The sequence below is a fragment of the Chiroxiphia lanceolata genome, chromosome 1 (assembly GCF_009829145.1).
Source record: "Chiroxiphia lanceolata isolate bChiLan1 chromosome 1, bChiLan1.pri, whole genome shotgun sequence".
NCBI classification, from domain to species: domain Eukaryota; kingdom Metazoa; phylum Chordata; class Aves; order Passeriformes; family Pipridae; genus Chiroxiphia; species Chiroxiphia lanceolata.
Window position 1 is genome coordinate 91,175,259 of NC_045637.1, and position 144,179 is coordinate 91,319,437.

The 144,179-nt window shown below is 39.6% G+C and overlaps 2 protein-coding genes and 1 long non-coding RNA gene across 6 annotated transcripts; all 3 read right to left on the reverse strand.

Annotated features, from left to right (window-relative positions):
- Nucleotides 1-5,937: 5,937 nt before the first annotated feature.
- Nucleotides 5,938-73,402, reverse strand: CAP2 (cyclase associated actin cytoskeleton regulatory protein 2). Of its 3 annotated transcripts, XM_032709553.1 has the most exons (14): nucleotides 73,286-73,304; nucleotides 67,439-67,546; nucleotides 61,596-61,720; nucleotides 57,949-58,049; nucleotides 40,969-41,046; nucleotides 29,599-29,742; nucleotides 29,287-29,372; nucleotides 27,475-27,580; nucleotides 14,403-14,595; nucleotides 13,362-13,537; nucleotides 12,080-12,203; nucleotides 11,773-11,855; nucleotides 9,052-9,192; nucleotides 5,938-7,492 (listed from the first exon to the last, which is right to left on the reverse strand). In XM_032709553.1, the coding sequence occupies exons 3-14, from the start codon at nucleotides 61,717-61,719 to the stop codon at nucleotides 7,409-7,411; spliced, it is 1,440 nt and encodes a 479-aa protein (XP_032565444.1). In that variant the 5' UTR covers nucleotide 61,720; nucleotides 67,439-67,546; nucleotides 73,286-73,304; the 3' UTR covers nucleotides 5,938-7,408. The 3 variants fall into 3 exon arrangements, with proteins under 3 accessions (XP_032565444.1, XP_032565374.1, XP_032565520.1); XM_032709483.1 differs by lacking the exon at nucleotides 67,439-67,546 and having other exon boundaries at nucleotides 73,286-73,402; XM_032709629.1 differs by lacking the exons at nucleotides 67,439-67,546; nucleotides 73,286-73,304 and adding an exon at nucleotides 63,128-63,134 and having other exon boundaries at nucleotides 61,596-61,712.
- A 10,788-nt stretch (nucleotides 73,403-84,190) lies between these two features.
- On the reverse strand, nucleotides 84,191-89,413 carry LOC116797921. The gene is made up of 3 exons (XR_004360780.1): nucleotides 89,403-89,413; nucleotides 87,209-87,212; nucleotides 84,191-84,334 (listed from the first exon to the last, which is right to left on the reverse strand). It is a non-coding gene; the product is annotated as an uncharacterized LOC116797921 (long non-coding RNA).
- An 11,800-nt stretch (nucleotides 89,414-101,213) lies between these two features.
- RBM24 (RNA binding motif protein 24) lies at nucleotides 101,214-112,180 on the reverse strand. Of its 2 annotated transcripts, XM_032709753.1 has the most exons (4): nucleotides 111,592-112,180; nucleotides 110,938-111,061; nucleotides 109,775-109,829; nucleotides 101,214-103,329 (listed from the first exon to the last, which is right to left on the reverse strand). In XM_032709753.1, the coding sequence occupies exons 1-4, from the start codon at nucleotides 111,757-111,759 to the stop codon at nucleotides 102,999-103,001; spliced, it is 678 nt and encodes a 225-aa protein (XP_032565644.1). In that variant the 5' UTR covers nucleotides 111,760-112,180; the 3' UTR covers nucleotides 101,214-102,998. The 2 variants fall into 2 exon arrangements, 1 of the variants encoding a protein (XP_032565644.1); XR_004360778.1 differs by lacking the exons at nucleotides 101,214-103,329; nucleotides 110,938-111,061; nucleotides 111,592-112,180 and adding an exon at nucleotides 103,336-109,411 and having other exon boundaries at nucleotides 109,775-110,930.
- Nucleotides 112,181-144,179: the final 31,999 nt, after the last annotated feature.

Consider the following 144,179-nt stretch of genomic DNA (forward strand, 5'->3'; position numbering starts at 1 on the left):
ATAATATTTCATTTCTGCCTTTGTCAGTTACAGTGTATTTAATTTTTTTAAATTTTCTTTTTATCACAGACCCATCAGGATCAAAGAGTCTCAGGCCCTTTTTCTAAATTTTGAGTGTGTGCGTGTGTGCTACAGGTTTTGAAAGCCAGATCAGATCTTAAGGTACAATTACAAGATCTCACAGACTTCATATAATGCTGCCAGTCACATGTAAATTTTAATCTCACCAGCAGCAGCATTACACAGGCATAACCAGTTAGAACTCACCATGTGATTATACTGGATACTCATGGTGAAACTGAATCACTGACAGCAGAGATCAGGGGACTAACAGGTAACAATGCAGTATTTCCTCAGACCTAAATTTTTCATTTATCAGTTTTTCATTCTTCTGCCTTAAAAAAACCAAAACCCACAAATGACCCACAATTTCTGCTAGCATTCAGATTATTCTATTCTGGGATGCATCTGACAGAGATGCTGTAACAATAGGACTTTGCAGTAGTGAGAAACTCACAGCTTAGGCTTTTGACGACAAAGGGTCTTGTTCCATTGCTGTGTCAGATTGCCACACATGGTAGTATTTATAGTCTTCTGCAGCACTGATTTCTCGCAACTTAACTTTGCTTCCTCTCGTGGACAGAGTCAGAAAGGCAGATAAGCCTGGGCAGTTCATTGTACCAGTTGATGAGAATAAGTGGTTCAATGCCTCAGCAGTTAAATATCCTGTTGTCTAGAAATGAGATTTAGGCAAGAGGAAATGTTTTGAACTAGATCAAAAGAGGGAGGTAAGCACCTAAAAGCTATTATTGCAATAGTTAAGGTTTAAGGGGAATCTGGAATCCCATCTTAAGCTCTTTAAGTATAGGTAATGCTGAAAAGCCTCATCAGTCACACTTGAGCAGGCAATCTTTTATAGGCAATAGGAAGTAATAGAACACTGGTCTGGTGTAAATCTAGCTGTTGTTCAGAGCTACAGACATGCATCTTTGCTCGTTTTTGATATGCATTTTAGCACCTTGTTCTCAAGGATTTTAAACCATTTTTAAAGCGAAGGATGCTGAAGCGTTAAAGTTCAGTTCCTTCCTTTGCTTGGGCCATACAGATCACACCTTCTGCATCATGCTGAAATGTTCTAATAATAGGAGTTCTTCTGAAAAGTCCTTGGATGAGAGTTGTTGGACATTAGTCAACAATAAGCTCTTGTCATTCCAAAGTGGTTAATTATTGTTGTGCCCAGAAACCTACATATATTCATGCTATTTAGACATTTGTATCAAGTATATATGTGTTCACGTACAGAGTGAAATTATATGTAAATGTTGGTTAAAGACTTTCTTCATTACTGAAACATATAGAGTGAGTCACCAAAGAGGAAGAACTTTACTCCTTGTTGGAGCAAGCAGCCAGATACAGAACAGGACACTTGAGCCAAAAAGCCCAAATGTCTGCATTTACAGAACTCTAAAGTAAAACATTATACATTAAGTGTGGAAAATGGCACGACTGTCTCCTAAATTAAATCTATTTAGCCTGTCACTCTTAAAACTGATCTGTCTCGTTCATCTAAGGAATTTGAAGGAGAGATTGGCTCTAAAAGCTTACGGTCCACTGAGAGGCATTTTCTTTCTAATAGATGCAACTTCAAGTGTAATATGGAGAAAACAGAATCCTAATGGTCACAGTTGATAGAAAGGTCATAGCAAATCAGCTGGAGATAAAAAAAAGAAAGTCTTCCACTTTTATATTAGGTTACACAAGTTTTTATTGGGGATGCCTGTTTACTAGTACAGTCTGTTTTAGGAGTTGTGTGTAAACACTTATATTTGCCTTTTACCTTGACCTTGTTTGAATGAAGAGTAACCAGAGAAAACAGTTTTACTCAGGAGTGTGGCACTCAGACACTTTACCAGTTACCTGATTCCCTATTGCATTCTTTTCTGTTCCCAGGGAGGACATATGATTGTGCCTCTGTTGAAGCAGCAGTGGAATTAGGGCTTTGGAGAATAAGAATCTTCGGTGGTCAGCAGTGATCAGGTAGGGACCTCAGCGTGCAGCAAGACTTAGGGAAGCAGGGTTAAGCCTAGGAAATCACCACTGAGTTTTGGGTGGTGGAGTAGGAAATGTCCTCTGTTCTTCTACAAAAATTTTGGCACACAAAAAGATTTTTCAGGATTTTTTCAACCATGAAAAAGGAGCAGGTTCTTGTTTTCTAGTAGTCAGAACATTCCTTGGGGAGCTTTATTTATTTTATCTAATTATGGGGACCTTTTCACAGGCGTCTTCTGAGGGCAGTAGTTACTTTTGGGCAATATTTTCACATCAGGTGGGCCCTGATCACCTCCAGCAGGAGATCTGCTTTGTATGGTCTTGAGAACTTCTGTGCTTGCTGGCATATCATGTAATTGAGTGAACATGACCTGCATTTGTCTGGAAGCAGCTGCTTCCACATTTTAGAAGGAGCCTAGTTGAACAGCACATCAGGAGAATGCACTAAGGGTGTGTACGGAATTGAGCCCCTGAAGGATTCCAAATGGATAAAGGAAAGATGTGATGCACGGATTGATGAACATATAGTACAGTAACATTGAATTCCCTAGGACATCGAAAAGATTTCTATTTTTCAAATGCACACTTGAAATTAATTACTTCTATATTTTCAATAGCTCTGCTAAATATTACTTTTAAGGTTAATCAGGTATTTTTTTTTGAATGTGCTTTTAAGGGAGATGTGCTTATCAGTGTTAAAAAAAAAAGAAAACACAAAAGATCAATTTAGTAACAAGTAGTTACTTTTTATTCTTCCTTGTTCATCCCACTCACACCTCCTCGTTTTACCAAGATGATAATTTCAAGAGCAAAGAAATATTAAACGTTTTTACAGTGACTTTTAGAGGGCAGAATTTCCCAATTCTTTGGCAAACAGCATTCGTCCAAACAGCAAACGTCCTCTCTAAGTGGCGCAGACCAGCGGTTTTTCATTCAAAGCTTGCGAGGGCCTCGGCTGGTTCCTGCCATCTGGTGGGTGCTTGGAGTCACTACCTCGATACTTCTAATTTCCACTAATTCTTAGTAACCAATATTCTGAACAACTAAGCAAGTGTCGCAGAATCACAGAAGGGCTGAGGCTGGTAGGGACCTCTGGAGTCCATCTGGCCCAACCCCTCCACCCACACAGAGCCCCCAGAGCCATTTGCGGAGGACTGTGTTCGTGTGGCTTTGGAATGTCTCCAAGGTTGGAGACTCTGCTACCTCTCTGGGCAATGTGTGCCAGTGCTCAGTCACTACCACAGGAAAACAGTGCTTCCTGATGTTCAGAGGGAGCCTTCTGTGCTTCAGTTTGTGCCCCTTGCCTCTGGTCCTATCACTAGGCACCACTGAAAAGTGTCTCCCTCCATCCCCTTTGCACCCTCCCTGCGGCTATTTATACACATTAACAGATCTCCCCTGAGCCTTCTCTTCTCTAGTCCCTGCTTCTCACCTTTTTCTCTTGGGAGAGATGCACCAGTCCCATCATCATCTTTGTGGCCCTTCCAGTATGTCCCTATACTCTCTTTGTCCAGCCCAGAACTGGACACAGCACTCCAGCTGCGGCCTCACCTGTGCTGAGCAGGGGGGAAGGATCACCTCCCTGGACCTGCTGTCAGCTCCCTTCCTTATGCAGCCCGGGATGGCATCAACCTGCAGAGGCACATAACCGGCTCATGTCTAACTTGATGTCCATCAGGACTCCCAGGTCCTTTTCTGCCAAGCTGCTCTCCAGTTGGGCAGCCCCCAGCATATACTGATGCATGGGGTGGTTGTTACCCAGGTACAGGACTTTGCAGCTGCCCTTGTTGAACTTCATGATTACTCTTACAGAAGTTCTATTTCAGAAAGCATAACATCCATTGAAGCTTTTCATAGGAAAGGAACTTTTTACATTTAGGCACTTTGATAAAAAATCTCCTTCCCTTTTATACCTATTTTACTGGCTGATTGATGGCATCTGTAGTGGTGAGTATTTGACCCTTGCAGATTTATAGAAATGAACTGGCTAATTACACCATACACATTTGTTCCATGTCAATATAGGAACCAAATTCACTGTTTTCTGTTTCGACAGTTGCACTGATTTAGGGCATGACCACAATTTTAGTGCAGTGTGGAGCTGAAATCAAGGGGCATAATTGGTGTGATAACATGCAATAAAAAGAAACGATCAGTGGGAACTTAGGGATGTTCAGCATTTAGAAGTTCATTTCTTGCTGGAGTCAACCATTAAACACAGATCAAACTTACTGCTGAAGACTTGGTGGATGCAACTGGTCATGGTTGGGATGATCCATCAACTCATAGTTCTGCAGCTTGTTGATTATTTCTATCTCAAGATAAACTTGATCTTTCACAAAACGAGTTTTTAACCTTTAATTGTACACAAAGTCATGTAAGGTAGAATCAGAATTTTGTCCATTTAGCACTCCTTTGTAATCCCAGAAGCAATTTAGGATGGAAAAGACCTCTGAGATTAACGAGTCCAACCTATAACCTTGTCAACTAAACTATGGCACTAAGTGCCATGTCCAGTCTTTCCTTAAACACCTCCAGGGTTGGTGACTCCACCACCTCCCTGGGCAGCCCATTCCAATGCCCAGTCACTCTTTCTCTGAAGAACTTCTTCCTAATATCTAACCTAAACCTCCCCTGGTGCAGCTTAAGACTGTGTCATTAAATTTTGAATTTAACGACAGTTTGCAAGGGGAGAAAAGTCCAACCTATTGGAAATTTATTACAGGTATTTTTTATGATGACCAGAAGTGACAAAAAGTGGTTATAGATTTTTTTTCTGTTGTTATGTGGTTGACTAAGGATGCTGGATAAAAGCTATTTACATATTTAAAAAGTTTCTCTCCTATTTTTCTGGTGTCCAATAACACATTAACTTATTAGCCTTTTCTCCAGCTGAAGCAATTACCTTGGGTCTGTCTGAGCAAGGCCTTCTTCCTTTTCTTTTAAACTTCTGCCCTCTGACAAGGTTCTCAGGTGTGCTCAGACTGTCAGGCACACGCTGCTACTGCACAGATCCTCTTCCTGTTAAGAAACCAGTCAAAGCAATGTACTTGGGTCTTGCAAGTTGTAGGAACATGAGTGTTAGGGAGAAGGTCTAGACATGGGGGAGTTTGCCTTCAAATGTTTTAAAGAAGAATCAGATCAGCCTTCACAGAATTTGTTTTTGATGGGGGAGTTAAATCCCTTGGAGGAAATACAGGAATTTTCCTCTGTAATGATTCAGGGCTGTTTCGCTGCTTTCTTTTTATCATCAAGCATTCAATCCTTGGTTTGTTCTTACCTCCAGAGCATTAAGTGGCGTCCTGTTGCTGCATAATGACTTGTTCCCTATTTGATGCTGTCTGAAAGAAGGAGTCAGTATTTCAGGGCAGAATGTTCCAGAATGAGATTGCTTTGTGAAAAAAATTATGATTGAAGGATTAAACAATCCTTCAGCGATCCTTTTATCATGACAAGTATGCAACGACCATTTTTCAGAGATGAGGTACATCCAAGTGACACATGGAGTGGACAGCTTGTGCTTTGGTAACACAGGAGGGACATATCCAAAGCCATATAGAGAAACAATGGGGAAAGCTAAAAATAGAAGGCAAAGCTTATCAACTTGCATCAGATCACAATCATCTCCCTGGACATAATCACTGGAAGATACAGGTGTACCTAGAAGTGAGAATCATGAAAAGCTCAATTTTCTGGCTGTCATCAAAGTTATGTGCATGACACTTGAGGTTTATCTGCTGGCATACAGGTGGATTATGTCAGGAAAAGTGTTAATGTTTATTAAAATGGTAGGAGAAGTTACTTTTTTTCACTCAAGCTTTTTAAACAGTGTTTAGGGAAGAGAAAGCATATAGGACAAACACTGCAATGGAGCAAGCTCTGAACAACTTTGTTTTTAAACAAGTACATTTTCCTTTTTATTTCATAAGAAGTTTACTGTTGAAAAAATGGTATATATTAAAGCAAACACATTATACACATAGATTAAACATCAGATAGCAAAACTGTATGGAATGAGCACTACTGGTTGTATTGTATAGGGTTTACAATCAAAGATATACTTAAAAACCCTCAAGAGTTAATGTACTTTCAAGGTAAATTAGGCACAAAATATAGCTTGTAACTAGCTCTGCAAACATCTCACTGTGATTTCACTGATACAAAGTATTACAAGTGTTCAAAAACATAAGCCAACTTTTTAAATGTTTAAAATTTTATTTGTACTATGTGCTGAAATAGTACAAATGTATACAACATTTCACCTTCGTTAAAAAAGCATGTACAGTAGGGACTATAAAGTACAGTCAAAGGTCTAAACAGGAAATTGCCCTTTTATTTGGGCTCAGAATTAGTATGGCATAATCTATGGCTTTGCTTTGTGGACGTATTTGAAATTGAGTAAGTCCTAAAAATATGGGGGGGAAAAAAAGGAAGATATTTTCAATGAATTTGAGCTACAATAGAAATATTTTAAAGGAAATTTATTAGTAAGGAAAACTAGCTGGTATCAGATGTATATGCCTCCCTCAGTTTTCTGTATAGTATGCAAGATACAATGTGAAATTTTAAAAAGTGAGAGACTATGTCAGCAAAAAAAAAAAAAAAAGGAAAAAAGAAATCCAAGGAGAAAAATACCTTCAAGCCAAGGAACAAAATACCTTCAAATAATTTGCTGCAAGGTCTTAGCTCAGATGATGCAAGTCTGTGAATCATAATAAAATCTTTCCTCACAGAAAACTGTGGGATCTTCTAAATACACATATTAGAAAAGTGTTTGATTAAAATATCAGATTTTTTTTTAATCTTCAGTTAGCAAAATGTATTGCTGTGCTGAAAGCTGTCCTTCTTTGCTCATTTAAGACAAAACCCATTATGATTGCCACAGAACTATGAGGAACTGCCTACTTTCTTGGGGTAATTTTTACTGCATCATACAGGAATTGCTTAATAGGTAAAAATAAACAGCTTAAAGTCTTAATGCTGTTTTTTGATTAGCAGAAACACAAAAAGGAATGCACTGAAGCAAGATGGTAAAAAAAGTGTATCATGCAGTATTTGGGTTTCATGTATACAGTGTCTCAAACCAATGATGTGACTGAGGGGTGGGGAGTTTTAATCTATTACATTCACATTTAGAATTAAAACTGTACGTGAAGGCAAACTGTGGAAACGTGAAAAGCACCGGGGTGCTTAACAGAAGGGTGCCAGATGTGTTATTGTTTCTAGCATGCAGAGCTAATGCTTGAAGGCCTATCACAGCAGTGTGAACTCCTGCTACTTCTAGTTCTTTACATTACTGCTTTGTACGTGCTGGCTGCGGTCTGGCCGCGGTCAGCAAGTGCTGTATGGCGCTAGGAAATTAACCCACAATCTCTGCAGGTTCAGTGACCAACTTCGATCCATCCCATGCTGTCTTGAACTGTTCAGGAACCGGAAATTCTTTCTGGTAGGAAACAAAAGCAACAGTGATGATTAAATAAACAGTGGATACCTCATGAAAAGTGGTGGAATACTATTAGTGCTACATGACTGAGAAAGCATTGATAGCTCAGACATGCCGGGATTAGAGAAAAGCCTTCTTCATTACCCTAGGAAGCTATTTTACAATGCCACACAGGAAAAAGCCCAATTGCTACCCAGTTTCAAATAGCCTTGGTATGGTACTTACTTTGCAATAATCCCTCTCACACCATTATCTGCATCAACTAAGTAAATAAGCCTCATGTCAGAAATGACTTTAGATTCCATCAGTGTCTGGGTTGGAAGACAGTGGAAAGGATTTAGATGTGGAGATTTAGCCAGAAGTCTAATTCTAAGGACAAAAGCAATGCCATAACGTGGAAGAATAAAATAAAAAAAAAACCCTATCATTTTAAGTGTGATGCACTTCAAAAGACTCGGCACCCTTTGTAGGGTATGCAAAATGAAGCAGAACATCAAATAAAGTCTCCTTCCATTCTATGAATTCAGTGAAATGATGGGAGATGTCATTGGCTATTTCTTTGTACCCAATAAATAAAAAATTATGTGAAGAGAAGGGGTTTTTTGTTCAAACCTCAAAGAAGTGTTTTGATAGCCAGTAATTTCAGATGCTACGGTGATTTTGAGGCGAGACTGACCAAAAGGGCTTTTTTAAAAAAAAGAAATTGGTGAATATGTGCCCACTGAAAATTGTTCCCTTTTTAGTTATCTGAAGCTAGGCATCCAGCAGTCACTTTTGGAAATGTGGAGCATGAGAATTCTCATTACACATTTTATTTTATAAAGCTTAAACTGCTCTATCGAAAAGAATTCCAGCCCAAAAGACTAACAAGAAGTTTAAGTTCTGTGCACTGCAATTTCAACACTGGTCTGTTGAGGAAACTATGAAACTATTACAAGCATGCTTTGCCTGCATGATCCCTTGCTTGTCTGTGAAGTGGCAGAGCTTGTGTGTAAAGTGACTACTGGAAATGCCACTGGGCATAGTATGAAAATCTTACTAGAACAGGAAAGGAACTGGGAAAATGCACCTGTTTGAATGGCTTTTAAGGACATATGTTGAAAACAGTAGAAAATACTACAGCTCCAACCCATGCAACAATAGCTTTAGAAAAGCCATGTATAGTATACTGTATTATTTCATCTGCAGTAGTATTTTATTTATCTTAGTTTTAGTGTCATCGTCTTCAGACTTAGGTGCTCTTCAGTGAAGTGAATTTCTTGTGAGAGATTACGTTTAGATATCAAAAAAGAAGATCAAATGGACAGGAGATGAAGCCACTATCTATCAGAATGGAAAAACAGAACATCATGTCTGATCTTCGAAATTACTTTGTGCCCCAGAAAATAAAGAGTTCTTCCTCCTGAGATACAGGCACATAGAAAACTCAATTATTTTGGATCATTTTTTGGGGACATAATATGTGTGGTATGTCAGTTTCTTTCCTAGCAGTTTAAGTGCTATTAGATACCAAGACTATTATGGAATGGGGAGAAAAGCTTTAAAAATATCTCACTCACATAATCACCATCTTGGGGGATGAGAATGTTCATCTCGGATGACTTGGCACTCACAATCTCACAATCTAATGATTCCTCACTGAGGTAGATGTGGCAGCCTTCTGTTTTGTTAATAGAAATGGTTGGCACTTTCCCCATCACCTGCAAAATAAAATCTACTTAGCATCAAATCTTAAAGTGCACACAGAGATACTGTTAATAAAATCCTCATTGCCTGCCAGGTCTAATTTTGGCCACTAATATCTGATCTCTGTGTCAGCTGCCTGTGTGATGCTTATATTTGACTTGTTAGACACTGTGAAAATTCTTGGTGGTGGTAACGAAGACCTATACACAACAGCAAACCTGTAATATACAGCAAGCTTTTAACATGCAGTTTGATGAAAGTGTTTCCCTGATTGTCTCTAATTTCAGTGACACTTTTGTGCTGATATTTAGGCAGTGTTCACCTTGTTCATCAGTGAGAACTGGCTAAGAAATCAAACATGTAAACTCCAACCCAGTAAGGGCAAATGAAAGACCCCAGCATACAGTAGTACTTAACAAGGGATTTGTAATATGTTCTGAAGACTTCAAAGCTTTTCCAGCATACGATAGGAAAGGGTTTTTATCCCCTTCAAGCAAGCTACAGTTCTAAAAAAGCACTAAGATCAATTTAATTAAATCTCCAAAGATATTTCTTATGTCACTTTAAAAGCAAGCACAAGATTTACTTGAGGGAGAAAGGGAAATCTCTTGTTTACAATTGTACAGATTAAAAGATTTCTACATGGCTAACAGGCTGACTCACTTGTTGTCAGTAAAAATTCCTCCTTCTCCTGCCCTCTCTAGCAAGGACAGCAATGTACTCTGGACAATGCATGAAAACGGCAAAGATTATTCTGAGCCATAAAACAGTAACAGCATGTGACAGATATGTACTTGTTAATGACAGTGTATCCCATCATTCAGGTTAAGAATATCTTTTCAGCTTCAGTTCCTTAACTGTGACAGTAAACAAAGAACAAGTGGTCTGTCTTCTTGCATCCCACCCTGATACTGAAGTCTGATCTATGTAATGGATCAATGCATCTTAAACTTTCTTTTCTTAAAGGGGTTCTTATGCAATGGAAGACAAAAGAAAGGTATGTTTAATAAATTTTGCAAACATCTGGCAAGAAAAAAATACCACTGAGATAAAAGAGTGCCAAGCAGTACAGCACTGAAGCAACTATTTATAGCCAAATCTGTAGGATGAATATACTGAAATTTGTTGCATTAACATATCATGTGTTTGGAAATTATAAGATCAGGTCTTCAAAGTATTGAGAAAATGGAGGTGCTTAGCACTTGTCATACACAAACCCTGTGGAAGCTGCCTGATTCAAGCAGCATACACCATATGACCAGACCGTGTCTTCTTAAGTGGATCCCCACTCTGCTCCACTGCATGCATAGAAACCTTATGCAATATTCATAGAGCATGATCAATTTTGATTCTAAGAATTTTGATTCTTAGGAAAGATATTTCCTCTTTATTTGAGTATTAACAAGCTGTGGTTTTGGTATTCATGACATGAATTTTTCAGCTTTCATAAATAGTTTTAGAGGTCATGATAAAAATAGCCAAATTATTTAAAAACTGCTCAAATAAATGCCTGGAGTCTTTAGCTGACCACCTCTGCCATAAGAAGACATGTAGTGATCATGAATAAACTGCTTGTTACAGTTTGGAAGATGATGCACAGTTAGTAGCAACATCAGTCACTTGCACAAGGTTCAAAACATAAAAACCCATCTTGCTATAATTCCCTGTGGTGGCTGTGCCCAGCAATTCTGAAGCATGGGGTGGAACTGCCTACATTTAATGTCATACAGCAGGTACAGCCTTTTACTCAAAAGACCTCACTTTGAAGACTGGCAGTTTGATATAATTAATAAACATTTCATTTCTTTTTCACTTAAAATAATACATCCTGAAGTCCCTTCCTGAGACTAGGTCATGTTGGTCAGACACAACCCAGTATTACAGCCGGTAGTTGGACCTCTTTGGAATGGGATGAATGAAGTGCTGTAAATGTCAGGCAGACTGTCTGTATTTTGAACCGGACAAGTGTCCACTGTAGAGAGGGCAATGTATAGATTTAAAGTACACCTATTTTCTTTTCATGAGAACCACAAGGAAGATGATCTCTTATTAATCTTTCTGCAGGCAAGTAAGTCCATTACTCGGTCATATAATGCGTCACGTTGCTGGCTGGGGAGATTTTTCAAAATCCCATCACCTACTTTCATTTGTATCATTTAGTTGTCCCTTGACAATCTATTTGAACATTTCCATTGAGAGGATAAGAAAAGAAAAAAATCTTCTGCACTTAGAAATCAATTAGCTAACTGCCAGAATTTGTTCTCTAAGCACCACTGAACTTTCGTGCTAGGAGCTATTTAGCACGAAAGCAAGCAGATTAGGGACAAAAGTAACAATTCTTACAGTGTGTAGATCTCTCAGCTTCACCAGAACCAGAAGGCAGTGGGCTATGGGGTGTTTGTTCAGTGACAGTTGATAGTTTTCATAGGCATTTTCTAAATACGTCAGCAGAATTTAGTGCATATAAAGATACATTTGGATGCATCTATTTCTTATTTTTTTTGTGCTCTGTGAGTTTTTAAAATCTCTTGTAGCTATATGGTTTTTTTCCCTCTTGTTCTCTGTCTATCTTTGTGTCGCAAATAGATATTTACCTGAATCTGAATATCCCTGGAGTTGATCACTTCCACGATTCCCACAACATTGTCAAACACAAGGCCAAACTTTTTACAGTTGTCTAAAATAAAAGCAATCATAAATAAGAAAGGCAAGACAAAAGCAAATACATGCACACCTGCTACATTAAGTACGAAAATTCCCAGTCTGGCACTGCATAGCTCAGTGACTTTACTCGTGTAATCAATCCATTAAAATGAATGGAATGATTCAGATGCATTATTAATCACATAAGTCATTATTTTCAAGATTGGCATTTAAAGCCCAGCTGAGCTATCCACTCACCAATAGTAATTGAGTTGATTTTTCCTTTTATCTGAAGTGTAGATTTGTTACACTTGAAAATGTAGGCCACTTGCTTGAGTTCAGTGTTGTTAATGACCAGGTCATTCTTATCCTCTTGATATTCCTATTTCAAAAGAAAGTTTATTTAATTGGTTGTTTTTAACTAGCTAACAGTCAGACAGAGTTGAGTACAACTTATCCTCGAGTCATTGCATCTTCAGATACAACAGAGCAATATCCTTCCTGTGGCTTAAAATCCTAATCTGCTTGGTGATCAGATAACTCACCTAATTCACCCTTAGATAACACATGTATATTTTAGAGCTGCAGAACTGGACAACTTAGCACAGACCACAACAAAAACCATTAATTTTGTAGCGAAGACACTGTGCTCACAACAATTTAAAAGGCACCCACAAAACTGTAGTTTGGTTCCCATCTAATTTAGACTGTCACCTTGAAGAAGAGAGCAAGTTTTTCTTTCCCAAACATTATTTAGTGTTCAGTACAGCGTATTATGAACGAGTACAGGCATTACCACATACAATAAAGGAGTAATAGGTAAAGAAATTTCCTTTCATTATGAAATATGAAAGGATAATTTCACTCCATGGATGTCCAGTAAAGGCTAGGGATCCACAAGGAAAGTTCCAGGGATTAGAAGAGTAAGGCAACATGACACAGGCAAATGGTGACTTCACCTTATGCAAACTCAGCTCCACAGTAATGACTGTCTATATACCTTCTGTATGACTATGCATATTCTTTCCTCTCTCTGTTAACCAACACAGCCACATCGATTTTCATACATAGATTCTTTGGTATATGCCTACATAAATTAACACCCAAACTTTAAGCAAATCTCTCTTTTCCATCTATAGATTGAGCAAAAGGAAAACACTTCTCTACTTTTAAGCACGGGAAACATGCTTGCATGGAAAGAGCAATGAAAAATAAATATGTAATTCCATCAGATAAGGTATCTGGAAAACGTGGTCTGTGGTAGCACTGTTCTCCCTTGCTTGCAAAAATGTCCTGCAAGAAGGGATTTTAATTGGAGTTTTCTACTGGGCTTGTTTCTGGGGCATTGCCTGATTTTGCAAGGAATTTATATACTGTTTCTGACATTCTCCAGTGGGACGAAATAATAAGTGATTCTCAGAGAAAAATGAATTAATTAAAGATGCTACAGAATAGTAGAAGTTAATCTGTAGCAAAGCAGAGAAGCTCAACATGGTTTGCAGTGTGCCAGGGTGCAATTCAGAGGTGTGACTGAACTCACCACTCTCCACTTCTTTCCCTCTAGCTCCAAGACAGGGGCATGGCTCTGCTGTGGGGAATTTTTGGGAGAGGTGGGACTTGGAGTATGGCTTTTTGTTGGAGAACGAACAGATGGACCTTGGGCACGTAGGCTGGGGTTCTTGTGAGTCTTCTGGTCATCAGAGACATGTCGAAGCCCTAAAGAAAAACAAAAAAAAAAACCAGTGCTTGTGAAAGAGAGTCTATTTTCCAGTCTTAAGAGCGTTCATATTTAAGCATGAAAGGTTTATTTGTAATTGTGTTAAATGATTCTGTGAATTTACATGCTTTATTTTCTCAAGGTTTACCTGGGTAATGACCTAAAGTGTAACTACCAACACACTTTTAGCAGTTCATATAAAACCTACTGTGGATGGACTATCTTAGTATCTTAAAACAGGAAATCACACAACGTCTTCTAGTCCCTCTCTGTCTGTAGCAAGCCCTGACAGCTTGTTCTGTCATGTTTTTCCATCCACAAAATGAAGGGGGTTTTTTCTAATTTATGACAGTATTTGACCTATCCCTGTCTATCTATTGTATGTATTTAAACTAATAGGCATTCACTTTAATTACAGCTGTCCAGTATTAATATAAGAAGCTTTACTATTGCACTCCACACTGATCTGTGAGCCGTACCTTTCTACCTTACACGTAACGCATTTTGGCACAGGTTGGTACACTCAATGTGGATGAGAAAGAGGGATAAATCTTTATTACAATTGCACCTTAGAGGTTAACAGCTACTGGGGGGTTGACGATATAGAGCTTGGCTGCCGTGAAATAAAAAAGGATACCTCGAAATAAACTGTGTGAATTTCAGGTGTGCCAAACTTATTTGGACGCTGTTGCTTCTAAAGGAGGTTTTGGTGTGCAGTCTTCTCCATCAGACCACTACAAGCCTCAGAAAGATCTGAGTTGCTTGAATGTGACTTAAAAATGCAGTGAGAGTTAGGTTAATACATATAATAGCTATTGATGTAGTTTGACTCATGGGTCACAACTGAGTTTCTTTTCTCCTGACCTTTGGTGATTGCCTCTCCCTGGTTAAGCTGTGCAAACAGGGCTGAGCGAGCCGCAGTTCCTTCGTCCTTGGCGGTTTCTGTATCAAAGATGGGAGGCGGTCCCGGGGGCGGTGGCGGCGGCGGCGGGGGCGGGGAAAGGCACGACCCGCTTGTTAGAACAGATCGCATAGACATGGATGATGCGACAGGACCCTGTGTGAGATGGATGGAAATTATTTACACACTGAGTTTCAAAGAACACTGTGTCATGATACCGCTTTATTGGCATCCTTGGATGCTGTGAGTTCGGGTGGATCTAGGCAGCCACAGGCTCAGAAGAATTTCTAGCCCCATAATTGAACGTAATCCTATGAATCCTTCCTTGTAATAGAGCTGGCAAGGCTGGAAAGACTGACGGTCCACACTGCTACCTTAATGCAGAACTACTCCATCTGAAATATTTGTCTCAAGACTGATGTTAAAAATCTTTAATAGTAAAGATTCCGTAATTTATTCCAGTGTTTACTTACATAAAAGGGAAAATGTCTCTTTTTTTTTTTTTTTTCAGATACCGAGTTCAGTTACAGGTATCTTGGTGTGCATTCAGAAATGTACAGAAAATGTTTTGATCTAACACAAGCAACTGGGAGGGTCATGAACTGTCAGTTATGCATATGGAACACACTGAATTTTATGTGAGATGTAAAATGTTATTCTTTGGACTGTTCAAGTCATCTGCAAAGACTGAAATACCACGGAATGTAAAAGTGACTCAAGTCTCTTGATTCTGAAATTCAATATTTGAGTTTTTAGTTCGATTTATCAAGTTCTTTTTTCTATTTTTTTCAGTTGCAGGAGATCACAGCACATAAGTTATGAGTGAAGGGGGCCTTGGCAAAGTAACTAATACAGTCTTTCAGCTTGCATAATCAAAAGTACATGTTTTGGTCTGAATTATAATGCCTACATAGAATATGATCAAAAAGACAAAAAATATTAGTAATGATCTGACTAAAATTTTATGATAATATCCCAACATCCTAATTATAGCTGTTAGACAGAATCTAAGAATCACTTTTGCTGTCTTGCCACTGAGTGTCACTCTGATCCCAGCTCTCTGCAGCACAGAAGGGACTTTTAAAAGAACCATTGAGAAAATTAGATTGGTTCTGATGAATTTAGCTGGCTATACAGACATTGTACATTGCACCAGCAGACATTTATAAGGTGGGCAGATACAATGAGAAAAGTACAGTGACTTACAAAGTCACAGCTTCTCTAACTGGCTACCTTTGTTAGGAGATACAGGTTGTTAAAAGTGCAACCCTGGTAATCCATACTAGAAATAGATATTGCTTAGCTGGCCTCAGAGGATATTTTTAACAATTTATGATACTACTACTCCTGCTTTCCACTAAACTGAAACAGCAAAGTATCTGTCTGGTTTATGCATCTCACAAGAGTGAAAACTGTAGCTATTTTTTAAAAAGTAAACTTGTTCTGGCCTGTAATACCAAACTGATAATGGAAAAAGGGCTGAGGAGCATATGCTCCTTTTTTATTTACTCTTCAGACATACTTAAAATAAAAAAAAGAATCCAAGATCTCCTAAGGGAATAAGCTCTCTTCTATGCTACTAAATCTTTTTGATCAAATGTAAACAAACGAGAAGAATCTCCTTTTGGCATTGATTATAATTTATTGTCAAGATATACTGGAATTGATGTGGACTGCTTTTAGAGACATTCCATTTTTGCATGGAAGCATTTAACTCAGCGTTTCTGCTTACATAATTCCTAATTACAGGTTATTGTTTTAGGCTGGGGACAACTTCTTCACTGGGCCCCCAATTTATAGTGTCTGTCTCCCTGCCTCTGCTAATACCAGTAATGTTATCTGCAGCAGAGTCAGCAGAACAGTGAATTATTATAATTTTAAAAAAAAGAATGTAAGTGGATTTAATGGCACAATCATTTGTTGCTGCCTGAGGTGCAATACAGATCTTCCCTTTCTGTTGCCTGCAACCATAGCAACTGAATCCACTATGTCCTGGTTATCCAGAATTATGAACATTGCATTTGTGGGGCTTTTTAAAATACTTAGATACCCAGAAATGGCACTCACCATGCACAATGTGAACATGTAGTTATGAATTATGTATGCTTTATGGGAGGAGATTAATAGCAGTGGTTAATAACTTTAAGTCTGAGATAAAAATCTGCTTTCCTAAACTCCAGACTGACATCTCATTTCTCAAACATTTGCTTCCACCTGCACAAATACAGTGCTGTGGTTTTCCAGAAACTTGTGTCCGTAAGACTCACATGTTGATTTGGAATTAACACCAACTAAATTGTGCAAAGGCTGCAAAGATGCATTAGAGAAAAAAAAAATCTGGAAGTTATCTGGGTATTCTGCACACAACAGAGAGTGGTGGGTCACTGCCAGTCTCTCTGCTTAAAGTGTCAAACTGATGTCCATCACAGATCATGCAGAAGACTCCAGGCTCAAATGATGCTGCTGAGTAGTGCATCAAAGGCAGTTTCCCAAATGGCAACTGAAGTATGGGAATATCTATGTAACTGAGATGGAAGCAAAACTCAGAGGGATTTATCTGTGGAAGTGGATAATCTCTCTCCCTGAACTCTGAAAGAACTATCTTGTGAAAGTACAGACAAAAGGAAGGATTTTAAATACAACAATTCAGTTTGGATGTGGTTTTGTATGACTGGAGAATGTCTTATTTACTTTTAAGAAAGAGTTAGGAAAGGATCTGGGAAAGCATCTTTCCCATATAGAGCAGTACTGATGAAAAAACAAGTCTAGTCAAAAATCTCAATGCTTGACCTGAAGAGCGAAGACCTTCTAGTCCTTTAAGTGGGTTTCAAGAGTAAGAAAAAAAATTTACTCATTGAACTCATGCTGCCCATCTGCCTCCTCTTTTCTTTACAATCCTGGTCCCTCCACCAGCGTCAGTGGTTATCTCCACTAAGCTCAAAAGATTTGACAGGAATCTGAAACATGAAACATTTGACAGGAAGCTGAACATGAGCCAGCAGTGTGCCCAGGTGGCCAAGAAGACCAATGGCATCCTGGCCTGGATCAGGAACACTGTGGCCAACAGGTCCAGGGAAGTGATTCTTCCCCTGTACTCAGCGCTGGTGAGGCCACACCTCAAGTACTGTGTCCAGTTCTGGGCCCCTCAGTTCAGGAAGGATATTGAGGTCCTGGAGCAGGTCCAGGGAAGACAACAAGGCTGGTGAAGGGTCTGGAGCACAAGTCCTATGAAGAGAGGCTGAGAGAGCTGGGGTTGTTCAGCCTGAAGAAGAGGAGGCTCAGGGGAGACCTCATCACTCTCTACAACTCCCTGAAAGGAGGTTGTAGCCAGGTGGGGGTTGGTCTCTTCTCCCATGCAACTATCAGTGAGACAATAGAGCATGGTCTTAAGCTCTGCCAGGGGAGGTTTAGGTTGGATATTAGGAAGAAATTCTTTACAGAGAGGGTAATGAGGCATTGGAATGGGCTGCCCAGGGAGGTGGAGGATTCTCCACCCCTGGAGGTTTTTAAAGATGAGATTGGATGTGGCACTTAGTGTCATGGTGTAGTGACCACAGCGGTAGGGGATCAAGGGTTGGACTTAATGATCTCGGAGGTCCCTTCCAACCTGGCTGATTCTATGATTCTATGATTTTAAGTTAGATCTAATTAAGAACACAGAAGCTGTCACAAGGTCTTGGAAGACACCTGAGTTTCAGACACCCTTCCCACTTTTCCTCTTAATTTTGTGCAGCTGCAGAAATAGAGAGATGGACCAAAACTTAGTTGTTAACTTTTCTCCTGCATGATAAATGCCTGTCTAGATTATGACCTCAGTTACAGCTGCAGAAGCTAACAGATATTGCATCATGGTATTTTTAATTATGTCTGAACATCTATGGCCATTCTGGAAACTGCAAACAATTTAAATCATAAATTAGGCCAGGCAAAATTGAAGGACAAATCAAAGGAAAAAAGGCCTCTAAAATACAGGGTGGAACTAACTGCTCCACTGTAGATCCACCATCTTACAGCATGGACACATCCAGTAGGACCATCCCCCATTGAAATAGAACAGCATGAAAAAGACAGACAAGTCTCACTAATGAGGAGCCATACAGAGACTTGCTGTAAAGAGGGGTTCAGTCTTACTCTGGCTTTCATCTTCTTTTCTTTGCCATTTTGATTTACGTAACTGAAATCAAACAAACATTCAAGTGAGGTGAAATTCTTTGTGAGAAAAGGGGACAGAAAGCACAACAGTGAACTGGAAAGGCAGAAAACACATTTCACTTCTTGCATTCCCTGCTTGCCAGGAAGATGGGACCTGTGCTGCACTTAAATACACTGATGTAAAGAGCAGATTTAAAATCAGTCTAGTGAAGTGGTTCCAGGGACTTTCTTTTTTGATTAGTTTTGACCTCTATTAATACATAAACCTCCAAGTTACCAACCTAAGTCACTGGCAACTACTTTGCTTTCCTTAGTCACCTTTCTAAGACTCCTTAGACCCTCAGATTCTAGAATATTTCTGAACCAGGCTCTTAAACTGTTCTGGTATCTGGTAATATGTGTGTATAGTCCTATCCAATTTCAATTAAAGTGTCCTTCACAAAGTCCATTCATTTCTGTTCTGTACAGGGCAGTGTTTGTGAGAGCTGCCTGGAATAAAATAGCATGTTACGTGCCCACAAAAGTTCATCTAGCCTAAAGCAGCAGGTGCTTACCAGCTTTGCTATTTGCAAACAAGTCTTCAGATTAACTTCAAGCAGATGTTAACAACAGTGTGTCTTTACACAAAGAGTATTAAGAGCCATTTGGACCGCAAAGGCGGTTATTTGCAAGCCGCCTTTCTTCCTCTTTTATTTCAGCTGTTTGCCTCAGTAACAGCTGCTGTTCTCAGTGCCATGGTGTCTATAGACACCACGTGGAGTTATACTGATAGCCCAGTGTTCCCATTAACATGTTGGTGTTGTCATTTTCCCATAATTTACAAATACGCCCCTTGTAAGACCTATCGGGAACAGATAGTGTCGGCCTTACTTTCTGAAAATGTAACACAAAAATAAGCCATAACTTTTAACCTGCTAGCTTTGCATCATAGTGAACCTGGTGTGCTTTAAAACTTACTCTCAGAGCTTTCTGAAATGGGGAAATACCTAATATTCGGAGTAAGGTCCTATCAAGAAAAGGAGATGTGGGCCCTGTGACCACAGAGTAAGAGCTCTGTAGGGCATGAAACATTCCAGAAATTTCCCCCCAGGGAAAAAGAAGTGTCTTCAGCTTCAACTAAACCATGCTCTGAATCAGGAATTGGTCAGGGATTGCTCCTTGCTGGATAGTTTTGAGCCATCTGCAGAGAGACCCAAGGGCCTCCCACTGACTGTGGCACAATAGTTTCCTCTAGGGACAGTGTCTGATGCTGCTCATGGAGCTGAGTCTGATAAACGCATTGTTATCACTGTGCAAGGGTTTGCAGAATTCCAGTACAACCTCAAAGTAGGTTGTATTTCTACCTTTATCTTGTACTACTGGCAGATGGGTGATGTACTCTCCTTTTATCTCTATGCTGGCTACCTATCTCGCTCACTGGAAGAAAGAAAGACTGTTTATGTCGAGGCAGCTGGCTGGTTGAAATTCATCTATCTTGAATCTCATTTAATTCCCTTGAAATTACAGTAGAGCTGAGCAAAGCCCTTTGCTTGTGAGAAGCTAGGCCTTGCTGAACACATTTTTCCTAAAGGCTTCCTTACCCCAGAGCACAGGGCAACAGCCAGTCTTGTTAGAGAAATGAAATGCTGTTCATACATAACACAAGTGCTCTGGATGCCATACTGTCACTAATTTTTGGTGGCAGCTTGACGTGTCTTTAGGTCTAAACCCAGCTACCGAGAGACTAAGAATTTCTTTTTATGTCTTATCGCAGACGTTACTATTTCCTGAGCTATTCTTGCTGAACAGCTCCCCGGGTTAGCCTTCCATGTCACTGTTACTATATTTGTAGTATTGTAGCAGCAAGGAGCCCTAGTAAGAGGCTGGTATCTCTGGGGATATGAGGGGCTTACGTGCCAGACCCTGTACAAACACCCGTGATGTTCCTCTGTGTTTATCCAGCTTTCGGCTGACACAGTGCAGTGCGGAAACGGGAGGGAATAAAGTTCTTGTGGTGGGAACCTGCTGGGGAGCATTTGAATGAACACGTATTTCTTGCAGCTGCTGCAGTGGTTGATTTTACGCAGAAGATTATAAACATCTACCTAATGCACATAAATAAATGATAAATGCATATATATGTGTGCATAGTATATAGTACCTATTTTATTAGCCATTCCTATTAAGAGGTAAGTACCTATTTGCAGCTGAGGCAACAGGTGGCTTATATAGAGGTCATGAAATCCCTTCTTTAATTTATTGCAAAGCCTTCTTTTCATGGCAGCAGATAAACAGGAGTCCTAATGGGGAATACATTCTTCTAAAAAAAAAAGATATCCCTCTTTTCTCCCCCTTTATAGTAATCACACCTAAAATGATTACAGCATTCTGTATTGTTCCTTCCATGCATATGCACAGCCAAAGACAAGAATCGTGAAGCTCAAAATATCACATATCAACCTCTGGGAACAGGTGGACTGTGACTCAGGGGCACAGAGCTCTTGTTAAGGTGTTTTTTTGTGTAAAAGTAGCTTAGCACAACAGTTCTATTACCTACTGTATTTAAGCCACCTGTCTGCAAGGGGTTATGCTGCCCTGAGATGTGCAATTCACTGGATGAAACAGCTGACTTAGGGCCTGTAATCTTTGTGAGTTAAAACACAAAACAACAAAAACAAGGCCAGGTCCTTTTCTTGTTACCAGATCTCAACAGAGTTATTTATCTGTAGAGTTTTCATACTTTGAAGCCCCCTGTAATACACTTGTGCCATTTATCACCTGTTCAGGACTTTAAAATGATGTTTACATCTTCAGAGGTACCCAACCAGAAATGCTTTACGCAGCCATAGTCTTCTAAATCATTTGAGAACTGTATAATACTGTAATTGCCAACAAGTAATGTGCTCCAATGGGCAGATTCAACCATCTTTTACTTAATAAAAATTCAGTTAAAAAGAAGACCAATCCCTTTAGAAAGATAGTAAAAGTTTTAGTAGATGTACCTTTCCCTTTTTCATCCAGCTTGCATACTTTCAGTTTTCTTTTTCCCTTTTCCACTGGAACTAGGTTGCATTATGTTACAGGTCATGTGGTGTTTGACAGCTGTTGTCAAACAAGCCTCTCCCAGGTTCTCCCTTAACATGTCTCAATGGTGTTTGGTCACTAATGTTAAGAGAACACCAGTGACATACAGCAAAGACAAATATTTTCAGCCATTATTGGAATAAGAGAGTAAAACCACTTTCTTTTGAAGGGGCAGAGATGTGACTGAGCAAGTCTCCACCAAAGAGGCAACTATTGTAGAGTTGCCAGGGTGGCTGGTTTTTTAACTGACAGTGTACCAAAAACCAGAACACTGCCTATTCTCTGGGAAAGTAACACTTGCAATTGAAGCATGAATTTTTTTCAACAAAAAAGTATAAGAAAGTAGGAAAAGGGAAGGGTAAAAAAAGAAATGGAAGGGATATAGAAAAGGAGAGAAAAGGCTATGACTGAGAAAAATTGAGCACTCCAAAAATATCTCCATCTCATCCAAGATATAGGCATATAAATCGGGACATCTGTGCTGTCCTTACTTCTATCAGAATGAGGCCCCTGGGATTGCAGTTGTGGCTGTGGCTGGAATTTGGCACAACAGTTTTGACCTTTAGCTTTAGTGAAGTGGCTCAGACGATGGCTGCTTGATAAGTAGGTCAAACTAAACACAGCATAGAAGAGATACTGAACAGACATTAGGAGGCTTTCGCCTGCAGAAGTTGGTCTTGTGCAGCTTGTTCACCTCAGTCTTGGTAGAACAGGAGAGAGGCAGAGCCATTTTACAAGAAAATGTCTGGAAGTGATTATTTTAAACAAGAACGAAATGCTCTGCAGTGAGACTACTGTAATTGCACTCAATCAGGCTAATGTAGGAATTATGACAGTACTTCTTGGTGTGGAGAATTCCAGCTTTTAAAGAATGTCCTTAGACTACTATGTAATGATTTATAAATATTTTTTAAAATGATATTTCAGGAAAAAAAAGACTTGAAAATACTCTATTGGCTTCAATGGAAACAGGATTTAAATAAATATCGATTGCTTGTAAAGATGTGCAGACTTCCTTGTAAGTTGTTTTGATTTGTAAAGAGAGGGGGGAGGATTTCATTCATCACTTGAGTGAAATTCTATATTAGAAACTAAACACTGTAACAAATTTCACTGCTAATTTGTAAATATTTCCTGTTTGTAAATAAAGTGCTGGTAAAATTTGCCCTAAATGACTATTGCATACAAAGAAGGAAAAGTTAACTACGGATCCACCTGCAACTGAAAGGTCCAAGACAATTATCCTTGAGCAAGATTTGTTTCTTAATGCACATTTGATGTATGGAAAACTGCAGCAATCTCTGATTATTGCTGGTTGTTTTCTTGCTGCAAAGTTAACCTGCAGAAATAGGAGCAGAAGTTTCACTTCCCCCAGATTATTTATACAGTCCTTGTCACAAACAAACTTTTTATTATTCTTGTGAGCTTATATAAGAGCTGTTCATTTCTTTGCATCACCAAAAAAAAAGTGGAGGGTCGAAAGAGGCATGCTTCAACAGCACCCCTTCCTTAGGCAAAAAAAAGGAAAAAAAGGGACTTGCTGTTTATCAGTAAGAACTGAAAAAAGACAGGTCACTGTTACAGCTGTGGTGTAGGTTGGTAAAGCAAAAACAACAATTACTGCATAGGTAAAACGCTACCCTAGGCATTAAAACGTTTCATTGTAACAACAGCTTTTTCATAAGACTCACTGACATCTGAGAATGTCACATCTGGTAGCAAATTAAAACAAATCTCCATTAGGTTGGTAATTGCTATTGTTCCCATTGTCAAGATGGCTAAACTGAGATGCAGTGAGTACAGTGAGCAGCCACTCACCACAGGGTGTATAAGGCAGAAGGCCACTTTACATTCAAAATAATGAACTACAGAATTACACTTTCAAGGAAATACTGTAGATCCATCTGATTTCCACTGACAAGCATACTTTCTCTGATATATGCACAATCAATTAACGAAAATGACTATTTCATGGTGAAATTACATGGAACATTTTGCTCTCTGGGACAATCCTGCTCACAAACATACATACTTTAAATATGTACTTTTCTTCTGTGAGCACAGTACCAACAAATATCCTAACCACATCCATCATGCCTTTAAATGTCTACAATTTACATAGGGCCCAGTTTTGTACCACCACTCCACATAAGTAGTAAAACAGGCTCAGATACAAAAGGTCTAAAGGTTCTTAACTACACTATTTCTTGGCTTTCGCCTTACACAGTCCCACACATTTCAATAGGATGTGCTTAAGAAGTAAAATATTGTCACACATGTTGGCAGAACCAGAGCCAAAGTGAATAAGGAGAGAGAACTGTGTTAGATCCTAAAATCTGTAAACATCTGTTTTTATCACAAAATTCTTATAGAGCAGATAGAGGTAGCTGCTGCTGTCAGAGCTGACTGCTTGGCCAATATTTCAACCTTTTGCACCTGTTTTAGTGTCTGTTGTGTAATTTGTTAAGACATTTCTTTGTCTTTCCTTTATGGTATCTGCCTGTGTGCTTGCTGCCAGAGCCAGGAACACTTTACTCTATACACTAGTGATCTGTTCCAAGGTTGGCTGCAGCTGCCCTGTGCAGCTTGCTGGAAGGGTACATGGGGGCTGGAAATGGCACAGCTTTGTGATATTGCCATGGACCATGGCCAGAAATGTACACACCACAGTCTACAGCACGTATTGGTTAAGGGGCCAACTGCCCACTAAAATATCCTGTCCCCTTTTCTTTGGAAACCCAAGCATAGTCTGATTTAGGACGATGTTCCTGGGGTTTTCTTGCAGCTCAAGCTATGAGAATACAGCTCTGAGAGAAGCAGTAGTTAATATTCTTCTTGACTCTTTAGTCTCTTTAGAAATATCCAGATATGCTACTTAAGAGCTTTTTATAGAAACTTCAAGCATTGCTTTGTTGACTTCTGCAGATATGAAGAGTAAATTATCAGTATAATATACTTTTAAATCTGTACTTATACAGAAGTTTCTCTCTTTCTCTCTCCATCTATAATAAAATACCATTTCTGCATCAATGTCTCATAAATGTTCCATTTTTTTAATGCCTTGCCAAACTACTGCTTTTTCCTTTTTTTCTTTCTATGCATATAAGGGGAAGCTGCTGTGTGCAATGATTAACAACCGTGTCTAGAGTATATCTGCAGCTTTTATGTATATCGTATTTCTGTCTAGACCCTGATTCTGCAGACCTTTATGCTTAACTTCACACGGCGTGAATCTGTGACTTTCATTCTCACTTCAAAATGTATAACAAAAATGAAATTATCACTTGAGTAACTCATTGCTTTCTCGAATGTATTTGTTACCAAGCTTCATAGAAATATTTAAATAACATTTCAACAAGCTATTTAAACAACATGCTAACCTACTGGATTCTAATTTCCTTATACTCACATTAGGTAAAACTTTAAAAAATATATACATTCATAAAAATGTGCTTGTAATTTAATCTTTCGGACTGACATCACATGAATGATAATTTAAATAAGCCATACTGCCAAGAAAACTTCCAGATATGAGTAATATCCAAAGTGAAGTGATATTAGTACTTTAAATGCAGTGATAGTTTCCTGATGGCAGGAAACTATGCTTAATATGAATAAACAAGTCACACTTAGATTTGCATTCAGCAATTTCCTGCACAACTAAAGAGAGGAAAATATAAATACGAGATGGCTGAGATACTGGTTTTAAGACCAGTCAAATATAATCTGTAACAGCTACACTTCTGAATAAGATTACCAGTACTCAACAGCACTGAGAGCTTCTCCTGTTTGATCAAATGGCTGTAATCAGCCTCTATCTTATAACACTACTTCCATACTTGTAAAGTTCTATTAAAGATGAAAATTATTCTTTCCCTGTTTTAATAAAACTAAATTCGTCCCAGGTTCCTCAGATTAATTTAGCTAACAGGGCATGACAATTTCTTTTCCTTATCTAATAATAATTTAAAAATCATTAGCTCTTCTCACATTCACTGTTTGTAATAGAGTAAGATGTAGCAAGACATTTAGTACTAAATAAAGAATAATATTTAATATTTAAAATTTTTACTACAGAAACCTACAAAGGAGCAAGTAATTCCAGTCTTCTAATTTATCATGTTTGAACATTTTTGCATTGCTTCAGACTAGGAAGTGCACACAGATCATGGTGTCTCCTGTATTTGAATGAGCACTTGAAAACTTGAGTACTGTAAGGACTTGTACAATGTCTAATGAAGGGTACGAAGAGAAAGCTGTATATTCTGTTGCTGAGCACAAGTATACTCTTACATGGTTATCACCTCCACAGAGGGACAGATAAAGCAACTTTTCCAGGTACCACAGAATCACAGAAAGGTTTGGGTTGGAAAGGACCTCAAAGATTATCTAGTTCCAATCCCCCTGCCAGGGGCTGGGACACCTTCCATTAGATCAGGTTGCTCAAAGACCCATCCAACCTAGCCTTGAACACTTCCAGGGATGGAGTGTTCATTTCCACAGTTGAAGTGTGGATTTCCACAGCTTCTCTGGGAAACCTGCCCTAGTGTCTCATCATCCTTGTAATAAAAAATTTCTTTGTTATATTCAGTCTTTCAGTTTAAAACTACTGCCCCTTGTCCTGTCATTACAGGCCTTGGTAATGTCTTTCTCAGTTTTTCTTATAAGCCCACTTTATATATTGAAAGGTTGCAAAAAGGTCTCTATGAAGTTTTCTCTTCTCCAGATGAAAAAACCCCAACTGTCTCAGCCTGTCTTTATAGGAGAGGTTTTCCAGGCCTTATTCCATAGAACCATAGAATAGCTGGGGTTGGAAGCGATATTAAAGATAATCTGAAAGCTCTATTTTGCTTCCCTGTGTTCCTGAGTTCTTAAAATTGTTTGGTGTGGGAATTAAAATGGTTGCCTACATCAATCCTCTGAACAGTCATTCAATCAAAAAAAAATAATATTTCCATACACAGAAGAAATTATAAATCTGATGTGAAAGACTGCATGTGCAAGTCTGTGGTAAGTTTAGGAGATGATATCAGCAAAGAGCTGGCTGATTACATTTTTAATATACTTCAGAAATTCTCCTATCCTGATAATAAACATGAGTACGTTATTAGAACAGTATAGAACACTGCATCAATGTAGACAGTGGGCATAAACTCTTACACTTATTCCCAACAGAAAATTAATTTTTCATGTTTATACTTCTCTTAGAGAAAAATATTAATTGCTATAATCTCTCTATGCATCTCAGATGTAACACACAGAGGAATAAGTAATTAGACATTGTTACATTTACTCTCTCTCTTTGTATTTCAGGAATTATTTCTGTACGTCTAATATAACAGTTGTATAAAGCTATCTATCTATGAAGTAATAAATTGTTATGTATCTCTTGTATTTCTTTTTTCTGTTATTAAATCTTTCTGTTCAGATTCTTTCCACCATTCTTCTCCTTTCTCTGCCATGTTCCCCCAGTTCTCCTTTATGTCCTTCAATTTTTTGTGGCTTGTTTTTGTTCCTACCTTCTACTGTAGCAGGCATGGAGAATTATGTCGGCCTCGCCTCACCATGTGCAGCTCAGGGTTATGACTATAATCACCCCAAATAATTCTTCCCTCTTCCTCCAAACCTGTACCATAATGGCCTGACACATCTTCACCTATCTTTTAAACTTTTACTGGCTTGGTTGGGGAGTCCATGGACCATGACTTCTGTTCCTGGCCTAGATATTTATTTTTCCTGAGCTAATGACCTGCATTAAAAGTCAAACTGGTTACTTGCATTTTACAGTTGTTCTTGAAGAAAGAAAGAAAGAGTACTTACAGTTTTACTCCAGGTGAGACCTGTGGTATGATGCTCTTTGATATAAGCTTGAAGCTCAGACCAGATGTTCAGATATGACTTTACCCAATCAACATGGCGTGTGTCACTGTAAAAACAGAGATAATATTTATATTTGTAAGTGTACATAAAAACAGAAAGCATTGCTATTCTTGCTTACAGCAGGTAAACCCCAACAAATCAGTTAGCAGGCAGGCAGCCAGCCCAATGCTGCAAATACTAAGGCCTACTACACTGGAAAGCTTGTAGCTCCTTCCAGAGGACAAACAAGGCCAATGGATGTCTGTAGCAGAGAGTGCTTCCTGCTAGAAGGGTGTGTCATCATGCTGCTCAGGCACAAAATCAACTGAAGAAGCACCTGAGCTGTGCAGCAGGTACCCAGCCTCAGTTTCAGGGTGCTGAACTTTAGAAAACTAAATATCCATGGGTTCTTTAAGATATTCTAGCTTCCAAGTTCAAATGTTTAATGCTGGATCATAGTGTAGTCATCAGACTAAAGTATTTATAGATCAAAAATTTTTAAAGTTAAAGTCACAAGTTGGCTCTAGAATCATTATCATTAGTCTTCCAATGGGACTGTAAATGCAAACAAGAAATATGTAGAGAGAGATAAACTGTTGGAGTCCTTACTTATGACAAATTATTACTGAATAGTGATGGCTGTGGACTGGATGCTTACAAGGATTTGTGTGTCTACCTTCTATTTATTTCCTTTGGAGTTTGATCCCTAATAATGCAGAGGATCTGGGTCAACAGGCTTAATCCAAAGCCTACTGAAGTCAAGGGAGAGCCTTCCACACTTTGGAAGACACTGTGGTCTGATTCAGTGGAAAATAGGAAAATAACTCCTTATTAAAGGAAGAACTAAATACCTAAATTATGTATTCTATTTATACCATTACATGAGACATTTTTTTTCTCCAGTATGAGTACTAAGGCTATACTGTAAAAATCTTCAGTTACTCTAGTAGGCAATACCTTCAGTAGGTGAACTAAGGCTTTAGGAATAATATATAATACATATAAAGTGAAATATTCTATATAGCATGTAATATATACTTATACATAGACAAGAAACATAAATAGATACAAAAGGTTTTAATATTTATAAAGTTTTCCTCACTAAAGAGTTTTGGAAAACTCAATAGCAAATACTGCTCTTCACTGTGACATAAAAATCAGGAGCTAATATCTGGCCTTCAAAAGTACCAAATCAACAAGATTTATACATGGCTTTTTTAAGAGGGCACAGGAAAGACCTGTATTTTTGCTTTTTGTCCATCAGCTCACAGATATCATTCATGGAATTTTTTCTGTTAACTCCTTGTGCTTTTTAATAACAGTGCAGTGGTATAGAGAAAAATGAAATCAGGAGCTATGGAGTTTGATGTGCAGTTGTACATACCTACCACCTAAATACACATTTTCAAGTGAAGAGCAAGAACAGCAACAGTATGAGTGCACAAATGAGACAAGGAAAAATAGCAGCTAGCCAGCCACGTGTTGCTATGCAAATATGCATTTGCATATAGGCTTATGATGCTGGAATGCCAGAAAATTAAATATAATCTTAAAATGTGCAGATAGTGAAAACCAGCACTGCTAGTGCTGCTGCCATTCTCACTGCAACATGCTGCAGGTCAAAGATGAGCAGGGGAAACTATACTACTGCAAGCAGGTTTTAACAAATGCTTTTTAGTTTACAAAATACTTTCTATGATAGCATTGTGAACCCTACTGGTATGGTTAATGCTCTGTTCTCTGGCTAGTGGATGCTGGGGCTTGGCAACATACCTGTTCTTGTAGTCCTTTAATACCCTGTTAGTATAAAAGGTAGCAGCATCATTCATCTCCTTGACATAAGGGCCTGGTTTAGGAGACTAGGACCATCAACCCATGGTAGCAGGAAACAACAGAAGGAGAAAGGAAGTAAAACATTAGTCAGACACCTTCCCTGACACATTAGGTTTATTACCTTCTTGGATGTAGCAGACTGAGGAACTATACAGATGGGACTACAGAGCTCTGCAAGATTTGGAACTGTTCTGGGCTGCACCATCCAGAAGCACATTTACACCCTTCCCAGCCCTCCCACGTGTCACTCACCACTGCTATCCACCCAAGGGCAGGTATGCTCTCACTGACGGCTGACAGGTGGTTGAACATTTTACTTCCTCTGTTCCTTTCTCTGAAGTTCTGGATTTCTTGAATCTTCTCTGATATTGGCTTGAGAAGCATTGCCACCTCATTCTGGGGGAAAAAAAATAAAAAAGAAATAAAAGAAGATGCTGCTGTTAACAGTAGGGGGGTGTCCAAAAACACCCTGTGGTTTAATATTGTCCTCCCTGCCCACTGATTTAGGAGTTGGAAAGAAAGGTCATAAATTTCTGCATTACAGTAACAAATTAATTATCTTCCTCTGGTTGCAGCAATAAAATGTACAGATATATAAGTATTAATAATGTGTTGCAGCAAAAAAATGTTCTCAGCGCTTGCAGCGTTTTCACATGCTGCCCAGGCTAAGAACCATATAGACCCCATAGCTCAGAGTTAGCAGAATGTTTGTATTTTGCGTGTGATATCCCTTGAACTTCTTGAGACTCTTTCCACTGGCTTGAGTTTTTCAGTTTTTCATGTTACTAATCGAGTTGTTCTTTCTAGAAGAAACACAAACTACTTGTTAGCAGCCTCTTATCATCTGGCAACAAGATTGAGAAAGTAATACACAGAAGGCAATATCAATTTCAGCTTTCCCTATCGGTATGTTTTAATGTTTTAATTTCCTTTGGCTGCAAGTAATGTGAGAGGATTTCATGGGAAACATACTGCCTGCAAGCCATGGTTTGGGGAAATTCTCCTGTGTTAATCAGAAACGAATGGTATCCAGGGGAATGACTGCTGAACGGAAGGAATAGTGTCTGGAGTGAAGAGAAAAACCGAATGAATGTAGAAGCTATCCAAGCTCTTTCCTGTGTAAAGTGAATGCTAATCACACTGGTCCCATGTCTCAGAAAAACTAATTTAGAGCACTAACTCACTGGGAAAAATTCTTCCACTCAGAAAACAGACGACTGAGGGACGTGGAGTCATCAGCTCATCAGCAAAACAACTGCTACACCTTGCAACCCTATAACATTGCAAAAGTATGCTCACAGAACCCATACGATGTCCCATCAAAGACAGTGCACCATTCTGATTCTCCCAGGCACTTCACTTGAAAATCACTCAGGATGTAGCAGAACTCTGCATTTTTTCTCAGTTTTTCTAGGGCTACTTCTTTAATGGAATAGTGTGCTTGCTGGAGACAATTAATCCTTATGTTCTTGAGGACTAATGCTGTTATGACACACATAAGATGATGTGTGCATGTCTTGCTTGATCTCCTGTCATCTGTAAGGTCTTTCTTTTCACCCCTCCACAAGACCTCAGCCTTACAGAATTTTATGCCATCTTAAAATAAGCATGTCTGCTTTGGACCAACACAGGTCAAAAGACACTTCAAAAACATGACAAAAAGGGGTTCTGCATTTTGAAAAGAATTTTGATCCACCTATGGAGCCTTAATATTTTAGTGGTAGTGTAATTCTGAGAAAGGCCTATGAATCTGAAATACACAGGGATATTTGATCTTCTCCTGCAACAAAGTGGGTTGGGAGAAAACAAATATTTACAGTATTACTGGAAAATGAAAAGATTTTTTGCTGATGACTTAATGACCAGCATAAGTCATTAAGTCTGAAAAAGCCCTGAAACCTCCATGATTTGTAGTTCTTAAAATCTGATTTTGTTGCCATAACATGATAACGCCTGCAGAAATTCTTCTTTCTAATTTTTGCTTGTTTACAACATGCTGCAGCTGGTTGGTTCTTTCTTATTTTCCAGGGAAATCTTTCAAGTATGACAGTAGCTAACAAAACTGAAATTTAAGAAAATGCTTGTTCTGCTTTGATATTATGCCAGTTTTCCTCCCATAAAGTCTAAGGGATATTTACAGTCCTTAGCCTACTGTGAATCTTCATGGCCCAGTTCCAGCCAAAGAGAATATCTGGTCTAAAAATATAGCTCCACAGATGCCTGGTATATCTAGACAGCACTGGGAGGCAGTACATTTCTGTGGACAGGGCACAGAAGTGGGAATCCATAAATGGGGGTTCCCTTTGCAGCTCTCCCATCAAATTGCCATCAGGTTGCAGAAAAGCTGTGTTAGCTTTCTTCAATTTCCCAGATATGAAATAATGTTAATATAGCTGTTTTACTTTGATAGCTACAGATAAGAAGGCAAAATCAGGGTCAAATATTTTTCTGAATGACCCACAATGTCCCACACCTCCTCCTATTCCTCCTAGAAAAAATCCCAGACACTTTTAGGAGAATTTTCTATCAGTGGTATAGACAGAATTTCTGTCTCTCAGAACGCAGGACTTAATCTGTCCAGTGAACCAACTGTTTATAAAAATGTAGTGGATTTATTTAATTTCACAGAAAAAGTCCCCTGTGTAAGTTTTAAAGGTGAAATACGTATTGCTAAGGAAAGTAGCTTGAAGTAATCATTCCCTTGGCACTGCAGTGACACCAGAAAGAGCCACAAAGGGCCTGAGGCTTTGCTCAGCTCTGTCCCATGTGAGATGAACTGGTAGAGCAGGACAGCCCGCCACCCTTTCACTCTGCACTCCTCCTGTTCTGCAATGGCTGCACAAAATGTGTGTCTGTTTGTGCCAGCTTCTTGTCATATAAGTTTCTGTGTAAGGGTTGGACACTGGAACACAGACAGGCCTGCAAGGAATCGCTTAATTGAGTTCTGTCTCAGTTCTAAATTTTTAGTTAGTGATTAAACTGCAGATGAATTACAGTGTATACGGCATATGGGTATAGAAAGGCTCATTAATTCTGGCAGTAATCAGTATTGTTTGACTTCACAACGCAGAAACAGTTGTGTTGAGGGTTCTAGAAGAATAATCTCTTTATTGCAATGAATATTAAAACAGCTGACTGTTAATAAAATGTTTGTCTATACTGTATGTCTAAGAAAAAATGAATTCAAGGAGATGGATCGGAGCTGTTGGAAAAATCTCCAGCATGCCTTTGGCATGTGCTAGATAAAATTTCTTGTCATTTAAGACGCAGCACAGTTGTTTAGCAGAAATTTAAGAGTCTCTGTATAAACATCATTCCTATTATAATATCCGTTTTGCTGAAATGTTTAAAAATGCAACATGGGCACAACTTAGAACCATCAGAAGTAATTCCCAGTATGCTTTTTTCCTTTTTTTAATAATGATTAAAACCAGATCGTCTTTTTAAATATGAATACCTAAACAACCAGCCAGCTTTGTTCCATGTCTTATAATTCTTATTAGCAATTCAAGAGCAGTAAGACTACTGCTATGATTAGCCAAAACACTCTAAAAAACATACAGCATGCAACAAGACTTAACACTCACAGCCCAGCCTCATAAAATGGCCTGGAATACCAGTATTCCAACAGATCGCATCGCACAGACTTTTTTCTCCTCCATGTTTCTGCAATAACCACATGAGAAGTCCCCCACATTTAACAGGACTGGGGCACATGGACTGGAAGTCATTCTCCTTCTTCTTCAAGAGAATGACTAAACTTTCAGGTTTTGTGAGATCTGCCTGTGAAGTCACACTAAACTCAGTATCATGATTAAACTTTGACTGCTCGAGCCAGAGATTACTCGAAAATTTCAGCTTTAATTTGAGAAAATGGGCATTTTCTCAGGACCATTACTGTCCAGAAACCTACCAGCATGAATCACAAAGGCATGAAACCCTGCAGGTAAATAAAAATACAGTTTTTAAAGATCTTATGCATTTTTAAGCTAATGGTTTTGAGGGATGAGATTGTTTACTGGAGAATTTTTATGTTGAGGGGTGGCAACACAGTTCAGACCTCACTATTATAGTGTTTAAATCAGCCTTATTATGAAAAAAACATGACGAAAGAACAAATACCCTTTTAAGTTATGCTAACAGAGGGGTTGGCAGCCTTTGGCATAGAAGCAGTAAAAGAAAGCTAAGAGCATTTGGGATCAGCAGCCCCTTTATTTTACTCAGCTGCAACCCTAACAGCACGACTACAACCTTTATTCCATGGTGTACAGTTCTGTTACCTTCTCCTGTCAGTTCAAAATCTCCATCATACTTACACTGTATTTTTCAGGGGCTTGTTTGAAACATGGAGTTGATTTGAATCAAGCATCTCTGTATGCATTGGCAGATAGTGCAGCCTAATAGAATGATTCTGCAAAACGGTGCTGAGGCCTTGACATTCACACTATACATGTTTGGGGGGGCTATTTTGGACTAGCTGTAAATTGTGGTTTAGATGCTGTCTGGGAGCCTATCTTCCATTTAACTTCATCAGAAATAAACCCACTTTGTATACCCTAGAACTGCTCTATAATGTGAATCATGACATAGTAAATGGGGCTGATTTAAAGGAGTAATATAGTCCCACTGTGAGCTGAAACACTAACGTTGACACAGCCATTATCTCTGCAAACAACCTCATACAGTCCCATCCCACATTTCATCCTTTTCAGGGATGAAAGATATCATGGATAGACTCTGCCGCAATCGGATCTAACAATTTAAAAGGTGAGCATCTGCTCGCAGCTGAGACTTCATTCCCTCTACTGTAAATGAAGAAAGAGATTTCCCTGAGGAATTTCTTCCACATATTAATAGATATTAGAAGACTATATGTTAGAAGACATTAAGAGATGTGAAGAAATGGACTCTAGAGGTGCTGCCCATTACTGTAAAGAGAGCTTAGAAAGAGACCTGATACAACATTCCTACCTTGACACTTAAAGCTCATGAGCAGAATTCCATCCTGTGTCTATAGGAATAATGTACCCGTAGCTTCACTGATCACAGTAATCACATTTCTGCTATGAGTGGCTAAGATTCTAGAACTGAAATAGTTTTTGATTAACTGTAATTTCCCATATTTTGTATTTTTTAAATCTGTAAAGAAGACTTTAAAATTAAAGTCTATCCTTTTTTTGCATATAGGTGGTTTAAGAAAGTCTTTTTTCTTGTAGCTGAGTATTCAGAGTCTGGATGGAATCAGTGTTCAGATTGGGCTGAGGAACAGCCTCTTTATTAGAGTATATAGCAAATGTATTTTTTTTTCAGAGGTGAATCCAAGCTAGTTGGTAACTCTGAATGTCTCAATACTGCATCTGGATTCCTCAAATTATTACTTTTTTTTGGTAATTATTATTTCCACAGAAAAATACCATCAGCTTTTGTTGACAGCAGTCAAACCATTCTTTTAGCACTGCCTATCTTCATCTCTCTTTACAGTGTTTCACATTTGATACCACAGTTCTGCTCTTCAAATTGCAGTATAACCTACTACACCTTAATCCAGCGTTTCCTCTGCAAGCATCTTCTGATTGACAGTAGAGACCATCAGTGAGATTTTTCTCTGAGAACACTACATTTATGTCCCTCTAGTATTTCAAGGTTCAAAGCTCTCCTCCTACCTAACTACAGAGAGACTTTAATTTATTATGGCCTAGTTTTCTCTCACTGTAAATCTTCAACATAGTGGTATAACAAGTGTGTGATTTGTTGGTCAACAGTACAGGTTTTGCCACTTCAACTCACTGCTGTGCAACAGCAGGACTATGACACAGAGAGACAAATCTGCAGAACTGTCTGGTCAGCTTCATCAGCACAGAAGCTTAGACACATTTGTGTGCTTCCAAAGTGACATAATTGGTATTTGGCTTTTATTCCTCTTAGATAGCACAAAAATTCTCAATCTAACAGCCAATATCAGCTGTAGCAATTTTGTCCTTTGTGGGAAAAAAACAGGGAAGACCAAACCATAACCCCACATGACAAATTACTACTTTAGTCATTTGTGGGTTTATTTTGAAATGTAAACTCTGAGGCAGGGCAAATGGAGAGGAATGCGAAAGACAAATAGCTTCTAACCAGTGGAGATATCCAGGGCCTCATACAAACTGCATGCATCAGTTTACAGCAGTGTGGAACCACATCCAATGCTTTTAGCCAGGACTTTGTCTGGTTTTTAAATGGACTTGAGCACTCTCTATACTGTTTTCTTGTCCACAGCTCTCTGTGGGCAGTATTTTCAACAAGGAAGGGTCCTCCTGCTTCAGGCACACAGGCAACATCCCACAACTAATGAACAAGAACAATTACAGCAATGAACTGCTTTCAGCTTTTTGATTGACTGCTCCTCAATCCTGCTGCTGTGATCATAGCCCATGCCAGCTGGGGTTGTTCAGCTTGGAGAGAAGGAGACTTGAGGTGGTACCTTATCGCTCTCTACAACTACCTGAAAGGAGGCTGTGGTGAGGTGGAGGTCGGTTTCTACTCCCAGGTAACAAGTGACACGAGAAGAGAAAACGGCCTCAAGTCGCATCAGGGGAGGTTTAGATTGGATCCTAGCAAAGATTTCTTCACTGAAAGGGTTGTCAAGCACTAGAACACACTGCCCAGGGAAGTGGCTGAGTCACCATCTCTCAATTAAAAGACACGTAGATGTGGTGCTAAGGGACATGGCTTAGGGGTGGAGTTGGCAGTGTTAAGTTTATGATTGGATCTTACAGATCTTTTCCAACCTAAACGATTCTGTGATCTGACTATACAATGAGCTTGAGGCTGATTAAACACAGATGAGTGATTTTGAGACAAAATTATGAGATAACAGGTGCCAGAGGCTATCTGGACCTGACACTGAGTAAGAGTTTGCAACAATATCCAAAAATGAGCCTGTGAACGCTGTAAGGTGACTGGAAACTGTTGGTCCACCACTGGGGCTATGACCACATGCAGTTGTAGGCTTGCTGATAACAGAAATATGTCAACAGTTTGGCAAGATTTCAGAGAACAGGAGCAGGGTAAGGGGTTCCCTTGCAAGCTCTGGATGCTCAGGCTCTGTCCATGTCACTCTTGGCACTTTCTGTGAGTTTGGGACCTGAGGACCTTAAAAGGACTGAAGCAAATTCTTCCTTAGGCTATTTCTAGATACAGAGGAGCAGGTTTGCAGCAGTCAACCAGCTGACAGAAAGGCAGCAAAACTCAGCTCAAGCTCTTTTGCGGAAGAAAGTAATAAATTAACAGGTGAGAAGTACCCTGCTGTTCACACTTTTGGAAAACAGTAAGGGTCATCTCCATAAGTATGACAAAAAGTAGAGGAAAATGGAATAACATGAGACAGACAAGGTAATTAGAAAATAAATCCTGCTAGGATGCAGCATAAGAAGTCCCAGGAGTCCTGTTATTGAAGTACTTTAAAATAGAAGAGAGAAGAAAATGAGCAATCCTACACTGACAGAGTAGGGAACTGTAAATCTTCATCTTTGATTTCTATATAAAAATTCTGAAAATGAGTCCTTTATTCAAGGATTTTTGCCACAACTATTCTAATGCTACAATATGTTTTTTTTTGGTTGGCTATAAAAAGTAAAAGCTGAAGGATTTGTTCTGATGGGTCTAAGTTTAACTTCAAATACAGTTTCTTGGGTTTCTGTGGGGTGGAGTGTCCCTTTTCTAGGAAAAAAAAGGGAAAACTGTCCTTTATCTCTTACTTTTTTCCACCCCTCTGCTCCCACCTGTGTTCAGAATCTGGCTATTTAAGCTGGGTATTTAATTGGAATGTTTGTCTGCACAATGTTAGTAATTAAATCCATGAGCTTTGGCAGTCATATGAACTCAGCATTTTTTTTAATGAGAAATTATGTAATCATTTATAGTCCTAACTGCATCTGCCATTTAAATCTGTTTGTAGTACTTCTTACCATGGGTATGTTCATCCTGCATATATTTATATTGAATCACAAAAATATTTACCTCATTAACTTGTTCCCAGCATAGGAACAATGGATCCCTCATTCCCTCAAAGCAACTCTTAAAATTGTTTGAACTTTTAAAGTGGAATGAAACAACTCTCGAAGGGAAGACAGTATTTGAGTCACCATTCACAAAGAATTCAGTGCAGTGACTTTAAGCAGCAATCTCATACATTAGTATTCGTGAATTAAAAAACATTGTTAAACAGATAAACTTGCTCAAGAGCACTAAAAACTTTTAAAATTATTATACAATGAAATAAAAAAATGTTTTCATTAGAATTGTGTTTCGCTTAGACTATGGGGAATAGAAAATTCAGATTCAAAATTCAGATCCAAACTATTTCAGAACTTTTGTGAAGGTTTATGTTAAAACCTGTCTTCTGAATTGCCCAAGCAACATGTAAGCATATGGTCTCAAAATAGCTTTTTAAACAGCTTCTCACAGATTATACCAATATTCTAATTTATTTTTCTTCTCCATCTTCTTTGTACTCTCTATACTCTCTTTTACTATTTATAATAGACATGTTTTTGTTTTAATGTTTGAAGTTTGGCACCAGATAATAATTTCTAATAAGTGGATGAACTGAAAAAACCCATCTTGCTGAATGAGCCTGTATCCAGCAGCCATTAGCTGGGACATACACAAACAGGAATATCAACTGGTGATTTTGTCATGTGATCTCTTCCACTGCACATACAAATATAGAACATGACCATAAAAAGTAACAGAACATGCTCTCTACAAAGTAATTTATTGCAGTTGATGCTAGATTGGTATGCCAGCTGGAATTACCTTCCCAGCTCCTACTATTTTCACATATACAGATAATAAAGGCTGTGCACTGCAACAGATTCCAAATGAAAAAATATCAACGTTATTAACAAGATGCAAAACTCTGCAAAAGCAACTTTTAACAAGCTTAACTGTTTGAAAATGCTTGCTAGTGACTCATAGCAGGAGTCAGAGAGCTAAATGAATTCTAGGGCTTCATAGGAAAAAATACTGCTTTTTGTGCAATATACATTTCTCTCTTTGCTGAGCACAAAAAAAAATCAAGGATTATTATACATATAGGAGCTTTCTTTTTGTTTGAATTCCTTATTCATTAGTTTGTAAGCTGCAAGAGCTGAGCTAATTTATTTTTCCAGTGCATTCTCCCCTCCCTCTTTTTTTTTTTTAAAGGCACCATGTATGATATCCCAACATGACAGGAACTCAGTAAATCCCCTCAGTCTCCACACCGCTGTCTCTGAATGTCTACAAAGCTACTATGCCATAATCGCAACTCGCTGGCTCATTCACAGCTTTACATTATAAAGCAAACAGTCTAGACAGCTGAATGACAGAATTACTCTCTTTTCTCTTGCATTTATAGATATGCTGTCATCTTCATTTGCTTTTCTCTACTCTGTGCATTCTGATACACTAATGATTAGCTTTCCTGTTTGGATTCCACACTGACTCCGTGGCTCTAGGCTATAAATACAACCAGAGCCCAGATGACATCATGTCAATAAAGGTCCTGGGGAGCAGGGGGGAGGACCCCTACTTCTTTCCTTCTCCTGGTTAGCTGGTGGTAACCAGCTTTTTCAAAATGGTTAACCAATCTGGCTTTACAATGGGATATTTTTCCTCATTGACATGGACATATAAAAAGCCTAATGCCGAGAACCATCACTCTCTGCAGTGGGAAAAAAATGTTCAATTCGTGTAGAATAGGCAGCCTTCAATTATTTTCAGGTCTGTCCACCTGTGTGGATTGAATGTATCTGTGCAAGAAATATATGCAAAAAAGAGAAAAAGAATGAACAGCAATATGTGTTCGAATGCCTATAAAAGACATGTACCTAATAGTTTTTTAAAAAAAAAACTTAGGTAACTGGACTGGGTTTGTTCTCACTGAGAAAGAAACTTTAGTCTGTACTATTCCTGGTATTTTAACATTGGAATGATGTGTACACATATATCATGTGGCATTTCCTCAATGCTGAAAGATAGTTAAATGATAGAAGTGTACTTTCTTGCCTTCAATAAGTTGCAGAAACCTATGCAAGACTGATAATGTGCAACTAAGACTTACAGATACACATGGCAAGCTCTGGTAATGTTTATAACGAGGTTTTTATTATTTGGTGCTTTTCTTAATGTTTCTGTAACTGTCATTCTGGATTGCTGCAGAATCTCTTTTTACATCTATTCCTTTTTTTTTAACTTGCTTTGTTGCCATTTTTAAATGAAATTTCTAAACTTTACAGCTGAAAAAAATCTCAAAGCCTTGACTTGAGGTCAGAAAGTTGTAAAGGTAAGAGAGAATCCATTGCCATTCTTACTGGAAAAGCTGAGAAAATCACACTGATAGCACATCAGCTCAGTAGGCCAAACCATGACCTACAGCCTTTACCTGAACCAGAGCTGGGACAATCCCAACCCTTCAGAACATTGCATTACATTATGGGCCATTGGAAACTATTCACTGGGGAATATTTTACCTATGAGCATGGAGAGTTTTGTGGGCCACTGGGTCCAGTTGTATTCACAGCCAATATAAATGACTGCTTGAGGCCTGTACCAATGGGAATTTTGCCTGTTCTCTGTGAGTCATGACCCACTTTTACTCTCTCAGATCAGGGACAGCTGGAAAAACAACTGATCCCTTCTTGCTTGGAACACTAAATCTACAGTCCTGCCTGAAATATCCGTGCTTTCTTTCTTTTCCTTGAGTACCCTTGCCATTGAGACATACTGATTAGAAAAACTTTTAATTTGTGCCTCTAAGAACAATAGTGACATCAAAAAATCAATAATTTATATCATGTGCAGAGAGTTCTGATTTGAAAATAGGGAGTTTAATGCATTTTGTAGTGGGGAGCTAATGTAAAAAGGCTGAACCGAAGGCCATGGAGAGACTTCAAGTGAAGACTTCATTCTCTGCATACTCCAAGAAGGAAGGCTCGAGGGTGGTCCCACAGAAGGGCTACATGATTGCTATTCCCAGGAATGATGCAGTGCTATTGTCCCTGTGCCCTCTAGAAACTACAAACGAGATTTCATAACAACTCCACAGCTTCCCTGAGCTTTCTAGTTGTGAGGGGAGGATTTAAATAGTTGCCACTAAAGCAAGTATATAAATCAACTTGATAAAAGTGGTTTTTTTCATTTTCTTGACAAAACGTTTTGCCTTCCTTCCAGAATTGGCCTAACCTGGACCTCAGCTTGGCGAATACTGAGTCTACAGGCCAGTATTGATTTTTCTCTCACTGGCTTATACCCTGACTTTAATGTCTGTCATAGAGCATCCCTGGGGGGCTAGCAAAAAGCCATTCTATTCAATGGCATTTCCAGTTTCCAGAGAAACACTGATCCCACTTACAGCCACAAAGTGGAAACCTCTTTTGCTTTCTTTAACGATCTTATATGTATTAGTACAGAAAAGGTTCTTAACCCTGAACCATGGCTTTCTGATTATTACCATGCTTATAAAAGTGAAAGCAAGCCTCTAAGTGTGCTGTATAAATAACGTAACAAATAAAAGCAAATGCAGAACTCGATGACATAGAGGAACACAGGCTTTTAAATACGCTGCCTCTTGAAACTCTAGGTCACTTTCCTTACCTCTTGAGGCTCTTGACACTGAGATGCCAACACCAGGAAAGATCTCTGCGCTTGGAAAGCAGCACGTACCATCTCTGCCTGTAACAACAGGAGGAATACAAATTAAACCTTAGCCTGTAACCTCCAATGCTTCTTCTTGGCAGCTCAGAGTCAAGCGTGACAGCTCAAATCTTTCTTGCCGCTTCTCATCTAAATCACAGCAGAGTTGACTGGAAGTAATGTATTACAGTACTGACTTAGCTATAAATTTTTTTTTACATCTAAGATTAAGTTCCCTATATTTCTCAGATAGGAAATACAGTGAGTTGATATGCAGGCTTTTGGTTATAATTTCTAAGATTAGTCACAGAAGGACTTAATTTTAACACTTCAGAGGATGTCTAGGCATTTTAATGGTGATGCTTACACCCAAGTGCAGGGTAAGAACTTATTACCACTGTGAACAGCAACCTGCAAACTTTCTGTTGAACTGGAACTTAAGCTGTAGTGCTGTTTGAGAAGAGTTGAGCTTGGCACATTTGCTGAGGGACTATAATTAATTCCTTGCCTGTCATCTGTAGGCAGACTCTAAGATTGATGGCTATGAGAGATTGTGGCTGAGGGTTTTTGGGCAGTTTTCCCTCACAGAACTCTAGAATTTGGGTACAGCATGTTTACATGCTACCAGTGGGGATGGGAGGTAAATCTCTATACTCCTGGGTGTTCCCTACTCATCAAATTTCTGGTCCTTTTTGTTCATTTGAACTCTACGCATTTTCTGTACATTCTGAATGATGTACATTCTGATTAGAATCAGAATTTCAGTATTCCTATACCTCATCCAGGTAGATGAGCAGTGACTATGAGAAAGCATTACTGGTATAGAAAAGAACGATTCATAGCTAGTGTATATTGCTAAATAAAGATCAAACCAAACCAAATGCTGTTAAGTTAATCTAATATGAATAGGTACATTTATAATCACTTTGTGAAAGGGTGGGGAAGCTCATGCTGGTTTTCCTTGGGGTTTTTTCAATCTCAAAAGAAAACAAGGAAATATACAGGCCTATATGGATGCATCTTAAAATACATAAAAGTCAGGAAATTTGAAGTTGTAGAAAAGTAAAACAGCCAAATTGTGTTTATTCATCTTAAAATGTGATGGCATGAATAAAACATGATCTGTTAGGATGAAAATCAGTACATGGAAGATGGTAAAAGAGACCCAACTTGGACAGTATTTGAGAGAAGGGGATAATATGGTCTGACAGGCTGAGATTTGGAAGGGTCTAATCATCTCTATAAATAGATAGAGAAATAAATAATAAGGGAACTTGTATGAGCATAGGAGACTTAAATTTTCCAGAGAGAGACATAAATACCATCAATAATAGCAAGGTTTAGATATTCTTAGACATTTCAGATGACTGACTTTTTGGTACAGAAATTCATAAAACAACAAGGTGTGGGTTATTTTAAGCTTGGGGGGGGTTGTGAGTGTGTGAAGAGAACCTTGTAGAACAGCTGAGCAAAAACTGATGCTCCTGGGGAGGAAGTCATTATGAATGAATTCAGAGCTTCTTAATTTGCAAGATGGACAAAAATAAACCTATAGCTAAGGCCTGGTACAAGGCAAAATTTTAGAAAATAGAAAAATCAGTGAAAGAACATGATTGGTCTGAGGACCTTAATGATTTGAATGCAGGAAAGGATGGATTTACATTAAGAATGGAAATAATCTATGTGTGCTAGGCAGGAGGGGGAAATTGTAGGAAAGAGCTAGAGTCTCTGAATGAATAAATAACTAAAGCAACATACTAAGAATAGATACAAGACCTCCAAAGAGTGAGAAGAAGCCTTGATTATAAGGAGAATTCTTCTGCATGCATTATAATATGTACAAGCAAAGGAATGATGGATAAAGGTCTTATTGAACTGTACCTTGCACAGAAAAGCAAAACAAAGCCATATTATTTTTAACTACTGGAACAATAAATAAAGCAATGAAGTAGGGCCATGATACTGATCTGAAGGGTAAGCTGGGCATGTCTACATTATTTTTAATGTACAGCTTACCTGTTGTTGAATAAATGCTTTTCTCTAATTTCAAGGAACTGATGTACACAAAGATATTGAAAGGATAGCCAAGGAGAATGGTGATAAATCAATGGGAATTAGATCACTTGAAAGAGAAGTCAAATATATGTAGCTTAGTGTGACAAAATCATTGGGTCCATATTATTTTTTTTTCTAGAGTACTGAAGACACTGACAGATGGAAGAACAAGTAGAAAAGATTTTAAATATATATCATTTGGAGATGGTACTAGATGACAGAAGTATGCAATGACGAATTGGGCAAATATGCCCAAGAAAAAGGGGGGAAAAGTATGTCAAGTGATATCATTGCTGTTAGTTTGACCTCAGCACCATGAACATTTAAACCAGATTTGAAACAAGTCATTAAAAACACATATGAATATTAAAAATGGGAGAATTTACAATGACATCATCTGTGTTTAAAATCATTACTTTGTTTCTTAGAAAAGGATAATGTGTCAGATCTTGTATATTTAGATATCATATAAAACACTTATTGTACTCATAGGAAACTCATACTTTGAGTGGCAGTGATGCAAACTAGTATTAAAATTATTCAGTTGGATAAGAAGCTGGATAAATAGAGGCAATAATAGTGTTTATTAGAGGTGGTGTTATTTGAGAGGAGGAAAGTTGCTAGTTGTGTTTCTCAGAGATTAGCTTTAGGAGCAATCAATATGGTTATTAGTGTCCTAACAGGAAGAATTAGGTGTACACTCATAAAATTCATAGGAAACACAAAGTTAGGAGGTTTTAACATGGTCAAGAAGGACTAACTCATCACTTGAGAAGGGTAAGATGATTCTGTTGGCACAGGTAATATGAATTGGATAAAATTTAGCAGTCCTCCCTTGCTGCCCCTTCTAGGTGTAAACATGGAACTGGTTAATTGGAAACACCGAAGACTGGAAAACACAAGTGTAAAAGCCAGGAGGGTGGCTTTGTGAAAAGAGCTTATGCAGTTCTACAGTGGATGTAGCAAAGTATTTTCAGTAAAGCTACAGAAGTGTTAGTACTATTGGAGAGAACCTCCTCTGGAATTCTGTGCAAAGCATTATTCACCTGTGTTAAAAATGATGAGTTTAAATCAGAATTGACACAGAGACAACCTACTTGTTTAGAGCAGTAAGTATCTGTCATACAAAGATAAATTTTCAGTTTCACTTGTTTTGCTTAGCAACAGAGTGGCTGAGGAATATGAGGATTCTTTCTCATAGACAATGTAAATAATAGAGAATGAAGAAAAGGTCTGAAAACTGGGTCATAAGTAAACATAGTCTCAAATTTAGAAGCTTTCCAACAATCCAAAAAGTGAAGTTCAGAAGAGACCTTTCAAATTCCTATAAAGAGGTAGAATTATTTTAAGAGAGCGCTTTAGATGTTGATCAAACAGATAATAAACATGAGTAAAGAGTCCTTAGATATTGAAAGTTAAGATTGTTTATTGAGTTCTTGAACATATACTGAGCTGTAACATCAGTGAGGTTTGAAAAATGTGCCTGGCACTTTGTTTGCACTGCATTAAACACATGCATTTGGTATCCCAGTGGTCGCTCAAGGAGGCCAAGCAGGAATTTTTTCTCCACTCAGAGCATATAGTAACAATTGGTTTCTCGTCTGATTGTTCATCACTTTCTGAAGTACTGGAATTTGGTCAGAGCTGGAGACAAGACTGTTGGATGACATACACTGATGTTCCTAAAAGACTGGTATTCCTTGAGTATGCCTTGACATGTTTCTTGCTTGGCTGACAGATGTGAAAACTATGGTTGGATGTGGAATCAGGATGCACTTTTCCTCCAGACTTGTATTACTCCTTCTCCACTATTGCAAAGTGTGACCAAGGCCACTTTCTCAAAATGTCTAGGAGCTGTCTTTAAGAAATATTCTGCTACTGAAGACACCCAAGCCAATGGTAACATTCTTTTGAGTTACATGTGGTACATTTAAAGGGTGACTTTTTGCACTTTTTTCATTATCCGAAATTTATTACAAGATGTTGGAAGCATTCAGTGGTCAGTGGACTAGATAATGATTGCAAGGCTTGTGCTGTATGCCCAAAATTTATACAGTCCTAAAAGCTTATAAGTGTGTAGGGATCAGAGGAGTCACATCTCTCACCTCTGAATTTAAATCTTAATCAAAGGATCATGCTAACACAGTATTTGCATTTTACAAGAAGAATTTTATGAGACCTGCCACAGTTACTTCCTCCTTTCTGCAACAGCTTTAAAAATAGCTTTCAGAGTTTCACTGTTTCTGAGCATGAAGTACTTCTTTCCATGCATCCCATCAAAGTACTAGAAGAGCTTCTTCTCGTTAAGAATGCATTAGTTCAGTCCATCACCATTCCAGTTCTTTCTTATAGTCTTTGAAACGTGACACTTCATTGCTACCTCCTTCTGCTTAGTAGGCAGGCTGTGTAACTAAGCAGAGAGCACTACACTTTTAGAGGGAGATGACACTTTCATTAGACCCCCATACCCATACTCACTAATGAGTGAAAATGGAGCAGGGAGGATTTTTCTCAACAGCTTGTGCAGCTCAGCCAAAAACTGCCACAGAACAAATCAGCTGAAACTCATTCAGTTATACTGATTTACAGTAATGAAGCCTGAGTGTCAAAAATGCATAGGAATCATGAGCAAATTTATCACAGTAGAGTAGACCACAAACTCGCACACATCTGTCTGCAGACAAAAATGCGCAAATTTTGGAGGAACAGATAACTAACATCTGAAAACTCTGGGTAATCCTTTTGGCATTCTTGGTATTATACATGGACACATCAATCATCAAACAGATCCCTCAGATGAGGAAGGAAGCAAGTTCATTAAAGCATTTCCTACTCTGCTTTTAGCAGTCTGTACCAGAGGTTGGAGGAGATCGCTGTGATACTGGACCTGAATGCCAGGACCATGTGGCATTCCATACACCACCTCAATTTCCCCACCAGTAAATTGTGGAATAAGGCATCTTAATCCTTTACTTCACGTGTGTTTGACAGCTGACTTAGGTGACTGATACGGCTGGAAGAGCTGAAGTCTGACACGTATGCCATGAGAGCCCAATTCCATGCCTGTGGAAACCTGTGGCAGTGACCCCTCTGTCACCATTGCAGTAGCAACACAGACAGGCCTCTTCCCAGTTAAGCCTCCAGAAGTTAATGGAGGAATCATACTTACTTACAAATCACCTTTTTAATAGCAACTGGTTTAACCTTTTCTGCCACAATACAATGCCAACTTCTGATATTTCCCAGAAGCCACTGCTTGAAAAATTGCCAGAGGCTCTGTGAGAGATGTTTAATGAAGACAATGCTTCTGACCTGTTTGAAGGAGCATGAGTACAGATTTCATCCAGACTTGCACTTTCAGATTGAGTAGATATAGATGCACTGAACTTGAAGCTTAAACTACCAGTTCGCTTTGGAAAACTGCAGTTCTCCGGAGCAGATGTGATTTTAGGATCTGTCTCTCATTTTCAATGTTCTATTCAATCTAAGTTGACCATCACTATGGTATCCAAGCAACAGAAAATATAAATATTATTTATGTGACAACAGCTTGGCAAACTACAAGAACAAACAGGCACATGCATTCAGATCAAGTTACATGTAAATTCAGTATTTGAAAAAATAATAAAACTAAATAGAAGTAAGAGAAACAAACATAGGATTTCCTAATGACATTCAGTCATGAAAATTACCCTATTGACCTCATAATATTAAATTTGTCAAATGCTATTGTATTTAATACCGTATTTCCTCAGAGTCATAGCACTGAAAAGCACAATGTAAATATCAGAATCCCCTGGACTTCTGTTGTTGGAGAATACTACGCATCTGTGTATATATATATATATATATATATACACATGCTAACTTTAACAGGGATAATTTGCAAATCAAAATACAGTTCTATATATTTTTGATTTCCAAAATATACTTAATGTCTTTATTCTGAAACAAAACAGTAAAGGGGATATGAGGGAATAGATCTGGGATTTAGTGATCCAGAGTTCTAAACGTAGTTTCCCCATAAATAATTTTGGGTCCTTTGTATCTAGCAAAAGACACAATGACTGACAGTAAATGACAACTACAGATTGAGCTTCCGTGTTTTGAGCAAAGACTCCAGCATTTCTCTAAAAGGGACAGCACTGCCAGAGGAAGAGAAACAGTTTATCTTTTACATTCTGCTTTCAAAAGCCTCTTCAAAGCAAAGTGGTAAAGTGGCTGGTGGCTTGAAGGGAGAGGAAAGAAATGGAAATAGAATGGAGTTTAGATTAAATATGGGGCTGCCATAGAAACTATTCAGGCCTGCTAAAGAGACAGTATTTATTTTGTACAGCTAATTGGCTGATACAGTTTTTTTAAAAACTGGACCAAGAGCTGAAGAGTTAGTGGCAGTTCTCCAAACAGAGAACTTTTTATACTGGAAAAGGAAAGAAAGAAAAAAACATGTCACCTTTCTCTTAACAGTCCATGCAGAAAAAAGGGTCAAAATTCAAGTTAAAATTGAAGTCAGAGGGAGATTTGCCACTGATTTTGATAGAGCCAGAAGTCACCTCAGATATTTTTTATTTTCAGACAGATACATTTGACTACTGCCAATCAGGTGTCCTCTGTTACTGGGGGTTTTTTTAGTGTTTTTTAGCCTCCATGGCTATGTCTATATTGGGGAATTTTTGTTAAAATTTCTCAGCATTGCTACTGCCTTTACAGTATCAGCCAGTGCTATCAATTGTATCAGTGTTGGTCTCTCTAGATGTTTGTATCTCCCAGTGTATTAAACACTGTGTCATGTAACTGTGCACAGTGCTAGTAAATATTACTTATTTGTTATTTAAGAGTAGCATCTGTATCTAGGTTCATTAACTTTACCTTTTAGTAAGTTTGACTTTGACTTAAACCACTCAGAGTTCTTATCTGGTGGAGCTCAAACCATACTGGTCATAAAGATCTTTCAGTGCTAATGACGTAAGACAGGTGGATAGAATTGTTTGGGGTAAATTGTTACTGCCATTTTACTTCTCCACATGAAACATGAACTGGACAGATGTACTGGAGTAAAGGGATATCTAAAGCCACAACAGTTGGTTTTACATTAATTACAATATTATTGCCTTGGGTAAACGGGTTCTGCATCTTTTGCACCAATAAAATTTGCCAGTGTTCCAGAATTGCCTCTAAACTCTCTCAGTCTTAAATGACGTGAATTTTTCTGATTGATCTCGAGGGACTGTTAACTTTAAAACCTAATGAATACTGTTAAAAATGTCAGCTTTGTTAAATAATTAATTATTAATATTGGTAGCAGAAGCAGTCAATTCATCTGTCACTGTTTCAAACACATATAAATATTTGGCTTTAGGGCCATTGTGGCTACTGATTATTGCCAAGTGAAGCAATAGGAGATCGTATTCACCAAAAATGTCTCAAATTACCTTTGCCATCCATTAGAGAGGAAGAACAAGTCCAGATCAAAGCTGTTGACCAGCAGATGCTCTCCTAAAGCTCAGGCTGCTTTTTTGTCTTCCAGATTCACAAACTCTTCATGAATATGTTTTTCAACAGCCAAAAATCTGCAACTCTCTTGACATCTGTTCATTTCAACTTTTACATGGAAGTTCCAAAACCAGATGTAATGCACTGATAGTTAGGGATTCCAGAAAATTCAGCATAGAAAAATACTGAGAACTCTATGTAAAAATAAATAGTCCACACATTAATGAAGATGCCTATTTACAGACTAAAGTAGTGGGGCTTTTTTTCAATACCTTTCTGAACAGTTTTGAAAATGTTCAAGAATTCAAGTTTGCCATTTACATTGCAGACTGCTGTCTTCTGCAAAGAGTCAGAAATATCTGCTAAGAGATTTCAAAGCTGTCTCACTGTACAGCACACATTTAAAAGCCTCAACATCAGTAGAAGTAAAAGATGCTGTTGGCACATTGCAACGTCTGATCTAGGTCTAAGCACCTAGTCCCTGGTGCTTATCTATAGACTGGACATGCCCAAAATGCTTTGTCAGCTGTGTGGGGATCTATGATAACATTTTCTGCCTTATAATGTGTAATTAGTGATAATCACAGAAACAAATGACTGATAAAAAAAGCCAAACATTTTAAAAACAAACATAAAAACATCATAAGAAGGAATTGCTTTTATACAGTGCAGAGGAAGCATCACTAAAATCTATATTAGGCCACTGTTGTTGGTTTTTCCAGTGGAAACAAATGTAACTAACATAATTATGTGAATATTCTTTGTATCACATGTCAAAGATTATGCAATAACAAAATGTAACATTTTTTTGTAATCAGTATTAGGGAGAGTAGCGGCACCCCAACCTGCACAGGCATTCGTGGAAGTTTACCACAGTCTTCTGAGAGAGCTCTTCTAGCTCTTTATGCTGACTAGCCTATAAAAGCAAACAGGTTTCTCAAAGAGAGGTGAGAAAGGAAATCCATCTATACATTAAAGTTTCGCACACTTTCAAATTTTCTAGTTTCTACTATTACTTGGAGCTACAGTCTGTATCTCTGAAGGTGTGCATTACTTCTTTAAATAAACGGGAGCCACATACCATGTACTGAAGAATGAAGTCCAAGCTTTGGTTATTATTAAGATCAACAGTTTTAAAATTCAGGTCCCTTTTTTTTTCCTCATGGACATCTGAGCTCAGAATCCTTTGGAGGACCTGTTTGTCTGTGTTAAGGAACTATTTGTGGAAAGACCTCATTTCCCTGAGGAAAAGCAAACCTACATTTCCTCCATGGAACATATTCTGTAAACCAGCACATTGGAGACCCACAGGTCTCACTGTGATCTGTACAAACAACCTTTTGCTGCACTGGCTGCAGGCACTCTGGTTATTTCTCTGATGGGCTGTTTTGCCCCTGAGGCCTGTTGTTAAGCAGCCCCACTCCCTATCCCCAGATATTCTGTCAGAAGCCCTTCTCAGTGAAGACCCAAATCCATGCTGAGGAAATTTCAGAAAAGACCTTATGATTTCACAGGTTTTAGGAGGTCATTAGTGTGTCCCCAGTTTAATACATACAAGTTCTAAGCAGTTCAGATGCGTATCTCTGTAAATTAAAAAGATTACAGCACTTGTCCTAAATATTCTTCTAGCACTGATCACTGAGCACTCGACTGAGGAACAGATTTCTTGACTTTCTCTGTGTGACAAATACCAAATTGCCTGATACAAAGACTGGAGACTCATTCATTTCTAAGAAATTGTACTAACTTTAGAGAGAAAGTTTGGACAAACAGATTCTTATATTGAAAAGACTGTTCTGCCTCTCATGCACTTCAAGACAACTGGTGACATTGTCCACGCACCTCATTCTTCATGTAGTCCCACTGAGCTCCCCAGAAGTAACTCAAAGGCTCACAGTGCCAAACCTGTCTCCTTGTAAATTCACTTCCACTTTTATTGCCTTAGAAGAATCCCAGGCCCCAATCAAAATTTGCTAACACGGAAATAAGTTCAAAACTTAAACCTCAGACATCTATAATAATTTTTAATATTTCTTCCCACCTGAACTATGTTTCTCTTTTCAGAGGTGTTAAATATCAAAAGCCTGTGTGTACTTGTAGAGGGAGCCTCAGCCCCTCTGAAAGGCAAGGTGCTTACCTATGGTACACAGTGATATGATTGAAAATCAGATCTGAACTAAGGTGGTTTTTTAAACAGAACATATATTAAAGCAACAAGGAAGAAATATGTCAGCCTCAAAGATCTATCTAAAAATCCTTAATGAATCTTTTCATTGTATCTCTGGGGTTTAGAATAAAACATACAATTAAACTTATGAAACTATGTAGCAATACTTAAACTGCTTTGTAGTTCAGATTAATTGTGGAAATATATAGTTCAATTTCTGGATGCCAATAGACTAAAAGAAGTTAGCAGTGACAGTGACATGGTTTAATCTATTCTAATGGACTCCTCAATATTCACAAATGTGAATATATTGATCATGCAATTCATACGGGATAAAAAGAGGCAATGCACATTTGTGGCCACATTATACCCTCATCACTCCTGACAGCACTCCCAGCTTATTTAAAACAACATTCAAACCGCACACTGGTTTCCCTTGTGGCTTAATTCTCATTATTCACTGAACTCCTTTTTACTAGAAACTGACTGAAGAGCCAGATTCTGAGCTCATTGTTTGGTTTTTTGCTGACTACAATGAACAGCCTTCTCAGTTTCCAAGCCCAGCATTTCTATACACTCAAAACTGTTGCAAACCCCAACTAGCAAAATAAAACCAGGTCAGGGATGGGGAGGCAGATGAGTGAAAAGAGTGTGCACGTGCTCTTCAGAAAGAATGAGACTGAAAATTAATAAAAGACTTGCTCAGAGCCTGTAGCAACAAATGACATCAATCAAGCATGTGAGATGTGTGTCCCAAAACAGAAAAAAAATGGGGGGGGGGGGGGGAAGAGCATTCATGGGTGTATATTTCTCAGCTTGAAACAAATGGATTTATAAAATTTTACTACTCCAACTTGTAAAATCATAATTCTTCACAAGAAAAATAAGAACCATGAGCACCAGTAAAAAGAATTTTCAGTCACAAGACATTCATGCTGATGACAATTGTAAGGATACTGTCTTGATTTTTCTAATGGATCTTTTCTTGGTTTTATAACTCCTCTGTCTTGTTTTTTCTGGTGGATGGAGATAGTGTAATTTGCCAGTGGTTCACTGAAAATTACTGTTGTGAGAACCACATACCTCACTGTTCTGAGGCCAAGTGCCTGAGATGACTGGACCTATGCCCTCTAAATCCTAGCTGTTTTGAATCAGAGGGAAAAGTAAAGGTCCCTTTACCTTATCAAGGCTTCCTCATGGACTTTGCCAACTCCACGTCTCCAATCCTCCCTACCAAGTTTCTCCTGACTTTATGCTAGCAAGTGTCCTACACAATGGCTTTGCAACAGGCTCGTGGAGACCCTCTCACACTGTACTTGAGGCTGTGAGTGCAGCTGGTCCACATATTAAAGCTATCTGTCATTTAGCTAGCTTATTTAGCCATGTAATTTTATCACTTTATGATTTTTGGTTAAGCTGATGCAGTGGCTTTCAACTGCCTCTAGTCTACACCTAATTCTCCTGGAAAATCACCAAGAAAAAGTGGTTTCCTGCCAGTTGACTTGCATTTGCTCTTAAAGGTCTTCAAGGAAAAAATTTTAGAGGACAGCAAAACTAGCATGAGTTAAGCATATGATCAGTTCTGATTTTGACTTCAAGTGGTTGAAAATATAATGTATACCTTGATTAATTGCTGCACTCATTAGTTAAATTAATTGGTAAAACATGGACCTTAAATCTATTATGCTGAATTCATCTGGTCAATTAAAAAGCCCTTCACAATCAGAATTTTTTTTCCATATGAGCAAGTTATCTAACATTTTCTTGGACAAACATGATGGATTTTTCTTTGGTTTCTCACTGCATATAAGGTTTCCCACACAAATCATTTGGATACCTTTTCTCGTATCCTTGGGATATCAGAAAATGCCATTGTACTGGGTAAACACACACAGATATAATCCCTGCTTTTAGGCGGCAACCATTTTATACCTTGGTCTAAAATGGTCCCTGATCAACTGCACTACTTTGAAATCAACTACTCATGAGTTTAGTCAGGAACTACTCCATATGCAAAGAAGCCCCATGAAAACAGGTTATGAAGAACTCTTGACAGCATTGAGTGTTTGTGTTTCTGATTTCTTATGTTTCTGACTGAGAAAATGCCATATGGAATGTTCTCATTATATATTCCCACCACCACCTCCCTAAATTTATAGGTATATGTTTTTCATGCCAGCAATACACAACTAAATGCCCAGTACTGGCCACCACGGTGTTGTATTTTGTCTCCTCCTTGCCTTTTTAAATAATAGGAAAAGCAAGTGGTACTTACTGCAATGTCATTGTCAAGAAACTGATCCAGCTCCCATCAAAATGAATGGAAAAACTCCCACTCTTTCAGGGGGTGTTGTTCCAGACTCACAATGGACAGGTTCCTCACGATAAGGAGCCATCTTTATACCCAACCAGGTGTCTTACAGTCAGACAGACGCAACCATGTCTGCACACCCATTACACCTGACCCAATAAATCCTGCCTGTTTTGAAAGACAGATTCAATCCCTAGACCACACCAGTAGTAGTCCTTTGGAACAGAGCAATCAAAGGTTGTAAAACTCCTGAAAATGTTACTTTTTTCTGGGTTAGGCACCTGGCTACATTGCGTATAATGCATTTCCACCTTTCTTATCCTATTCAAGTGAACATTCTTTATTGCTTAGGTTATGAAGGATCTCGTAGTACATATACAGGGTGAGAAATACAGCTGAATTAGCATTACAAAATCAACTTTAACACTGATAGATTTCCAAGGTTGCTTTTTTTGGTCAATGATGTCATTTTATTTTCAATTTTATTGGACAGCACTACCGTTTTCTACGCTTAGTCTCTTTCTTTCAGCTGACTGCACTTTATATGCTGTAAAAAATGTTTGTCTTCTTATTCTTTTTTTATGTATTGTCATATGTTTTTCCCAGTCCTGCAGCAGCTACTTGGTTTGGTGTTTATTTCATGTAGCAGAAAATACCTATCACAGAAATGCAAAGGCAGCCTGACAACAAGCTTCTCTCTGGGCATGTTGACATCATCCTCCTCTCTGAGCTCTAATTCAACTTTCAACACAATGCCTAAAACCACACAGCCTCTGAGCACAAAGGATGAACACGAGAGTACACTTGTGCATTCTGTTGCCCTGTAAGCAAATTGCCTTGTTAATGAGGAATCAGTCAAATAATGGCTTTGATAGTCTGCATTTAGATTAGCTAAGATAAAGTGCAAAAGTGGTTTTTTTTGGTGTAGCACAGACAGCAGCACATCCTGTTCAAAGTTTGGGGCTATGAATGTCATTGACTAATTCTTTGACATCTGTCATATGAAAAGGCACCGTGCAGCTATTTCATGTGTCATAAATACTCTTTGGAAAAAAAGAGGCAGCTAGGATTTTTTAACTTCACTGATAGGCCAAACTGGAGCAGCACTTTGCAAAGTGTATATATACCTCATAAAAGACATCTCCTCATTTCAGCTGTATATATTTGCATGGACTATACCGGGAAGAAGAAGAGAAAAATGTCATTGCTTTCACATAATAGATAAGGAAAAGAAATTCTGTGGGTATGTGCACAAGACCAACGTTTGTGGGGTGAATACTGCTTTCTCTGCTCATCAAGAAAAGAAATCAGTGCATGCACAGAAAGAACCCCTGTAGATTGGATAATGTGCTATGAATTGGTTCTCTGTGCTACCTTGTTTGTGTAGTCATACATGTAATGAATTGCATATCAACTTTCTCCCGATAAGTGAGCAAGAGAACCAACAGCCATTTCATTTCTGAATGTTCCAAGGTGGTTGCTTCTCTGAGCTCTGCATTTCAGCAGCTGCAAGCTGATGGAAGAGAGGAGGGAAAAGGCATCCGTATTTTTTAAAGTTTTCCATTCCAAGCTAAATAGCTTGGATGAGAGAAGAGGGAACATAACTGAATCACACAGACAATCTGTTCTTTCAACTGGTGGGGTTGGTAGGTTAAAAGGTTTTTACAAATAAACAAGTAAAAGAAAGGCAAGTATTAGCTTATGTTTTTGACAGAAGGCTGTAATTATGCTCTGCTCTGTCCCACATAAAATACTAAAATATGGAAATGTTACATTATCTATCTTTCTTTTATAGAACTAGTACATTCTCTTCTTATCGTGATGTCTGATCTGGTACATTATTCAAACTCAAGCCAAAGTATTCCACCACTTGAGTTATCACTTAAACAAAAACAACGTGAAGAAGCTCATAATAAACACATCACAAAAACCTGCTCCTTGGCCTTCTAAAATTTTGCTTTGACAAGAAGAAGAGCCCATCAAACCTGCTTGACCAGCTTCCTCACTGGGACACAATCTGAAGGTAGACCATGTCTTCCACAAGCAGCTCTTTGTCATCCTTGGCACATTTTCTGCAGTGCTGGATGCAGGTGGGCAAAGCGACGGGACTGTACTCTCAGCTGGGCAGAAGAGAACTGTTTTATACTGATTTTGAATTTCCCTCATTCTGACAGAAGAACGGTTTGGTGTTGGCACATACGGTGAGTCAGATTCAGGGCTGTTATAACCTTAATAGTTGGTGACAGCTTCCTCTCACTGGTATGTCAGGCCAAAGACACCTGCTTGGTAGCAGTCCTGCCACACTAACTGTTAGTCACTGACTTCACATGCTCTATTAGTTACGACATGGACAGCAGAAAGTGGCTCCATAAAATTTGTGCCTGTAGGGGACTTTGTATTTCATAGAAATATCCATATAATCACTGGATCTTTATTCCCCAGTGACAGGACAGGGAAAGCATCTCAGCTGTTTAGGGTAATTTGTTTTAAATAGACTATGTAAAAACCCTAGTCATTCTCTCTGTCTTTTAAAAAGTGGTTCATTTATTCAATGCAGTTGACCTCAGAGATTCACCACTGCAGGTACTGTAATTTGAATGAGAAATATGCTGCTCTCAAGATTGAGTCTAAGCAGAACTCTGATAAACTGATCTTCGTAAAATTCACTATGCTGCTGTGTTTAACAAAGCCAGGAGCTAGCTATTAGTTCTTTTTTTATTATTTTATTTTGTTCTCTTTCAATAGACTATTTAGAGTACAGCATGCTGAAAAAATTGGAATGAGGCTCCCCAACAGATATTAGTTGCGTCTGTATTCTTCCTTTTGCCAGGAACAAAAACCACACAATCATTACGGCAATCAGCACAAAACACATCATGTTAAATCCCTCATTTCTTTAGCATAATATGAAGTCTCTCTTTCTCTCATATTACCATTCTGGTCTGTCAGGTATGTGAGGTTTTTCAAGGCAACAGGTGTTTTTTGAAATAAAATACAACCTTCCCTTCAGCTCATTATGTGAAAGAGACAGCAGCTGCAAGTATAATGCTGAGGGACACATGGTCTATAAGACACCCAGAAGAAAAATACTCCTTGTTCCACTTGTTAAGGTAAAGCACAGATGTTGCTTCAGTGATAAGCATGAGCATAAGGCAACCACAGTCTGCTCCATGTTGTAAATTCAGAATCTAAGATTTCAGGATATTTAGTAGGCTGCAATCAGAATCACCGGTTTCTTTATGTAAGGAAAGCTAACGCAATGTCTAAGCTCATAGTCCTAACAAATACTCCTTTATCACAGCTTGCATTACACTATCATCAACAATATGCTAGGGACTATTCACAGACCTGGCAGATAAATTATTAATAATCTTTTATATGGACTCAATTATGAGTATCAAATAGTGACAAATGCATAAATTAATACATTTACTGATTTAAACATTTACAGATAGTGTATATTAAAAAGGTTTTAGTCATTTAGAATGTTAAATGCAGTACTTTTCCCTGCTTAGTGTTGGTACTAAGGCTATTTCTGGATCCCTTAGATCTAAACTGTTGAAAAATCAACTTCAAAATAATGATGTCTAATGAATGCAATAACCAAGTTAGAACTGATCCTTTCCAGGGAGCAATCCTCTGCTTAGTCAGGTTGATAATTCCTCCTCTTCCCCTCCCACGCCCATTTATTAATTTTCCCTAATTTCTCTGAAGAACGAAGTACATACATTGTAGCTTATAGTATCATTGTTCAGGCTTTTTCAAATAAAAAGGAAGTGCAGCATTTCCTTAGAAACACAAAGATCCTCTAGAATTCCCTGATCTCCTTACTTCCTCCTGTTTCCTAGGCCTAACTAGGTCAGCAACTCTGCCCTACAAACAAGAACATATAACACCACAGAAAAAAACACAGTTCAAAGAATAATTCAGTCATCCTGCTCTGTGAGTAGGCTGGTTGCTTTGGCTGTCTTGAAGAATATTTATGTTGGCCTTGCAACATGAATCCCGGTAGGCTGTAGGACTGCATCTTTTCTTTGCTACAGTGTTTGTTATGTGGAGCAGCAGCTGCAATCCACTGAGAATTGTACAGAGAAAGGCCGGGTGGCATGGACCTACTAGGAGTCAAAAGTTTCACACTCCTTCAGATTCAGCTCAAACTGATGCTGGCTCTTTTGTGTGGGGGGTGGGGTTTTTTTCCAAAATCTATATCGGCAAGCTGCTTGTAAGATGAGTCCATTCCTTGTCATTCTATCACCACCAGTTTTAGAGAAGACTAGCTTAAAAAATAAAATGAAAAACACAAGTTCTGATCACAAGAGGTTCATGAAGTTAGGAAGTATTTTCAACATGAAAATGACAGCATAGTACTTCCTTACTGTAACATATGTAGTAAAAAATGGGTCATTTAAATGGATGACATACTAATTTTTTAGTTTGCTATATGGTTCCAAATGAAAGAGATGTAAGTATTAAAAACAAACAGTCAAAAGAACAAAATCTCTATTTTAACTGTAATGATACACATTACTAGAAGACAACCACAGGAAGCTACCATTGCTTGGGCTCACCTAGTGTTTGCTACTCATTTTCTGACATATGTTCTCAATTGTGTCCCTGTCATGCAAAGAGCTTAGCAGCCAATGTGACAATTCAAACTGCTTGTGACTGAGAAGTCTTCAACTTTTGGTGCTGTAACAGGCAAGCAATCTCTTCTTATCAATCCATAGAACCTTTTGTCCTTCCTGAACCAACTGTACCCAGTGTGTTATGCCAGACTATTACTACTAGAAGAATTAATAATTCAGAGGTAATTCTGCTATTAAGATTCTACTCTGCTCGGAAATCAAGGCTGATCACACAGATTCCAAGACTTGTGTACTTCTATCATCGGAAGAAAATCTGAGTAAATACTCACATGTGTCTTCACGTCACCTTCAAGAATCTTGCTGTACCTGAGAAACTCTGCAACACTTCCATTCAGCAGCCTATCAAAGGCTTCAACATATGGTGCTATGCCTACAAAAGAAAAGAATTGCATTATAATGGGTTCATAAAGTACATAATGCGTAGGACATTCCTGTGTAATAGGTGGAGGAAATATACCATAGAAACAGAGGAGATTGCTATAACTTCATTTCTGATTTGTGAAGTCACTGAAAATGGATGTATAATTATTTTTTATCCTAGCTAGAAAATAAAAAAAATCTTGCTCTTGGTAGAACTTGAATAGAAACATGATGAGAATTTACTGTGTACAATGTAGTGTTTGTCTTAAAATGACAAGTGCTAAAATAAACACTTCTCAGGCCTTCAAAGGCCTAGTGACCTGAGAAGTATTATTGTCTTAACAAAATTCTCCTGTTGTACTTTAAACAAGTAATATCCCCTAAAATGAATCTGCACCACAATCAACAACTATTTTTTATACTACCCACCCATTCCTGAAGGTCTTTGTATTGTTTGGTGGCTTTGAATAGCAATCCATTCCATTTCCAGTAAGAAAGTCTTTAGAATGGGTTGACATAAGACTTGTGCAGTGAGATGTGGCTTTGTAATCTCCTATTTTGTCATCTCACCTTATGAAACCGTCACCGGACAAAGAAAGCTCAAACAAGTCTTCTAGATGACATATCTCATTGACTACATATATGTTATACAGTCTAACATTACAGGAATAAAACTGCTATTTTCTATATGGCGTACAGAGCAGTTTCCTGATAAAGTGGACAATCAGAAAATGCAGACGAGGCTCAATTTCTTATGGTCCTAGCTTCTACATGGCTCTATGTACCTGTTGAGATAGGAAAAATAATCTTTCCTTGGACGCCTCCCAGCCCTCCCTTTACTCCCTGACATATCCTCATGCCTTGTCTATGCCTCAGAACCTTTGCCAGATACAGCATGAGTGACACACAGGTGAATTTATGGCATATGTAGGATCTGAGGGACCAAGGTTAAAATTCCTCCCAGTCTCTCTCCCTTACTAATGAAGCCTGAAGATTGGTCTGAAGAGGTAGCAGACTTTACTTAAAAAATCTGCTTTAACCTTCTGGCACTATATGACAATTGTGTCCAAATTCATAATCTTTGAAAGCCCTCTTTATTCCACAAGAGTCATCTGGCTCCTTGACAGAAAAAAAGACAGGCTCTGGCAACTGGAGTTTGCAGTGGTCTGTGTGAAAAAGAAAATGTACTTAGCTAGGTGGAATTTCAAGGCTCCTTTTGTTCTCTTGATGTCATTCACCTATAATTCTAGGAATTTCTGGGCGTTCTTCCATAGTGAGTGTTCGTATGTAAACCCCTCAAATGACCCCGTACACAAAAGGTTTTAGTGGCGAAGATGCTTCTGAAAGCCCATTTATGTTCTTTGTCAAAATCTGTGTATGTTTTCAAAAGAATCACTGTAACCTTTTACTTTAGAGCAGAGTTTTACATTGCAGTTCACCAAACGGCAATTGCCCTATGCAAAACTAGAAAGCAACCATGCTATTTTTTACTATTCAGTACAGCTAACTCTCAGGAGCATTTACTAGAATTTGCTGCGGGCTGTGCAGAGCAATTGAATGATTTATTTGCAATCCTGCTGTTGTAATGCCATTTAGGAAAACAGTAAACATACAGGTCTCCCGTTCTCCTCGTTATTTTATTGTTTCTGAAAACACATTAACTGAAAAGTCAAGTTGTTTTTTTTTTTCTAAATAATTCTAATTATGGATTGGTCTTTGGGGGGGGGGATGGTAGAAGAAAGTAATATATCTCCATTTCCACTAGAAATTTAAAAAAGGTCATGCTCTGGTTGAGTGTCAGTTTTAATGGAGGAAAAGAAAAGAGACCTGTAAGATTGTTTACTCTGCAGTGGCTGTGGAGGGCATGTGAATCTCTGCAGAGGCACAGTAACACGGGCATACAGAACAGTGTTCGTGGCGCTGTGGGCGTATCGCTCACACAAGCTGAAGACTTTCCTAACTGCACAAGCAAAAGCTAATTCCTGAGTCCCCGTGTGAGACAGCTCTGCCTGAAGATGTGGTGCAGGCTGGCAAGCGCCCCATGGTGCTGCTCATCTCAGCTTCTTACCGCGGTCTCCCAGTGGGTGTGTTTTATAATCTCACTCCAACAAGGTTTGTCAATTAGTGTCTTTTAGGGATCTGTTGGGATCTTAAGCCTCTGCTTCCCTGGGGAGTAAATCTTTTCACCTGCCTGAGCTCGTAGGTTAGGTCAAGAATATAAACAGTTTTCATGGAAGTACTTCACACGGCGAGTTATCTCCTGTTCTGAAGCAGACCTGGTCTGCAATACTGAGCTCTGGATAAATAGAGAGCTATACCTAAATAGACTCACTGTAGAATTGAAGTCTGTATTTTTGAGAAATGTACATCTCCTAGTAGTGATTGATTTATTTGTCAGTTTGCACATGGATCATATTTCTCCATGACTTTGCTTTGGTTTACTAGCTGTCTAGGTTTTCTTTGGACTTGAAGCATTTCATTACTCCAGCTTCCTGTGACTGGCTAACTCCTCTGCTATGGAAGCCTGCTGGAAGATGCTCCCCTCCTGCCACAGGAACATGCTGCTCTCTGTCAGCTGCTCCACAGCAGCTGCCAGTGTGTAGGCCCATGGCACACGTAAGTGTGGGGAAGGTTCCTTGCATATGTTGTTGGGTCAGGGCTGGCAGAGAGGACAATGAAGCAGCTCACACACTGACTTGCTGCTGTGTCAGTAAAGGAAGCTGCCTGCAACTTTCTTTGCATTCTGCAGCTTCTGTAAAGCAGCTGAGTCTGTGCTGGGATGAACTCTTCTTTGGAGAATGCACCAAAGGTCCAAGGAATACAGAAAGCAAAGGACATGAAGCTAATAAAGAGATATATGTTGGGGTTCTAGATGAAAAAACAAGCTCTGCAGAAAGGAAAGGGCACCTCTATTCAATCAAATTTGGAGCTGCCATGTTTATAGGGTTATTTATCCAATAAATTTCAGAAACAACAAAAAATTAAGGAGTGCAAAAATATGACTTGGTGATATGATGGGAATAAACAGACTTCTTTTGGTATATTCTTCAGTGTAGTGCTTTGGAGATTCACTTGAGAAAAGAGAGTTCAAGAGACAGCAACGTAAGGCCATGGATGTGTAGCAGTCCTTAGCAAGCAAATGCTTATGAACAAACTCATATTTGATTAAGGGTATTAAACAATTAAATGAAGTGGGTCTGCACTGTGAAATTCAGAGAGAGCTGGCAAATAAACACCATGTTTATATTGGTGACCTCTACAGAAATATTTCTGCTGTAAATTTTGGGGATGTCTCATTTCTTCTGCTAACTGGGCTCAAGCAGACATTTTCATCTGGTGAGTTATTTACAGCGATATAAATGCTAAGATGGAAAGAGTAATAAAGCTTGAGATATGGACAGTATATTTCAGAAACAGTCAAATCTTGAATTCTCTAGGCTATATTAATTTAGAATTTGGAACAACTGGGATTGCACTCCCTCTTAGAAGACAAACACATGCACTACTTCCAATTTTTAAATAACAGAGAGATGGTACTTCAAAAAAACAGACTTACTTCCATTGACTCCATTGATGCCATCACACTCCATTCCACCAGACCTATGTGAATTGGAAAATAATGATTCGAGTCGAGTCACTGCTTTCTCCAATCTCTCCATCAAACCATGAGTCTCTGCCATTCTGAAAAAAATCATAAAGGATAGAAAGAGTGTTAGACCCCTGTAAATAAAGTCCACGCTTCATGCTACAGTTCTGTTCACCTTCTGGCTTTTTATTTTATAAACTTCTATGGTAAAACTCATATTTTTTAAGTACTGTCTTTCTGACAGATAAGCATTTGCAGTGATGAAGCTGACAGAGGGTACCTTGCTTCTTTGTCAACAGAGAATATGACCAAAACAGAGCTCTCTTTTTTCATTGTAAATATCAGATTCAAACCATTGCTAATGTAGCTTTGGAAAGTCTGCCTGTGGATAATTTACGACAAATGTATGCGTATGCTCCCAGTCAGATGCTGAGATGACTGGAACAGTTATAGAAGTAACTGGTTAAAAGTTATGTCTACAATGATTTGCATCAACCATTTACAGAGGCGAAAAGTACAGACCCAATTAATACTTGACAGAAAGGACGACTTTAAATATATACTCCCTGATTCTTGAAAAGGTACATTCTAAAATTTGTCTCAGTCTTTCATGCTTTGCAGTAAGCCTCAGTCACTTGACTGAAGTGTTTACTCTTCTGATAAGTATATGAATCAGTGTTTCCCAAGTTTTTTGAATCTGTGCATTAATTAACCTTTGGAAAGAAAAAAAAATCCAGAGGCCTGCTTGTGCAGTACTGCTGCAGTGCTGTTGATTTGAAATTAAATAGAAATTAGGTTAAATTTTTAACAACTCACACATTATTTCTATCCCTACAATGTGATTATCTGCTCTCTTACATGTGAAGCAGTGTAGGTATTGACATTTTTGAATATTGGCCAATCTCTCAGGGAAAAAAGTGCTATATACAATCCAGAGTGAGAACGAGTTATATAAGCAAAGATAAAGCTATGTTTAAATCCCCTATCATTTAATTAACGTGATCCTTGAGAACAGTTCCAGGCCAGCTCCCACACTAGGTTGCATCCCCTGCCCAGCACTGGGGTGTGCAGAAGTAGGAGCAGCAGCAGAACTTGCATCCCCAGCTGGGGCAAGCAGGTAGTCAGAGGCTCTCTGGCACCACTACCTTGTGGTTGATTCCTGTTTGGTCTGTAGACTAGAAAGCTTAGGCGTACCCCGAATATATGTGTAAATGTATCAGTTCCTAAAGAAGAGCCTGCTAAAAGTGCTAGTACTTTTAAGATATTAAAGCATAATAGTAGATTCCAATAGACTGCAACACTATGAAATACTTAGCAACCAAAACAAACATTGCTGCTACAGTGTCCCTAGAGCCAGTGGAGAATGCCTACATGTTACAATTAAAAAGTAAAGTAGCATGGAAAGAAATGGTTTTACTTACAAACTACTATTAATAATTCTTATTAAAAAAAATAAAAGTATTTTTATTTTTAAAATTTAAATGCGAGAGGAGATTAGTTACTAGGACTGTAGAAACACATGCAGAGCTCTTGTGCTGAGTCATGCTGCCTGTCAAACAAGGCGGGACTTTCAGACTTTACCCTATAAATATAAAGAGGTTTGACCTAAAAGTGAAGCAGGAGATTTTACAGCGAGAAACCCTTGAGAGAACCCTCTTCATGAGAATTTTGTCTGAAATTGATGGGGTTTTCCTATTTAAATGAAATGAAAATCCAAAACCCCAAAAGAGGATGACACTAGACAGCATGCAGACAAACACTGTCAAAATTCAGAGGGGCTCTCTTTGCTTATCACAGAATCACAGAATGGGCCAAGTTGGAAGGGACCACAGTGGGTCACCTGGTCCAAGCTCCCTGCTCAGGCAGGGTCATCCTAGAGCACATTGCACAGAATTGTGTCCAGACAGTTCTTGAATATCCGCAGTGAGGGAGACTCCACAACCTCTCTGGGCAATCTGTTCCAGTGTGTGGTCACTCACACAGTGAAAAAGTTCTTCCTCATGTTCAGGTGGAACTTTCTGTGCATCAGTTTCTGCCAGTTGCTTCTTGTCCTATCACTTGGCACCACAAGAAGAGCCTGGGTCCATCCTCTTGGCATCTTCCCTTCAGACGCTTATAGACATTGATGAGGTCCCCTCTCAGTCATCTCTTCTCAAGGCTGAACAGGCCCAACTCCCTCAGCCTGTCCTCATAAGAGAGATGCTCCAGTCTCTTAATCATCTTTGTGGCCCTCAGCTAGACCTGCTTAAGTAGCTCCATGTATCTCTTGGACAGAGGAGCCAAGAACTGGACACAGAACTCCAGGTGTGGCCTCACTAGGGCTGAGGAGAGGGGCAGGATCACCTCCCTTGACCTGCTGGCAATGTTCTTCCTTTATACTGAAAATGTATACTATTCTGTTTGAAAAATCAATTCGTTAAAAAAAAAACCAAACAAAAAACCACAAAACTGCAAGGGTAAAAATATCTTGGCATGAATGAGATGAATATATCAGGGGAGCTTCCGTGATGCTCAAACTTTCATGAGAATATTAAACCTTTTCTTAAAACAACACACTGCTAATTCTCAAAAATATTATGAACACATTCTTTTCACATTTTACCCTGCTACATAAAAGCCTAAAATGGTGTCTATTTCAAAAGTTATGTTTTCAGCCAGTCTAAAGTCAGGCTAGTCTAACATAGCATACTAACAGTCAACTCATTTCATCAGCATGTTAGAATACATTTCCAGTACAGTTCTTGTTTGTCTGTATTTGAAGATACAGTCGGGTAGGTTGGGGTTTTTTTTAATCTGCCTTAAAATGTTCCTGGATGATGTCACCAAACTGCACTAAAATAATATAAAAATTTCTATGGTAGACCTGTTACTTTTTGGCCTATTTAGCCTGATTTAGCCTGATTTTGCCCATTGTTTGATTACAAACTCAGTATGTTTGACTGCACACACCTGGAGGTCTGAGGAATCTCACAAATGAGCAGACTTGTAATGTTCTACCCAACAAACTTCCCTCTGTAAGATGCTAAGAAAATACAATACAGTGTCAGAAGATCAGAGGAATAACACAGTTCAATAAAGATAGATATCTTTATGCAACGCTTTCCCACTGCAACACAGTCTTTTGTTCACTATATTCTTCACAGCTTTATTCTATTCCCATTAGCTGGAGAATCACAGAATATTACGAATTGGAAGGGACCCACAAGGATCATCAAGTCCAACTCTTAAGCAAATGGCCCATACTGGGATTGAACCTTCAACTTTGGTATTAATAGCACCATGCTCTAACCAACGGAGCTTATCTCAGTCAGAATTACCACATGTTCTTCCAAAAACAGATATCACCAATGAGGACAATCACAGAATAATATAGTGTTATAGTCTTTTAAAACAGAAGTAGAAACTACTTTTACCCTAAAATTAGGGATGTCAGGTTTCTATTGTTTTTATACAGAAGGTTATGCTTAATAACTCATCATGTTTACAGCGCACCTACCTTTTTGTCTATGTACTTATATATTCATGAGTACACGGTATCTGCACCTATACTTACACATATGCATGAATGTAAGAATACACACAGGTATCCCTGTCATGTATGAATAAAGTCCAAGTACACTTCTGTGATTGCTGTATATAACACTAAAAGAGCAAATCAGTTGTACCTACAATGACCTCACATTTACACCCTTCTTTACCATCAACTAACTAGGCATCTATCTTACAAACAACACTGGAATTAACGTTACTGTTCTGAAGTGAAGACTCCACTGAGCAATAGCATGAAAACGTTCTTCATCCATTCTCAATCTGAACATTGACATCTTTGTCTATATTTAGGGATTCGCGTATTTGGTTAATATTACAGTGTGGTCAAACAGATACCACAAAGCCACAGCTCAGAAGGAGTCAGGACACAAACGGTACAGCTCGATTCTGTGAAGATGCTGTCTGTGTGATATAGCATCAGAGCTTATATTATAAATAAATAATAAGACTGGTCTACTCACAGTGTCAAATAAAATCTTGGCATGTTAATGAAAATAAAGAGGATGTAAATATGTCTGTCGGATGCATACACTTCCATAAAGTACATTTTTACATCAAGACAGATTCTCTATCTCATCTCAACTAGGATTTTAATTAAAGTTTTGATCTTGAAGTTGATGATCAGGTTAATCATATATATCTTTTCTTGGATTTGATGCTGACCACCGATAAAGAGTTAAAAACGCTTCAACTCCCATGTATCCAGTTGTTCTCTTGGTGGAGAAATACAGTATCCTTCACTGAAAATAAGGTCACCTAAGAGCCAGGAAAGGTGTTAACACACTTCTACTGACAAATTATTTAATATTTGACATTGTTAACTGTCTCTTGTGCACAAAAATTAAGACAGAGGATCCACAGCTCTGCCCTGTTTACTGCTAATGATATCTTTTCTGGGAGTGCTAAATGCATGTAGTAATACTACCATCTGTCATTTCTTCCCCAAAAGAATTAAAGCCAAAACCAGGTAGAAGAAGGCATATTGAAGCCCAAGAAGCAGATTTCTTTTTACAGGCAGGCCTTGGGAGATGGTTGCTTCTCTCCCCAGCTGTCTCAAAGCACCATTTATCTATTATCAAGGGAAAAAAACTTGGCTGCAGTCTGAAATTCTCTGACATACTAATCCCAAACAGCAGTCAAACTGTAAGTCAAAACACACAGGTACTATTCCTGTTACCACTGTATGTGACTTACGGCAGAGGACCATATTGCTCTATCTCAACAAGAAACAAGCTGTAATGAACGCACAGGGAAAAGCAGTATAGTAGCATAAGGGGAAAAATAAACATATGACAATTTATAAGGCATGTAAAAATGGTGATTTGGAACACAGGAATGTGTACCTTGTAAAGTATGATATTACTCTGACAAACATCAGCAAGAGATAGTTCCACAGTTTGTTTTACTTCCTAGTATTCTTTTAATTTGAAAGAAAAGAAATGACTGCTTAATTTATTTGGGGTTTTCCCCCCCCTAGGTACCAGTTCTTTCAAATACATCTAGCACCTGAAAAATTACACCAGGTCTCACTCACGCTCATCATCTGAGATGCTACAAGTCAGATTTGATTCTCCTCTCTGTCAAAAAAGGGCAGATGCCTAAAACAGAGCATAGCCAGCAATGTGGCATTTCAACTGTATCTACCATTCCTACACCATTTGGAAAATCACAGTGTCATTGGAAGTACAGCAGCCTATACATGTGCTTTCTCTTTTAAGTCTTTTAATAAATTGCTACTGAGATAGGAAATAAAATAAACAGAAACCCACACTGTCAGCTGGTACTATCAGAGAGCCAGTCATGAACATTTTATAGATCCAAAGCACAGTGCCCTCTGAGAGTTCTTCTGTACAATATATGTCAACATGCATCAAGGGAGTGGAAATGCATACATGTTCCTGAGCATCCCCCCAACTTACAAAAGCATCTTATGGCACTTCATTTCTGAAAAAAACACAGGCAGCCTGGGGTTGTAATTGCTGGCTTTCCTATACCATCATTCAAACATGTACCCACTCCAAGCCTGTGTTGAGCAGGTAGTCTTTTTGCCACCTTTGGCATGAGACTCAAATTCCTGCTGCACCCCACCCTGGTTCAGAGAATGAAAACCCACCGGCTTGGGGCCTCTGGAGTTGTTCGTTCCCAGGCAGAGCTCAGAAGCAGCTTGGTACTGGCTGAGAGGTAAGGAGGAGCACCTGAAGCTATTACTACCATAAAAGATTCTACCAACAAAGTATGTGTTGGTAGACCAATAGGAACATTACCTTGTATGGTTTGTGTTTTGTCTCTCATTAGCTGTACGGGAGGAATGTAAACAGGCTTCTCAAACTGATGTCAAAGTGGATTAAACCAGAAGACCTCTCCGTAAAGCCCTGTGTGAGGAGAATGATTCGGGTTTCAAATCAGAGCCTTTTTTATTGCTGAGCCCCTAGATCCGCTACAAGCTCACTTGGAATGTAGTTTTAAGTATATAGAAAAAAAAAATTTTTTTTTAAACCCAGTTAAGATATATAGGGTTTTTTTTGTTAGAATGGACAAGGGTTATATCTGGGATAGCAAAAAGACAAAAAGAAGTCTGTGTGCCTTTTGCTTTTTGTGGATGGATGGGCCATTTCGACTAATAAGTTGGTTTGAAGTCTTGCCTGGCTCGAGTATACTCATCATAAAATATTTCTGTCTATAGCTTAACTTGTGTTAAACCATTGATATGCTATGAATGAATCCCTTATTGCTGTGCATAACAGTGTGCTACCTCAATTATCTTGTCTGTGGACTTCTTTCTTCAGCATACCTTCTGTGTTTTTCAAGGGCTATTTTCTATAAGTAAAAAAACTTTTTGTGTAGAAGAGAAACTTCTTCCATTCAACCCAAGTTTTTTCCTTTTTTCTAGCTTTATGTTGTTGGTACCATCAAACATACTTTTCTGTTTGCATTCTGGATCTTCCTCTGCTTCTCTCCCTCTCCTAGTGACCAGGCTGCTGTCCACAAAAACATGCAGGAAAGGAGTAGAAGAATTTTTGTATCCCACTGTTTAAAAAAATTACAAAATCACTTGTAAAACAATCTCTATTTTGACAAATACCCATAAGACTGTTGATATATTTTAGTTCTTAGTTGTGAGCAACTGCACACATCAAGCTGTGTGTCTACAAGTCAATGTAATAATAGCATGGACTGTGGTTAGGCCTCTGATAACTTAATATGAATTCTTTCAAATATGTCCTATGTTTATGTATGTGCTTAGTATCTCCTGGAATATCAGTTCACTTTCTAATTATACATAAGTTCTGCAAAGAGCTTCTATTCCTTGCTGAATAATTTTGACTGTCATCAATTTTGTGATCACAAAGAACGAGTTCATTATTTAATGATATACTGAAGCAGTCAAGGCTTGACAGTCTGTGTAAGCATGATTGACTTAAAATAACCAAGGCAACCCAGTTTCTAAGTACATTCTCCTATTCTTTTTATGCTCCCTTTTCATGTCACCACTGCTCATAGTCTTTTGTCTTGGTTTTATTTTCTTCTCTCCCTCCAATGAAGTGTAAGAGTTTTAGTATCTCTCCAATCAACAGAAACGCAGTGTCCTTAGCCACCTCATTTACTATGTATTAATGTGGGGCTCTTCATGTAACCAAGCATCTTAAAGGCCTTACAAGCCATTTAATTACCTGTCACAAGTCCAATTACTGTATGTAAGCAGACTGCCTTGCTCAACCAAGAAACTATTGCATGCAGGCATTGATTTTATTAAAGTGCTTCAGTTCAGCTCATAATAACTGAACAGTAAGATCCTTTATGCTACAGTTCCAAACAAATTGAATTTAAACTCTCCAAAAGCGTAAGTTCCACACAGTACAAACCCCTATGGAGTGTTCCAGTGCTTCCGGGATGTGAAAGGAAAAAAGCAAAGGAGGAAGTCACAACTAAGCAAACGGTACTGCATGCTCTAAAAGTGCAAACTATGTAATTACTTCTGCAGAAAAGAGGAGACTAGAGCTATTCAGTACCAAGGTTAGTAACGGGTTTGTTTGCTGTGCTGGTGGCCTTTCACAATGTTTCCACACCCTACTTCTCATGCATATCCATATTATGCTGAAGCCTGAATAGTTGGGCTTGATTTCAGCCAATTTAGCTGGTGTTCTTGTTCTTACCAGAACATCCTGCTGCAATTACGATCTCAGCCCTCTGTATCTGATGTTCTCAGGCTCATCATGGTTGCCCTGCTCAGCCTCCAGCCTCTGTAGCCCTTCCTCCAGCATAGCAGCAAACAGGAGGGCTGAAGCCAACTTTCTGCCATATGAGTACTCCTCTGCTCTGCAGCTCAGTTGGGGTCTTTACTGATCACAAAAACTCAAGGCCTTTGCCCATCTCCCATTTTAAAATCCATCCAACTGACTCTGCAATACCCATTGCAATGGGTTGTGTCTTTCCTGCTGATTCAGGATGAAGTGGGCCACCTGCTACTAAAAAAGACCTTTCCATTTCCTGCTATAACCTGGTTACCACCTAAAGGTCCTGAGTTTTAGTGATAATCCATGAATTTACTAGATCATTTGGCTATTTTTCCATTGTGAAACCCAGAAAGATCAAACTGGACCCATCCTAGATAGTTATAAAGTTACCCTTTTTGATGATGGCTGCTTTACGGGACCTAGAGCTGTTAGGTGCTGTTTATTCTATCTAAACAATGACAGATTACACACAGAAATGTAAATAATTATTTGCATTCCTTCCGAAAATCAATTAATTAAATATTTAAACTAATACAAAACATAGTTTTAATGCATAGGATCTAAGCATGTCTTTTTGGAAAAATATGACACTATTCAATACTGTAATTGAACATTTCCCTGGTTTTTGTGGGTTTTTTTAAAATATATGCTACAAAAGTATTCAGCGTTTGATTCCAAGCATACTACTACTGGTATATTGGATTTTACAAGCAACTTCTTTAGCCTGCTGTTCTCTTAAAAATTGTGGGTCAGACAGAGCAATTCCATTAGCATGTACTCAGGAAAGTAGTCTCAATGGGACCTTTTCAGTAACAAGAAGTCCCTGAAACTTGAAGTCAGAATACCTTTTGTGCACAGGTGAAATAAAGACAACAGTAGCCAGTACATGTATGAACTGTGGTAGTGTCTATACCATAGAGCCTTGCTAACATGGTGACAAAGGTCACAGAGATTTAAGAAACCCCAAATTCCGTAGTCTTGATGAACTATCTGAATCAGTATAATCTCTGCCATAGATGCTGCTGTGCTCATGTATGCTTTTGTCACTTCAATGGACACTGCTTAGGAAAGGTGTTGCCATTCTGCCATAGTTCTAGCAGTGACATTCTGAAGAATGGCTGAGTCTTTAGAGTTCAAAGCATTTAATATCTGAAGAGTCAGTAAACCTTATCTAACCAAAATTACTTGTTTTTCAAAAATATGCGAGAATCTGTACTACACGAAAATGACATGTTCCCAGTTGTTCCCCCTATTGCAAATCATGCATATTAAGTTATAGAGACAGGAATTAAAATTATTTATATATATGAGGTATGCTTTGTCAAGCAAAATTTTTTACCAGTTCACAATAAAATAGCTGTCTGAATAACTGCAATAATGTATGCCTGATTTATTGTAGGTGTTTCTTTGATTTTGCCCCAATAAGCATGATAAGTACAAGAATGTTCTCTTTCATGTAGTCAGATGTTCTAGTAGGCAGCAACTGCAGCTATTGAGTTTGCTGCTGTTGCACATGATGTTAGAACTCATGCAGAACCCCAAAGAATATTCTTTAACAAATCTGGCAGTTCACCATTTCTCTCTCTAGAGCTCAAATCAATCCCAAATTTATTGTTACTGACAGGCCACAGACTGAAACACACAAAGATTATCTGACTTGCTCCAGGTACTGCTGCAAGTCAATGTCAAGGCTGAGAGCTGGTTTTCAGCCCTCCTTGCTGCACTCTACTACCTTCTTCAGTACCTGCTAATTCAAATTCCCATGAATTTTAGACCTGGGGGAATTTTCATTCTTTTTAATTTTTTTTTTCTCTAACTTAGGGTGCCCAATGTATTTTGCATGGTGAATAAAAATTATACAGCGGATTCAGAAAATCTAATGATGGGAGGGGATTTCATACATGTAATCTTAGAACTCTTGCTCCTTATGGTATACCAAGAAACCCTTTTCTCCACTAATGTGAAAGCCACAGCTGAAAAAGAATAATGAAAACATCATAGGTCAGTTCTTCTGTAATAGTAAATAATGCACATCCTCTTAATTTTTATTTAATTGAGAAAACATACTTTATTCATTACATTTCAAGTTGTGCCTGTCCACCTTCCACATTTGAGCAGCATTCATTTGAGGGGAAAGACACAAGTCAATCACAGGAGTATTCTGAAGACTAGCGTTTTTGTTATGCCCAAGATCAAAAAGACCATATTGTTGTATGTGCCTGGCTTTGTTATAGAAGGTGGCTTGCCTTTGTTCTTGTGCAAACTTGCTCAAAATAGAACCAGTGTTATGAAATCCTTGTGCTGCAAATGCATAGAACCAGAAAAAAGTTTATTATCATTTGCATAATAAGTAATTAAACGGAAATGCTGGGATAAAAAATTCCATAAAAATTAGGATATCTGACTCACAGGAATGTCTTAAAAGGCCAGCTTTGAGAGTACTGTATTGAGTTTTAATTCATTTTATCTACCACTTTGCTATTTTTAATAATTTTTAAAGTTACATTTCTGAAGCAGGATGAGTTTTCTGATTACAATTTCACAGAGCAATGAAACATAGTAGTCCATAAACCATTGCCACTTTTGCCTGGCTTAGAAATAACTTGATAAATATCTGCTGCTTTATCCCACCCTGCCCCCCTGCTAAACAGATCCCTTCCAACTATTTCCTAATGGACAGGCCTCTGTGCAGATTTTTTTTCTGGCTACATTTTTCCATCACTAGAAAACAAACACGTTCAGGTAAGGCATATAAAAAAAGCTTTCTTCCTCGGATGGTCTTTGTTTTTAAGATTGCTCCTGCACATTATGAAATCTGAATTTTACTTGATAAAAATTCTCACTGTTGATCCTGTAATGCTAAGATACAAATCTACAACAATCCCCAAAACAAAGGACAGACAGCACATTTTTAGGTGGGGTCATAAATTCTCCTCGTCTTTGTGCTGGCTGTGTCTCCGGGGTAGTTCTCCTTCAGATGTCAAGTCCCTGCAAAATGCAGGATCTCGGCTTCACGGTCCTTCATTTCTGCCTTCCTCCTGCTCGCTCTGAACTCCGCCTTGTATTTCAAGTATCCTTCATATATTTCTATGTAAAGGTACATATTATGCCTTCCCATCTCTCACCCTAAGATGCTATTTAACCCTCTCCTCTGGGCTAAACCTGTGGGCTCCTCTGTCACCTCCACCCCACGCACACCCCTAGCTCCAAGGGCGGGGGGATCCAAGGACTCGGCGCCCGGCTACCCACGGGCACTACAGCCACCTCCCTCAGAATTAGATCATCTTACGCTGATTAAGAGAGTTCAAGACCAGCACAGCTTGACAGCCAGGTCCGCATAAACAAGCCGAGGAAATTTTTAATAGCCCGTCGGAAAGCCGGCTTGCCGGGACTCGGGGCGGGGGCCCAAAGCACCCCGGAGTCGTTCACGGCGCTGACCAGGGGCTCGGCGGAGGAAGTCTGACTTCAGCCCCAAAGAGGATCCCTCATCTGCCGTGGTATTTCGCTCGGGTCTCCCTGCTCCCCGGCCAGATTACTTCCTCCCCACTTATCACCCTGGGGATCGGAGGGAGGGAGGGGGACGCTTTCCGTGCGCAGCCTGGCGCAGGTGACAGGAGGGAAGTCGAAGGGCAGCGCGGGGTCCCTGACCCACATAGCGCCCGGGGCACTGCCCGCCCAAGGAATTACGCTGCAGCTCTGCAGCCCCCGGCCGAGCCCGAAGCTGTCCCCTCAGTACTGTCCCCCATCCCCAAGATGTCCGCTGCTGCTGCCGCCGCGGGAGCGCAGACACGGCCCCGGCCGCGCCTGCCCGGGGCCGGAGAGGTCGGGCCGCTCCCCGCATCCCGCCCCTCCCGCCGCCGCCTGCTCTTGAGTTACCTGTTTTGATGACCCGCGTGGCCTTTTTTTCCCCCCTCCTCTCTGCAATGAAAATCCGCGGCCGGTCACTCGCTCCCCCCCCTCCCTCGCCACGCCGCTGCTCTCCCTCCTCCTCCTCCTCCTCCTCCTCCTTCTCCTTCTTTTCCTCCTCCTCCTCCTCCTCAGCGGGAGCCGGTGTCAGTCAGTCACATCAGCTGCCCGGGCAGGCAGGGAGAGCAATGCCCTGCAGCTTCCGGGAGTGCCAAATAAAGACAAGTCCAGAAGGGGAGAGAGACGGTGACAGAGATGGAGAAAGCAAGCAAAAAGTGGGTGGAGTGTGAAAATGGAGAGAGAGAGAGAGAGAGAGAGGTGTCTCACGGCGGCGGATGGGAGTCTGGGAAAATGGCAGTGGTGGAGCATCATGCAAGGAGCAGGGGAGAGCGCTGGTACCCAGGGCAGGGGCACCCACGGCCGCTGGCACGGTGGCCTTGCTTGCCCATCGAGCACAGCTTGGGAGAGTGGGAAGTGAGCATACCACACCACGCTGGCCCGGTCGACGCTGGGAAAGGAGAGCGAGGCCCGTGTGGAAACCATCAGACTCCTCACCTCACATGGCAGGGGAGGCTGAGGGCAGCCTCACGTACACCAGGATGTTGCCTACTCTGGGCCGGACTAACTGTGCCAGCCTGACCGCTGCTGTAGCTGGGCCCATGGTGGGGCTGATGCCTTCATTCAATACGGCCATGAAATCAGGACTTCTCCCAGCAGGCAAACCTTCACGCCTAGGCCTCGTTTGTCAGACCCTGTGGGCTTCACACCAGTCAGTACCCCTGGCCAACGGGGAGCACACGTTTTGCACTTGTGCAGTGCTTGTCACCACATGGTCCCAAGGGACATCTGATCATCCTCCTGAAATCTGCTTCACCTCCTTGTATCAAATGAGCTGGCTTTCTGCACGGAAGTCTTGGGAGAAGACTATGAATTCACAGCCTCTAAAGGAACAGTTTGTTCTTGAATGGAAGAAGAATTCATTAGTTAGTGATAATAAAAAAGCCCACATACATTTTTCAAGTCAACCATGTGGCTGCGCAAAAATTGGTAGCACATTTCTCTATCAAATATATAGCTTATTTTAGAAGACTTTGTGTTTCATATCTGGTGGTTTGACAACACCACTATAAAATATGGAACATAAGGATTTGTTTTAATTGTGCAGCAGTTACATGTGGGCTGAGGAAAGTCATATTTTAACAAGAATGCCATAGTTAACAGGAGCTCACAGACCTCACATGCCTAAAGTCAGCATTAAGCAAAAGCAAGCAGACTCCAAGGATCTGTCTAGGATTCAAACTCACTAGTGCAGACAATGTCATTGGCATTGGAAATTGCAAAAGAATTACGGGCGCAGTTTCCTGTATGCAGTGAAATGAACTGCTTCTCCTTGGCATGTATAAACAGCCAGATGAAATCAACAGAACAGCACAAGTTTTAAACCAGAGGGTCTAGTTGAAACTTCCAAGAAGGAAAAGGTTGTATGGAATTGAAAACCTGACTGAAAAAATGCACAGAACATAGACACTTAAGAGAAGCAAGAAACAAGCCCAGAAGATCTCATTCTGGGAAAAAAAAAACCCCAAAGGCTTAAGAAATGGCAAATCTAGTACGCTTAGATTAAAGCCCAAATTCTATATTCCTTACAACTCAGAAGAAAAAAATCCCAACACCTGTGCAGTGTCAGCATGATAGGCTGAAAGTTTAGGATGATAAATGCAGTAGACTTTCTGTAGAATATCAATTTAATTTGAAAAAATGCAGTGTAGTTAAGTGAGGAAAAGTTTCATAAGCTCTTAGTGTAAGAGCTCAGTCAAGCACTCCACATCATCCTTTTACATAACAGGCATGTGGAAAAGAAGGAGAAACTACTGGGTAATTCCTTTCCGTGGAAAGTCCTATGAGGCTACCAAACCAGCAGATGCCCTACACGTCTGAAACATGTCTGTAATCCATCTTCTCTCTTGTATTCTAGTCCTTTCTTCACAAAAACAAGTGAGTTCTTTTTTCTTGTCCCCAGGAGAATTTTGGCAAACTTGAAAGACTAAGGTAAAGGGAACAAAAAGAACTAATACATTTAGTCAGAAGGAAAAAAGGGGAGATTCAGGAACTCTAAAGCGATCTTATAATATGGAGGAAACCCAGTGGCAAGCAAAGATATAAGATGTACTGCCTGAAAATATTAGAGAAGAAAGCCTTGCAGTTTCTATAATAAAGAAAGGTAATCTGAAAGGCCAGTTCTAGAAGGAACTTTGTAGTTATTAATACAGGCTGAGCAACATCCCCCCAAAGAGAAGAAACAAACGAAAGATATACAAATTTTGGACTTTGCAAAATATTGTATGTGCAAAAATATGGACTAGATGATATGCTATTCTTTCATCCCATCAAGGAAAAAGGCTTGAACAGCAATAAAGAATAAGTTTTGGAAGTGGCATTGGAACTGGCATCAAGTGAAACACTGAGCAAGGAATGACTGGAAGATCAGAGTTTAGGGCTGAGCATTTTGCCCTCAGTCTAACAACACATTTGTGTATTGGCTTAGATTTATATGCAGAAAGTACATAGTGATTATCTGTATACTTTTTCTAGTGGGGACAGGGTCACCAACTTCAGGATTGAAACACTGAAAAAAACCCTTAAAATTCTAATTTATGCTCTAGTCCTCCTGAAATTGTGAGGAGCTCTTCTTAAGCAAGAGGTGCAGTAATAGCCCTCTTGCAGGGGGCTACATTAAAATGAAGCCTAGTGTATTGCATTTAATATAACTTTATGATTTTTTTTTCATTTTACTTACTGACTTTGCTGCTGCAGACAATCTGTGCCAAGGCTGGCATGTTTTATTCCCTTTTATAGAAGACTGTATTTCTAAAGTTGTGCAGTGATCCCAAAGTACAGATCAGAGACTGTAGAGATAGGCTATCAAAATCTCTGTAGAGTGACAACATTGTAACCTACTTAGAAGAAAATACTCTGGTGCATCTTTTATTTGCATACATGTTTTTTTCACAGGCAAAAACTTGAAAATGTTAATTCCTGCTTTCCTAGTTATGTTGAAAATGGACTTTCAATGTATATGACTGTAAAATTTCCCTGCTGAAGAAAGTTGCATCTAAATATTTCATAGACGAGTCCGGAGAAAACCACAAATATTTTTGCTCATTTCCTTGATTTCATTAAGTCTGTCTTTGCCGGGACAATGCAGAAAATATTAATACAAATTAAAATTGCAGAAGCAGTTACTGATGTGAAAATAAATTGGAATATCGTGAAAATCTTGGTAGTGTGACTTGCTACATCTGCTTAAATAATATTGGAGTGCACTCAGGACATGTCAAGATGCCTTTTGCGTACCAAATCTGCTGTTTAGTCTACAGATTTTGAAAAACAGCATATAGCTAATTAACAAAATGCATCTGTGAAGAGCACTTTGTGGATATCTTGTACAGATCAAGTGTCGAAACACGCAGGGAAAAAAAAGGGAAGACTAGGCCAAAGAAGTGGACTATTTTTCCTCTTTCAAGCTAGTGTGAAATAAGGCTGAATCTGTCATCATACAAACTGATCACCTGTAAAATATTCAGGCAGATTCAATTTACATTTAATTTCAAAGATGTGACTCTACTGCTTTTTTATCTCTTCTCTGTATTCTCTTCTCTTTTATGCAGTAAGATCTGGGGGTGTGGACTCTCATAATTGTACATTAATTAGTTGTATGCTTATTTTTAGGCATGGCAACATAAAAAGTTAAGTAATAAGCATGTGCTTATCATTAAGTATGTGAGTAATGGCATCCCTGTGTAGCAGAACACTTAAGCATTGCCATTGTATTTAAGCAGCTTGTCGCATAGGGATGGTATTACTCATTTGTTTATAATTCAGGATATGTTTAAGGGCTTTGCTGGGTCCAAGGGGAAATTGTTCTGATCTCACAAATACTAATCTTTGTGACTACTTTTACTAATGTTAGTTTTGTGGTTTAATTCAGTTCTGTAGATGTTTTGGGAAAGCCACTCAGTGAATACTGGACCTCAGTTCTGCTATGTGTTAACATGGCACTACCTATTGATTATCATGGGATACAGGCTTATGTTGTATTTTTGCTAAATATCCTGTTTTGTACAGTACTGCATTTTGATATGGATTTCAAATGGAGTTTTGTGGTTTTCATTTAATTATAGGCAGAAATTTGCAAGGAACTTTCAGTGAGGATGATTTGACTGAGAGAGCAAGGAAAGCAGATTTTCCAAGTGTGTGAGTGTAGAGTTATTGTGCCACCTTAAACTACTCTTTTGCTGTGTATGAAACCTATGGAAACAGTAGTCAAAAGGAATGACAAAGTCTTACTCATTGGTCAATGTTAGTTTTCCTGTTTTAGAATCTTTAGCATTCCTGTCTCTGTTTGCACCTTTCTTTCAATCGAGGCTGCAGGGATCCTTTAAGAGAGACTGGCAGTGTTCTCTAATGATGCACCGGTACAGCTAAACTATGTGAGGTACTGCTTCCAGCTTAGTAGTTGAGTACACAGTTCTGCTTTGACAGAGTTTCAGGACAGCTTTACCATGATGCTAGGTCACTGTTCCAGCTCCAGATGTGAGCTATGAAGCATCTTAGTAGGATAATTGCAGCTGGTTAAATGTCTATGCTCTCCACCTTGTCATTGTCGGTGCTTTGTAACCCATCTGTGTCTGAGGAAAATGCAAGCGTATCCAAATACTGCCAAAAGTCAAAACCAACTAAAAATGTTTTGGGGTCTTCTTCATGCCACAGCTTCTTTGACTCATTCAAAATGTTCTGCCGTCCTTAGCACCAGCTCCAGTCACTTTCAGAATGTGTGGATGGGTCAGATATGGAACTCTGGTGTTTTAATCTGTGTTTTCTTGTGGCTGCCGACATTCTTCTTCTCGTTGTCTGCTGCTGTGTTTCTTTCATCACTATGTGTATGGTGGCATCACTGTCATGATCAGAGCTTGTCAAGACTCGCTGTGTCTACATCATCAGTAAAATGCATCAGTCCTCTCCATGTACTACTTGCAGTTAAAATCCCTCATTTAGTTGCTGAGGAGGTTCTGCCATGGCTTCTTTTTTCCCAGTGAATCCAGATTGCAATTTTTTTTTCATCTCCTAGAGATAGAAAGCATAGAGCCAGCTCTAAACTTTTCCCTGGGAAGACTTACAGATGATTCCCTGAGATCAACATCCTTGTTGCACAGGAAAGCCCAGACAGCTGGTGCAGCAAAAGTATGGAAAAATCCAGACACAGAAAATTAGATTTTCTTTTCCTAAAATCTGGGGATATTTGAGATTCTTTTAGTTAATAAATGAAAGGTTTACTATGCAAACCACTGGGCTAGAAACTTTTTTTTTTAATAATTACAGAATCATCTGATTCTAGGAAATGGTGCTATAAAGAAAACACCAAATTGTGCAAAATGTGTGGCAAAATGACATTAACTGATAAAATAGTAATGTGGGCAGATAACCAATATGTGTTCTGACAGTTATACACTTAGTGTTGTTCCAAGCCTTTAAATAGACTGTGCCCTTATTCAAACAGTGGTTCATAAGTAGTGTAACCCCAATTGTGGTCGTCGCAGGCTGAGTAAGTCAAAGAAAAACTGCCTTAGAGACATAATTCCTCTGTTCTTTCACAACAGTTAATTAGCTACTGGGTGACATTTGCTACCCCCTTCTGCCAATGCAGTACCTAGCTGGTTTTGTCCACCTCCAAGCTCCTTTGTGCTGTATGGGTGAGGGGAAAGCAAGAAAAGCACTCAGTCTCTGTCAGATCAGTTCATTCAGGCAGAAAATAAAGACCTTTACCTGGGCATGGTCACTGTGCTTGGTCTGGTCCAGTAAGGACCCTTTTAGCTCTTGACAGGTATCTTCTGTAAATACACTTAATAGCCTAATATGGAGTAGAGCGAGCAAAACCACAAGTTTTGAATGTGAGTGTTTGAAATATTTTACCTAGTTCTTGAAAAAAATCTGAGGTGATTTATGATTTTCCAATATAGAACTGGAATGCCAGGGGCGACAGAGATGTGAATTTTCTTCTGCTTCCTCAACCTCTCCCTCAACCAAGGACTTGAAGAGCAAGGATATCTCAGTTTTATATCCTCCTGCAAAATGAGACTGCTGGCAAGGATCCTTAGGTACAGTACATTACTTATATTAATATGCAGTTTTGTCAGCCTGAATTATTATTTTACAATTTATGGCTATCTAGATTAGATGCAAGGAGCTGATCAGGCACAGCAGCACAGAGCCTAGCACAGTCATTTACTCTAGCTTTTATATGGAGTGGCATCTTTTTATTTTGTAATATTCTGAGAGCTTTTAAAGACCAGACCCCTTCTCTGAAATCTATCGTTCTTAACACGATTTTCCCATGCATCTGTGGCAAAAGGAATTCCTCTGTTGAGTAGAGAAGAGTTTGTTCTTTCATAAGAACTTTGAAAGTATAAAGCCAAAACAGGTTTTAGGATAAATAAACTCAAGGAATAGAATAGAATAGAATAGAATAGAAAGTAGAATTATTTCAGTTGCAAGGGACCTACAACGATCATCTGGTCCAAATAGCCACCTTATGTTCCCATTTTTTTCCCAAAAAGAAGGAGCAAAGAAAAGTAACAAAACATAAAGAAAAGTAACAAAATTTATTCAATTTAATGCCTAAAATGGGTTAGAAGTAACTATAAATATTTCACACTGATGGGGTGAAATCCTGGTCCCCCTCAAGTCAGTAAGTGTTTTGTCACTGACTAACAGGGTCAGCATTTCACCCTACGTGTCTGAATTCATGTTTCACTTGAGTAAATATAGGCCAATCGTTTCGGTATCAGAAATAATATTTTTGTTTCAAAACTAGTCATTTATTTCATTCTTATTTTCTTGCTTTCCTGTTTTTACACAGGCTCTGCACATACTGCATTGTATTTCTAAAAGCTGTAATTTTCTTTAGAAAAGAATATTGTTTGCTCTCCTGAATAATTCATCTTGGAGTTCTCTTTTAATCCCCCATCAAATGTGCCATTCTTGTAACTTCATAAAGGAAAAGAAAGGAAAACAACACTCTAAGGCTGATTTATGAATTAGACCATGAACATTAAAAATACATAAAGCCTTGGTATAAATAAGAACTTCCGTTTTTGTTCTAGTTCAGTTACATCAGTACCTCTGAAACAATACTATTGGTTGTATACAGATTTCCACTATTATAACTGATGTATCTCAGAGTATGCAAAAAGGAGTATAAAAGATAAATATGCTGAAGATTTGATATTTAGCCTTGAGTAAATAAGGCTAGCAATTTATGTAGGATTTGAAGGGAAAAAGAAATGCTTACAGTATGATATAAATTCAACTGTAAATACTATGCAATTTATAATATTTGGGAAACAAATAGTTGATAAAAGAGCTTTTAATATAAGTTCCTATATATCCTATTAGGTTAAAATAAAAAGATTTTAGATGCAAAGGAAAGAACCTAAAAGCACTTTCACAGACGATCTGTAGCCTACAAATGATTGTAAGGTCTTTAATTAGATTACTGTTATTTATTTGATGTACATCTCAGATTAGTGAGAGATCTTTCAGCATCCCAGTGAGGTTCAGCTCCATCTTGTTCTGTAGAGGTCATCTACCTCTACTGCCCAGCTGCTGAGCTGGGGTATCTCCAAATCATTGTTTTAGGCAGCTCCAACTCATTTCCCTAGTGTAAGATACACTCAGGCATTGCAGCTTGTGAAAAGTGTGTATAAAGTATCAAAGCTGTGTGTCTTGTGGTATTTATAAAATGCCAAATGGTAATAACCCCAAGTAGTTGTGTATTGCCATGAAGAATGTGTTTACAAAGTCAGACCAGTATTGAGGGCACTTACCTGTGCCACAGCATATAAAAGGTTGTTCTGTGTATCTGAGCTGACCAATCCTGAAATGTCAGCCACTCCCAGCCACCAGCTTCATTAGGCCCATGGTAATCAGCCAAACCAGTTTTGCTTCCCTGTGGTTGGTTGCCTCAGCATGGTTGTGTGGTTTTTGTCCATGGCTTCTGTCACCTCCTGTGAGGTACTTTAGAGATCAGCAAAGTTGGGGGCCTTCAGGGGTTGCATTTCAGCAGTAGCAAGGAATGAAATGTTGTAAGTTCTTTTGCGTAGCACTTAATAAAAGGGAAATAAACTGTGTTAGAGGAACAATGGAGTAAAGTCTTTTGGGGAAGCAAAATATAAAATGGTCCCCACATTAACATTCTCGGAACCATAGGCCGATCTACATCACCAGTTGTGGTGAGCAACACATGTAATCCCCTTCCCTAGTCATTCATAAGTATTTATAATGGTTCACCAGTGTTAATGTCATAATGGAATTTAAATATTTCTGAAGTGCATATTTCCCAGGAATCTTCACAGTATTCATATCAGATCTTCCTGAAACCGTTTTTTTTAGTGTTATTTAACAAATTTGCTAGAGATCTGATGTGCTTCACATATGGGAGTTGGTTGAGGTTGATTTGTTCATTGATTGCCCTGATTTTTGTGAGACACAGGTTATATGCCTTCTGTAGTAATTTACTGTTCAATTAAGAAAAGCATAACAGAAGGGACTATTATTGTTTTGATTTTATTAGTTATTTTGATGTTTGTTACTACATTTTTCCTCTTTCCTGTTGTACAAAAATACAAGCAAAACCTAGATTAAAAGTTATCATGTCACGTTTCTGACTGTTGGCTGGGTGCCAACAAATAACAAGATTTAGAACAATTAGTTTCATGTGTAGGGGAAAATACACATATATCTTCACGTTTCCTGATACTCTCCAGGAGGAAGATGATGAGCAAAAGCTCAGCTCCTCGGGGTTGTTTAGATCTTTTTCAAAACCACATGTCAGTACAGACACTGGACAGATGATGGGCAGTGCCAATATGCATCTGTGTGTGTCATGGGGCTGTTTTTAGCAATTGGAGGTTCATACAGGAGCCTTTCCGAGCAAAACAGCTGCTGATTTGAGTCCATTTTTGTTTGGGGGAAAGCCTCAGGTTTAAAGGTCTGTTTGTTCTAGGGTGATTGAAGTCAGCACAAGTTTAGTCATTGATTCAAGAGAGCAGGTGGCAGTTCTTAGGGGTCCACTCCTGTTCCAGCTGAAGGCAACTGAGTTGCTGCCATTATTTAATGGAAGATATCTGTAATTCAGCAAATAATTAGTAAAACTGTCCTTAAACCTTTGTGCAGCTGAATCAGCTCACCTTTGTAGAAAGCCTTTCTCATTCAGACGGTAGGGCTATTAACAGGAACAGCAGTAGCAGCTGCGGTGTGGGAGAGAGTGTGTGTGAGTGTGTGTGTGTGTGTGTGTGTGTGTGTGTGTGTGTGTGTGTGTGTGTGTGTGTGTGTGTGTGTGTGTGTGTTGCCCAGCAACCTCATTCACTGACTGTGGATTTCACCTCCCACCCTCCACCTGTGAAGGGTGTGTGATTACTCAGTTTCTGTCCAGCAGCAATAGGTGCAGCCTGGTGTTATTACTTGATTGGAAAGCAGTTGCAGTCTCTCTTTCCAAAATCTTTGGATGCTAGGAATCCGTGTCCAGCCCCCCCGTATGCAGTGTTCGTGACCTTCAGAATAGGTAGAAAGGTGTGGTTGCATGCAGAATGATAAATACAAATGAACCAGTATTATATTAGGATTGGTTTGTCATATATATGTAGATATAGACACATATGAGTGATCTATTTTGCATAAGGAAATGCAGTACTAAGAGTCATAGTAGTTACTTCTCTGTTGTCACTATACACATTGAATTGCAGAGTGTGCTGTAAAAATAATCAAGAACACAGAAACATCTATTTTTCTCTCTTACTCTTTTTCTTTGCTAACACTTTTTTTAGTTTGTAACTTTATTTAAAGAGAAAGGACCACATTATCTGTTCTTTAATTTTATTTGATTTGCATGATACATAGAATATAGAATATATAAATACAATGTATAATAATTACACAATACTTAATAAAATACTGTATGTTTAATATAAATAAATATATTTAATATGTATAAATAAAATATTGTGTCTATAATATACAAGGTATATAACATATAATGTATAAAAACACCTCTCAGTGAATCACAGAATTGTTCATGTTGGAAGGTACCTCTTGAGTTCATCTAATCCACCTGCGCCTAAATGATTTTTTTCCCTCAAAACTGAGCAACTTTTTCATTTCAGAAAGGGAGTCCTTTCATGGAGTTTCTTCTGCCTTATTTAAACCATTTAAAAGATGTATCTTTAAAAAAAAGAAACCAAAGATAAGAAGTTATATAAAGTATATAACATAAATGCACTTTTTAGAAAATTTGAAATAATTTAAACCAAAAGAATGATGATGCAGTTCAGCAGTGTAAGCAGCTATCGCTCCTTTGGAATGAATAATAATGTGATTATTTTCTTATAACATCTACAACTCTGTATCTGAGTTATTCTATGATTCTTTAAAATCATCGTTCTAATTGTGGGTGTTTTACCTCTTTAAAAACTGGTTTGTTCGTTCCATGTGTGAGCCACACCCTGAAAAAAAGAAAAGCTTTGCACACCTAATTTAAGATTTAACCTAGTATCAGAGTTAAACCTGTTTCAGTCAGTCGTTCTCGTACTTAGAATGGTGTGTAACTCAAGGGTTTCTATTTATTCATTTAGCAAATCAATTTATTTGAATCTGCCATGGCTTAGAACTTAATTCCTGCAGTCCAAGGTGTGTAGTGTGCTATTTTTACACTAAAAATCATTGGGGGAAAAATTCACTGCCTTTTTTGTTTGTTTGTTTTTCACTGCATTGAATGTAACAAAAAGAAGGCAGCTTGGTAGCACTGTAGGCTAAATTCCCATAATTGTGCTCAGAGCAGACATCAGACAATCAGACCTCCTCACACAGACACAGGAACCTTCAGCCTTTCACCTACGTGCAGATGGTTTTATGTGTTCTTACAGTGCTTTTCAGCAATGTCTCAGTTGCTGATCACCAAGAACTGGACTGGTATCACTCCTGATTGCTCCTAGACTTCTGAAAAGGTTTTGTGGGAATTTAAAAAAAGGCTTATTAATTCATGTTGCTTTAGGCTATCATGATGCCATAGTCTAAAAGATCCTAGCTTTAGAGCTACAGAATCCCTGGGAAGTTCAGGAACCTGACTCCGTGGTGACCTTTTCTGAAAGAAAGGTCAGCATGCCACAGACAGACTTGCCAAGTCAACTGCTTTTCCCTGTAGACTAAAGCTTTGTGGTCTTATCCCCAGATCTGTTAGGAAACTTGGCCAAGCTACTGCTTTTTGTTGTTTCAGGCACAATATGCGTGTTGAAAGAAGTTTCATACTAAGTGAGAGTGATTTCAGCAAACGGAAGTAAACTTAGGATTGAAAGTGCTTAAAATCCACCCTGTGGCTCTCTATACATAATTTCCAATTTTTTACGGTTTTTATTATTTTCTAGATTCATTCATGGGATTTGGTTCTGTGCAAATCTCACGCTTCCATTTTCATGCTTGTTCTCCTTTTGTTCTCTCAAAGTTGAGAAAGGTGGGACTTATTTGGCACCTTAGGGACTGATCTTCCAACAGTTTGGATTAGCTTGGGATCCAGAAATAACCTAATTACTGATACCTCATTATTGTCAATTCATTATTTCCTATGCCAAAGAGTTTTAAGCAGAGGGGGTTAATTGCTTTATTTTAGGGGAACATTTTTGGGGTACAAAATCTGGGCAGGCCATTACCAGTTACTTTAAACACAGTCACAGAAATGTTTTGACAGTTGGAAGTGGCTTGGGGTGACAGCTTTGCTTTGACAGTGGCTTGAGGCTTTTTGGTTTTGACTCAAGATTAAATTTTGGCCAGAACAAATGTGTGATCTTCCCATCCTCTTTATTCAAACTTCTCTTAGCAAGAAGTTGCCATTAATACTCAAAAAACTGCAAAACTTGAAGATTTTATTGTATTAAATTTATCCAGTACAATATTTTCATGTATTTTCCTTTATCTCTGTTCATTTGCATCTTAGATTAGAATACCTGTTCAGGGCAAGAACTGTGTCTTCAGATAGTATTAATCAGGCAATATATCTTTGGAGACAATTATGTAAATTTCTCCGTTAATATTTTAGAAGTGGATTGTGGCAGGAAATCTGCAGTATAGGAGAAAACTGTGGTTTAAACATGTTTCAAAATGGCTTTTTGTAGTCTCTTTGCTAACTTTCCTGCCACAGTGGATTCTTACCTGTAACAGTTGTTTTTACCTATTACATGTTTCAGGTCAGATTGTCAGTTCTTCTAGATCTCCAGACCTGTTCAGAAAGCTGCAGAGATCTGCTGATTTATAGTCACTGTACATCTGACCCAGCATTCATGCAGTTACTTCACTGATATATAATCTGAAACCAGGAATGTGTGTGCTGCTAAGGATTTAATACTTTATTTATGTGACTACCGTAGCATAAATATATGCCAATCAACTGTGGCTTCTATATTGAATATCGTCAGGTCATTGTCCAGTCATGCCCACACAGACTCCCTAATAGACACTGAACACAGATATGGCATTGGGAAGTGGGAGTTCTGAGGTGCTGACAGGGATGAGTGAATCATGGACTAATGCCAGTCTGTTACTCTCTTAATTTTTTTTTTTTAACCTCAGAAACCTCAATCAAGGTACTTACAGCAAAGTAAAATATGAATATGTCAAATTCCTATGTGAGTCACAGACCAGATCCTGTGGATCAAAAGCTCTATGGCTGAACTTTGCACTGGGCTTTATAAGGACAACTGGCACTTGCAAGTGATACTTGTCGTTCTGGGTTCAGATTGCTCTGCAGTGTTGCAGTTTAGCACAAATATATTCACCTAGAATTTGCTATGTGCTCTAAGGAATAACTTGTCATCAAACCCGCATACCAGTAACTATATATGCAGTGAATAAAGATAGATTGTTCCTGTCTATGACAAAAAGGCAGGGGAATATACGTCAATTGGCTGTTTAGGTTTGTTATGATTCAGTCGGCATAATTGACTCAAATCAAATTTTGTGATAATTTCCCCATCAAGTTCCATCTGTTTCAGAAGGATGATCTGAATTTGTGGGACTCCTGTCCTTTTGTATTATCAGAAGGACATAGTGACATATTTTGAGTCTGGCAGCACCACTGGCTATTTTGGCTGGTGGTATGCAGGATCAGGTGGTATTGGCCATTACCAGCTCCACATGTGTTGTAGCAGCAAAAGTTTGGTTGGCTCTGTGAGTTGTATCTACTGACAGTACATCTGTTGTGCTGTCCAAAAAAGAGAGGGATACTAGTGGTAATGTACAACATAATGCTCAAATTTATACAATCGATGTGTTTCAGTAATTGAGGGAATGCTGGATTTTATAGCATAATCCCAGATCAGCTCTGAAATTCTGGTGCAGTTTAGTGAAGAAATGAAGCTTTCTAGCACAATTTTGCTTATATGCCACAAGTTTTTACACTTTTTCACAACTTCTTAAATAACCCATCCTTTTTCTAAAAAAATGCCTGCTATCTTCTTTTATCTGAGGTCTTTTAACAAACAGACATACTATATTGATCTACTGTCTTGGCTAGGTAAAAATGGCCATTAAAACCACAGTAATTCCAGCTCAAGTAGTTTGAAATAACTTGTAATAATCTGTTCTTCTTTTGAATGTGAAAAATGTCTGTATTCTTCTAGCAGGGTTTGTGTTGGTTTTTTTTTTTTTTGAATAACAGCCACAACAGAATGTCACAAACTCAGTGGAACCTACGGAGGGATAAAACCCCCACGGATACAGAGTTTATTTGAAACTCCCCTCCTGCACACAATCATGTGAGGCGTTTGCATTTGCAGCTCTCTGTTACCCTACCTGTCTGTTAGTTACCTGGTGAGCACATCTTTTATGTTCCACGAGTTGTCTGGCTCTCAATCCACACATAGATGCATGCGTGTATATTGACTCCACAGTGAGCAAAAATCATCAGAGAACTGGCAGACTGAGCAGCAAAACACAGCAGAAATGTTGAAGAAAAGGCTACGGAGAGAAGAGTTTTAGATAACTATGTTCAGCTGTGTGTGTAAGTGAAAACAGGCAACTTTGTCTCGACACTGAATTTGTTGATTAAAAGAAGATAACCAGTGTCTAAGAAATACATGTTGTATGCATAAAATGAATGCGTTACATACATGTTTGGTATCCCACAGCATATGTGAGATAAATTCAATATGCAATTATGTGATATTTTTTACTATATTTGGTTAATTCTTTCATACCTTAGTACTCCATGGTAGGGATTCAAGTCTGTGACATCTGTTCTTGACTTACAGTCTGTGGCTTTTAGAAAATTACAAATGTTCATTTGCAAAAGCTACATGGCAAATGTATTGCATGTAATGTAAACATTGCGCAGCATCCTCGCTCTGTCAGCTCTGTTAACTAAATGCTGACACTAGATTTACAGAAAGCCTTGAAAATTACCCAAATCAAAAATACAGTTCTCTCCAAGCACTTCCATTGTGCACTTCCATTCACCCTCATAAAAGAACATTTATTTGGATTACATACTTACAGAATTTTGATATAACAATTTTTTCCAGAGAAAATGTTTCAAACAATGAAAAGTGTGGTTTTTCTGTCTGTTCCTTCCCTTTTTTTTATTTCTTCTTAGACATTTCTTTTTCTTCTTTCAAGAACTAATTATTGGAGACATCAGCTTTTACAACTGGCATTTTCATAATTTCAAATAAAAATTTTCACAAAATAATCTTGATTTTTCTGAAATGGAAATTAGGTGACATATATTGTGAATATATTCCAGTGGTTTCAAATGGCCAAACTAAACACAGACTATGCTCATGATTATTCCTTACCGCCAATATTCAATATCATAGTTAAGGGTGTATCTTTCAAGCTGACAGTGATTGTCCTGTGAGTTAGCAGCAGAGTATCATTGCTGTTGATACAAGACATTCATAATTTCTTGTGTTGCTAAATTGCTTTTATGACTGTCTCTATGAACTGTCTTTAGGATTTAGTTCAGTGTTAATCAGAGAGGCAAAGCTAGGCAATTTCTGTCTTATACTTCTGTTTGAAGAACAAAAAAACCCAGCAGAAAATGTTTTACGTAGAAGCAAATAACACTACAGAAGCAAACTTTACCTTAGGTGAGCTAGTCCCCCTTGCATCCCTCTACAAGCAGCAGAAAGAGGCTCCTCCTGACAGTAATTCAGAGGATTTATGTGTCTCTTGACCACAGAGCAGGACTAGGGAGATTTCTCCCTAGAGTAAAGTTAAGCCTGTGGAAATGTCTCTCAAGTTTCTCTATTAGAAACAAATTCTGCTTTATGCCAGACTACAGTATTCAGTGCTGGTAAAATGTAAGATGGACAATTACAGCATTGGCATTATCTGCTAGGGCTTGTCTAATTAATTGCAGGAATGAGAGGACATGTTGTCTTTTAAATTATTTTTTAAGAAGGAAAGTACTTAATCCCATTTTTGCCATTTGACTTGATGCAACACTAGATATAGAAAGTGATTCTATATTTTGTGTACTGAATATATAATCCCATTCTCATTTCTCACTGTCAAAGATATCTAGTGATCTCATGTGGAAAGTTCAGAGTGCTGTGTCACGGTCAGTATATTTGGTTTCTTTGGAACTAGGCAACCCCAACTTAGTCTATTCCAAATAACAACATTTCTTATTAATAGGGTTCTTTTTACAGTATTGATAGTACTTGGCAGCAACGGAGAATTACGTGTGCTAGATGATGGCCTAGTTAATTGTGGAATTTGATTCTCCTTTATCTCCTGAGCTGACTTTCAAATTCTTACTCTTTTTTCCTGAGAAATATTTTGCAAACATTAGAAACCAAACTGTGAAGGAACCTGGGATTTTTATTCTCAGGTCTCGTAACAATCTCACGCCTTGCAAAGTTCTCACAGCTGTTCTGACTTTAGGAGCATTTGAAAACATCTGTTTTCAGATTATTAATTAATAATTAATAATTCAGATTATTAAAATAATCTCATCTGAAGACAAGACTGTAAGACCCAGTACAGACCTCTGAAGTTATCTGGAGAGCTCTCCATAATTTCACTGTGCAGTGGAGAAGACCACTAGACCCTTTAAGAGGGAAACTGTTTTCAGTCAGTATGAAAGTGTCTGTGATTCTGTTTAAAAATGTCTCTTCCAGCCTCTCCTCTACTTTTTAATCTGCCAGTTCTATGCTTGCTTCTCTCCTGATCACTGTGGTGACTTAATTTGTTCTTAAATTCAAACTGCAAGCTCCTCTAAGCGTTTTTCAAAGCCTTTTGGTACAGTTCCTTTCTCCCTCTAATGACTTCAGAATGAGCAGACAGATTCAGAAGTCCTTTTTCCTCTTCCTGTGTGTCCTGGTTTCATCTAGTTAGTTGTCATCTGGGATTAAACCATGACACTGCTAGGAGTTTCAGAGAGAATGGAAGAAGGCAAGCAGAGGATCCTTCCTCCACAGTGGTAGAAGAGGGTTCCTTTCTCAGACACTTCCAAACGTGTGCCTTGTTGAACAGCCTGGCACAATGTTTATAAATGGATTTTCTGGGTTCATGACCTATTTCAAAAGAAGTACTGGAAGCCAACACATTTTGTCCTGTCTTATCTGGGTACACTGGACACCTGTTACAGAGAAGATTCATCACCCAGGCCTCTCCACTGGGTAAATTTAAGCTTCTATCCAGGTAAGAAAAGGTCTTGAATAAAAAGGAACAGCCCTGGGTGAATCCCATAGAAAGTAAGACGATATGCAGATAAGATCTTTGGTGTTTTCAAAATTATTATTCTTTTCTGAACATTCAAGCATGTTTATTCATATGACACTGTTAGTTTTCCATAACTTTTAAGTGCCTCACATGATCAGATTGAAATTTAATTTTGAGTACATTTAATTAAATAGCAATTATATTTTCCTATAACCACACAAGTTTGGGACAAAATTTTACCAACCACTTTACATGAAAGCATTACCTGCTTTTTAAAGTGCAAAAGAATGCACGAGAATCACCACCAGGTGTGTCTAAACTGTCAGTTATGCAGTTAAGAGGAATTTGTGTATAAATTTTTTTTCTTGACTATGAAAGTCAAAGGATTCATATGTACCAAAGTATGTTTCTTAAACATACATAGAGCATTTTCCCTGTCAGTTCCAGAAGCTGCAGTCTGCAGGAGTAGTGTAAGGACTGGGGATGCTGTTGGGCTGAAACTAGCTGAAATTCCTTCTACATTTCAGAGGTTTTGCATACACTGTAGGAGATTGGGCAATGCCTGAGAGAATAGAGAACAAGACACATAAGATCTGTGAAATAGTAAGAGGTGAGATTTGATTATGTGGTTGTAGATCATTGCATTTTTACCGCCTTGGAAACTTAGCACCATGCTTTCCTCCTCCTCCTCCCCTCAGCTTCCCAGCATTCACCAATAGCAAAAAAATCCCCATTCAGTTTGGTGCATGAAAATCTTGAAAGGACGCGGATGAGATTCCTATTAGGGTTTTGGAAATCTGCTGTCATCCCATCAGCCCACAGAAGCACTCCAAAATACCATATTCTGGGGGAGAGAATGGAAAGTATCTAGAGCACCAAATGTGGCAGCTGGAAACAATTTAAAAAAATACATAAGATGGGTAGGCCGGTGTTATGAGGAGTAAAAGAGGCAGCTGGGAGATTTAAAAAGGAAGGTCTGGGAGCAGCTGAAAGATGCCAACAGGCTGTTAGTGAGAACATCTGAGAGAAAACATGCCAAAATGATAAGAAAAACAGCTGGAGAAAAACAGTATTTCAAAGCCTCTGAAACAGGGATGGATATGCAAATTCTGCTAACTATTGAATGAGTGAATTAATTACATTTTTTTTTCTTTTCTGCTTTCATAAATTCCTCGTTTTCTCAAATGACCTCCTTCTGTAGAACCTGAAAGTGACCTTTTCTGCTGTGTCCTCCTCCTCTTGACCTTTTGGTTCTTGTTTTTTCCTCCACAGAAAATAGGTGTCTCTGAACAATCCTGTTCACTTGTTGATAGTATATTAAGCTAATATTTTAACTGTTTATTTTTCTATTTCCTGACCTTATTAAGACTTTCCCTGCTTATCATTCTGAATGTGAACGTGGAACACCATTCTCTGTGAAGGAAATGCACAGGTAGCAGTTGATTTTAATAGCTCCAAGTCTTACTCTGGGTAGGGCCTGTAAGATTTAGATGGCTTTCTATTGCAGAGGTCTAGCTGGAGGAGTTGACAGGCTTGAAAAGTCTGATGAACTGCCTCTAGAATTTGACAGGCTCTTAAAACAAGTTTGTAATAAGAATGTGGTGATTTTGGGAAGTAAGCTATAAAAATACTCAGTGGGGCAGATTTTCAAGGTTTTATGCATTACAGTTGCAAATGTAATTTCTTATGTATTTTATTATACATGCAGCTCATCATTTACTCATATCTGATTACATATTTGAATGTAGTCTAGGTGTGTGCATCAGTGATGTAAAGACATATGCCAATATCTGATAGAGTAGCATGTTCTCTACCTTTGAAATTGTGTCTCTGCTGTTTTTCATCTGTGAAAGCAAGAGACAGTACGTATGTACTTTTTCCCCCATAGATCATAAGGAACAAAGAGCTTATGTGAAAAGAAGAGTACCGGAGAAGATCTTAATAGATTCTGTCCCATCAAAGACGGAAATACAGCAACATAAAAAGAGCAAACATGCTGTCTAGCTTCTCTGAAGCTGTTTGCTAATGACCTCCAATGAACTGGAAACTGCTAGAGAGCATAGTCTCAGCTTGAAACCTGAGAACAATAGCAGGCTGAGAGAAGGATGCAAAGCAGGTGAGAGTGGAGATAGTCAATAATTATTTTACAACAACATAGCTGTAATTGGGCATCAAATTCTTGATACCTTTCATGCTACCTGACATACACTGTAGTGTCCAGGAAGAACAGCAGCAGTTTTGGAGGACATGAAAATAGATTCACAGAATAATAAAATAATAGAGAAAATTGAAAGGAAGAGAGGGTATAAAAATGCATAATGAAATATATGAATCATTTTTTGAAAGACATCCGAATGATTACCACTTATGATTGCTAAAATATAATTCAATACATAGCCTATAATAAATATTTTAAATAAGGAAAATAATAGGGTCAGGTCAAAATATTTACAATCTAGTCTGATAAAATACTAAATGAGACAAAAAGCACAGGTAGCACTTTCCCTTTTCCAGGGAAAGTTTTGCTTATCTGGGGTAGGGAAAAATACTTGGACTGAGTGAGAAGAAATGTTCATGGTGCAAATGAATTGTTTCTGAAGAAAGCATTTAAGTGAAATTTTCAGTCACCTGAAAGCCTTTAACTGTAGCTTTTAAAATAAGATCTATTATTTTGGAAGCCTCTGATATGATATACCCCAAACAGGAACAATTAAACAAAAGCATAAACTTGCAAGAAATTCTACATATAAGATGTAGTGTTGCACTTTTTATGCTTATGTAAATTTTTCTCTTAGAATAAGAAATTTCATCTTCCCTTTTTCGTTTTGTCCATGATTAGCAGTAGACTAAGCAATTTATTATTCTACATTCTGGTGTAAATACAGATGGCCTCTGCTTTAAAAAAACCCACAACTTTATGAGAAATGAGTGCAGGTGCACTTATCTGAAAAGAAGTGAGATAGTGGATTTGAGAAATAATGGGGGAGGCACTGTCCAATTGGTTTTTTTCAATGCATTGCCTTTGATAGTTGAAATAACTCTGCCTTCTACACATCCTGCTTTTCAGCCTGTAGCCTGAGAAGGTCTTTGTCAGTGGCTTTGCACCACCTTGTGACTCAGGAGAATTCCCCCCCAAGAAAGCTGCCCAGGTTCGTGTAGCTGTAAACCTTGAGAAAGAAGGAGGATTTCAGTTGCAGAAAGAAGAATGCCTTGGTCTGTGATATTTTTAGTTAAAATGAGGCAGTGGTAGAGAGACTGAATTTGCAGGACCTCCTACATCAGCAGCATGCATCTATAAATACACATGAGCTGCTACAAAATCTACAAACTAGAGATGTGCTTAGATAGTTCCATTTAAATGGAGTGTGATAATTCCATTTGTAGTTGGCATGGGTCCCCAATGTGATGCTCTTTGAGTGACCTTATTCAAAACTTACTGTTTCTCAAACAGTCCTGAGCTGGAGCGCTTTCTACCCCTCTTCAAGAATGAGAACAACATGAGAAATTTCACCACTGATAGTTTGGTTCAAACTCTGGGAAATCGACTGAACATTGCTTGAATATTTCTTTTCCCCCTCCTCTTCTCTACACTAAGTCATTATCAGAAGAAGACCCAAAGTTCATCACACACATGAACATGTTCCTGCCCCTTTCTTCTTTCTAGCATGTCGCATTGAACAGCAGAATTGTCCTTCCACTAAACCCACAAAGATGTTCGAGCAAGCCAATGCCTGGTAGAACACAGTGCTGCTCGGAGGGTTTATGTGCAGTTTGCTCTGCTCAACAACAAGGCTTTAATGAGTTGTACTCCGGGGTAGCCAAATGGTGTTGCAAATACAGGTAATCCTCTGAGTACCAGGATCAGAGAACAGTGCAGTAAAATAGTTCTTTTCTTGAGCTCATTGCTGAATTAGGAATTAAAAGTCAATTACTATCACTTAATCTTTTACCTGTATGACTGACGGAACCTGAGACTTTGCAGGTAACAATGCTTAGATTGAAAAACATCCCACTGAGAAACAATTTGTTTTCATGTTTGCATATATGTATTTTGTCCTTAGGAGTCAACAAATGGGCAATAACTACCGTCATTCTTGGCCAGTTAAGACCTGGAATATCTCCTCTTAGCATTTAAACTCCAGACAATTGTACCATCCTGATAATCACATCAAATAGCACAATAAATATAGAGAATCCATTGAAATATTTTGATGTTTGCAAGTAGTGGCACTTCCAGTACCACTGAGCAGACTGTACTTCTTACCCCTTTGGAGCAAACCTCTCTGGTCTCCAGCAGTTCTCTCAGGAAATATTCATGCAGATCTATTTACAGTCTGGGCCCTGGCTGGATATCAAGCTCACCTTGATTGTGTCCAAAGCTTGCTATTCTGTTCTCTCTGCAGTTAGCAACCAAGCTGTCCTGCTGAAACAAAGATCATTAATACAGTGTGGCTGCATTTCAAATAAACTATATCTAAAATCCAACAGAGACAGTGCCTACTTCTCCCTAATACTGCCATTTTCTGCTTTTAGGAAAGGCAGATTCCTTGAGGTTCCTCTACACACTGTTTGTATCTCTGCCAATCTGTATTCTTAGAGAACTGCTGGCAAGCACTAGTCCCACTGTCGGGATCAGGCCAAGGCGCTCCATACGGTTTGCATTATACTGATGACAAGACACAGGATCTTTGAAGCCAGCTTCATGCGTTGAAATTCCAGTGGCCACCAAGGCCTTCTTTCCCCGAAAGACGCTACATTGCTGTTTTGTTTGCCCTTTGACTAGCCTTTATTAAGCCAAATCAACGCATTTGCACAGAGAAAGCCTTTCAACTGTGGTGTGCCCTTCTCAGGCACCCGCTTACCTGAGCTCCTGCAGCCATGTCAGGGGCAGCTCCATCTGACACCAGCCCTCTGAAGGCTGGTGGGCACACTTCTGTTTCCACACTGAGGCACAGTTCTCAGAGCTTTACATTAGATTCTGATTTCTTTTGGCAAGATCCCAGGTGTCGTTAGAATAGACGGGAGAATCGCTATTCTTGATAAGGTCAGAGGAAAACCACTTTCAAGACACAATAGTGTACATGAAACTGGTGACATTTGCAGAAGAGTAAAGCCCGGAGATCTCTTTACTCCCTCTTACATGGAAACCAGTATAAATGATGATGGCACTCAGGTTAGTGAAAGGATTCATCTTACAGAAAATGAGAAAAGAGTTTCCTTGATAAAGTAGTTCTCTAATGGAAAAAAAAGCCAATATTGATGAAAATCAAGAAAGAATAATGCATGAACTTGCATTCTGTGGTACATAAGACTTGGTTTATGAAGAACAGTTTTCCCTTAAACAATGTTCATAACATAAATTCATGTAAAGGAATGCACACTACTCTGTAACTGTAATTGAAAAAGAAATTGTGAACATTTCTTATTGCACTAATGTACCACTTCCCATCTTCCAAGGCTATGAAGAGAACATACTGGATAAAGAGTGCAACCCACTTTTGAGGTTCTTCGTTGCTAGTATGATGAAGAAATTACCTCATAATTGGGACTGTCCATCACTTGAAAAAGTTTTGGTCATACCTTGAAACAAAGCTAGTGCTTCAGCTTGGTTATGCTTGGGTTGTTCTTGCCCATTTACTTGTCCGCATAAAATACTACGGCTAAACTTGATGACTTTAAGATCTTTTCCTAACCTAAGCAATTCTATGATTCCTAAATTGTCTGACTACCTTAGGTGAAAATATGATTTTCCTCTAGACTTTCATTATTTTTATCTCCATTCAGAAATATTACCAGTGAACAAATTAGCAGATGAACTCCAGCGGTTTGAACAAATAGTCAGGGAATCCCAATTTTTGGCAACATCATGGTATCCACAGCCTTGAGCAAGTAATCAGTCCTTCCTTTGAAGCAGCTGGAAAATGCACTGACGTGTTTCTGTTGAAAGCCATTCAGTTGTAATGGTTCTTGTCAGGAAAAAATAAGAACAATCTGCTCTGGTACTTGTAAATGCAGCGATATTTTGCTTTTAAACAATTTATGATTTTTTAAAATAGTTTTTTTAAAATAATTAAACCACAAAATGTTTTAAAAATTACCCATTTTTTTTTTTTTTCTGAGAGACAATTTCATTTACTGCAGGGTTTTAAATTTTGGCTTATTTTTGTCATCACTACAAATCCCGACAACACCACCAACAAAAAGTACAAGTTTTTCACAGAGTGGCAAGATCCCTTGCCTGCATTTCTGGATAAAAATGTGTTTTGTTCTTCAAGTATGTGGTAAAGATCAATTCATGTCCTTGCAAGTGCAGTGACAAAACATTTTTAACAGCCTAATAACAGGTGATGGATTCACTGAGCTTTGCTTGTGACCTACCTCTGTCAGTTTTGGTATTTGACATCTTTTTCTCTGGTTCAAATGGAGTCGACGTACTCAGAAGGCGGCGAGCTGCAGATGGAAAGAGCTCTTTTGTAAAGACTTTTCCAGATTTCATAAATGTTGGGGTGAAAGACTATGGGGTTTTCTTCTCTTACCCAGTTTAAATCTTAAGTAGGAAGTGAGTTGGCACCTGCAAGAGTCTTTGCCCTGTATAGAAGTGGGGGCACGTCACCCCCAATAGCCACCTATAGAGAAGGGAGAAGAAGCAGCAGGCACAGTGAAGTCTAGACCAAAGATTAACACAAGGGTACTGAGCTAAAGATTATATATTAATCTCAGAGACCTCTCACCAATTAATTTGGATAGCATCTTTTGACTTTCAGATGCTTGATGATGAAACAGACTTCAGTGGGTTCCTCTCTATTCCCAAACTGTTTAGGTCAAAAATAATGACAGAGTAAGCTAGTCCAAATTCATGGCTTATCTCAGCAAAGTCGGCACATGAAATTGGCAAATATTCCAAAGATAATTTCCTTTATGTTGAGAAAAACTGATAGCTGTTTTATGTCCACATCTGTATGTTTGAACACAGTCATATTTATTTTCTCCTTATTCTTTGACAGTACGTCAAGCTTATTATTTCTCATAATTTTACACTGAGATTTGGAGGAAAAAAAGTAACTGCAAACAAGCCCCCAAAGCCCAACTATTAGTCGTAATAAATATTTTGTAAATTCACACATAACCATGCTATTTTCAAAGTCCTCAAAAATCTTTAGTTGCTGCTACTGTCTGGTGTTTTCTTGGTTTTCTTGGTTTTCCTAAATGAAGTATATGATAGTATCTTGAATCTGTTGCTTAGGATCATTATGCCCAGTAATATGGTGGCATGAATGTAATAAACCAGCTTAAAAGAGTATTTCACCATTGTTTTCAGGGATGAACAAAAAATGGCTGGATGTAAACTTATTGGATGGCTCCTGCAAGGTAATCTTACTAGTCAATAAGCTGTAATATTAAATGTATTGTAAGGCCGAGTGGTGTTCCTTTTCTGGCATTTTTCCATTCTTCTCATTCACATTTTGGTGATGATTACAAGGTCAAATTCTGTTACAATTCTCAGTTTTGACTTGCTCAAATTCTGTTATAATCCTCAGTTTTTACTTGCTCATAATATTTTCATTAAAAATTTCCTAAGTGCCTGAGATTTTTACAGTTAGATTTTGCCCAGAGACTGCTTTATTGCTAGTTTGAGGGAGTATAACCTAATAGTTTGAAGTTCCAACACAAAAGTTAATGGCAATCTGAATACATTGCTTACATGTTTATTTATAACAAAAACTTGGAAAATAAATTGAAATTATACAGAAGACAATTCAATAACACGTGCAGGCTCTTGGTTCAGAATGGAATGCTTTTTCTCACAAGGTTTTGAGCATAACTAGGGAATTGTTCAGTTTAAAAAGGCTCAGCATCTGCTGAAAAAGACTAAGAGGTGCTTTGAGTGGTTGCATCATTATTTTAATCCTAATATAGTCCTTTTACATGTTTGAAAAATCCAAGAAAAATTAGAGTCAATGAACTCTAGTGCTGCCAAATTATGTTCTGTAGTTAATAGGAAAATACAAATATTATGAAAAATTACAATTCTGGCATACAAGTCATCAATGTAACCTTTTATGGTATTATATCCTTTTTAGTAATTTTACATTCCTTACCAATGGTTCCTTGTTTCAGCTTCTCCCTCCCTCTGTAAGGAACTCACCCTTGGTCACTTTTCAGTATAAAATCTCTTCTGAAGGTTTTGGAAACAGAACTGGAAATTGTATTGTGGTATTTTCTTGCTGCTTACATCTCTCAAGTAAAACGATAACATTTTCGCTGAGTATTCAGGTATATCACAATTGGATGCTGATATTTCTCAGTTGTTTTATTTTGGTCCTGATAATGTGAATTATTGGTATCTCATGTATGTGAGATGTTACTAAGGTGTATTTTATGTACGAAGGTCTGTTCAGCTACTCATTTGTCAAAAAGAAGAGTTAGTGTTCACGTTGCATGCCTAAAGCTAGGTTTGCTAGGGGAGCTTGCACATTCACATTTTTGCTGATGTTACTCATTCTGTCAAGTTATAGAGCCAGCATGCAACTGACCTTTATAAACTGAGTCATAAACTTTTATTCTGTTCCCATTGTGGCTTACCACAACACAGACCCCTCCAGGGCAGCAAGCATTCCCCTTCATGCCCTCCCCTGCGGTGTCTGTTACCTCCAGATGGAGGTAAGAGAAGGCCCAAGGACATTGTCAGGGGTGTATATCAGTAGGGAGAAGATGCTTTCTTCATCCTATAGCGAATAAAAGGTTAGTGTACCATCACTGTGCTCTGCCTTCCTCTCAAAGGGACTTTTGGTTTTAATTCCTACTTGATACCATGTCTTGTAGGCAAACCCCTTGGAGCAAGACCAGGGAAATAGGAGAACAGAGCAGAAAATAGCATTTGTTGTTTTCTACTCACCTCCCTGCTGGCTGTTTACAGGCTTCTTAGCAGAGAGAGCACTACAGTGCTCTCTGCAAGGTCACAGATCTTAAGGTCAGGTTGCAAAAGGCAGTTCAGCAACACTTCTCAGCAGCCAGGCTTTAAGCACTCATTAAGAACAGAAGATGACAGCATCAGCCCAGGATGTTAGTGAGTGTACCAGTTCCGGGCAACTGAGTTTCATAATTGTCCACAGTGAAATGAAGTGAGACCCTAAGACCAGGAAAAATCTTTTCTATCATTTCAATTTCACTGCTGCCTCTTTTGCAGATGAAAAAAAGACCCTTTTTGGGGATGAAAGAACAGCTCGAATTCTGCAGTCGAGCCTGTGCTTCTGCTGAAGTCACTGTAAGAGTGACAGCTGCAGTAATGAATTTCAATATGAAGATTATATAAACATCCTCCCATTCCTCAAAGAACTGGCCAAGACTGTCAAGTATTCCACACAGGCTTCTTTCAGACATCAGGTAGCAGTTGCTTTTGGTGGCCTGGACTGATACTGAAATGTTAACTAGTCCTAAAGGTTACAAAACCATCATCAGCTGGATCTGAGCAGCTACTTCAATGCTTCCCAGTTCAAGTACTACATACAGGAAGGTACTGTGACTGTTAGGTTTTTAGTAACACTACTTTATGATTGTAGGAAGGGTTCAAGGACAAAAAAACTGTCAGGTGTGGAAGGGGATTGATTCAGGCACCTCTTGAAGAAGCTCAATCCACATACAGACCTGGTGGGCTGCACCCAAAGGTGGTGTCATTCTGAGGCTGCTCACTATCATCTCTGAAAGGTCATGGAGATTGGGGAGGTCTTCTGTGACTGCAGAAAGGCAGATGATGCACCTACCTTCAGAAAGTGTGTGAAGGACAATCTAGGAACCTATCAAACAATGATGGTGTGAGCAATCTTGGCAGAAATTTCTGGCCATGTGAAGGAGGTGGTGGTGATTGGGAACAGCCAGCATGGATTTAACAAAGGTAAATAATGCCAGACCAACTTAATTGCCTCTTGTGATGAGGTGACTTCATCTCTTAAGGAGGGGAAAGCAGACACTGTTGTCTACCTTGAGTTTAGCCAGGCTTTCCATGTAGTCTCTCACAGAATCCTTGTATCCAGTTTCAGATGGTCCAGTCTAGCCTGGCAAAAAACTAACTGAATCATTGGTCCAAAGGGCTTATGCTCTGTCCAGAGGCTGGTTACAGTGTTCCCTGTGGGTCTGTCTGGTCTGATACCTTATCAATGACTTGGAGGAAGAGATAGGATGCAGTACTGTCATTATACTTAATGGAGGGTAGGCTTGATATACTTGAGACCAGACCTGCCATTCAGAGGGATTTGCACCTGCCAGAGGACTAGGTCAACAGGAACATCATGAAATTCAGTCAGGACAAATAGAGAGTTCTTTATCTCAGATGGACTGACCCCCAGGGCTTGGTTAGCAAGCTAAAAAGGACATGGGAGGCTTGAGGCAGGCTGAACAGGAGTCCATAGTAAACTCTGGCACCAGTGAAAGTGCATCAGACTGGATCAACAGGAGAACAGATGGCAGATCAAGGGAATTGATTATTCTGTTTTACTCAGCACTCATTAGACCACAGCTGGCATAGTGGGTTCTGTCTTGAGTCTCCCAGTACATGAAAGCTACTGATAAATGTGAACAATTCCATTGGAGGGTCAGCAGGGTGGCTGGAGGTTGAAGCACGAGAATTGTGAGGAGAGGCTGAGACACTGGGGTTCAGCCTATGGAAGAGAACAGCAATTTTCCAGTTCCTAAGAGTAGGTTACTGAGAAGAGAGGGTTGGGCTCTCTGCCAAAGAATGAGAGACGAAGGCTATAAATGAATAGGGGAGGTGCTGGCTAGATAGAAGGGGGGAAAAAAATGACACTTTGGGAATAATTAGGTAGTGGAACAGATTACCCAGAGGGGTTGTGTAGTCCCCACATGGGGGATTTTAAAACTTGACTGAATAATGACATAAGCAACCTGGGACCCCCCGAAAGTCCCTTCCATTCTGAATTATTTTATGGTAACTCTCAGGATGGATCTTTGTAGAATTTCCTCCATGTAACACAGTTCCTATCAGTCTATGTATTTGAAGTCCGTGTATATGCTGCCATTCGTCCCACAGAGCAGGAAAACTAAATAAAAGGTTGCCCCCCCCGAGTTTTAACTAAACAAGATCTAAGACTATTTGAGCAAGAACAACACTAGACAAGATGAGACAATTTTTTTTATTGTTTTAGTACGAGTGAATAGATTAAGAGATCTGAAATGTTGTAAAGCAATATACATACTGAATAAATAATATGCACAGGAGAGTCATGTCTACATTATAACACTGGCTAGTATTCAGAATACTTCAAATAAATCCAGTGACATTGGATAAAGTCCATAAAAATGCTATCCTGTCTTCCCTTGTATGAAATTGTTCAAGTATAAAAAAATCCAATACAGTGTAAAATATTAAATTCCATTTCAGTCAAGAATAAAAATTGCAAGTATTGTAGTTTCACAGGACAATGTAAAGCAGCATTTTCTAGCAAAGGGAAAAATAGTCAGTCTACATAGAGATGAGTGAGAAAACGGCACTAATGTATTTGAGAGGTCTACATGAATTAACTAGTAGAGGGAAAAAGAATGAACTAGCAATGTTTTATGTAAAAACCTAAAAAAGTGTTAATTTAAGAGTACCCTCATACAGTGCACATACTGAAATTAAATAAATCCAAGTCAACATCCTTAGTTAATTAGGTTAATATTTAATATGCTACATCTAAGCCTACTAAATAATTTATACCATGAGATGAATACATAATTTTACAGTGTCACATCTAAAGTCGCTTTCTTCAGAGCGCAGCATAGTAAAACTTTCAAAATAAATATTTCTTTTTAAATAGCATAACAATTAAGGCACAGTATAAATCACATACCATTAACCCTTCAAGAACTGCAGTCTTGGTAACAAAAAGTCGCCTTGTGTACTGTATGTTTGCTAATAAATATTTTAAATATAATCCTGAAATAGATATTAAAATTGTACAAATGGTTTCAGAAAAGAAAATTCCCTTACAACAGTTCTTAAAGGTTTTAATTCTTTAGGCTTCTTCCTGCCTTTATTCACAAGTTACGAATAGATGCAATAAACAGAAAGAGAAGGCTGTTGTAGTAAAAGGGCTGATCCTATTTTAGAATCAGAATAGCTGACACCAGCAGTTAAAGTTTCCCAAAAGTGAAACGGGATGGGGCGAGGGATTAGGATGTGACAAGCTCATCACATGAGCACGAGTGATGTGTTCTGTCCAGAACTGTCTGTGTTATTGATTGTCTCTACAGCTGTTGCACCCCTTACTTCCACATCACTTGCTCCATAGTTCCACTCATCCAGAGGACAGAGAAGAAAATAACTTTGGTGCCTGTCCGCCATCTTACTATCCGGCCATCTTCCTTGGGTTGTTTGATGCCTGTGAGTGAGACAGTGAGAAGGTACTATCTCACGAAGACAACTTTTGAAAGCTAGAAAGGACAATCAATGCTTTAAGTTCGTTTCCTCTTAAAATGGATAGAGATTACATATTGCTGACTCAGTTTTTTTCCCTGGTTCAAACTTTTCAAATACCATTTTCTTACTTATAAAAGGCAGTTTTGCTTCCCTGATACTGTAAAGAGTACACCTTTGCTTTTTTTGGTTCTTGTTTGTTTGTTTGAAAATATGAAGTCCCATTGCTACTCCTGCCACTCTTCCATGACAGTACAGTATTTTCCCCCCCATTTTCTTCTGCCTTGATACTTGAAACTAGACATGCCGCACTACCCCTCCCTTCTAACAACATGATTTGGATGCATACTGTATGAAAACAGTGGAATAAAAGTCTTTAGTTTCGCAACAGCATCGCTTTCCTTAAAGCTCCTTTAGTTAATATCAATTGTCTCTGTTAACTACTTATACTGGAAGGCTGAAGAGAGGAAGAGAAAGAGCGAGCTTCCTTCAGGAGTCCATCTGCTATTGCATGCGGTCTGTCTGCAGCTGTTGGGGCTGGTACTGGCCAAAAGCCGCAGCGGCTGCCGCGGCGGTCCCGGGCGCTGCCGCGGTGATGGGCTGCTGCACCGCGTAGCCATAGCCCCCCGCTGCCACGTATCCAGCAGCAGCAGCCGGAGAGGCGGCGTACGGGTACTGCTCATAGGCGGCTGCGGCGGCCGAGTACTGGGCATACGCAGCTCCGGTGTAATCGATGTAGGGCGTAGTGGAAGCAGCGGCTGCTGCAGGCTGGACGTGGGGAATTACCACTCCGGGCTGCACAAAAGCCTGTGGATAGACATAGTGAGCGGGTATCCTGTTGAAAGATGGGAGAGGGAGTTGAAGTTGGTACGCGAGTCAGCGCCTAAGCGTCATATCCATACTCCGAACTAAAACAAACTCAATTTAGTTGTTGTTATGTGCATAGGGTTGCCACAATAACTAGACTCAATGGGCCAACCGTCAGCTCACTGGCCCGAAGAGGTGCATCGCTCCAAAGCACAGCGTTATTGCTGAGTTGAATCAGAGTGTTCAATGTTGCTTCAGGATAGTGTCTTTAACGCCATGAAAGTCTTCAGAAGAGCCAGCATTACTGATGTCAGTTTTAGGACAACTCTGAAGAACTAAGCTTGATTATTTCATCTGGAAAATTGCAGTACTGGTTTTTCAAATCACCTGTAAGTCATCTTTATTACCCTGCTTCTCTCTTAACTATTTGACTCTTAGTAAAATTATTTCCTGCAATGCTTTTATTAGTAGTAACTGAGCAGTTTGACAGTATCACTATAATGAATTTGACAATAGCCAATAGGGCAACAAAATGGTTGAACCCTGACTTTATGTAAAGACTTTCCAGGGATCAGGAGAGTGTATTGTGGCAACCCTACTTAAGTTGCTATGCAGACTCAGCACACATTAATTTCTCTGCAACCTCAGTCACCCTTATTAAAAATAAGAAAAAAAAACCAACACAGGCGACAAAGGAGTTTAAATAGAGTTCACAAGTGTGGTAAACACAGCAAGAATCACACTTTCCAAACGAACGATAGTGCAGCTCACTCCGTCACAAGAGGGAAGCTACCATTGAGGGGAAGCTACATAGATGCTATTAAAATCCATAACAGTGACTCCTAAGTACATGTGCATCACACTTTTATAAAAATTTGTAAGGACACAAGGGTCAAACCTGTTTGATTATCAGGTCACTGATGTCCTGTTTTGTGCCAGCTTGTTTATTTCTATGCAAGACATACAGCATAGAGTTTTTTGGGAGGTGGGCATAAGATTAAGTCTAAATAGATCTGGTGCTTAACAAAAGCAAAAACCCCACAAATTTACAGCTTAAGAAATAGCCATTCTGAACAGATAAATACACAATTTCCCATCTTCTTCAAAAAACTTGCTTCCTTGTCTTTTTTATTTAGCCCTTCAGTTTTGAAAATTGGTCATATCATTGTCTTAGCACACAAATCTACATCCAAGTTAATCTCATAGCTGTATTTTATCATATAATATGATTTAAAAATATATATATATACTCAATATAAATCTCATTTTACATTCATAACTCTGTCTTGCATCTGGATTTCCGGAGAAGTCCTACATATATGTATCTCCTTTCCAGCCAATGAATCTTTATAAATCCATGAAAAACCACTTGTGCAGATTTGCTACTATTTCATACTGAACTTTACCTTTAGAGACAACTCTAAACACTGCACCAACCTTTTAGCATACTTTAAACACAGATGCAAATCATGATGCTAAATACTGTCCTCTTTTCTCCAAATTCCAGATCTAATTGAAAGGGTTTATTGAGGGGGTTTTTTTGTTCCATTTTTAAAATAACTTTAAGACGTACTTAAATGGTCAACAAGGAAACGTTTCAATCAGAAGGGACACTGTCAACTGGAATCATAGCAAAACATAGTTTAAAATAAGTGATAAGCTTTAGAACAGCTTAGTTTTCTCTTTAAGAAAAAAAGAGCTCAGTTGATTGTATAAGGAATATTAGCAGATAGAAATGTTCAGCTGTCGTGTTTAAGACATGAACACCACAATCATAAAAACCCAACATGTCAATGAAATTATTTTTCTACTGTGTGGAAAAAGGAAAAATAATTAAAAAAAAAGAGCGATAAATAGGGAGGGATTGGGAAGGGAAAGAAAACATAAAACAAAACCGTAAGTTGGGTTTTTAACACTCACCTAATTTATGAAGTGATTAGCCAGAAGTGCATTTGAAGCATACTTAAGCTGGCTCTGTGCATTTAAATATACATCATTACCTGAGCTCTCCATAGAAAATGGATGAGCATACACAAGCATTTTGTATTGGTCACCAACCAAGTACAATCCTAATAAAAATAACACCACGTTTTTTAAGTATTAAGGAAAGAGATATAAAACCAAATTTGAAGTCACCAAGAACTTCTTCTGCAGCACATCGAAGGAATCTTTACATACAGTACTTATGAAAGAGAGTAATTCTAACAGAAGAGACAGTAAGCAAGCTTATCAGACTGTTTGTGTTGACTTGAAATGACATTACTAAGATTTTCTGAAGACATTAGGACACTGCCACCTCCGTGAACAAGACAGAAAGATACATGTGCTTCCACTTAAACTCTTGTGACTTGTTTTATTTAAGCCAAGAAACTAACAGGTGGTGAAGTTATGAAACATTATCTGTTTGCCACATCTTGCTCTACAATAAACATAAACCCTGTGCAGGCTCCTCTCCACCATGCCATTTCACACATGATGACTGACAGCATAAGCTGCAGTGGGGCTATTTTTGATCATCTGTCATGCTACAACTGTTTTGAGTCGAGTAAAATGGCTTTATATGGCCAAAGTAAATTTCTACCTACTGCAGAGGCCAGGACATGAAGATCTCAGCCATTCAGAACCCAACTGCTTTTCATGCTCTGCCAGGTCAAAAGCTGAAAAAGCAATTCCCAGTTACACTGGAAATTCTTAGTATCCTTAATTTTAAATAAAAAGCTGCTGCTTTACTTTTGAGAGTACTAGTGTGAGAAATGCACATGATTTAAGCTCTCTTTCCTAGCAGTAGATTTTATTTTGGAATGTCTATTTACTGTTTTACATTTTTGCAATAAAAAAAAGGGGAAGGCGTGCTTAACTTTAGCAGTAACTGTAGCTTTGAGATATTCAAAATTCAATGACACATACCCCTGCCACATGCCTTAAGACCTTCATTGTTGTTATAATAGAAGATTTGTGTTTAACTAAGACCTCCAAAATAATCCTATAAGCAATAATAAAGTGAATGCTAATTGTTTCAAAGGAAAGAAGGGACTTTTTAGACTAATGCAGAGAGCTGTGAAATATAGAAATTCAGCAGTAGTAGCACATCTTTGACTTTCAGTATTACATTCTTGTGAAAGTATATATTTAACTTTGAACAAAATGTTTTGTTTTGGCCCTGGTATGGCATTGTCTGGTTTTGAAGGCATAGTTAAAGAGTAGATTTTCAGCAACGAACAGCTTTCCTTTTAACAAAAATAGGTTACCTAAATATTAAGACATACAAGACCCTTACTGTGCTTCCTTTTCTCTGATAACCATAAGGAGGACATAGCAGGCTAACTTTTGACTGTTCCGGCTTCATTCCCTCTTTTCAGATTATCCTAAGTCTAGTACTATACAAGTCTTTTGATCACAAACTCAAGAGGGGGCTTTTCCTTCTCTCTTTAAAAGGTAGAACTGCCTAACTCTTGGAATATCAGGCAGGCAGTATCAGCTAACCATTTGATAATTAACTTAGTAATTTTGGATTTAACTCTGGACTCACCGAAAACAGTGGGAATGTTTTCATTTTGATCAAAGCACAAGTTTTAGACAGGAAGGAAAGGAACAGAAAATCTCTGCAACAGTTATGTCCTGCACCAATACCTCTGTATAACCCCAAATTTTCCCACCAATATGAAAATAGAAATTCCATAAGCAAACCAAGAAAAGCTATCTTAGGAAGCAAAGTCATCTTCCCCCTCCATAAATTCCTGTTGAATTCAGAGATAATACTTTAATAAACAATCCTGAAAACAAAGCTTTATAAATAACCAGTCCTGTGATCAAACAGCTTTATGAAACACACCAACAGTAAGATAGATGCTGAATGCAAAAAGTAGGAAGAAATGTTATTTGGTGGATGAACTGATCTCCTCAGCACTGAATAAAGAAAAGTTCCCTGACTTTTCAAAATGCGTCATGCATTGAAGCTAATCTAGTTTCTGTCTCCTTCCACCACAATAATGCTGTACTTAAGTCAGAATATTGAACTTCTGCATTTTCTCAGGTAAAAGCAACATAAAGTAATCCAATTATTTTCAGTTTTTTATTTGATAGCTGGGAAAGCATATGCTGTGGATGCCCAATCCCTGGATGTATTCAAGGCCTGGCCAGATGGAGCAACAAGGTCTAGTGAAAGGTGTCCCTGTCCACAGCAACAGGGTTGGAACTAAACAATCTTTGAAGTCCCTTCCAACCCAGGCCATTCTATGATTCTACAACACTGCTGACCATACCAAAATGCAGCAGTACCTTGCTAATTTGCACTCTGTTAGGAAAAGAGCCAACAAAACAAAACACAACCACGAAACATTTGAAGCTTTTGTGTATGGATTAGCAGAGTATTGATAGTGAATCACCACTACAACCGATTTTACGCAGCGTATTAGTAAAATGTACTTAAAAAGTGAAACTGTGCAAAGAAAGCCTTTCAGTGCAACCCATATAGAAAGCTCTAAGAGCGAACTCTTAACAGAAGTAGATTCGAGTAAGCACTGAAACATCCCCTCTTACTGTCATGGAATATTGTGAATGAAGATGTTCATTCATCCTAGTGAATGCTGTTCTTAATCTCAACTACATACTTTAGAAAAGGTGCAGGTCACTGGAAATTCTGAGCAGGAAGCAGGATTAGTAATCTCCGTTGTTTGCACATCATAAAAGAAAGGTAAGAGCCAAGGATCAAAATGACCAATTTCATATATACATGACCCTACGACCAACATTTCTCCAGACTTATGCCCAGTGCATTAGAAATAAAACCCTATTCATTCTGCTGGAAGGATTTCCCTGGCCTACACATGGTTTACATGATCTGGGTATGTAAAGCAAGAAAAGAGCCCTACATTTGCACAGTCCTTTAAGCAAGGGACTGCCACAGGTCCTCCTTTTCTGTTGTGTTCAGCAAATACTCAGTCTCTTCACAGCTGATCCCTGTGCAATCCACTTGTTCCTCTTTGCAACAAGTACTTTAACTGCTCTGGAGACAAGGCGTTCTGCCTCCTGCCTACCTTAGCACAGGCATCATAAACTGATCATGGCATACACATTGTCATCTCCTCACACTTCAAAGAAGTGAGCAAAATATAGTAGAGGGTAATCATGAGAAGAAAAAAAAAAGACAAAGTTTGTTACAGTCTCCCCACTCTCAGAAGAATCAACACTCTCCTTTAAAATTACATGAAATTTCTAAGAAAACTTTTTCCTGTGGTTTTCAGGATAGGAACTGGTTCCTACCATTTTGACAAATCAAACTATCGATAAGCTATTGGTGCTTAATAACGGATAGGTAAGATAATCTAAAGCTATTCTAATCAAATAAACATTTGTGACAAAGTTTCCCTACTTTATTGTTAGCTTAGCAAAATGCACTATTTTGCAATGGGTTTCTCAGTCAGTGTGCATTAGTGAAGTGACACTCTATGGAAAACTTAATGCAGACTTCACCTCCTAATTATATGCCTATAGGAAGCAAGAGTTAGATCTACTTAGGAATAGTACATTCAAGTACAGGAGAAATGCGCTAGATATTAAAGAAGGATTGAAGGAAAAACTCTTCAAATTAGGAAGCCCAAATGGACGCACATCGTTAATAGGGAGCTCCACACCCCTCCCGAGAACAAAGCCCCCCAAAAATTATGAACATGCAAGCAATACGTTGATTTACTTAAAAATCAAGAAGTCACACAATTTAGCACTCACTACAAAATATGGTTAAAAAAAGTCACAGGCTACAGCTTGAAAGCAAGGAAAAAAAAAAAAGCCCTTTGCTCCCCATGGCAAAGTCACTCCTCAACAACAAAACCAAAATTAAAAAGACCCCCCCAGAAAACTTTCACTACAGCTCTTTCAAATAAATAAAAGCACACAGTTTAGCTATCAACACCACTTCATTACTGTAATAAATAAAAAAAAGCACACCGAGGTCTATTGACTATATGAAGAAAAACATACATGCATCGTTAATCACCATTTTAGCTTGTTTGTGTTTGAGTCTACTGGTTACAGAGTTTAATTCCAAACAGAACTATTCCACCTCTTATCATCATATCCTTCTGATCAGTTATCTTAACTGTAAACGATCCCTGTCAGATTAGAAAGAGATAAATAACATTGAGTCAAGCTGAAAAAAGAGAAACGGGGCACAGCAATCTTGCATCAAGTCATACCTCCTTGTTTTTTTATAGAGTCATATGGGACTGGACTGCTTAGTCGGAAGGGCCACGTCCCACACAACTTGACTCAGCTGTGGCATTTAGAACATGACCGACAAGGTGAGTGCATTTATGGGTATATATTTATAAATCTGAGAACTTCAGCAATGCTGGCCAGTTTTAAGGATGCTACTGCAAGAGGCCTTCAACGATCATACTTTTTCTTTCCTTATAAAAAAAAAAAAAAAGAGATTTTTTTTCTCCCCTGTTTGAGGTCCCATTGAACAGACTTACCCGAAAGGTCTCTGTATGAGAGCTGGATGAAGCTGCTGGACACCAAAGGCAAAACCTACCAACAAAAACACATCACATTCTCTGTATGGGTGTTCTTTTGGCCATTTATTTATGCTATGTACATATACACACGCACACAAATGCAGAGCAAGAGCCTTCACTAACAGCCTCCAGGAACAACATCTGAAAGGCTGTAGAACCAAAAATTAGAAAGCAAAATGTATCAGTACACACACACACACACACACACACACACACACACACACAGAGAACTTAAACCAGTAAAGTGCACACTTTCCTAGAGATGTTTAGGAGAACAACTTTTTCTAAACAAGCACACGTTTTCATTCACATTTCACTTTGTGCCCCATTCTGGTCCCTAACTTTAACCTCTGAAGGATTATATGGTATTTCCTATTCATTAGTGTATCTGTGTACTTTCTAGAGACTTAAAATTTGAGCCATCTCTGCTCATGAGGTCTTAGCATGGGGAGGGCGTCAAATCCTGACTTCAGTTCTTCAAACACCCAAGCATAAACCCTGTCTTTCCTTGGCGGGCACTTAATTACTCAGACAAGTGTTCCTCAGGCTAAACATGGGGGAACTCAGAGCAGCTTCCTTTAGAGCACAAATGTGCTCACACTCCATACTCCTCTCGCTCTTACTGCAAAGCAGCAGTTTGGGAAGAGCTAGGACATCAGATTGGCTCAGATGTGGTCTTGGAAAGAGCCATTTCATTTTAAAGTCTGCATAATAGCTCCCATCTGTTTGAAGAGTTTGCATTAAGATACTGTTTGTATTAATAAGACCGCACACATTGGAAGCAATTCATTCCTAGGCCAATCTTACCCTGCAACGATACTGTAAATGGTCAGCGCCACCACATTCCCAGCAGCAGGAATAACCAATGAAGTGTCTGAGCTGTGGAAATCTTCCTGGGGAACTGCAGATACTTTATCTCTGATTGCTTTTGGTTTTTAAATAAGGCACACGTACAAAATAGCCAAAAAGTTACTACATGCTGCATTTAAAAGTCCAAACCAAAGCACGCCCAACTGTGCACGTACTTCAGAAACGTGGAGGGCAGCACTACCTTTCGTAAAGTTTTGCTCTTCAGAAACCTGAGGTACGGAGAGAAAAGCCATTCGGGGCCGCTTCCTCACCTGGCTGCATTATCCGCGGCTTGGCACCCAGGTACGCCAGGTTCACGTTGGCTTTCCTGCCATCGATGATGGGGTTGGGGTCCTTACAAGCCCTTTCGGCAGCAGCTCTGTCAGCCATGGTGACCTTAACGGGCGATGCTGCGCATTAGATTCCTTTCCGCGGGGAAGGAGAAGCCTCTCGCCCACAGCAGCGACTCGGTTGCCCCCCGGGGCGGCCAGGGGGGTCCCCATCCGGACTCCGGCCCCGGCCCGCCCGCCTTGCGGAGCGGGGCTCCGGGCGCCGCGGCGAGCGCAGGGCGGAGGGCGCGGGCCGAGCTCCGCCGCCGGCAGATAAACCCCGGCGCGGCCGTATCAGCGAGCAACAGGCGCGCTGGCGGCGCTGCGAGGAACTGGGCAATTCCCCCCCTCAATCTCCTTTTTCAGTAATACCCCCCTCCCGCCTCTATCCAAACTCTCCAGCACGGAGAGGGGAAAAGAAAAAAAAAAAAAAAAAAGGAAAAAAAAAAAAGAGAAAAGCAAAAAGCCGGACGCCCGGCACCCCCTCCCGCCCCCCGAGCTCTTACAGCGTCCCCCGCGGAAGATTCCCCGCGATGCCCCCGCCACCGCCCACCTGCCCCCGCCGCCCCCCGCCCTGCCCCGCGCCCCGGCACTTACAAAGCCGTATCCCCGGGACTTGCCCGTCTGCCGGTCGGTGATGACCACCGCCTCCTCGATGTCCCCGAAGACCTCGAAGTACTTGCGCAGGCTGGAGTCGGTGGTGTGGTAGGGCAAGCCCCCGACGAAGATCTTGGTGTAAGTGGTGTCCTTCTGCGTCGTGTGCATCTTCCGCCCGGCCCTGCGCGCCGCGCCGCGATCTGCACCCACGCGTGGCCGCCGGGGCGTGCGGGTGCTGGGCGGCGAGACCCGCTTCCAGACTCAGCCCCGCTCTTTTTTTGCCTTTTTATTATTTTTTTTTTCTCCTCTCTTCCCCCGCCCCCCCGTTTTCCCCCCGCCACCCAGCTACAATGCAATTCCCTTTTGCCTTTGCAGACCCAGCTTCTTCCTCCTCCTTCACGAGCGGAGCCCCGCAGCCTCCGGCGGTTTTGAGGTAGGTATCGGCGAAAGGAGGAGGGGAGGCCGGGCAGCAGCCAGCCTGGCGGCCGTAGCGCTGAAAACGAGCAGAAGCAGCAGCTGGAAGAGGAGCGCAGGGCCTGGGCTCTAGCAACTGAGTGGCCTTCCCCCCTAAAAGCCACCGGGTCGGGCACTCTCGGTTCCTCCTCCTCCTCCTCGCAGGGGCGGGGACGGCGGCGGGGCGGACCCCGCGCTCGGCCGCGGCGCAGCCGGGGCTGACACACAGCTGTTGGCAACAGCTGGATGCCCCCCGTGCGGCGGCAGCCGGCCCTCGGGGCCGCCGGGCGAAGGGGCTGCCTCAGGGGTGCCTGGCGGGGAGGCTCGGTGCCTCCCAGGCAGGTTTCCTGCAAATAGCAAGTGTCAGCAGACAGAGTCCGGTGGGGTCAGCGCTGCCCGGCCGGCCGGGGAGCCCGCGGGCAGAGCCGGCTCACTGGTGGCTGGCGGTCCTGTAATGCTTCGATTAGAGCCCGAAGGCTTGTGGTCAAACCCCTGCCACTCTCACTTACCTGTCTCTCCAGGCTAACAAAGCGACGGTGCTGCAACGCTTCCACGACTGTTGTGGTCGAGGTGGTGCTGGTGGTTGTGGGACTTGCTGTTGGTTTGGTCGCAAGGTGAAAAAAGAAATGGTAAAGCTGCTTCCCTTGTTTTTCTCTTCTCTTGCTGCCTCTGACCAATGCTGGGACTGGGAAGGACAAAGGGGAACAAAAAGAAAGGAATGTCTGTGTGACATGAAGAGGCAGAGGACTGTGGGAGTTGGGGGGAAGGGAGACTCACAAGGAGACAGGAACGATGGGAGGAAGGTTAAAGATTGGGGAAAACAGATGTGCATACGTGGTGTATAGACTTTTAAACCACTCCGTTTTGGTCTCAAAGTCTTGATAAGTACTGGTATCTCTTTTTCCTCTGTCTCCTTCTTCCTACGTCTGTTAGGCTTTTCCCTATGAAGTCCCTTTCTCCCTCAGGAGAAAGAGAAATGCATCAGTTGCGGAAGGGACTTTTACAAAGCTCCTCAGCCCCTCCAGTGCCACCGTCCTAGTCCTAATGGCCTGTACAATACTGGGCCATGCTGTCACTAAACCTTACTTGATCCTTCAGACTCTCCAGGTTAAATTTTGTTTAATATGTTAGGACTAACTCAGGTGAAGTCTAGCAATCCTAGCAGGATGAGACATATGTTGCTTTTCAGCTGAAATTATGACAAGCCCTTAACCTTGACCTGAATCCAGTTAGGTCAGCTAACTCTGTCCCAAAAGTTCTCCCATCATGGCTCTCATGATCTGGAACATTGTGTTAAACCTGACACTCCAGCCCCTTCTGTTCCAAGGGCTAATCGTAACTGTAAACTCTGGCCCAGTGACCTGACTTAAATACGAGCCCAACTAAAGGTGTCAGTGCTCAGCAGAGCCCTGCAGCACACAACCTGCTTAGGAGTGCACTTAACTTCTCAGACCCTTGTGGACCTGAAAGATGAACTTCACCTAAACCCAAACATAGTCCATCCCATCATGTTTCTGTTCCCTTGATGTACTCAGAACTCCTGTGTTTCCTGTGGCATCTGCAGGAACGGTGAATTAGCCTGGTTTTGCAGGCATTACACAAACTCCTGTATTAAGGCCAGAAAAGCAACACTTGGCTATCCCAGGACTAATTGCAGGTGCATTTAGGAGTTCATCTTTTTCAGCCCAAGTGGAAGACTGATGACTTTGATAGACCTGAACCCTAGTCTTTTGGTCTAACAGCAACAGCAGGTCTTCCAGGATCCAGAAGCAAAACCTAACTTTCCACATCTACATCCCAACAAAGGACAAACTTCTTGCATTTAGGTAGGGTTTGTCATGCAGCCCTTGCTTGTACTGCTATGATTCAAAGTATCCACAGTACAGTTTTCAAGCTACTCTGACAGGCTAACATGTCCACTTCTGTAAAACCAGAAGTGACCCTGGCGATTAACAGATCAAAATATATCCTGTAAGCTATGCTACAATCGTTCTACTACTGTATTAGCATCCTAAGTTTAAGATGGCAATCCCAGTGAAATTCAGGAATAAATACAGTTCTCCAGTTCATTCATTCCTCTAACCCAACTGTATCACTAGCACTATCACAAGAAGAGAACCCCTACTATTGAAGGATAATCCCCCCCCAAAACTCAGTTTTACCTGTCATCCTTGCTAGCATCAGATGTTCTTCTGCTTTGATAGTCCTGACAGAATCTAGGGTACAATTTTCCAGCCTTAAAATTCCTAGGAATTCTGATCTAAATCCCAGAGAAGTGATTACCTCGCTATTCTGCTATTCCATGTAATCCACTGTCAACACAAGCCTTTATTTTTGCATGGTATAACCTATGAAAAACAAACACAGGTCTCCAGCTCTTGGATGGATGATCTATATCTAATGACCAAATTGGGGCAGATTTGTTACTACCAGCACCAGCCTATATATTACTTCAGCAGCCCACAGAAATAAAAATATTTTCCAACTGTATCTCAGTCTTAATCATCGCTTTAGGTTTACCCAAGGAGAGGTGACCTCTATCATATGGAAATTAATTAAAGACCATTTGAACACTTCAGTGTTCAGGAATATATTGTATACTTCTCTTATATACTGTATGCTAATGCCAGATCTTGGCCTAGTCTTAACCCAAAAGAGGTGATCACAAATACCCCAGGGGAGTGGTTCTTTCAGATGACACCCATTTTGGATATGTTCTGACCTCATTAGGGCTTGTGCCTTCGTGCTAGGGATGTCAGTGGACAACTTCACCAATGTCATTTTCCCAATTGCTTGAGATAATATGTGTTTTGTGTTTTGAGATGGATCAGCAAGATTACTTACTGCTAGGGATCTGGTTGTGGCTTTGGAATGCGAGTGTGGAAGAAAGAAATGTGTTCCTGTATGCTGCAAATTTTGCAGTAGTGATGCCACTGGCGAGAGCGTGACAGTTCGGGAAAGCAGTGAGAACATGTGGAAAGAGGAGTGTAGAGGTAGGGTATTCCTGGGAGAGATGTGAAACTGAGGTTCCTAAACCCATGGAAATTTGGAAATTGAACCGGTGTCACCCATGTTCTGGTAAGTAACACAAAGAGTAGACCACTGTAAAACCTGAGAGCAGTATTGGTCTTGTAGGCAACTATTTTGGCATTTTTAGGATCTCAGTTTTGAATCAAGGTAGAATGTAGGTCCTGCTAAACTCTTTTATATTGCTGTGAGTCTCTCCTAAGTATGGAGGTATTGTTGCTGAAGGCTATTGTAGCTGACAATTACCTTCTATGTAATTTTAATGGTTTTAAAATATATATCTGAAGCCATACATTAAGAAGTGGTCTAATGTTTCTTTTGGAACCTTGTAACCTGGCTTAATGGGAGGAAATCCCAAAAACTATCAGTTACAATTAATTGTCTTTTACTCAGAGATTTTGTGTTTTTGCTGTTGAGGTAAGATAGAATAGACAGCTCTCCAGTTTACCAAATGTTACCACTGACTGGTATCAGAGTAACTGTAATATCATGCTTTTTATTTATTTATGAGCACCATATGCCAGTCATGTCGGAAACCAATGGATGGTATGTGTTCATTCATTAGGTTTCTGAAAACAACAAAGACCCGTGATTGTATTGCACACCAGTCGTTCTTGCTAATGCTTTATTTCAGTAAATAATAGTCGTCTTCAGGACATTCAGTACACCATCAACCATACACGGTTGGAATTCCTCTCTATGTATACCTACACATATACCTACACACACATTTTATTTGCTAACACTGTTACTAGAATGCCCGGGGCCTAAAACTCCATGATTTTTTAGGTAGGGCTAAAGATAAAAGTAATTCTTTTTCTGTTAACCTTAGTAAGACCATCATTTTGGTCAGTGAGACATTTCTGCTGAAATTCCATAATGCCATAGCTCTGTGAAAGAATTTGGCTAATAACATTAGCCATGGCTTTGTCTGCTAATCTGTGCACTTCCACCAACCACATCCCATTACAGAGAGGAGCAGAATGTCTAACCTCTGCTCTGCTCAGTGTATATTACATTGGCAATAGTTTGACTTTGTTTAGGGAAGCATAAAATACAGTACTAGGTAGTACACTCACATTCCAACAGATCATAGCGTGAGAAACTTGGAAACCTCCTCATCTTCTTGCTCTTCTTGTTGATGTACAATCTTTATCTATGATTAGTTCTTGAATTGTGAATTTCTGCTAAAAGTTTCCTAACTGGGGAAGCTTCCACCACCTCTCTCCTGATCGTGTCCCCCTTATAACAGATTTTGTCATAGGATTCTTTTTTGCCCTGAAACCTATTAATATTACTGTATTCCAAAGTCCCTTTTCTTATAGTATCTGAGCTCCAAGCTGCATAATCTTCAACTATGGTAATCTCCTTATTACCAATTAAATCACCAAATGTAGACCACCAAGAGTAGTTTCTGATGGGAATATTCTTCCCTCTAAAGGGCAGTGGAAGAGGTGATGCAGAATTTCAGTGATTCAGCAAACTAAATTCAAAGCTTGTGAAACTTTAGATTTTAAACACATTGCCTATATATAGGAAAATAACAGACATGTCAAGTGAAGCAGGGGTGAAAGGTAAGTGTACCCAGAAGGTTGAATGTGTCCATGAAGGTTACAATGAGCACATGATGTTTGTAGGGGAACATGTGAAAAAGGTGTGGTAGGAAAAAAAAAAGCCGAGGGAAAGGGTTTATGAATACCAATCATGAGTGCTATACTGAATAGTGCTGCCCAGTGCTAGAACAGGTCAGAAGGTAGAATGAGGCTAATGCCTGGCATGAACTGAAGTTGTCCTATGATGCCATAGCAGAGAAAACGCTGATGCCAAAGGCCGAACCTGCCAAATCACAAAGCTCCCACACCCACCACATGACACACTCAGAGTCAGAACAATGATTCTTAATGTTGACAGCAAGCAAGGCAGTTGTGCAGGGGAAGGAAAATAAGTGGATTTGCACGCTGGCTGAAGCTTAGAAGTTGTAGTGTGAAACACCAGACTCTCATGCTTACCTGTCCTGGTCACAAGCAACTGAGACAGAGATCTAACAAATTTGCAAAATCCCATGGGTGTTGTTCTGTGTGCCATAACAGCTGAATAACTGTCTGCTAAGCACACTCCTGTGCATCTTTAAAATGTTGTACACCCACCCCCACTGTGATACCTGATGGGAAAACCAGTGCTCAGAGCTGTCTGCTGAGGCATACGCACGTAGCCTGGGCTGATACAACCACGTAATTCATTGCTTGCTTGTATTTTGTATGGAAAACAAGAAGTCCTGGTATGAAGAATATTGTTGAGAAAAAATTCTCAACCAGTCTAAACTGGTGGAGCACTGCTAAAAGCAAAGAAACTAAACCAAGTTGAATGAGGATACATCTGGCCTACAGTCAAATAAGGAGGGGGAAAAAAAAGGAAACAGAAATATGGGTATGCTGGTGAAAGAGCCACTAAACCCTAGTCAGTTATTATTACAAGAGATTAAAGTGACAGTCGACAAGCTGTATGCTAGACATTAGCCTTATAGAACAGTGCACATCTGTTAGTGGAAGTAGGTTAGTAGAAAAGAAAGGAAAAGAAAAGAAATGTAGATAGGTGGATAGAAATGCAGAGAAGAGCTCATTCAAACACACTTCAGCTCCTTAGTCCCTAGTGAGAAACTGACTGCCTCTCAGATGAATATCGTAGTATTGCAGCTCTGGATTCAGGAATTGCCTTCTCAGTGGCCTCGTGCACTCTCAGCCCTCCAGAGGAGTGACTTGTGCTTTCCTGTCAGAGAACTGGAAGGTTCTAATTTATGGCCAGAAGACACCACATTGTCATTTGTCAAATTCAACCCAACCCAATACTTTTTTTTTTTCTTTTTAAAGGACTTAGCTCTTCTTGTATTATTCTGGGGAAACTAAGTTTGCAAGAAAATTTGCTTTCATCTCATTGCTGAAGTAATTAAAGCAGAGTCCAAAACATTCTCTTGGCTACTTTTTCATTAAGAGAAAAAGGGAGCTTTCTATGTTTCTCAGCCCTCAACCCAGGGATATGTCTGCTAATCACAGTGTGAGCAGAGAAGACGGAGAACTGCTCCATAGGACTGTCCCCTCCTTTCTCTTGAAAGTATCAGGGGAACAATGGTATGCAGAGGAAGAGTGGATGAACTAAATTCATGCTCCATCTTTTTCACACAGCTGTCTCCACAGCTAGGGATGTGCAGGAGTTCTTCATGCTGTGACTTAGACAATCCAGACTTCCTTTGCAAGGGCTGAAGAGAGCATTTAGGAGGGAAGATGGACTTTAGCCAGAGGTCATCCTATTTATGTGCTGTCTTCTCTCTGGATAGACAGTATATTGTCAGTCTTATCCGTAATGTGCTCGTGAGTTGTGTTGTAGGAGTATGTGTCTTGTTTACTAGTTCAACTGTTTTCTGATCCAAAGATATCATATGTTGCTGTCAAGTATTTTTAGTCTGAGCTTCTTAATATCCAGTTTACTTTGCAATCTTGGTTTCTTCAACTAAAAATAGCTCCAAGGTAACAGTAACTTTCAGGTGGTTCAACTTGTTGGATTAGACATGATTTGTTAAAAAAAGTAGCAGTGTGTGATTGTTGTACGGTGCTTTCATTCCAGAAGGATCTTGGAGAGATTTACTAGCCTGCACTGAGTCTTACCACCTGCTGCTGTGGTACAGCAAGTGCTCCTCCGTGACACAGCATTCCTCTTCTTCAAGGACTGTCAGAGGACATTATCTTTGCTGGTTCAGAGAGTTTTTCTTGTGTTTGTTTTTTGTTGTTTGTTTGGGGTTTTTTTGTTTGGTTTGGGTTTTTTTGTTTGTTTGGTTTTGTTTTGTTGTTTTTGAGTTTTGTGTTTGATTGTTTGGGGGTTTTTTTGGTAGGTAGAATGAGGTAAATTAGAATTTGGCCCAAACAGTAAAGTGGAATAAACCTCCATTTGAGAAAGATCATGGAGGCTTTCTTCACACCCCTCCAAAAGGTCAGGATCTCTGTAGTACGATCGCTTGGTAAGGTGACACCTGCAGGTATACAGCACTTCTCCCATCTTCCTGTGATATCCAAACAGAAGTGACTCAGAAGGGAGGAGCTCTATCTGCACTGAATCACCATTGCTTTCTATATTTGTCCTACAAATTTAAAAGCCAAATTCTGTTAAAAATTGTGTTTAACCTGTAAGATCCTAGCCCTGAAGGCTACTGCTTCAAAACTATGCAGCAGGTTGTTTTTTTTGTTGTTTGGTTTTGCAGTACAAGTGGAAGTTTGAGCATGTTACCACTTGAGCAGTGGGAGTTTCATCAGTCTAGCATCTACATACTCACTGCTGCAACCCAATGAGGTTTCTAAGCATTCTTATGGCCTTTATTGTCCTCAGCTGGAAAAGGTGTGACTTTTGCCTTTAAAAAGAAGTAAAAAAACCCAACCAACCAAACTTAGGCTTTGTCATGAGAATAAAAATAGTACTGTTTGGCTGGTTTGTCATGTTTGTCCCTTAGTCTTAAGTTTCACGGTTCATATAAGGTGTGAGTTTATGAAGTAGGACACAGAAGACATGTTGTGCTCTAATGCCTCCATTTTCACCTCTGGAAAGGACCTTTGCTAAGAAACTACAGCTGTGAGTGTGTTAACAGTGCTCTAGAAAACATATCGCATTGTCCTTTAGTTATCCATGTAAAAGGATGAAATCAGATTTAACTCTACTGAAGAATTCTCATGGCTTTGAAAAACAGACCCTGTCAACATGAAACAACCAAAATTCTATACTAATTGCACATAAGGATCAGGTACAGTGCTAGTATAGTATAGTATAGTAACAAAATGTAGACTATATTTTCAGATGTAAGATAAGTATCCTGCCTACTCAATTAGCATTTATCAAGGTCTGTTAATTTTCACTGAGGTTTATTAATTTTTTTTTTAAAATTGGAGCCCAAGCAGTAATTTCTCTGAGATTTGTTCATTTTACCAAGATCTGTTATGGAGTACAGCAAAGTGAGGCAAGCAAGAATCAGCCCACTTGCTGAACTGATCTTGCACATTGCCTTTCCACTAGGAATTGCAAGTAGGTTGCCATGCACTGTTTCCCTAGGGAATTTGAAAAAAGGTAAGAATATTAGATCTGCTGCAGGAGGGTGTCTGGGACATTAGTGAGGTCTACACAAAAATGGTTTGCTGTCTGATTTGTACATATTCTGCCATTTGAATAAACCTGGACTAAGCAGAATTGCCTCACTTCGAAGCACAATAGTCATTTAGGGGTATAAAATGTGCTATCATTAAATCAAAATTAGGAGAAGAAATTGGCTTCCTGGACATTGATGAACAGGATTTTGCTATACTGGCTTGCTGTTTACTGTAATACACAGAATGTCATGCATTCCATATTAAAAGCAGGTGTACGAAATGAAATAATGACACACCAAAATCTTCGTATTAAAGCGTATTTTTTTTTAACCTCCCTGGGAAAATCCTTGGTTATTTCAGGCTATCAGCTATTTCCTTGGTACTTATTTTTCTCCTTTCATCTTTGAAACTCAATAAGGAAATAAAATACCAACATAAATAAATGAAGAAGAAGGTTTCTCAACACCAATAAGCTAGACAAAAGAAACAGAACACTAGAGAATGTTTACTTATTCATGACATCTTCATGAATGCCATTCTTTGGAGGGAATGGGAGATTTTTGTTCATGTTTGACTCTCAAGAGTGTTAACGGGTTTTATTAAAATGGGGTAAGGGAGGCAGTTAGCTTGAGAAAAATAGACACTCTAAATGCAACCAGGTTAGAAGTTCATGTGAAATACTAGTGAGTAAGAAGAATCATTTAAAGTTTATATTATATGAATGGGGATGGAAAGATATTTTCATAGTCTTATTTAAGGGGAGGAAAGGCTGTATAGTTGTGTGGACGTACATTTTGTTCTGGGGGATTTGTTCTGTTCTCTTACCTATTCTGTAACAGAGTCCCGTGTAAGTTTAGTAGTTTGGTCTGTGCTGTCATCCTAATAGGCATCTTCTTAAACATGTGAAAAGGCTCCTTGAAAATAACAAAATTCCTTCTAATGAGTTCAGTACATGCATGAGTGTTTTCAAGATTTCAGAGTATCTCTGTGGTTCAGATACATACCGCCTGTCTCTCTTTGGGACTGTTTTGAGTTAGCGTGTAGTACAGGGAGTTTTGGCTTGGGCTTTCTTTGTACTGCTGTGACCCTGGATGTGTCAGGAAAACAGTCCTAAAAGTGAAATTCAGTCATTATGCAAGACTTTTCTCATCTGACTTACTGAGAAGTGACAGAGAAGTGTGAGAAGACAGAAGCAGGGAAAAACAACCCCCTAGATGGGCAAGGTTATAAATTAAAATTTTAGATCAGCACTCAACACATGAAATTTCTCAGAGCCCCATTTTTGCAACATGCTGTGTAACTTCTGTTACCACAGAAGTTTAGGGACTCAGCTTGTGTCTAGCCATCTTAAAGTCTGCATGTAGCAAAAACACCATTCCTCAAATCGGACTCAAGAATACAGTCACTAGAGCGTGTTTGCTGTTTGTATGGTCTGTCTAATGTCATTTCAAGTTATTTGATAACAGTTCTTAAAATGCTGGCAGTTTCCAAGCTGTTAGGCAAATAAGGCTTAGAAGAATTAACATACATACATATATATATATATATATATATATATATATATATATATATATATATATATATATATTTATATAATATATATATATATATGGGACAATACAGAGCAATATATGGGCTTTTCGTTGTGTTTTTTTGATAGAAATTTTTCTATCCCCGGGCTCCTTTGCATTTATTTACATGTTCATTATTCTTTTTGAAACAGCATGTACATTAGAAAACAAGTGTCAGATAACTCTGCATTGCAGAGTTGTCACCCCATTTAACAAACAGCCACGTTGGGAATGGGTGTACCCTCCCAATGTAACCATAAAACAGCTCAGGTTTTATTAACTCCTTACTCATGCACGAGGGGGATGTGAAGTTATTCTTTAATATAGGACAAGTCTGGTAGCATTTAATTTTACGAGGAATATTTGCTTTAAAACACTGTATTAATAAAGAAGATAATATTATGCCAAAAATCCATCTGTAGGCTCCCAGAGCAGCCTGGGCTAATGGGCTGCTACTGCTGCTGAGGGTGCCGATGTGGGTGAGAGGTCGCTAGTTTCCTTTGCTCTCTTTGCTGTCCCCAGAAGGTGACTTGTGCCAGGAGGGTCTTGAAAGATCAGAGGGAGAGTAGTCATGTCATCTCCAAGTACTTTGTTACTGATTTCCTAAATTACCTTATTTCAGCTATAGCTCCTTTGCTAGTGTGAATTTCTTGCGTCGAAATAGAGAAGAAAAAGAACCCCAAAGCTTTCACATCAGAGGCTGCCTGAGCATTTCCTTTGGTTTTGGTTGTGTGCCTGTCTTGCATAAACAGAGCCCTCTTCTCCAAAATATCACATGATAATTATAATAAATAAATAAATAAATAAATCTGCACTGGAGAGGAACCTCAATCTAAAACCTCACATCTAAATTGTCACAGGTAACTGTGAAGAGACAACTTAATTGTTAATATTAACAATTTAATAGCTGATGGAAGACTGGCAAGATCAGGCACACTGGGAGTTGCAAAGGCTGATTTCATACAGAGCCCTGATTTTTACATCAGTGTCTAAAAAAGGTGGCAGCTCCCACTGAAGCATCTCTCTTGACTGGGGCAATCGTAAACGTGTGCTTTTTTGCCTCTTGCCGCAGTGCTAACACAGATTCTTGCACAGCTGACAAGACAATGAACTAACTTTTCTAACAGTCATGGCGTGGAAAGGATTGCTTCTCTGTGCCGAATAACTGTTTTCATGAAACTTGTACAGTCTTAACTATCTCTGAGGACTGACTTCCTTTGCTGCATTTAGTTGACATTGCCAATGGATTTGTTAGTCTTTAAGGAAGGGAAAGAAATATCTGAACTGACTACATACCTTTGAAGCCACTGTTTTAAAAAAAACCAGGGAAGTAAAAACAGAGGGGAAATGTAGTAGACCTGTCCTGAAAATGCCCTCATTTGGCAATGGACAAGATTGGTGTTCGAAACTATTTTTAAAATGTTGGTTTACCTACTTAAGGAAAAAAAAACCTAACTAAAAAAGAAAGCAAGCTCAGAAAACCCCTTTAGTATCTTTGAGCTCCACAAAGTGCAAACAAGCTCATGATACCCTCTGAGATATCTACAACCCATCAAAGACTCAATCCACAAAGCATAGCATTTGCAAAACTCCAAGGAGGGTGATGTGGTCATGTTTGGTAAGTCCAGTGCTTATACATAGACATGACTTGGACATTTCCACCATGTACCACACGTAGGGCCTAATTTCTGTGATTGACGTGGCCAGGAGTGTATTTTGCAGGTGGTGTCTGGCAAAGTGTCAGCACCTTTTATTTTCTATTTTTGCTTAGTGTGGATACAAGGATCAACCAGAACTGCCTGTTGAAAACAACAGGGGATTTTGTGGCATCATTTTTTTTTAACCTTGCTTTCAGCTGATGTTGGTGGTGAAGAGATCAGTTTAATATTTGATTCAGAGTTGGAGCCCATGAAATTTCTCAGTGTAGCAGAAGTTCTCTCTCTACTCAGGAGGCAGGAGAGCAGTAAGAAGATGGGAAAACAATGGACTCACATTTCAAGTTCTTAATAATTTTTTAACTGGTGTAAAATACTACTGAAAAAGGAACTTAGTCTACAATACTTGGACGTTACTTTTATTGTCTTACACTTTGTATGTAGGAACATGTTTAATACAAACAAGCAAACAAGAAAAGCCTGACAACTTTTTGCCATTGTTGGGAACATGGGAAGGCCATTGCTGATTAGAAGCAAAACTACATCCAGGAAATATTTGTTGCCATAGTGACCATATTTCATTGATTCCTTTTTCTGCTGTACAATCTTATTTAATTAATTCAGCTATTTATAAATAGCTTCCTGTGGGGCCAAAACTAGCGTCTGCAAAGTAAAGTTGCAAAGACTTTGGATGTGCAGCTCAGTATGGACGGATGGAGACCCACTTCAACAAAGCAGTTAATGTGAGCACTTGGCTTTAAGCATGAAATCCCATTCTGCAGAATTGTGTGTGCTTAAACTCACACATGTGCTGAAATAGTATGCTGCAGCTGACAGCAGATAAAGAACATTTCTATTTTAAACTGTGTGGTTTGTTTTGATCTAACTTTCATAAACTTCAGTAGAAATAAGTCCTTAAGTAGTTACACCATTAGTCATACTAAGGAGTGGCCATTTGCTTACTTGGCTGTTGCTGTGAGCATTAGAGAAAATACGAGCATATACACCTTTCATGGTTTCATGTTCCTTCCACTAATCCCCAGCCTCTGTGAGTCCTCCTCTGCAGCCCTCTTCTCCTTATTTTTGTTTATACTAGTGCTAGGGAAATGGTTGAAACACATGCATTTTACAATTGCCTAAGTGTGCAGATTGAGTACGCAGCATGTGTAATCTCCAATAGTTTGGATCGCTTCAGAAGGAAATTCTCTTGAAAGCTTTATCATAGTCAGGTGCCAAAACTCTTGTAGCTACTCTTCGTTGTTTGCTTAGAATGTGAATTCCTCATCCTTTGACTCTGTGTTGTCCCAAGTATTAATTCTGCTTATAAATGCAATCACATGGTCAGTTTGGAGGAGAAAGAGGAAAGAAGAAAAGGTTAAAAATTGACCATCTCTGCTGCTTTTCAGATGTTTTATCCCCTCCAGTAAAGCATGGCATTATGCAACTGGTTCTCTCCACATGTGGCACATCAGGGGGCATTAGCATGTAGTCCAGCAACAGGATAGCAAGGGAGAGGTTAAACTGGAGGAGCAGAAAGGGAAAAGTCCAGAAGCAGCTTAAAAATTACACTGACACAAATTGCCATCTGTAAAGACAAATAATTAGAATTCAGACCATAGTTTGTATCAGGCATTTGACACCTTTCCTAGCCTTCTGCACACAGACTTTCCTAAAATATGGCATTTGCATTGTAAATCTGTTTTTGTCTGCCTCAGAATCCAGGTGACATCTCTGCAGAAAAAGTTGAGGTTTGGGGTTTTTTTAATGCTCAGCTTCCCTGGGGTGCCAGTCTCGCTTTCCCCCCCAGAAATTACATGGTCTTTGCTATTTTCTTAGACTTAGACCTTGGACTCCAGGTACCTCAGACTGCATATAAAGAGAGGACAAGGTCTTCAGAATTCACTCTTTCACGTGCTCTGTGAATCCACAGGAAACAGTCAAGACATCCTGAGGCTATATCTGAAAGGAAACCATGGGAACACCTGTATCTGCAAGTATCCCTCTCGAAGCTGTGCCACTGGACAGGAGCAAGGTCTCTTCCTGGAACACTTATTTTGGAATATTCATGAGCTAAGGAGGCCTGGTATCTACTTTCCTTACTTTGCCATGTGTGTTTGTGGGCAGCTTGCCCTCCACTGTACCCTGCTGAAGTATTCTAGGATGTGTTGCTATAGTACTCTTCCATGGAGGGGCTTTTCAGTGAGGAACAGCAGTCTTCCCAGAGCTGGGGTTAAAGCTAGGCAAGGAAGAGTGCCAAAGGTCTCTGTGTCCTGGTCCTCCTGTCTTATGGGAACAGGGGCAACAGTGTCTCCCACAGCAGTAAGCTTTCTGGAATAATTATTTGGTAATTGTGAGCTTTTCTGTTCAGCAGTCCCCACTGTAGTTTCCTCTCAGTACAGTTGCTTTTTGGGAGATTGTTCAAATAAATAAGAAGTGTCTCAGATTTTAACCCTGTAAGTTCATGTCTTAGAGCAGTGATGTCGCCTCAAACAGAGGCTTTTGTTCTGATGCTGTATTTATCAGAGATTTGGAACTTTTACATCCCCAAACAATGCAATTAGTGAAAGGAAAAGCCCTCTTCTATGCATTTCATGACACCTCTGGGTAAGGAGGGCCATTTGTCAGGAGCTGAAACAGGCAAAATGAGATCAAGGAGTCAGGGACAGGAATTCCTCTGCCTTGTCAAAACTAGAAAAGGATATGCAGGAGAAACCCTCGGAGGAGGACCTAGACAATCACAGAGGGATTAGTCTGTGATATACTGTACAAGGTAACCAGAGCTGAACCTGGCAACACGCAGGCCCATGAAGCTCCAGTGCTCTGTGTGCAAGGGGCTGTTGTCCATCAGCTCCAGCATGACCCTGCACAAGCTGTTATCACAGCTGTTGGAAACTGTTATGTCAGTGTACCCTTTCGATCTCTTCAGGAATAGAAGATGTTGTGCTCTTTTGGATTTTTTAATGCCCTGCTTAGTCTGGATTACAAGTTAGTGAGATGTTGATAATTTTAACTGTGTACTGTACAGGTCTATTTGTTTGTATTCCTGGGACATGCTTTTTGTTTCTGGCAAACACTTCCAGAGGAAGTCTGTACAGAAAAGAGCTGGAATAACTTCTCTTTCCTTGAACCTTTATCTTATTCTTCTGCTAAACATTGCCATATTGTCACTGTACTCTTTTAAAAGAAACTTCTCTGTATAAAATTTCCTTTTGGTACTGTGTCATTTTTTTTTCCACTAATTTTGTAAGGGACAGTGTCAGGTTGGATTTTACCTTCATAACAAGTGCACTACAACTTGTTTCTGCTTTCAAACTTTCACAGATCCACTGTAATGCCAGTTCTACAATTGTATCCCCTGCTTTTCTACCCCTGCTGCTGTTTGATTTTCAGAGAGAAAGGGAGAAGCTAAATATTTATACAAGGGAAACTGCATTTACATAATAAATAAACAGAAAAAGCAGAGAAATAATCCCCTCTCTGCTCTTTAAGTTTCAGTAACATTGCATGGAGGCTGTTTCAAAGAGAAGTTCTACCCTCATGCCAGCTTTGGCAGACATCCCTTTAACTGCTTGTACTCCTTTTAGACTCCTTTGCATAAAAGAAAAAATCCCATTGTGTCTCCGAAATTCGATATGATATGGAAACCAGATAGGTTGGTTTGGTTGGTTTTTTTTAAATAAATGTCTTCTGCCTAACTTTAGTATGGCAAGGGAATTTGATTATCACTTGTTGACAGGTATGCAGGTCATGTCAAGTGTTTCTGACATGTCTATTTTAAGTTAAGCTACAATTTGTATTTTGATTATGGCAGAGTAAAAATACTTGGACAACAGATAGTCTTTGCCTGTGAATGAAAATTGGAATATGCAAGTTATGGTCAGACAGGCTTCTGTTAGGGAGATGAGGCTTTGATTGGGTCACTGTCCAGATGTGCTAATTAAAAATAAAGAAAGAAACAAAACTCCATTCCACCCTCCCTCGTGTTACTTTGAAAGAGAAAAACATGATCACAGCAACACAGGAGAAATAACATGAAATCACTTGCGAAAGACAACTGGGGATTTTCCTCTTGCCCATTTTAGTCAAGTGATAAAGCATCCATCTCCTTCTGCTTAACCGTCTGTTTTATTCCACAAGCCTGCATTTCTGCAGCACTGCAAGATGTTTTAAGTGTTAAATACCCTGTGGGTCCTGGCTCCTTTGGCTCGCAGCAGTAACTAACTCGGTGACAGCCAGCAGCTGAGACCCAGAAGGAAACTGGGGTGTGGTCAGGAGCAGGGATCCCCGCTGGGTTGCGGGCATGCTGAAATCAGTTGGCCTCCTTTGTGCCTCTGGGACTTGGCAGTGACAGCATCACTGCACAGCCCTCTGCAAGCCCCCAGCTCTGAAATAGGGATTGTGTCTCTCTGTGTGGGGTCTGTAATGTTAGGAGCAAAATAGAGAGCCCAGTTAGAGGCCATTTATCTGTGCCAGTATTTGGGGTCACGGGCTCACCAGAAGTAGAGTCACAATTTGGCGAACAAGGGCACTAGGTTTAAGAGTAGACCTCAGCAGAACAGAAGTGTTGCTTTCCAAGCAGTTGTCATGTCAAGTCTGGAAGCAAAGAGCGTGTTGGTCACTATTCAGCTCTCTCTTTTTGGAAGCAGACTGGTTCTTGGAAGAAAAAAGTTGTCAGAGGATGTGAATGTTTCTGAAGACAGCGATGCTGAAATTTTGCTGGATTCAGTGTCTGTTTGGTCTTTATCCAGCTCTGAGCTCAAAGGCAACACTTGTGATAATACATTTTCTTCACCATAGAGACAAATGCACCTCCTGAGGGAAAAACAGTTGCTTTGACATTTCAGGCTGGGAAACCTGTCCTTGACACATGCGCAGGCCCTGATACATGGTGTCTTGGCTTCGCATGCTTATGACTGTCTGGGAGGTTGGCACTGTCCCTGTTCAAAGGCAGTGGCATGCCAGCACCACAGTGGTGAGGTCCCCAGCGGAGATGTTTGCACTGGGAAGGCAGCGGAGCACGGCAAATATCATCTCTGTCATGGGAGATGATGTTCTCTGCGTTAGCCGTGGCGTTGTGCACTTGCTCACATGTGGTAACGTATTTACGTTAGTGAAAGCTCCAATGAGATGAGGAAAAAAGAAATGGAGCTTATGTTATGTTGTGGCTGCCAGCAGTTACAAACTGCACCGTGGCAGGAAGCTGAGTGTAAGAATCAACTGTGTTTTCAGACTTCGTCTAGGAGCTGCAGTGTTGATTTGCAGAGCTGCCAAAGTCCCGCAGTACTCATACTTTCAGCTGGATGGGGGACTAGTCATTCTGGAAATCTGTCCAAGGGATTTAAAATCAAGCCCCTGGCTAGTAACCGTATCACTAAATATTGGTGAGGAAGAGATAAAACAGAAAAAGCAGAGAAAAAGTGACTGGGCAGAGAGGTGACTATGCTGGAGCATAAATCATTAATATAAGTGATAAAGTGAAGCACCAATACGGGGAACATTCCTACTCTACAGTATTACTACTGTGGTTCTGCAGCCATAGTCACCGTTTCATAACACTGGCTGGCCAAGACTGTGTAAAAACTCAACCCAAACAAATGTCCTCTTGGCTCAGTGAAGGTGATGAGGCTCTGATAGTTATGGAAAATTCAATATAGTCAGCTTTACTGCCTGTTTGTGCTTCTTCACCACTATAATTCTCCTTCAGCAGAGTAAGGGCTTACTGACTAGCTGAGGTTATAGGCCCATAAAAACAGAGGATACTGAGAGATAATCTCTACATGTGACAGTAAGATGAGCAATCACGTCCAAACACAAACCATGCCATTAGTATTACTTACTTTTAAAGTGCCATTATCCCTGCATTGTTCTCTCTCATTAACAATTAGTCATTCAGGCCCTTAAGAACTTTAATACGATAATCCCTACAAGCTCATCAGGCAAATCTCACACGGTTGTGATGTTCCATGCAAGATTTATAAGGCGGAACTGGCTGGATGTGAATGTGGGAGTAACGGTCCTTAAGCAAATGTAACATAAAAAGAAGTCAGCCAGGAAAGCAGCCTACTGAACTCAGAAAGCCTGCCTGTAGTGGAAGATGCTCTTATTTCAAAATGGCTCGCATCTTTTTAGGGTGGAAGGGAGTAATTTTGTCATAGGAGAAGAAGCAACTGCATAATGTCCATGGTATTTACACACCGGTCAATGAAAGACAGTCCCTGGTTTTGAAATCATGTAGCTGTGTGCATTTTCTGTTTGAATGCTGTATTAGGAAAGCCTGTGCTCCTCCACTCCCTCCCCCTTCTTTTCCTTCTTTTCAGCAAAAAGAGACCTCACCAACAAAGAGAAAATAGATTGAAAGCTCTTGCATCCAGGCTCTTTCAAGCAAAGCTTGAGAGAGACTTTGGCACATAATGTCTCTAACATTATGTTCACTGCCCTTAGAAAGCAATAACCAAATGCATTCTGCTGGCAGTGAGCAAGTGCAGTGATTTCAACACAGATGAGAGAAGAGAGGACAAAGAAAGAATATGCTTAGAGCATCCCTTTCACTATGAACCTAGGGGCCAACTGGAGTGTTTACAAAACTCTAAGGCCAGCCAGCAGGGAGTTGCAATAATCTAATTTTAATTATGTGACAAAAGCATGAAGAATCATTTCAAGGGCTAACAGAAGAAAATGGTTGCAGCCTGCCAATATTCCTTAGATGGTAAAAGAAGACAAGTTAACTCACAGAATTTAGCTGTTTCTCAAAAGACTAAATGGGATCTATCACAACTCCCAGCCTGTTGTTGTTAGAGAACAAATTCGTTGCCAGAAAAAGGCTTTAGAAGTTAAAGAAAGGTCCCAAGAGGCATCTAGGCAGAACAACAATACCTATGCTCCTCTTATTAAATAAAAGATACACTCTACCAGCAAGAAAACAAAGTCTTGTAATCATGTTAAACTGCCTAATACGGAATGCTGTGTATGCACGTCACTAGGTATAAATTGATAGACCTTCAGTATGAGTGCTCCAGGATCACACTAATAAAACAGCTGTTTTGTTGTCCCAAAGCAAAGTACAGTTAATAAAAGGAAAGGGAAGGAGAGGGAAAGGGAAAAAGGAAGGAAAGAGAAAGGGAAAGGGGAAGGGGAGGGGAAACGAAAGGAAAGAGAAAGGGCCCAAATCTTCCTGTTTTGCACACATCCCAGCCCTTTGGCAGAAAAGGAGTGTTGCCTCCTGACAGTAACAGAACAGAGAGTTCACAGCAATGAGCCAAATAATTTTGATTCCACTGAGTTGATGGTCATAGTGAAAATGGGGGGAAACAAGTGACATTTCATGCTATCGGATGAACCCATAGGTACTTTTTTTAGGATTTTCCTCTTCTTTCTGGAAGAAGACTGAATCCCAACACTTAATACAAGATTATCCTTAATTTTATTTTTCAGTAATACTTTATGCTCTCCTGACTCTCTTAATCTGCTGTTGCATAGGGATTTCATGCTTTGGTTTTATTATTGTTTGAGACATCTCATAGTGAACGAAATTTCAGTCTTTTGCAAAGGAATTACTGGAAATACTGCATTTTTCAAGCAATTCACATTCAATAATTTAACAGTCACTGGGGCTTCATGGGAACTTTCACATAATGGCATAGCTTGTTTCAGAGCTTAGTGACACGCTTGAGATATTCTCCTTGCCACTGCATCACTTCGATGACAGTGCTGCATAGGATGCCAAAAAGTGCAGGTTGCCTGGTTTTGCTTCTACTCTTCATTATTCCATTAAGTGAAGTAAGATGCTGATAAATAAGTGCATGGCTTTCAAGTTCAAGAAATGTTTTTAAACGTTAAAATCTGTCGTTAAAGTACCTTATCATAATTCAGAGCAATTGTCACTTGAAATAGGAGCATACTGCAATAATATGTATATGTAAGTAAATGCACAGTATGTGTGTCTTGTCACTGTTTTAGCACAGTTTTGATAACATCTGGGTCTACGGTTTTGCAAGAGAGAGCGTATCATGGAAATAGGATTTGTCTCCTGAACAAGCCAGTGGACAAGCAGGTGAAAGTGATATAATATTGATTGTGCATGTCCTTAAAATTAGTGTGGTTCTCTCCACAGAATCAATTAGATCTCTCTGTAGAGTCACTTTTTAATGAAAACCTCTACACAAATAAAAATGATGACTAATAAGGCATGATACAAATCATTATTAATAAAGTAACAAACTTAAAACTTTTCTCTGCTAATATCCTATGCTCTTCTCTTTTTTAAAATGGTCTCAGTGATACTCATTACTAAATTGAACCTCAGAGTAATTATTCACAGCAATACTGCCAGCAGATATTGTCATGTGCAAATTACTTTTTCCCATTATGTGACGGTGATGTTCTTGATCAATACTGTCATTCAGATTTGCATAACTTGTGGTCCTTTTCTGTCAATTTAGCCACTCTTCCTTGGGATTTCCTTCCAACAGCAAGTGGTTTTGGCTAAGGTTAATAGTGCTATTTTGCATTTCTCTGGAGTAAAATTTAAGGTGTGATATCAGCATTCCTTTGCTTATTTTCAGCCTTTCCCTGGCAGACATCTTCCATACACTTTAAAAAAAAGGCTGCTGTCTGTCACATGTTAACATGTATTGCCATCACACCTTGAATCAGGACCAGCTTCAGGCACAGATAAAGAAGGCAATCTCCTGTGCCCAGTAGTCTGTCCTCCTCAGTGACCGCCTACAGTACCTGTGCTGGAGGAGGTGAGAATGAGCTATTTGCCACTCTGTGCTGTGTCAGCATCAATTCTTGTTACTGGTGACTGAAGGTGTCAGGGCAGGAAAGGGTACAAGGTGAACAAAGCAATAATTACTGTTGTGAGGGCTGGCAATGGCTCTTCCTTGCAGCCAAAGTCACTGATGCCTCTCTTGAGAGTTGCTGCTGGGGCTATTGAGAGATGTAGCATGATGCTACATTGAGTTTTAAAATGTAAGTTAAATTGTTTTTGAAGCTAGATGACAACCATTAGCCTGCTGATACTTGAGTTCAGCTAAGTGCCAGCTTTACATGAGTAAATGAAACCATTTTTTGAGTCTTTATAACCAAGCTGTTCCTGCCTCCTTGGAGCATACACTAGGCATAAAGTCAGACTGATGAATACTGGGCAAATCATTGGATGAACTTAGAAAGCATGTTAGCAAAGGGAAGAGTGGGGGGAAAATTCAGAGAAGAATTTGGGGTTGTCATCAGCTTTCTGGTGATATAGATGTTTGCATAAAGGTTTATGACTAACTACTGACATGAATAATTCTTCAAATATCTCTCATGCAAACATTATATACTCTACAGTTATTTTCTTAGTGATCTGGTGAGGGAAATCTGCAGTTTCTGGAAAACTGAAGCCATTTGCCATGAAACTAGCAAAATAGGGTAGGTCTTGATAAATAGACCAGACAGGGAAAAACAAGGAAGGGTGAGGCCTTAGAACAACTGTCATTTTCGAAACAGTACGGTTTAACTTTTAATTTTAGAAGTGACTCTCTTTCATTTTTACAATTAAATTTAAAATGTAGGTTCTTGAAGCTAGAATAAATAACTCTGTATGCAACCCATAGGGTTTTTTTTCTTTTATTTGATGCAGAGCCTGAAGTGAAAAGTCCATTATTCAATCAGTTCCAAAGGGTGTGAGTTTCAGAAGCCAGAGCAGGTTACTGAGATGGGAGAGCAGGGCAGAGTGAAGGGAGTGATAAGCTCAGCACTAGCTGTTCGTTGACATTGCAAAGATTGTTTTTGTCAAGGGAAGAGGTAAAAATATTCCCTCTCCTTTTCTATTTTTGTTCTTTAAAGAAAGCTGAAGTTCACACTGGCATTCCCAAATTCTTAAAAGCTATACTTCAGCATTCCCCTCTTCCTCCAAGTTACCCTAAGAATCATGAGGCTGTTTCCTAACAATATGATTTTGTCCCTCCAACAAGGTAACTTTTTCTCCAACTGGAAAAATGCCTGGAACCCAAACCAGCTGCCTTAAGAAAATTTCTCCCCTTTGGACACATTGTGAGTTTTCTAAAATTAGGGATCATTTACATCATTGGAAATCTAAAGCCACCAAGGAAGCCCAGAGACTCTGTGGACTGTCAGCTGTGACAAAACTGTGGTGTTTCTGTAAGACAGATGAGGTGCAATGCATTATCCACAGTTAACAAGAAAGGTCTTATTTTGACTAGTGGGATACTGTGGACTTAGGAGATTCCTAGTAAAAATCTTCAAAAAGAATATGTATTGTTTAAAACCATTAGAAAAAGAAGTATGTACGAACATCTAAGAATGTATCTAAGAAAGTGGCCATTATTATCATTATTATCAGCATTAATTGCACTGAATCCAAAATGTCATGTAATAAAGCCTAATGTTTCTGCCCTACATAAGGCACACTCGCATCTTCACAAAGCACTGACCTGGCATCAGCTTGTCAGCTCGGATTCCAAGAGGGCTATCTGGTAACTTCATGGATTGAATATAAGCAGGGAAAGAGTCAAGAAGTTTGCCCGCTGCTCCATCTAGTGCTTGTGTTCAGTATCCTATAGGACCATGAAATATCTTTTTCTTTTGAAGGCTGATACCCTACGAGAGGCACAAATATGCCAAGGAGCAGCTTAATTGCTCAAGAGTACTTGTAGTCCACTGACTTCCTAGCTCATGAGGGCTATCTATCAGAAAGTTTTCTCTTTACTGGCCTCTCTTTTTTTTTTTTTTGCCTGTCAGCCTGCTGTAGTGAACAAGTGTTGTCAAAGAACGGCTCAATTGCCTTTGCAAAGGGGTGATCTTCCAGGAACTCTTATGGGAAAAGGAATATCGTAAAGCAAGAGGCTTATCGATTGCTAGAGCTCATGATAAAAACACACTATTTTTGTCAAGCAGCCTGGGTACAGTTTAATGAATTTTGTATTTAATATGACTGTTTGTTAACTAAAGTAGCTCATTTCTACCAGGTAAGTATCAAATCATGGGAAAATTTTAAGTACTTTCGTAGTATATGCAAATGCATATAATATAAAGGATAGAGGATGGAATATTACATTGGTCAGAAATGTGAGAAAAACATAGTTTCAGAAAGACTGTGTCCACTCTAGTAATTTAAAGTGTCAAGGAAGATTTCTGAGTGTAAACAAACCTGTCATGAGTTCACTTGTCAGAATAGCCTCTGGTAGTTGTTAACATTATCCACCTAGCACTTTCCCAACAGCTCACAGGCACAATTCAGAAGATACTCTGGATTTAATAGGATGTATGTTGGCATTGCATACCACTTGACCACAGGCATGTTTACTTTCCCACTGTAGAGGAAGTCACAGTGTAACACAGTGCGCTACTGAGAATCTTGATCCTGTGTAGTCCTAGCCTGAGACCTTTGGCTCTGTAATTCCAACTGTAATAGCTAATGTTTCTAGCTCTAGGCATCCAGGGAGTGTAACAGGAAAGGTAATGGCTCTCACAATTAAGTGAGAGCACAACTTCAGAAGGAAGTTTTTAGTGTCGGCAGGACTTTCTACAGTTTGCAGTTCTGCAGCAGGACCTTACTCATTTGATTTTTTTTAAATATGACTCTGGTCTAAGCAGCTCTCAGAGATGCCATCACCAATATCACTAGCTGGTTTTAGTGTCTTCCAGAATATAAATAGACTCAAAATAATGGAAGCAGTCTTATCAGTATACTATAGTTGCCAGGCACTACGTAGTGCCACAGCACACTGAATATTCTCATGTGGAGGAGAATTTTCCCAGTGCTGTCTTTGCAAATATTTTTCTGAAATAGTTCATGTTTACCTTATTTGTTTTCTGTCCCCCCCTTTCCTCTCCTCCAAACCAAAACAATTCTTATGCTAAAACTGCCAGACAGGAAGAATGGATCTAGCACCTGCCAGAGGTGTTCAAATATTAAAAATAAGAGATTGTCTGTTAAACATAAAACCCAGAAAGAATAAGAGAAAACAGAATATAAGGGGAGTGGAAAAGTGCTGGTAGAGGGCAAGTTTATTCTCTTCTTTACATGGCAGTCAGGTCTTTATTTCAGAACAAATCACTCCACAGAATAAAATCTCAGGCAGAAGGGTTAATGGGGTAGCTGTGAGTGAGGGCACGCAGGGGTCACACACCCGAGTAGGACATTCTAACTTAGCTCTGTCCTCACCCTCTCCAAGATAATGTCAATCAGCTGGACACACATCTCCAGAGCTGGCTGCTTCATGGTAAGGAGAGCCCAGGACCAGAGCTTATATATGGTATCTTTGCAGAAGAGCTCCGTTAGTATCCCTGACAAGATGTCTTTATCCTGTGCCTTCCTAATCTGGAAGCTGACAGGAAAACACAGGGAATTCACTGTGCACTGAGTTCCTGCTGTGTGTGATTGATACTGATTTTGCTTTGTAAAAGTTGCCTCTTTGTTTTATCAAATGCTTCATGTTTTGTTTTGGTTTGCTTTGTTTTGTTTTTCAAAAGGAGGAGGGAAATATTTCTGTTACTACCATTCTGGGAGGGGTTGCACAGCAGAAACTTTTTTATCCTAAAGCATCCTGGTATCTAGCCCTCTCTCCTGAATAATCCTGCCCTTTCCCTATGCCCTCTGCCCCCAAACGTTCCCCTGTGCATTAGACCTGGGAGTCTTACACCAATTGGGATATCTTCAGTAGTTGCTTCTACAGTCACTCAAGTCACATTTCAGAACTTACTGACTGCACTGGGAAAACATGGTTTCTCTTGATGTGCTGCCTGAAATAAGAACTTATTGGCTCCTCAAAGGAAACCAGCACTTCTGACAGCAGTTGAAAAGCAGCAGAGTTGTTGTGAAATGTAAAATTAACGTTGAAAAGCAAAGGCAGGTTGAAATCTCCTGGTTGAGTTTTTTCATTTACAGTCCCTCTATACCCTTAGTACTAGAGTCAGTAATTAAATATAATGCTCTTTATACACAGGAGGCCAGATGACACTATTTATTGACCCTTCCTGGCATTAAGCTTCCTGAACTCATGCCAAAGCATCACGTTGTGTAGCACAATTGCATCCCCACTGTTCAGTAATTTGGCTTGTTCAGAGGTACACAGACAGAGGCAGGCAGCTAAAGCAAAGCTTAAATAAAGCTCTAATTTAGTTCCATCATTCTGGATAATATTAAAAGTAAGCACAGAGCAAGTTAGGAAACAGTGCAGATTCACAAGAGAGAGCTCCCAAGAGCTGCTGCAGTGAACTGGCTCAGCACTACAGGCTGTTTATAAAACAGAGACTTATGCAACATATAACCATTTGGATGTTGAGTTCACACAACTCAAAATCAGAGACATCTCACTTACTGCCAGCTACTCCTGTCTATTGAATATTAGGGGCTTATTTGAGAATGCTGCTCTTGGTCTAGATGCGTATTTTGTTTCTCCCCAAAGATGTAGGGCATAGCGATTAACTGTGTCTTGCTTTTTGTGAAGAAAAATTTTTGTCCCAGAGACGTTCTGGTGGTCCAGCAGCAAGGGCTGATATTTTAAGTGGAACATTCTTCTTTGGTGGATAGAGAACTGCAGTGCAGCAAGGACAGGGAAAAGACTAGTGACTCCCCTGCATACTGGAGAGAAGGCAAACTGGGTCAGAAAGAACAACGTCAAAGGAACAGATGAATAAAATGAGGAAGGGAAGAGAAAGACACAAAATCAAATGTGAAAGGAGAAGAAACACAGACTCACGAAGGGAGGAACTCTGACCATGTCCCACAGGGACCTCCAGCAGCACTTGCACTTGCGCAGGAACAAGCTTGATGGACAAACACCAGCATCAGCCCCAGGCAAAGGGAGAGGACCCTGCGCATTCTCATCATCACAGGATCCTTGCTATCACTTCTCCTTCAGACAGAGGCAAACACCCATCAGAGCAAAACCTGCCCCTGTTTCACGGATTGAATATTTCTGGCCCTTCCCTTGAACTTTTCATCTCACCATCACATGGAGCATTTCCCTTCAATAGAGAAAATCTGGGAGAGGGGTGGCTGGTATTACTTCCTGTGGCAGAGTTGCCTTTGGAGTAAGAGAAAAAGCAAACTCATAGTACATGCATAATTTTACTTCCCTTGAACTTGTCTTTCTGTATTCTTGGAACTCTATTTTTTCCCCCTCTTTTTTCTCCCTAGTGACAGCATGAACGAATAGTTATTCACATCTTTCTTTTAGCTGAGTATCTTAGGAAACTGTGACTGAAAGGCACGGTGGTATAAATACTGTGCGCACTGTATATTCTCCCCTTCCAGTTCAAAAACTCATAGGAAAAAAAATAAAAGCAAGAACAAACAAACGCCTCCCCACTGGCAGTGCCGGGGCGGGGAGTGCATCCGGGGCCGGGAGGGAGTTCCGTGGGGCAGGGTGACCTCTGCTGGGGCACCTTGTACTGGTATTCCAGAGAAAATCCCTGTGCAGGAGCAGCAGGCAAGTTGCACCGAACCCTATGCTCAGAGGAGCTTGACTACGTGTTACATCATCATGCACCGACCATTTCTTCATCATGTGAACAGGAGGCTCCAAAAGGCCTCCCCAGAGACAGTACCTGAGGTAAGGGTTGGATGACTCTCACAAGGTTTAGAGCAGAGTGGTTTAGAGCAGAGACTGAAGAGTCATCTTCAAACAGCAAGGGCAGGAATCCTCTGGTCTTCATGTAAGCTGAGCACTGGTGATGCTGATACTTGTCACACTCAAATGTCTGTAGCTCTGACTTTTCACCTAGTTGCTCTTTCAGTTTGAGTTCAGTTTCAGAAAGGGGCTGCCCTCCAGCGAAGCTCAAGGGAGTAAATTCAGGCAAACCACTCCTATGGAAACAGGTCCATGATGGTTGTGTCTGAGGAGGGCAAGTCCTGGCTGGTCTGACCTACTGAGATGCTTCTGCCTCCCCATATCTCAATCCTAGCATGGGAGAAAAGGCATCTTTGCTCAAATCACCCTTGCCTAGACTTGTGTGTCTCTCTCCATTCATGACTAGCAGTGAGCCATCAGCACTGACAGGGAGATTAGTGCTTTCTTGCTCAGTTGCTATGGTGCTGTGGGCTCCTACTGCCTACCTGTTGGCTTTTTGACCCGTCAAGTGACAGGGATTAGTGCAAACGTGGTGTGACATAAGTCCATGGTGCTTAGTCATGGGTGCTGTTGAACTGTGCCCTAAGGTCTTTGGTAAGAGACCTATCAGTCAAACAGTAGAAAATTTAATACCTGAAGGAATTTTAAAAGCAGGCACCTGGCACCTATTTGCTGTCCTGCTTTTTTTGTGCAAGCAGTTAGCCATGGCTAGGAGCCCTGCACTTGTCAGCTATATCTCAGTGTAATTTTATACCCAGGAATATACACAATGTGCTGTTCCTTTGAACTCAGTTGAAACAGCAAGCTGTTTCTTTGCTCAGAAATGTAGCTTTGTTCTCCCTGCTTAGCTATTCTCTTAAGCATCAAGAGACAAGTACAACATCCACTGAAGGTAATGGAAAGACGTGGTTGGTTTTCAGTGGGAGTTAGATCAGTGTTCAGTTAAATACACAATTCAGTAAGGCAGGCTTTAACTGCTTTTCTTATTAATAACACAAAAATCAGTTTACTCAACAGAGAGATTTGGTCTTTATTTTTAAATGATTTCCAAATTCAGAAAATATTTAAGCTGTGTGCCCAGCCAAGAGTTTGTATCTTCTATTGTAGGAAAAGGCTCAGAAACTTACTGTGCCAAAAAGTACAAAATAGTGGGTTTCAGCAGATCCTCCTAACAGAGGCAATAATTAAAGTTGTTATGAATATTGTATAATGAGAAATTCATGCATTTTTTTCTGAGATTGCCTTCTGCTGCTTGTACACAGTTTCAGCCTCTTCCAACAAACATCCTAGAAAGACTCAGAATGTTCCTCCCACTGGTCTAATGGTGTCAGGCAGGCAACAAAACAATGAAGCATACACCAGGCTACCTACCTTTCATACCCACCCTGCCAAAAGTTACTTGCCCTGCTCTGGGCTTAAGCTCTTGGATGTGCACAGGAGGAAGAATTGTGTGTTTCACTTCTGAAACAAGTCTATGCTCTCCCCAAGTAAAGCTGACAAGCTAGGAAGCTTGTCTTCTTAGTGACTTAGCCTACCAGTTGAACTACACTGTGCCACAGCTTCATCTCAAATCTTTGGTTCCAGGAAGTTTTTCTGAGGTAGACTGCTGTTAGTCTTACACTTGCAAAGGAGCTCTTGTTTCTTGTTGCTTTTTTCAGAGTATCTTTGCTGCCTAGTTGATTTGAGAGACTAACAATCACACGTGACACACAGATGAGCCAGGCAGAACTGCATGAATGGTCCTGTTACAGAAAGGCACCTTTCCTGATGCTGGGCATCTCTCTCTGTATCACAGGGTTTATTGGGCTTTGAGCTGCAGGGAGCTGAGATTCTCACCCAAAAAAACAGTGGAAGAAATGACACTGGCTGCAGACAGACCATCGTTTGTCCTTCTGAAACTATGGGAAGGTGCTGGGAGACTATTAGCACTTGAGTAACTTCACTGCAAGGGGAGGCAAATTACACTAACTTGGTGGAACAGTCTGTATGGAGATATGTATAGATGCATACATACACCAGTTTTTATTCCACACCTGGCCAGGCAGCCTTAGCTGTAAGTATCTAAGAAACCAAATTCAGGGAGTAGCTTGGGTTAGCTGTGTGGTGAGAATGTACCCATAGATCTCCTACTTCTCCTATTTGTCAGTTTGCTGGATAATTTTGAACCAACTGAGTAAAGTTTCTCTATTTCCTAAGATTTTTTTTCTCTTTTTCCTATTTCTCCATTGTTCTTTCCCAGCAACAACAGGGTGATTTTTATGTTTTCTTCTCTATTGCTAATAGAATTTTTTCACAAAACCTGCCAGTTGGTGCAGGCCTGGAGGTAGGCCTGAAAAAATAGGCTCTTTCTGATGGGCTGCCTTTCTCAGCTTCTCAGGTGGGATCCCAGCTGCTCAGGAAATGACGAGCTCTTACTCCTCCCCTTAGTGATTTAGTGCAAGTCTGTCAAGAGAAGAGACAGCAGGAAAGCTTTTTTTATTCCTAAGAGTGATAGTAGAACTGCCATGAGACTGTAAAAACAGGGGCTACCTTTTCATCTATTCTGCAGTGCTCTATGATTTGAGAGAAGAGCAGTCCTGTGCTGCAGCTGAAATTCCTTGGCTTGGAAAGTGGAAAGGAAGAATGTGTCATCTTTGGCTGAAGCTAAGAAAGTAAAACGCCTGGTTAGGAGCAGAGGTGAGCGTGGTGTGGGATTGATGAGAGAGGGAGGTGGGCAGAGCCAGTGACTCAAATGGAAGGGGGGATGAAAGTGTTTAGAGATGGATCAGAAGGTGGTGGCAGGGCTGATAGCAGGGAGACTGTGAATGGCACAATTGCTTTACTTGTTTTTTGGAAGAGCTGGCTGTAGTAAATGTTTTGTGCCCATTGGAGGTAGGGCTTGGAGGACTCCAAAATCAAGAGACTTACTGACCAAACACATAACTCTGTAATAGAAACAGTCATCTCCTTCCAACTGACACGCACTTTGTATATCTCCAGTGTTTTCTCCACTGTAATTTTGGTACTTGTTCTGTCTTTCCCTCGTACGCTCAATGCTTGTCAAAGAGATGTTCTTGGGGCCTGTTGTCACCTTACTGTCTGAAGGTATCACCTCTTTGCCAGTCTCTCTGTGCAATAAGTTAAAATTCTTAGGGTCCCACCATGTTCTTCTACTGCCCTAAATCCCTGCTGGTCACAGCTTTTTCCCTTCATGCTCCTGCTTTTGTGTCTTCCTGTGTGTATACAATGTCTTTCCAACCTTCTGCTCCCTAGGGAAAGGGAATCTTTTCCTGGAGCCATTAAAGAATCAGCTAGATTTAATAATATAATAAATTAAATTTGATAGTAGTATGTGTGATAGTAGTATGTATGTGCTTGAACATAGTGACTGGTTTGTTACTAATTTGCCTCTTCCTGGTTCTTCTCATTTTTTACTTCCAATTAGAGTGTAACAATTAAGATTAGATACCATTTTCCCAGATGAGATAAGTAGCACCAAGACTCAGCTGTGACCCATGATAAACCACTTATGCTGTCAAAAAAGACAGTTGTGGGGTACAGAGGAGTTGTTCATTTTTGCAAGAGAGCTTAGATCCATATTGATTAATTGACACAGCTTTAAGTTACCAGACTCAATGACAGAGTCCTCAGTATAATTGTTTGTGGCTTCTACTGCACTTACTTCCTTCAGCAGTAGCCCTGGCTCACCATCTAAAGGTGCAGACTGAGGGTGCTTGTACCTCCTTGACTTTCAAAACTTGGACAGTCCTTTTCAGTCTGTTTCCTTGTGGTTTGGTGAGCAGTTGCTGGGGGGAAAAAAATTATCTAATGTGTTGTGGCATTTTGTTCAGTTCTTTTTCCTTAACCTAGAACAAAACCAGCAATGCTCTCTAATGAGGGATGAAGTAGATATGTGTCAAGAACATGCAGCAGTTCTTTCTTTCTACCCAAATGTGATCAGAAGGTTATTCCAGTTAGCACAGAATTTAGTTAATTTATTCTGGTGTCCGTGGAAGATGTATCTTTTGCTATAGGAACTAAAAAAGACTGGTCCAGAAGTTTCCTCTCTTGTGAATATTTTTAGAGTAATCTTCCAGGCTTTCAGCAAAAATAAACCTGGACTTGCAACATCTATGAGATGAATATAGGACCGACTGTACTGCAGTTAATCAGCTTTTGGTAGCAGGTTGTACATAAACTGTCTGTGTTACCTTGATTTATAAAAAAATAGAGGGTTTCAAGTGATAAAGCAAACACTGGAAAAAATACACAGCAGAATTAGATGACCTGTTTCTTTGCTGCAACAGAAGTCTTCATGTCCTTCACTGTAAAATCACCTACCTCCTTGTTTCCAGCCTAGCTGGGGGTTTCCTCGGTGTCTTTTCTAGGGCATCTCCCTGTAGAGACATTAAAAGCTTTCAGCAGAGTATATTTTGTTGTTGGGGTGACACTTTGCTGCTTGCCTTCTGCTTTTTTTTTTTCAGACATGGAGCCGATGGACTCCTGTACCCCTGAAAGCCTAGAAATAATGATGTGCTAATAACCTCATTGCTCACTCACGAGGGAGTGTTGTCTGCAGTGAGAATTCCCCTTTGCTGCTGAATGATGTGTCTGCAAAACTTGCAATGTTGCTGTACACCCAGCAGATGTGGGGATTTGGTAATCGGGTCCTAAGGATTTAGGGAAGTTACTTTTTTACTGCTGAAGAGATTTAAGAATGATTTTGTTAGAGCTTGGTAATCATAATACTGCTGGCCTCTGCTGCATTCAAATGAGCAGCCCAATCCTAGAGCTCTGCTGCTGAGGGTAGCACTTAGTCCTGGAAAGATGCAGTGATTATGTGATTAGCCAGGAGGCTGAATTCTACCATTTTCTGTGTGTGGTTTAGCAGTGTTAAACCCTCACCGAGGACCTAGAGTTGAAATAATCACTATCCTGTTACAAGTTTCCTGAGTTATCTGCTCCTCAGACTTTTATTGCCATAAATAACTCTAGAAGTCAGGCCTCTATGCCAGAAGTGTTAAGTGCTGCAAATAGTATAGAAGATGACTCATGTAGTGAGATGAAGGTGGAGCATGAATCAGTAGGAAGAAAACTGATATACAACGGAGACATCCTGAATGCAGATGACACAAAAAATCTGAACAAAGCAATCTTCAATCATCATAAAAATGAATCAAAAGGGGTTTTTTTCAAAAGAGAAAACCTCAAACTTCTGTTTAATGAGAAAGGCCATTGTAGTGAAAGCCCAAAGCGAGAAGGTATTGCATACTGACCATGTTATTCCTTACCCAAGATAAACTGTGGACTGCTTGGGAAGAGAGGGATGGAAAATTCTTCCCAAAATGTCCAAACAAAGCAGAGTATTCAGCAAGCAGGTTGCTTTCCAGATTGTTCTGGGTCTACATAAGCTAAGAAAAGAACTTATCTTTGAGCTAAACAGTTTTTGGAGATCAGTAGTCCTCATAGCATCAGTGAACCCACAGTGAAAGCTAACAGCAGTGGAAACACTAAAATAACCTATCCATGTTCCTTGTAAATGGTAAGTCACGATAAGGAGATAAAATTCCCAGAGACCATTCCATTTGAAAAGACAGCTTTTGGTCCTTTTGCTTACCCTCTGGCTCACACAAACAGGAGTGCCTTTAAAGGTAGACTTGGAAAAAAGGTACCCGATAGATGACATCCTACAGCTGTTGACGCACTAATGAACTAAAGTGTTCGGTTCTGCCTATAATTCCACTCCTGCCACTTCTTGGGAGAAGAAATGTTTAAGAGCTTGATGTAACTCTTCAGGGGTGAGAATGAAACATTTTCACATTTGCCATCAGCTATGATTCTTTGGACATTAGGAAAAGGTTCCTCGTTGAGGGGGTGGTCAGGCACTGGAACAGGCCTCCCAGGAAAGTGGGCATGGCACTAAGCCTGTCAGAGTTCAAGAAGCATCTGAATGACACTTAGTCATATGGTTTAGTTTTAGGTAGTCCTGTGAGGAGCAAGTGCTGAAATGTAATAATGCAGAGAAGCCTAGATACCTGTGTCTTAGGTGAAAGCTCTGTCTCTGCTAGCATTTTTATTAGAGCCACTGTTAAAATTGTAGAGGCTGGTTTATCCCACGGTGCGTGTGTCTCTTCCTTGGCTTTATTATGCTAGACCCTCAAAATGCTGCTCTCAAAAATGTTACACTTGCTTAGAAACAAG

Bases quoted from the DNA above. Each gene is read 5' to 3' on its own strand.
- CAP2 (XM_032709483.1), bottom strand. From the start codon at position 61,719: ATGGCAGAGACTCATGGTTTGATGGAGAGATTGGAGAAAGCAGTGACT. The intron at 29,743-40,968 runs GTAAGGAAAGTG...TTTTTCCCCCAG, and splicing joins AGTGTCAAGAGCCTCAAGAG to AATGAGGTGGCAATGCTTCT. The intron at 7,493-9,051 runs GTGAGTGAGATA...GTTTCCTACCAG, and splicing joins TCCCCCAAGATGGTGATTAT to AAAGAATTTCCGGTTCCTGA.
- RBM24 (XM_032709753.1), bottom strand. From the start codon at position 111,759: ATGCACACGACGCAGAAGGACACCACTTACACCAAGATCTTCGTCGGG. The intron at 109,830-110,937 runs GTGAGGAAGCGG...TTTTGTTGGTAG, and splicing joins GCCGCGGATAATGCAGCCAG to GTTTTGCCTTTGGTGTCCAG. The intron at 103,330-109,774 runs GTAAGTCTGTTC...ATCTTTCAACAG, and splicing joins CTCATACAGAGACCTTTCGG to GATACCCGCTCACTATGTCT.